At 43.4% G+C, this 144,179-nt stretch overlaps 2 protein-coding genes and 1 non-coding gene across 3 annotated transcripts; 2 read left to right on the top strand and 1 right to left on the bottom strand.

The window, feature by feature from the left end:
- The first annotated feature begins 36,056 nt into the window (after nucleotides 1-36,056).
- PHGDH (phosphoglycerate dehydrogenase) lies at nucleotides 36,057-74,114 on the top strand. Its single transcript, XM_007534689.3, has 12 exons — nucleotides 36,057-36,325; nucleotides 47,539-47,690; nucleotides 49,258-49,323; nucleotides 50,445-50,499; nucleotides 50,597-50,695; nucleotides 63,425-63,557; nucleotides 63,924-64,072; nucleotides 65,998-66,150; nucleotides 69,181-69,313; nucleotides 71,061-71,191; nucleotides 72,308-72,545; nucleotides 73,795-74,114. Exons 1-12 carry the CDS (start codon nucleotides 36,188-36,190, stop codon nucleotides 73,947-73,949), a joined length of 1,602 nt encoding a protein of 533 aa, XP_007534751.1. The 5' UTR covers nucleotides 36,057-36,187; the 3' UTR covers nucleotides 73,950-74,114.
- A 2,518-nt stretch (nucleotides 74,115-76,632) lies between these two features.
- HMGCS2 (3-hydroxy-3-methylglutaryl-CoA synthase 2) lies at nucleotides 76,633-100,471 on the bottom strand. Its single transcript, XM_007534680.3, has 10 exons — nucleotides 100,306-100,471; nucleotides 94,966-95,420; nucleotides 91,550-91,675; nucleotides 90,345-90,509; nucleotides 87,071-87,236; nucleotides 84,081-84,251; nucleotides 82,503-82,609; nucleotides 81,415-81,540; nucleotides 79,515-79,626; nucleotides 76,633-77,051 (listed from the first exon to the last, which is right to left on the bottom strand). The coding sequence occupies exons 1-9, from the start codon at nucleotides 100,407-100,409 to the stop codon at nucleotides 79,520-79,522; spliced, it is 1,527 nt and encodes a 508-aa protein (XP_007534742.2). The 5' UTR covers nucleotides 100,410-100,471; the 3' UTR covers nucleotides 76,633-77,051; nucleotides 79,515-79,519.
- A 43,552-nt stretch (nucleotides 100,472-144,023) lies between these two features.
- LOC132541535 (U6 spliceosomal RNA) lies at nucleotides 144,024-144,130 on the top strand. The gene has a single exon (XR_009552680.1). It is a non-coding gene; the product is annotated as a U6 spliceosomal RNA (small nuclear RNA).
- Nucleotides 144,131-144,179: the final 49 nt, after the last annotated feature.

Genomic DNA, 144,179 nt, shown 5'->3' with positions numbered 1-144,179 from the left:
GTTTTTATAAAAGAGTAAATATTGATTTACTCTTTTAGTAAATCAATATTTCAGTATTGTAATCTGGGATTGGGTTAGAGCTAAGTTGAAACTGTTGGGATAAACAGCTGGCATCCAGGGATAAGGATGATATCTTTATTTGCATCCTCAAAAGGCGAGTATAATGCCTGCAACTAGCAAGTGAAATCAACTGCAGATAAAAGAGCATCTGAGACCCCCAAACAGACTTTTAGGAGGTACACAACGACTCCCACAGAATTCTCCTGAAGCCTAGGCAACCCCTGATAGTGGATCTGGACTCTCTCCTATAAAAAAACTGCCATGAGGTACAAAAAGACTCTAACTTATAATTTAACTCACCCATTTCATTTCAGTTCTGCCTCCTCTCAGTTCTACACTTGCATGATTCCTAGCCTCCATATAGTTGACCCCACGGAATTAACAAATCTATCCATTCTTCTTCTTCTTCCTTGTCTTCCAACTCTCTCAGTGTTTTTTTATTTGTTTGCTTGTTTTTAACAAATAGGGAAAAAGAGACAGAAGAGAAGAAGAGAACTGCAGCACTGTTCCACCACTCATGAAACGTCCCTTTTTCACTAAGTGAGGGCCAGAAGCTTGAACCCAGGTCCTCAAGTAAAGTGATTGATGCACTCTACCCAGTAAGCCACCACCACCCAAATCCTTCCCTTTTAAGCTGTTAGTAAGTAGGTCTGTTTGTGGACACAAGGCTAGTGTTGGAATGTTTCAGGCTCTTTCTCACAAGGAAAAAAAAAAAAAAAAAGACTTGCAGTGTGGGTGATTGTTGGTACAGTGGCTAAAATATAAGGCCTAAGACCATGAGGTCTTTCTGCATTTTGGTTTCCAGCCCCATGGAGGTGGCTTAGTAGATAGAATATCGGACTTCAAATTATGATGTCTCCAAGCCAAACTGAGGCTCTGGTTCTCTCTCTCTCTCTCCTTCTCTTTTTTTTTATATTAATAACTACATAAACAAATAAATCTATCTTTACAAAAAATAAAAGAAATAGAAATCCTGATGTGTAAAATTTCTGGATTGTTCAATACCGATTCAAATTACTTTTCAAACACCCCATGGGCCAAAAGCCACCTGGGCCACAGTGACTGACACATTAGGGCTTCTAAGCTTCTCTCCACTCTTCTCATTTTTTTGGTGCTGACCTCTGCCTACAACTATGTGTGGCTCATTTTGAAAGAAAGCCATTTGATGATCCTAATTCAGTGGAGCCATAGTATCAAGAATTTTAGGACAATGAGCTTCTCTTTGGGGGGGAATTGTTTCTCCATTGTAAAATTTCTTCTGCCCAGACTCTCATCCTACCAACACTCAGCCCACCCCACCTGGATTCCATTGTCTCTTGTTCTTTCTGCTCAGGTCTCCGCAGGAGGTTGTATTTTGGGTGTATTGATTAATCAAGTTTCTGTAGTCTTAATCTTTCCTCCAGCATGAGGTCTTTTCCAAACTTTCTGTTTTCGTTTACCTAGAAGCCTATGATGTTGTCAAAGTAACAAAACTAAATCAAGTAGGATATGCTAAAGTTAGTAAATCATATAGCTTTTTTTTTTTCTGGATTAGAGGGTTAGAGACCAGAGCATCATTCTGACGGAGACATGAAGGAGACTGAATGTTTTCCCAAGGAGAAAAGAAGGGAGAGTAGTTAGCATCCCTAATAGAAAACACTTCTGAGTGGTCTGGGAGGTGGCGCAGTGGATAAAGCATCGGACTCTCAAGCATGAGGTCCTGAGTTCAATCCCCGGCAGCACATGTACCAGAGTGATGTCTGGCTCTTTCTCTCTCCTCCTATGTTTCTCATTAATAAATAAATAAATAAATATTTATTAAAAAAAAAAAAAGAAAGAAAACACTTTTGAGTGGTCTGGGAGGTGGCACAGTGGATAAAGCCTTGGAATCTCAGCCATGAAGTCCCAAGTTCAATCCCCAGCAACACATGTAGCAGAGTGATGTCTGGTTCTTTCTTTCTCTCCTTTATCATGAATAAATAAATCAATTCTTTAAGAAGAAAGAAAACACAAGTGAGTCAGGCAGTAGGGCAGCGGGTTAAGCTCAGATGGCACAAAGTGCAAGGACCAGCGTAAGGATCCTGGTTCGAGCCCCCAGATCCCCACCTACAGGGGAGTCATTTCACAAGTGGTGAAGCAGGTCTGCCGGTATGTCTATCTTTCTCTCCCCCTCTCTGTCTTCCCTCCTCTCTCCATTTCTCTCTATCCTATCCAACAGTGATAACAACAATAATAACTACAACAATAAAACAACAAGGGCAACAAAAGGGAATAAATAAATATTTTTTTTAAATAAAGAAAGAAAACACTTTTGATACTTGTTTCTGTAGATCTGTTTACTCAGGACAATATGTCCAGCATCTAATACCATACAGGCCCAGAAATGAACGAATGAATGAATGAATTCTTAAATGGATCAGGAAAACCATAGGATCTATAAACTGTGAGGCTCATGTGATTCACCCATCAAGGTAAAACCACAGTGATCTAGGACTTTGGGATAGACTAGAAAGGCCAGATAATAAATCCTTTATTTATTTATTTATAAAATCATAAGATAAGAGGTATAACTCCACACAATTCCCACCATCATAATTCCATATCAAACCCCTTCCCTTGATAGCTTTCCTATCCTTTATCCCTCTGGGAGTATGGACCCAGAATCATTATGGGGTGCAGAAGGTGGGAGGTCTGGCTTCTGTAATTGCTTCCCTGCTGAACATGGGTGTTGACAGGTCCACCCATACTCCCAGCCTGTCTCTCTCTTTCTCTAGTGGGGTGGGGTTCTGGGGAAGCGGGGCTCCAGGACACATTGGTTGGGTCATCTGCCCAGGGAAGTCAGGTTGGCATCATGCTAGCATCTGGAACATAGTGGCTGAAAAAGAGTTAACATATAAAGACAAACAAATTGTTGACTAATCATGAACCTAAAGGCTGGAATATTGCAGATGAAGATTTGGGGATCTCCATTTTGGAAAAAGCTGGTAGGTCTATTTTAGATATATTCCAAGGGACCCATGACTAACACTAGTTTTTTCCTAAGCCTGACATTTTGTATGCAGGTGGACCCAAGTCATTGTCTAGAGAGATGGTGTCATAGTTTGAAAAAAAGACTAGAAAGATGGATCAGGGAAGAAAATAGCTCCCAAATATGGGAAATGTATATGAATATTGTTAACTGTAAACACCATTGATCTGATCTGGGGCCCATATTCAGCTTAGGAGCCTATGTAACCTCTGCATCCCTGTAGGTCTGAGCTCACATTCTGTGGTCACAGCTAGGAACATTCCAGGCTGCACTAATTTTAGGACGCATCTTCCTCAGGTAATAGAATAGGTAGTAGTTCAGCTTCCCTGCGGAGGATGGAACATTCCCTACAGTTGTTGATCTACATTGAGGACAAGGTCATATGGGGGCCCCCAAAGGGGTCCATTATGTTGTTCCTGATGGAAATGACCAGTGACAATGGCAAGAGGGATCTGTGAGTGGTCTAGGCCCACCATGTCTGTGTGGGAATCCCAGGATTCACTCACCAGGGCCCCAGGTGATGGGAAGGCCTGATAGTGACTAAAGAGTCATCATTAAAGTATGCCAGTCTCTTGCCCTTATTCAGCTTTTGTAGTCCTTGCTTTGTCTGACAAGGTTAGCTTTGGAATGGTTGAGGGACATGTAATAGGAGATAGGTGAGGAGGGTATCTAGGTCTAAGAAGAAACTATTAGGTACTTTATGGTGTCATTTTGGGTCTTTCTGCTTGCTTACTACATTTATTGACTCCCTGCAAACTATTGTGCCCTTTTACTTTAAGGTATGTTTTTCCCTAACTTATGGATACATGTACATATGCCCTACCTCATGGGCCCCGGTCTATATCTAGGTTTTGAGGTTTGTTAAGGGATGTATCACCCGAACTGGAATTAAGGAGTCCTATGAGTTAGGAAAGGTCTCACCAGAGTAATGAAGCTGAAGGGTTGACATTCCATGCTTAACGTCTCTGGACATAGTCCAAAGTAAAGCATGCCAGGGTGGTAGTTGCATTGATTAGGTTATGATCAGCAGATGCAGTATCAGTTGGTATTAATTGAGAGAAGCATGCAGGAATGTGAGCCTCACCCTAGAGGTTCTAGGACTGAGAGAAATATGAGGAAGGGGGAGGTTTTTTTATAGAGGAAGGGGAAGGTTCCTGCTGCCCCTGGGTTTAAGGAGGCAATAGATATTTATTGCTATAACCAAATTATTTGGCAATTGGGTTAATTTTGAAAACCCCATTGTTAAGATTTGCTATATCATATAAGACCTCACAATAATTTATGTCCTTTTATGTTACTTATATATAGCTGTATCTTATAAAGTAACACCACCAGTTGCTTCTGTTCTCCCTGCTCTAAGCTTTTAAGAAATTTAATATTTCAAAGAACAAGTCATTATTAGAAATGTATTAACAATTTGAGTCCACTGTTAGAATACAGTCTGTTTACCAATTTGAAGTTTTAAGTGCTCAGATTGAACGAATATATACTCAGATTTATGGCCTATTCATCAAAAAGTTTGAGATATTTGATCCATTTTCCCCTCTCATATTAATTAAATAGTGATTTATGAGACCATAAGTTAATAGGAGTGTATATTAATACCAATCCCACCACCAAAGGTCTGTGTCCCTACCCCCCTTCTCCTCAGTGAAGCTGAACATCTGCCCTCACACTCCACCCAGAGATTTTTACTTTGGTGCCCTACTCCACAGATAATAAATCTTTTTTTAAAAAAGATTTTATTTATTTATTAATGAGAAAGATAGGAGGAGAGAGAAAGAACCAGACATCACTCTGGCATATGAGCTGCCGGGGATTGAACTCAGGACCTCATGCTTGAGAGTCCAAAGCTGTATCATTGCGCCACCTCCCGGACCACAGATAATACATCTTAAGCTTGTTTGGCATACAATCTTACTCCTGGCCCTTTGTGTGCTGGCTTCAGACTTCTTTCTATAAAAACAGCCATGGTTAAACTCCAGAACAGAACTCTGGATATAAAATGATAGAACGAGATGATATGAAGCATTAAAATTAAAATTGAGGACCAGTAAAATTGCTCACTTGGATAGTATGCTGCTTTGCCATGTCCACCATCCATATGGAAGGAAGCTTGACTGATGTGGCCTCTTTCACTTTGTCTTAGTCTCTCTGCCCCTCTATTTCTATCTAAAAAAATAAATTAAAATCAAGACAAAGAATTTTTAACTCCAAAACAGCCTTTATGATAGACCTATTTTTAAGGAATATTTTTTATAAATATGTTTTACAATATTCTCTGGGCAGAGGAGATCTTAACATTCTACTCTGTGAATGTTCATACTTTTAAAGACAGAAGGGATAAACTTGATAAAGTGTAAGAGTACAATTCTCCAATTGTCAAGTCCTATAAAAACAATAACTATGCAAGCAGAATAAAAGCAATAAAAGTATCTATAAGCCTAATACATACACTACCATATTTAAGCACTGGATACAAGCTCCAGGTCAACCGGTAGCAGGAAAGCTTCACCAGTGGCAGAGCAGGGCTAAAGATCTCTCTCTTTCTCCCTTCCTTGTCTCTCAACCTCTATCAAAAAGACAAAAGAGGGAAGTGGTCCAGGAGGTGGCACAATGGATTAAGCATTGGATTCTCAATCATGAGGTCCTAAGTTAAATCCCAGCAGCACATGTACCAGAGTGATGTCTGGTTCTTTCTCTCTGCCTATCTTTCTCATTAATAAGTAAACAAAATTTTAAAAAAGAGAGAGAGAGAGAGAAGAGGGAAGAGAGAGAGAGGAGAAAAGAAAAAAAAATGTTCACCAAGAGTGGTGGAATCATGCAGGCAACAAACATCAATGATAACCCCGGTACCAGAAAAAATAATAATAAATACTTCTGGAGGTGTGGCTAAGGAATAGCAGCAGCTATATTTTACTCTCCCCTGTCAACTAGGAATAACAAAGAGGATCATCAGAGAACGCAAGATAAGACTAGGATCACTCCAGGAACCCACCAAGCCACAGGTGAGTGCAAACACGTGTGGCACATGGACAGAGAGGGGCTTATGGAGAGATTTGATGGGCTAAAAGTACATACTTACTTGGGAGCTACTGGTACCAGTCCAGCAGTCTACCAGTAGAAACACCACCTCTGGTCTGAGTTTTATCAACAAAAAGACTGCTGAAGGGAGGAGGACGTAAGCCTCGCCAATTTACAACTGTGGGGTCTCCACTGCTATTGCCCTTCTTGGGCAATATAATTTAAAATACCCTCACATACACACAAAGACACAAAGACATGTCTCCTGGGACTGGCCTGGGGTGAATATCACATCACAGTGAGAACAAGCAGATACTATCTCTCGGATTCCATCCCCACTCAGAAATTCCAGTCTTCAAATTCCCCAACTACTTCTGAGTCCTTGGGACCCAATCCTGTCCACTATAATGTGTCATTTCTGAGTTTCTTCTGCTCTTTGCATCCCTGATGGGAAAGGCCTCCAGTGACTGCTGACGTCCCCCAACCCTAAGATATCTCAGAAACTGGCCCTGTTTCCCATCTCTCATTCTTTCATTAGCCAGTGGGGGCTAGGTCAACTCCACAATTAGCTTGCTCCTACTCCATCAGCAAATAGACCATGTTTGAATCTAAGGTGAAAGTTATAAAAGAATATAAACGTGAACATTTCAGTGAAAGTGCATTTGTGGTTTCTACAAGTTTTCTACTGGAATCCATTCTTCTCTGCGCATCTGTGAGTTTGTAATGAGGGGAGGTGGTGTTTCTGCCGTCACCATCACCCATCACCTTTTTGATTACAGTATCTGTTCCTGGGCTGAACTTGCTGTATTCAATTCTCTTCTCCTTATGTTAAAGTTCACACAGTGGGTTCCTGTGTTCCACAAGTATCTGGCAGGGGGGACCTTTTGGACAGAATGTATTCTTTTTTTTTTTTTTTTTTTTGAGAGAGAGAGAAGGAGACATTGCTTCATTATCAGTTGTGTCAGGGATCGAATCTAGGGCCTCATGCATGCAAGGCACATGCTCTACCCGCTGAACCTACCCCTGAGTTTTGCCCTTTTTTCCCCTTTATTTTTTTCCCACCAGGGTTCTTTGGGGTTCAGTGCCTGCACAAGGACTCTACCACTCCTGGCAGCTATTTTCTCCTCTTTTCTTTTCGTTTATTTGATAGGATAGAGAGGAATAGAGATGGAAGTGGAGAATGTGTGTGTGTATGTGTGTGAGAGAGAGAGAGAGAGAGAGAGAGAGAGAGGGAGAGAGAGAGAGAGAAACTGTAGCATTGTTTTACTGCTTATAAAGCGCCCCCTAGTGGGTACCAAACCCTTGAACTCAGTCCTTGCCCATGCTAATATGTGTGTTCAACCAGATGTACCACCTGGGTTTTACCTTTGTCATTTCTCATTTTCAGTGTGTATTCAGGTTCTTGCTTTGTCCTCACAATCATTATGCAAATGACTGTGTAGTAAACAGTGTATAGAATGAATATACCATACTTTAATGACCTATTTTCATATTTGGAGGTAACTTCAGTTGTGGCTGATTTTTCTGTAGTTTACATTATGTGAGCTGAGCAAGAATTGGCTGTTTTTTGTCATTGTTTTGTTTTGTCTTTTGATGTGGAAACATATTAGTTAACAGAGTTGTAGCTTCTGTAACCCCTACCCCCATGACTTTGAGGACATCACACTACAAATGTTTATTTTTCACTCATATGACCATCCAGTGTGGGGCTCCTAGCTAGCTGAGGAGACCTCTGTCCCACATATTCACTGATAGGGCATTGTCAACACATGGCTATTGAAGACTCGAGGGATATTACCGCTTGCCAGCATATGAATAGGATAAGGTTCATGTGAGGGTTTCATAAAATAAAACTCATGTATTTTAACTTCAGTTGGATGAACTTTCAGCAATTATGTACAATTGTGTAACCCCCACAAAAAAATTGCCAGGTGCCGGGCAGTAGTACAGCAGGTTAAGCCCACAAGGTGCAAAGCGCAAGGACGGGTGTAGGGTGCTTGATCTCAGCCTCCCCACCTGAAGGGGGTTGCTTCACAAGCGGTGAAGCAGATCTGCAGGTGTCTATCTTTCTCTCCCCTTCTCTGTCTTACCCTCCTCTGTCTAGTTCTCTCTGTCTATCCAACAGCAATAAAAACAATAACAATAAGAATAACAACAATAAACAACAAGGGCAATACAAAGGAAAAAATAGCTTCCAGTAGCAGTGGGTTCATAGTGCAGTACCAAGCCCCAGCAATAACCCTGGAGGCAAAAAAAGAAAACATTACTGACACCTTACAAAGGCCCTGATACCATACCTTTATGTCTAATTCCTTCTCCTATACTTTGATTCTACCTTCTACTTTCTGTCAGTATAGCTAATGTTCACGTGCTCTTAAAGTCTAGATGCTAAATAGAATTAGAATACACTACAACTTATTTGGCACACTTCCTTGGCTCAGTATGGTCTATGTTGAGGATGGTATTACCAGTTCACTTCCTTCTATTGCTAAGTAATATTTCACTGTATGAATCCACAGTTATTTCTTTACCCACTCACCAGTTGATGGGCATTTGAGTGAGCTCCAGGTTTTAGTTATTATGAGTAATCTCCTATGATTTGCATAAATGTTCTGTGTACATACTTTCATTTCTCTCATGTAAACACCTAGAAGTATGATTATGAGTCACATGACAAGTGTATAACTAACTTTATATGATATCACCAGATTGTTCATGAACATGACTACGCCATCGTGCATTTCCATTGACAGTATCTAAGTGTTTAAATTGTTCCATGGCCTCTTCAAAACTTAGAATTATCAGTGTCTTTTAATTTTTGTCAAGCTAGTGACTATTTAGTAGAATCTTGGTGTCCATTTGCATGGCCCTAAGGACCAGTGGCACTGAATTTCTTTCACCTACTTATCAACTCTGTATTTTTATTGTGTGGTGTAACTGTCTATAGTATTGATCCATTTAGTGGTCCGCGAGGTGGCACAGTGGATAAAACATCGGACTCTCAAGCATGAGGTCCTGAGTTCAATCCCCGGCAGCACATGTACCAGAGTAATGTCTGGCTCTTTCTCTTTCCTCCTACGTTTCTTATTATAAATAAATAAAATATTTTTAAAAGGGGGCATTTTAAATGATGCAAATCTTGTTACAAAGACTAAAAATAAACCAGTGGGACTACATCAAATCAAAACCTTTAAAAAAAAAAAAAGAATTGATCCATTTAGCAGCCTGGGAAGAAATACAGTAGTTAAAACATTGGACTCTCAAGTTTGGAATTCCAAGTTCAGTCCCCAGCACTATATAAGCAAGAGCAATGCTCTGGTTCTCTCCTTTCCATACATATGATTTTATTATTATTAAGTTGTATGCACTCTTTATACAGCTATATACAGTCAATGTATGCATCATTCTACGTTCTTTCTGATATCTTTAGGTAACTACTTTTTGCATTATATCCTCATGTATTATTGGTGGGGAGGAGATACTGCTTTATTTACTCTTTTTCTTTTTTTTTTTTTTTACCGGATCACTGCTCAGTGCTTACAGTGAAGCCAAGGACTGAACCTAGGAGATCTTAGACATGAAGGTCTGTTGTAGAAACCACAGTGCTAATCTGAAATTCAGAGCTCCTGGTAGGCAGTCCCTGGCTGAGCAGCCACATCTATACTTCTCGCCTTGTAGATAAACCCAGCATTTTTCACAAGGATCTATGATACTTAGATGACATTGAGGAAGATACCTTTCACAACAGCATTGCTTTAAGTGTTGAGGGTAAATTCTTTCCTGTTTCATTTCATTTTATGTGTTTCCTAATTAAAATAGTTTTTTTCCTCTTTATTTTTCTTTATTGGGGGATTAATGGTTTACAGTCAATGGAAAAACATAGTAGCTGGTATAGGTGTAACATTTGTCAGTTTTCCGCGTAACACTTTAACCCCTCCCCCCACTTAGTTTCTCCTCCACCATCATGTTCTAGGACCTGAACACCTCAACCAACCCCAGAGTACTTTACTTTGTAGTACAATTCACCAAATCCAATCCAAGTTCTGCTTCATGTTTCCCTTTCTGTTCTTAATTCTCAACTTCTGTCAACACCTGTCTGAAGAAGGTGAAATCACCATTTTTATAGATTTCTGTATTGGGATTAATATTTTACATTCAACAGTAAATATAATAGTTTGTACATGCATAACATATCATGTTGATTGATTTAAGTATATTAAACCAATCTTGAGGGGAGTCGGGCTGTAGCGCAGCGGGTTAAGCGCAGGTGGCGCGAAGCACAAGGACCGGCATAAGGATCCCGGTTCGAACCCCGGCTCCCCACCTGCAGGGGAGTCGCTTCACAGGTGGTGAAGCAGGTCTGCAGGTGTCTATCTTTCTCTCCCCCTCTCTGTCTTCCCCTCCTCTCTCCGTTTCTCTCTGTCCTATCCAACAACGACGACAACAACAATAATAACTACAATAATAAAAAACAACAAGGGCAAGAAAAGGAATTAAATAAATAAAATAAAAAATAAAAAATAAAAAAACCAATCTTGCATCCCTGGGATAAAGCCCACTAGGTCATGATCAACAATCTTTTTAATATATTGCTGTATCTGGTTGGCTAGTGTTTTGTTCAATATTTTAGCATCTATGTTCATCAGAGATATTGGTCTGTAGTTTTCTTTTTTGGTTGTGTCCCTGTCTGCTTTTGGTATCAAAGTGATGTTGGCTTCATAGAAGCTGGAAGGGAGTATTCCAGTGTCTTCAATCTTCTGGAAGACTTTTAAAAGTAGAGGTATTAGTTCTTCTTTGAAGGTTTTGTAGAATTCATTTGTAAAACCATCTGGACCACTTTCTTTTATTTTTGGGGAGATTTTTGATAACTGTTTCAATTTCATTAGCTGTGATGGGCCTGTTCATGTTATCCACTTCCTCTTTACTTAGTTTTGGAAGTTGGTAGGTATCTAGGAAATCGTCTATTTCTTCCAGGTTCTCTAGCTTGGTATAGTTGTTCATAGAAGCCTCGCATGATATGTTGAATTTCTGTGGTGTCTGTTGTGATATCTCCTCTTTCATTTACTATCCAATTTATTTGGGTCTTCTCCCTTTTTTGTTTTGTGAGTCTGGCTAAAGTTTTGTCGATTTTGAGCACTCTTTCAAAGAACCAGCATTTACTTTTGTTGATCTTCTGTATAGCTTTCTTATTTTCAATGTTACTTATTTCTGCCCTAACTTTAGAGACTTCTGTCCTTCTGATTGCTTTAGGGTTCCTTTGTTGTTCTTCTTCTAGGTCTTTAAGATGTGCAATCAGGCTGTTTATTTGTGCTTTTTCTTGTTTCCCAATGTGTGTTTGTATGGCTTGTATGAACTTCCCTCTCAGTACTGCCTTAGCTGTGTCACAATATTTTGATATCTTGTGTCTTCATTTTCATTGAATGCTTGAAACATTTTGATTTCTTCATTTATTTCCTCTTTGACTCAGTAGTTGTGAAGTGGTGTACTGTTGAGCTTCCACATTTTGGGACTGTTACTAATCTTTTGTTGATCGTTAAGTGTTAGTTTAATTCCACTGTGGTCTGAGAAGATGCTTGGGATGATTTCAATGCTCTTGAATTTGCAGATACTGTCTTTGTGGCTTAACAAATGATCTGTTCTTGAGAATGACCCATGTGGACTTGAGTAAAATGTGTATTCCAGTTTCTTGGGATGAAAGACTCTGAAAATGCCTAATAGTGCCAATTTATCTACCTCCTCATTTAGCTTCCTCATGTCTTTATTGATTTCCTGCCTGGATGATCTGTCAAGTTGAGAGAATGGGGTGTTGAAGTCCCCTACTATGACTGTGTTGCTGTTAATATATTGCTATAGCTCTCTCAGTAGATATTTGATGCCACTCACATTTAGTGGCTTCTCACTGGGTGCATAGATGTTAAAAATTGTTAAGTCCTCTTGACTGACTGATCCTCTGACAATTAAGTAGTGTCCATCCCTATCTTTTTAAATTTTATTTATTTTAAAATCTATTGTGTCAGATATGAGAATAGCTATTCCTGCCCTTTTTTGGGGGGCCACTGGCTTGTATGATAGTTTTCCATCCTTTCACTTTGAGTCTGTGTTTGTCTTTTTGAGTTAGATGGGTTTCCTGTAGATAACATATTTTTGGGTTGTGTTTTCTGATCCATCTTCTGTGTCTTTTAATAGGTGAATTCAGGCCATTGACATTTATTGATATCATAGACTGAAGATTTTTTTCTTTTTTTTTTAAGTTTATGTATTCCCTTTTGTTGCCCTTGTTGTTCTTTTATTGTTGTAGTTATTGTTATTGTTATCGACATCATTGTTGTTGGATAGGACAGAGAAAAATCAAGAGAAGAAAGGAAGACAGAGAGGGGAGAGAAAGATATACACCTGAAGACCTGCTTCATTGCTTGTGAAGCGACTCCCCTGCAGGTGGGGAGCCAGGGGCTTGAACCAGGATCCTTATGCAGGTCCTTGCGCTTTGTGCCACCTACGCTTAGCCCATTACACTACTATCCAACTCCCATAGACTGAAGATATTTTAATACCATTCTTGTAGATTTTTAGAGTGTTCTGATATATGACATTTATGGTGGTCTGATTGTTTATAGGAGACCTTTCAGAACTTCTTTCAGGGCAGGCTTGGTGAAAGTTGATTCTTTCAACTGTTGCTTGTCTGAGAAGGTTTTGATGCTTCCATCTAGTCTGAATGACAGTCTAGCAGGATACAGTAGTCTTGGTTGAAAGCTGTTCTCATTGAGCACTCAATAAATATCTTGCCATTCTCTTCTGGCCTGTAGTGTTTGTGTGTTGAAGTCTGGGGTTAATCTTATTGGTTTTCCTCTGTAGGTGACTCTTCGTTTTTTCTCTTGCAGCCTTCAGGATCCTTTCTTTATCCTTATTCCTTTACATTCTAAATATGATGTGTCTTGGTGTCTTTAAGTCTGGGTTAATTCTATTTGGGACCCTCTGGGCTTCATGGACCTTTATGTCTTTGATGTTGTCTAGACTAGAGAAGTTTTCAGCTATTAAGCTGACAACTTAATGCTTTCTTCCCCTCCCTCTCTTTCTTCCTCTGGTAAGCCAATAGTGCATGCATTATTTCTTTTGAAGTCATCCCATAGGTCTCTTTTGTTGTTTTCAGTATTTCTTTTTGAGATCTCTCACTTCTTTTCTAGTTGTCTCTAATTCATCCTCAATATTGCTAATTCTGTCTTCAGCCTAATTTATTCTACTCTCCCCCCCCTCTCCTGTTTTCTGGAATTCATCTATTTTGTTACCCTGTTCTGATACTGTTTTAGCTTGTTCAACTAGTTGTGTTCTTAGCTCAGCTATTTCGGCTTTCAGCTCTCTAACAACCTTGAGATAATTAGTGTTTTCTTCCAGAGTCTCATTTGTTGTTCCTGTATTTCTGATTACAATTCTTTCAAACTCTTTACTCACTCCTGTGATTATTTCCTTAACTAGTGTTTGATGTTGACCTCATTATTTTGTGCTTCACCCTTTGGGGGGCTTTTAGCTGGACTCTTGTCTTGGTTCATTTCTCCAATATTTCTTCTTGTAGGTCTCTCTATCAGTACTTTTCAAATTACTGATCACTCTTGCCTGGATTGACTTGTGTCTAAGTAAGGTAATTAAAGGGTTCACATTTGTGGAAATTGACAGTTGTTACAATAGTATTTTAATCCCTGAGTTGGAGCTTAAGAGGCTTAAAAGCCTCTTTTGTTCTTTTTCTTCCCTGTTGGCTATGGGAGCCTGAGGGCTTTTAAATTATAAGTAGGCTTCTTAGCTTAATCACTGACTCCTGACCAACAGATAAAGCAGGGTGGAGCAGAGATAATCCAGTGGTTATGCAAGGAAACTCTCACAGCCCCACCTCTAGGCCACCACTGAGGTATAGATCTTCTCCTGAGTTTCCTTATTAGTTCTCTGTCCCCTGGTGTCAACACAGGGCCTCCCTGCCTCTGCTCCAGATTCTGAGGGCAGTAGCAGTGGAGAATCACAGTTGCATTTGGTGAGTCTTAGGGGAGTCCTCTCCTCCCTTCAGCCGTCCCCTTGTTGGTGAAACAGACTGGAGGTGGTGTCTCAACTGGTAAACTGCCAGACGGTTACCAGACACTTAATATCTCCCTAGGCTCCATTCTGTTCATGAGCCACATGTGTTTGTACTCACCGGTGATTTGGTGGTTCCTGAAGTTGTTCTAGTCCTGTCTTGTTTTGGTCCCAGGTGGTCTCATTTGGTATTCCTAGTGTTTCTCTCCTCTCCTCTCCCAGGAGAGGAGAGGAGAGAAACACAGCTGCTGCTGTTGTTCCCTAGCCCCACCTCTGGAAGTCTGAAATCACCATTTTTAAACAGCTGAGTAGTATTCCATTGTGTATATGTACCACAACTTTTTTATTCACTCATCTGTTGTTGGACACCTGGTTTGCTGTAAATGTCTCTTGAATGTGAAATAAGTAAAACTTCCTGAGGAAAACTATAAATACAGCTACCACTGTACTAGGGCATGTTTACTCATGTCTCCTAATTATGCCAGACCAGTAAGAGGCAGGGTTGTGAGGAATAAGACTGCCTGTCAAGTGTTCCCAGTTCCCCCCAGGGGAAGAAAGTATCCCTGAAGAAACAGAGCATTATTTATACTCTGAAATTTTCTTTAAGCCAGTTCTTCCACTTTGGATAATTACTTCTGTTGCCCCTGAGGGTTTTTTGGTAAAATTCCAGTTTTCAAGCCATCCCTGTGTGCTCTGCTCTGCCTCTTCACCAAACCTATGACAAAGAACAGTGCTCCATTCAGATGAAGTTCACAGAGCTACTCCTCAGCACTTTTAGTGATCAGGCTGCCTTCCCCCACAGGATTTTGAAGATTTATCTACCACAACCCTCTCATTATCTGAGTGGATGATAATTCTGCTTGTACAACCACCTCTCTGACCAGAGCATCTTGAAAATTATCCATTATTGGGGGCCAGGTGGTAGCGTAGTGAGTGAAGTGCACATGGTACAAAGCACAAGGACCAGAGTAAGGCTCCCAGTTCAAGCCCCACATCCCCACTGCAGGGGAGGGGGTCACTTCACAAGCAGTGAAAGCAGGTCTGCAGGTGTCTATCTTTCTCTCCCCCTGTGTGTTTTCCTCTCCTCTCTCAATTTCTCTCTGTCCTGTCCAACAAAAACAGCAGCAATGGCAACAATAAAAACAACAACAATAACAACAAGGGAAACAAAATGGGGAAAATGGCCACCAGGAGCAGTGGATTCATACTGAGCCCCAGCAATAACCCTGGAGGCAGAAAAAAAATTAAAAAATGGGAGTCGGGTGGTAGCACAGTGGGTTAAACGCACATGGCGCAAAGCGCAAGGACTGACATAAGGATCCCGGTTCGAGCGCCCAGCTCCTCACCTGCAGGGGAATCACTTCACAGGCAGTTAAGCAGGCGTGCAGGTGTCTATCTTTCTCTCCCCCTCTCTGCCTTCCCCATCCTGTCTCCATTTCTCTCTATCCTATCCAACAACAGTGGCATCAATAACAACAATAACTACAACAATAAAACAACAGCAACAAAAGGGAATAAATAAATATATTAAAAATATGCACTATCACAACAGTCAAGTGCAACAGGTTTGAGGACTCAGAAAGGGGAAGGGAAGACTACTAAGGGGTGGTTAGGAGACTATTGGTGGAATCAGATGATGGTGTGGTGGAGGATGAAATGTACTGGCACCTATCTTGAGGAAATGGAGAAATGCACCCTTGTGACAAAGATAACCCTGTAAAACAACATTCCCTCAATGAAGTGATACTGGGGTTATAAAAATAAATAAGTAGATAAGTAAACAAGCAGTATCTGGCACTTACTGAACATCATTTCTCAAAAGCTGCACACATTATTTTGTTTCACTCATCCCCAGTGCATGAATGATCAGTGGTAAAGCTATTGCTCTTGTCCACAGGCTTATTTGAATGCAATGCTCATGCTTTAATTTCTCTTTTACTGCACTTCACTTCTTGTTACAGTAGCAGTATTGTGCAGTTACCAAAATTGGAATTATCCAAAGATCAGTAAGAGATATGAAAGGACCTGCCAAGATAAATTGGATCAAAAACTCAACAATGCTTTATGCTGTCAACATATCCACAGCTAGAATGACTCTGAGATACTTCAGATAAAGCCCTACTGCCTGACATGATGTTCTATCTCTTCAATGCCTCTCTCTCTCTCTCTCACACACTCTCTCATCACTTATCCACACCCTTGGCTCTTTGCTCTTTCTAACCTGGACATTGTCCATGTTCTTGCATCATTCATTACTCATCACCATTCACTCACATTTTACATTCAGGTATTTCTAACCTACTTGCTGGTTCCCTATGTCTAAGTCTTAATTTCTCATGTACTGGTACTTTTAAGGTATTCCATCTGCCTGAGCAGTAAGATTTATCTACTGGATTATTCCAGTGGTGTTTCAGCACTCAATTTAACCAGCCAGTCTTTCTATAATAATAACTGAAAACTTTCCCTCCAGAGCATTTTTCATACTATTTTGAAATAGTGTTGCTAATCTATGATGACTGTGTAGCCTTAACAATGTAGCTCCTTAAGTATGTAGAATCTTTATTATTTACGTAATTCCTGGCACATTTTAAGTGAGCCTTAAATATGGATAAACAAGTAAGTAAATGAATACTCAGACCCCACACTTCAACTCTTGTTTTATTCGACTAGGGTTCAAGGTAGTTTTTTTAAACTTGTACAGCTAGGTAAAGCAAGAGGAGACTTTGGAACAAAGGAAAGATCAATAAATCAAATGGCTACAAGAAAAGAACTTCCAACAGAAATCATAATAAAAAGCTAAATAATCTGTGAACCCACTTACTGTTTGAAATAAATTATACAAGGAGTCGGGTGATGGCACACTTGGTTGAGTGTGCATATTATGGTATGCAAGGATCCTGGTTCAACTCTCCCAATTACCATCTGCAGAGAGGAAGATTCATAAGGAGTGAACCAGGTGTCTCTCTTTCTCTCTTCCTCATTTCCCCTTCCCCTGTCAACTTCTTTCTGTGCTATCAAATAAATAAATAAGAGGTCATTATATATATATTTATATTTTTTATTTATTTTCCCTCTTGTCCTTGTTTTTTATTGTTGTAGTTATTATTATTGTTGTCGTTGTTGATGTGTCATTGTTAGATAGGACAGAGAGAGGAGGGGAAGAGGGGGAGAAAGATAGACACCTGCAGACCTTTTTCACGACCTGTGAAGAGACTCCCCTGCAGGTGGGGAGCTGGGGTCTCAAACCGGGATCCTTATGTCGGTCCTTGCACTTTGCATCACATGCCCTTAATCCGCTATGGTACCACCCGACTCCCATATATATATGTTTTATTTTATTTATTTATTTATTTATTTATTTAAGAAAGGCAACATTAACAAAACCATAGGATAGGAGGGGTACAACTCCACACAATTCCCACCACCCAATCTCCATATCCCATCCCCTCCCCAATAGCTTTCCCATTCTCTATCCCTCTGAGAGTATGGACCCAGGGTCATTGTGGGTTGCAGTAGGTGGAAGGTCTGGCTTCTGTAATCCTTCCCCGCTGAACATGGACGTTGACTGGTCGGTCCATACTCCCAGTCTGCCCCTCTCTTTCCCTAGTAGGGTGGGTCTCTGGGGAAGCGGAGCTCCAGGACACATTGGTGGGGTCTTCAGTGAGCCGCCCTGTCACAATCGCCAGGGAGCCTAACAGGGTCATCTCCTCTGGACCTGCATTAAGACTTCAAGGAAGCTGGGCAGGAGGACGAGAATGGGTTGACCCATTCTCCCCCTGTTATTGCTACAAATAATTATACTGTCACAACTGATTAATAGTGCTTTGGCAGTGCCTGGTGGGAATGGAGAGTCAGAAGCACCCCCTCTCCCTTACACAGGGGCATATTTGAAAGTTACATTATGAAAGTGGGGAAGGTGGCTCAACATAGACGGACAAAACAAGTCATGTTATGATCTGCCCCTCAAAGAAAGAATGCAGAGATTGAGGCCTCCCTGGTACAAGTTGACATATTGAAACAAAGAAAGATTAATAGTTAAACTGTACCAGACCTAGATGAGCAGTGGTCCACGACTAGGCAAAGATCCATATGCCCCCCATAGAAGATTAATGATAGAAATAGCCCTCAGCAAAAGTCAAAAACAATTCTGGGTATGACCTCCCCTAAGAACAGGGCGATACTAAGTATTGTATCATTCTTTACAGTTATAGGGGAGTAACATGTAGCCTGCCAAAGCCACAAGACTAAGCTGGTTGTTTAGGCAACCTAAATGTAACCTGAAAAAAGTATAAAAGCTAATGCAGTTTCACTATTAAAATGAGTCCAGATTCACCCTCCAATAGAGTGTGGTGTCTATCTGTTCTCCCTTGCGCCGACTCCTGACCCACCGGGGAGGTTGCCTTCAAGACCCCTGACCCTCCTGCTGCTCATCCACTGTGGTGGTCCACGGCACTTCAGTCCAGGGCTGGCATTCTGATGGCATCTGGAACCTGGTGGCTGAAAAGAGAGTTAACATACGAAGCCAAACAAATTGTTTAGCAATCATGGACCCAAAGGTTGGAATAGTGGAGAGGAAGTGTTGGGGGGGGGGGGGTACTCACTGCAAACTCAAGTGTACTTCTGCTTTCAGGTATATATTTTGCACTAATTTATGGATACGTGTGAGCGTATGCTCTATCTCACGGAACCTGGTCTATATCTAGGTTTTGGGACTTTGTTAGGAAGTGAACCACCTGAGATGGAATTAGAGAATACTATGAAAGGAAAGGTCTCACCCGAGTAATGAAGCTGAAGGGTTGTCATTCCACACCTGAAGTCTCTGGACACAGTCTGAGCTGAAGCATGTTGAAGTGGCAGTCGTTGCGTTGATTAGGTTGGGATTGGCAGATGCAATATTATTTGATATGAATTGGGAGAGGCATGCGGGAAAGTGGGCCCTACCCTAAGGTTCCAGGACTGGGGGAAATATAGGCTCTATAGTGGAAATGTGAGGGTCCTGCTGTCTTAGGGTTCAAGAAGACAATGGATAGTTATTGTTATCATCACATTATTTGGTAATTGGGTTAACTTTGAAAAGTCCCTTTGTTAGGGTTTGCTATATAATACCCAGTATCTTGTATATAGCTGTGCCACCAGTTGCTTCTGATCTACTTGGTCTAGGCTTTTGAGAAAGTCTGCATATCAAAGACACACCTATATATTAAAAAGTCTCAGTCTGTGTTTTAAAAACTTTGAGACATACAATCAATTTTCCCCCTCTCATATTAATTAACTAGTGATTTATATGACTACACTTTAATAGGAGTGTACATAAACACCATTCCCACCACCAAAAGACTGTCCCACCCCCCCACCCCCCCACCCCCCAACCCCCCACTGGCCCAGGAAGCTGCATGTCTACCCTTCCCCTCACCACAGGGTTTTTACTTTGGTGTCCTATCCCATATATATATATATTTAAAATCAAGAATATACTCAATTGGGTGCTTCACTGCCTGGCTCCAATGGTTTCTCTCTCTCTTCTTCTCTGCCTCTATCTAAAATTAAATAAGTAGATACTACTGACAAGAATTATACATGGCCTTCCTGCTGTTTCAGAGACTCAATGTCTACTAAAACTTAAAGCCTTTAGCAAATACTAGTTAAACAAAAGACAAACATTTCTTATAGTGAACATTTGCTGATAGGTCTTTCTTTCTTTCTTTCTTTCTTTCTTTCTTTCTTTCTTTCTTTCTTTCTTTCTTTTTTACCAGCTACTGGACCATTTTCTCTCCATGAAGATACAGGAAAGGGAGGGAGGTCACCTTTGCTTCCCCCCAAGTGTGCATGTGTGGGGTGGTGACCTCTTGAGGGAGTGGCAGTGCCCACCAGCTGAATAGATTCTCAACCCCACATGATTCCACAAGGATGAAAGAGACACCAGTGGCCACAGATGACAGAAGAGGGAACAAGCACCTGTATCTGACTAACTCACCCAACTGACACAAATGCAGTTCTGCCCTCAGGATATTCCTTGAGGCAGAACAAACAGGTAGAACTCTCCTCCAGGTATTTCTTTTCAGCTCAACTAGGCAAGATCAAATAAGCACTTAACCTAGGGCTACTACCCCACTAGGGAAAAATAGGAACAGGCTGGGAGGTATAGATCAACTTGCCAATGTCCATGTCCAGTGGAGAAGCAATTGGGGAAGCCAGAACTCCTATTTCCTGTACTCCAAAAAGAGTTTGGGTCTGTACTCCCAGAGGGTGGAAAACGTTAGGGGAAGATGACTAGAGGGCTCTGGAAACCCAATTCCATCAAGATCCAGAGAAGAAAAAAAGAGGAAAGATATCTGAGAGTAGTAATAGGTGTAGTTGTGACTTAAAAAGGAAAGGGGGGAGGTCAGGAGGGTAGTGCAGCCGGTTAAGCGCACATGGCACAAAGCGCAAGGACCTGTATAAGGATCCTGGTTCCAGCTCCCGGCTTCCCACCTGCAAAGGGTCGCTTCGCAAGTGGTAAAGCAGGTCTGCAGGTGTCTATTTTATTCTCGCCCCCTCTCTGTCTTCTCCTCTCTTGATTTTTTTCTGCCTTATCCAACAACAGCAATGACAACAATAACAATAATAATAACAACACCGGCAACAAAAATGGGAAGAAATGGCCTCTGAGAGCAGTGGATTCGTAGTTCAGACATCAATCCTAGTGATAGCCCTGGAGGCTAATAATAATAATAATAATCATCATCATCATCATCATCGACCTATATCTCTGGCCTTGGGAGAACTAGTGCAGTTTCTAATGGAGGGAATAGAGATACAGAACTCTGGTGGTGGGAATGGTATGGAATTGTTAATTTTGTTAATCCCTAATAAAAGAGAAGAGAAAAAGAAAATCTAGGGCTAAAGGCCTTATCTAGACCAAAGCAGAAGCCAGTAAGTATCCAGTGAATGATGAGGACTTCTAGTCTTGTTTGGTGAGCATACAGATTATTCTTGACCTAATGTGAGCTCTACAGATTGTTCCCTCTAGAAATTGTTTCCCTAGATTCTAGTAGTTCTCTCATTTGCATATTGTGTTCAGTCTCAGTTAATAGCACAGAGGACAGGGGCTGGTCAGTGGTGCACCTGGTTGAGTACACATTACAATGTACAAGGATATGGGTTTAAGGCTCTGGTCCCCACCTGCAGAAGCAAGGCTTCATGAGTGGTAAAGCAGTGATGCAGTCTCCCTATCCCCTCTCTTCCTTATCTCCCCCTTCCCTCTCAATTTCTGTCTTTATCAAATAATAAACAAATAAAAAATAAATCTTAAGAGCAAATATCACAAAGGACAGATTTCCAAAGTACAAAATTTCTCCCCACTATTATCCATCACACAACTCTACCTTAGTTGAGGGGAACCACAGGCCATCTGCTTTCCTCACCTCTGCAAAAGTCCCTCCAGGCAGAAAACAGGGGCCATCTGAGGACTGGACCTTGTTATTATTATTACTATTTTTATCTCAGAAACCCATTATCTTTTGCTCTTACACCCAGTAACTTGAAAACTATCATTTTATATATTTTGTCCACTGATTTAGTTGTAGTAGGCAGAAGGCAAATACTGATCCCTTCTGAAGTTCAGACAAGTCTTCTGTGGTTTGCCTGAGTTTCAAAGTTTTCATCTTTGAGGCTGGGTGGTGGTGCACCTGGTAGAGCAGACATGTTACTATGCAAAAAAATGTCTCTCTCTTTGTCCCTTTCTATTCTCTAGGCCCTCCCTCTTGATTTCTCTTTGTCTTGATACTAAATAAGCAAACAAATAAGCTTCCAGGAGGGGTGGATCCATCATGTACGTACAGAGCTCCAGCAATAGCACTAGTGGCAATGAAAAATATTAACAGCAAAACCAATGTGCTCATCTTTGAAGTGGTTTTGGAAGTATCATTATATTCTACATTCCTGGGTTAACATGAATACCATTCACATATGAATAAGATTTTCTGTGGCTAGATGAAATTAGCATGAGAAGAACTGTGAAAGAAATTATATTACAGCCTGTCAGTCAGTTGCATGTTAGGGAGAATGTGTAGGTCTGTGTTTTTACTAAAACATATTTAGAGTTGAAGTTAGAATTATAGGTGGTAAACCTACTTTTGCCACAAGATATAATATAATATAATATAATATAATATAATATAATATAATATAATATAATATAATAATTAGGGGCCCAAGAGAGAAGAATGAACCTATGTTCATTAGACTAATTAGAGCAAATTAGTTAAGGAATTATCCCAATTTGCCCTAAAATAGAGTATTACACTTTTCTATCAGAAGTCAGAGACAAACCTGGATTCTAATACAAAGTGCTGTTACCAATTTGAGGACATTAGGGCTTAGAGAGTAGGCAGCTTTGCTTGGGGATATAGGAAGGTGACCTAGTAAAGAACACTTGGATAGTGCACTGCTTTGCCATGTGCAGGACCTAGATTCAAGCCCAGCCCTCACTGCTTTGGTGCTATTTTCTCTCCCTCTCCCTCTTCTTCTCCCTCTTCCTCACCTTCTCTATCTCCCTCTTCCTTCTCTGTTTCTATCAATCATTTCATGATTAAGCCCTGTTCTGTCCCCTTCCTTTCTACTCCTCTAAAGAATCAACACTCACACAATTTCCTCTGTGTAAAACATTCTTTTTTTCCTTTTCATCTTATCTCCCCCACCCCAAACCCCTCTTCAAAGGGCAGAGTTAACATTTACCCTTCTTTCAGGTCTCATTTAGAGCTCCACTCCCTCAAGAGACCTTCCTTCCCCTCCCCCACATGCCTCAAGTTATTTTGCTAAAAATCTAACTCTCTAAATACCACTGAGCCTGAGTTGGAGTCATGCACTAATTGGTGTGGCTACTTGATGAGTGCTTATCCCCCACCACTAGAAGTCAATTCCCTGAAAGCTGCATCTGAACACTTCCTGGCAGCCACAACAGTGGTCAGTGGCATAGGGTCTGTAAAGAGAATTGGTGAGGAGTGAGAATGGGACACACCTCCCTCTACCCACTCTGTTGTGATATGACAGCACTAGAGATGTGTTCCCACAACCCAGGCCCACTTCCAAAGTTCAGCAGCCCTTTCAGATTTTACCTGGAGTGACACACTCCAAGAGCTCCAAACCAATCCTCTGAACTGGTTGAGGAATTGGCAGTAGTTTGTCCTTTAATTTTTTATTTCTTTCATCTCTGGCCTAAGGAAAACCTAAGGCAAATAATCACCTCAGGAGGTCGAGTCAGGACTGAGGTGGGACAAGTGGGGAGAGTTCCTGGTCACATCCATCCATCTCCCTTTAGGCTTTTTTTAAAAAAAAAAAAAATGTAAATATTTTAAATTGTTTATTTATTTATCTTTTTTATTTATTTTATAGGACAGAGGAAATTGAGAGGGGAGTGGAGGTAGAGAACGAGCAAGAAAGACATCTGCAGCACTACTTCCCTGCTCCTGAAGCTTCCCACTACAGGTGAGGACAAGGGGTTTGAGTCATGGTCCTTGTAATGTGAGTTCGACTGGGCATGCACCCCTCAGGTCCCTCTCCCTTTAGGTTTAACCAGGACTACTCAGAGTTTTTATTTATCTATTTATCTGTTCTAATGTAGTTTCCTTGATTAATTAGACACAGTGTATGTGTGTGTGTAATAATGTTCCTTAGACCCTTCCTAAATTCCAAAATTTCTTTTTGCTTTATTACTTCTTAATCTCTGTGTCTTGGGTGAAAAAAATTTTTTTTTTTTTTGCTTTTGCATGATTTCCCAGTATATTCATTTTCTAATTATCATAAACCTGGTGACTTAAAACAACACAGATTTATCTCTCAAGAGCCCTACAAGGGACCTAGCAGTGGTGCACCCTATTGAGCCATATGCAAGGACACAGGTTCGAGGCTCTGGTCCCCACATGTAAATGGGAAGCTTCACAGCTGATGAAACAGTGCTACAGTTGTCTTTCCCTTTCTATTTCCCCTTCCCTCTCACTTTCTCTGTGTTCTATAAAATTAGAAATAATAAACAAATAATGTTAAGAGTCCCCCTCAATTTCTATCAAACAAATAAGTAAAATATTAAAAAAAAAAAAAGTGGTCCGGGAGGTGGCACAGGGGTTAAAGCATTGGACTCTCAAGCATGAGGTCCCAAGTTCAATCCCTGGCAGCACATGTACCAGAGTGATGTCTGGTTCTTTCTCTCTCTCTTCCTACTTTTTTAAAAACTTTTTTTATATTTTATTTATTTATTTTTCTAGCCCTTGTTTTATTGTTGTCGTCTTTGTTAGATAGGACAGAGAGAAATGGAGAGAGGAGGGCAAGACAAAGAGGGGGAGAGAAAGACAGACAATTATAGACCTGCTTCACCACCTGTGAAGCAACTCCCCTGCAGGTGGGGAGCCCGGCTCGAACCAGGATCCTTATGCCGGTCCTTGCGCTTTGTGCCACCTGCACTTAACCCGCTGTGCTACCGCCCAACTCCCTTTCCTCCTACCTTTCCTCCTACCTTTCTAATAAATAAATAATCTTTAAAAAAAAAAAAGTCCTAGAGTTCATGTGTCTGCAATCAGTTTCCCTGCGCTGTCATGATGGCAGCAGGGCTAGTTCTTTCTGGAACCTCTAGAGATGGATTTGTTACCTAGATTTTTGCACCTGTGTTCCTGGTATGTGACCCCTTTGTAGTCACTCTAATCTCTACTCCCATCGGCATATGGTCTTTTCTCCCATCCTGACTCATAATTCCCCTCATGAGGGACTTTTTCACAAGATAACCCAGAGTCACCTCCCCACCATGACATCAGCATAAACCCTTTAATCATAGAAAGTAGCACATTCACAGGTCGCATGAATTAACTGGACACCTACCTACCACATCAACACTCCCATTGCTCTGTAATGCCAATGTCTGGGGCAACTTTGCAGACAAAAATAGAACCTTGATTTCTACCTGTCACCAATAGTTAAAACATTCAGACCTTTTTTGTTGTTGTTTCTAAATGAATGGCAATATTTTGGAGACAGAGCTTCAATTCCATTTTTAAAGTCTCAAAGTCAGAATAGGTAGAAGTTTCACTTTAAAGAACTGCTGGGGACTGCAAAGTAGCTCACTTGGTTAGCATCCTGTTTTGCTATGTGTGTAATAAAAAATTCTGTATTATAGCTCAAAAGTAACCAAAGAACAAGACCTGAGTTATGTTTACTTTACGTTAACAAGTTATATAGGCTGATTCCTACCAGACCTGCACACACTTGTACTGAAGTACCCAGCTTTTATCAGTTTCAAAGTGGGCACAAGCTGATTGGTTAGAAACAAAGTCCATCAAGGTGCTGACAATAAAGGTGAGAGCAGATTGTCTACCATCAGAGCCCACCACTGGGATGCTGGAATGTAGAAGTGGAAGTCCACCTGAAGCCTATAGATTTCTCATTTCATGTGCATAACCCAGGTTTGAGTCCAGCCTCCACCACACTGAAGGAAGCTCTGGTGCTGTGGTCTCTTTCATTCTCTCTCTCTTTATTTTTAAATACATCTTTTTTAATTTTTTAAATTATTATTGGATAGAGATAGAGAGAAATTGAGAAGGAAGGGGGAGATAGAAAGGGTGAAAGACCTGCAGCTTTACTGTCCCCCTGCAGGGGAGGACCAGGAGCTTGAACTCAGGTCCTTGTGTGCTATAGTGTGTGCTTAACCAGGTGCATCACTGCCTGGCCAGTCTTTTTCATTCTCTCTCTCTCTCTCTCTATATATATATATATACATATATACATATATACATATATATATACATATATATACATACACATATATCACTCTGCCTCTTTGTCTCTCTGAAAAAACCATCTTGGAAAGTTATTGTTGGATAACTTTCAGTATATCAATTTTTTTTCTTCTAAATTGGAAGTATGGAATTAATGATAATCCTATGTCTCAGATTCATAGTTTATAAACTGAGAATAAGATAATTACCTATCCCTATAGAGTTGGGGTGGGGGGGTTTACTAAGTTTATATTTAGATAGAAATGATCGATAATAACATTTGCATTATTGTTATGAGTATTTTGTGGTTTTGCTGTCATGGCTAATTCATGGAAAATATAAGTATATAAAGGAAGTTCATGGAATTCCAAGAGATGTATGAAATCTTTAAAAATCTGTGTATAAATACAATTCAGGAGGAGAGAAGACTTACAGTTTTCAACAGATTCTGAGCGTTTAGTGTAGAGACACTGGAGTTGAAAATAAGGAGTAGAGGGAGTCTGGCGGTACCTCAGCCGGTTAAGCGAATGTGGCGCAAAGCGCAAGGGCATGCATAGGGATCCCCTTTGAGCCCCTGGCTCCCCACCTGCAGGGGAGTCGCTTCACAAGCGGTGAAGCAGGGCTGCAGGTGTCTTTCTCTCTCCCTCTCTGTCTTCCCCTCCTCTCTCCATTTCTCTCTGTCTTATCCAACAATGATGACATCAACAACAACAACAGTAACTACAACAATAAAGCAACAAGGGCAACAAAAGGGAATAAGTAAAAATAGATAAATGTTTAAAAAAAAAAAGAAAGAAAGAAAGAAAGAAAAGAAGGAGTAGAGAGCTTGAGATCTCAGGAGGAAGCTCTCTGAGTACATAATTCCCATTCTCACTCAACATATTTAAAAATGTGATTTTAAAAGAGTCAGTTTCAGAGACCAACATTAGCCTGATTCACAAGATCCCAAATAAACCCAAGAACTCTTACGTTCCTGGGAAGAATTGCCTCCTTAATGTCTGTAGTATTATTGATAGATCCTTAGATCCTTTTCACCACGATGCTCAACAGCACCCCCTATTGATGGTGGCCTTCAAAAGGCAGCCTTACCCTCCTACCTAGTTCTTTTGCCACAGAACTTAAATGGGTGAGACTCACTTTCCTGCATGATTCTCCCAATTCATACCAACTGATACTGCACCTGCTGATCCCAACCTAATCAATGCAACCAGTACCACCTCAGCATGTTTCACTTCGGACTGCATCCAGAGATGTCAGGCATGGAATGTGAACCCACCAGCTTCATAACTCTGGTGAGATCTTTCCTAGTTCATAGGACTCCTTAAATTCATTTTGGATGGTACACTTCTTAACAAATGAGATGGGGCATAAGTATATATATCCGGGAGTTGGGGAAAAACATATACCTTAAAGCAAAAGGGCACAGTAGTTTGCAGCAAGTCAATAAATGTAGCAAGCAAGCAGAAAGACCCAAAATGACACCATAAAGTACCAAATGAAAGTTTCTACTTAGACCTAGATACCTTTCTCATCTACCTTCTATTGCACATCCTTCAACCACTCCAAAATTAACCCTGTCAGACAAAGTAAGGACTACAAAAGCTGAATAAGGGCAAGAGACTGGCATACTTTAATGATGACTCTTCAGTCACTACCAGGCCATCCCATCACCTGAGGCCCTAGTCAGGGAGTCCTGGGATTCCCACACAGAGAAGATGGGCCTAGACTTCTAACAGATCCCTCTCACCACTGTCACTGGTCATATCCATCAGGAACAACATAATGGACCCTTCTGTGGGCTCCTATTAGACCTGGCCCTCAATGTGAATCAACAATGGCAGGGAATGCTTCATTCTCCAAAGGGAGGTTGGATAGCATACTTTGCCTATCACCTGAGGAAGATAGCTCCTGAAATTAGCGCAGCCTGGAATGTTCCTAGCAGTGACCACAGAATGCTAGCTCAGACCTACAGGGATGCAGAGGTTACATAGGCTCCTGTGCTGACTATGGGCCCCAGATCGGATAGATGGGATTTATAGTTAATGATATTTATATACTTTCCCATATTTGGGAGCTACTGTCATCCCTGATCCAGCTTTATCGTACATTTTCCAACTGTGACACCATCCCCCCAGACAATAGCTGAGGTCAGCTGCATATTGGCTGTTAGGCACAGGTGAAAACTAGTTGGGTCATGGGCCACTTGGAATATACCTAAAATAGACCTACTAGCTTTTTCCAAAATGGAGACCCCAAATCTCCATCTACAATATTCTTGCCTTTAGGTTCATGATTAGTCAACAATTTGCTCTGCTTTCTATCTTAATTCCTTTTCAGCCACCAGGTTTTAGATGCTACCATGATGCCAACCTGACCTCCCAGGGGAGACGGCTCCACCAGTGTGTCCTAGAACCCCACCTCCCCAGATCTCTGCCCCACTAGGGAAAGAGAGAGACAGGGTGGGAGCATGGATCAACCTGTCAACACCCATGTTCAATGGGGAAGCAATTACAGAAGCCAGACCTCCCATCTTCTGCACCCCATAATGTTCCTGGGTCCATGCTCCCAGAGGGTTAAAGAACAGGAAAGCTATCAGGGGAGGGGATGGGATACAGAGTTCTGGTGTTGGGAATTGTACCTCTCTTCTCCTATGGTCTTATCAGTGTTTTCATTTTTTTTTTTTTTTGCCTCCAGATTATCACTGGGTCTCAGTGCTTGCACTATGAATCCACTGCTCCTGGAGGCTATTTTTTTCTTTTTGTTGCCCTAGTTGTTTATCATCATTTTTGTTATTATTATTATTGTTGTTATAACTGTCATTGTTGTTGGATAGGACAGAGAGGGGGAGAGAAAAATAGACACCACTTGTGAAGCGATGCCCCTGCAGGTGGGGAGCCGGGGCTGGAACAAGGATCCTTATACAGGACCTTGCGATTCATATCATGTGCGCTTAATCCGCTGCGATACCACCCATCCCCACCAGTGTTTCCATTTTATAGATAAAAACTTTTAAAAAAATTTTCTGTTCAATACCAAAAAAAAAAAAAAAAAAAGGACAGTGGAATCTGTTGAGAAGCCAAACTTACTGGACCCTTTCTAGTACTAGAGTATCTGAAAAATAAATAGATAAATGTTAAAGAGAGAGAGTTGAACAAGAGGAAGGGATCATTTTACGGTGACTAAGATAAAATCTGATCTGTTCTCCAGGCGTCACATCAAAGTACACCTTGAGAATAAACACAATGCACCTTCCTGATTGTCAATTGCATTGTTTGTCTTTCCTTTTCCCAAATAGGTACTGGGGAAAAGCCAAGACTCACTATGGCTAATCATTTTGAATCTGCAGTCCAGCATTTTAGTTAGTATATTTCTTCTGCAGAAAAATGGTGATATAGTTCCCAGAAGAATTTTTATCTTCTAATATTCAATTGTATTTGGATGAAATAACATTCTTCCTTTATTTTCTTCTCCTCCTTCTCCTCCCTCTTTTTAAAAAATATTTATTTTCTTTTTGTTGCCCTTGTTGTTGTAGCCTCGTTGTGGTTATTATTAATGCCATTGTTGATGTTGTTCGTTGTTGGATAGGACAGAAAGAAATGGAGAGAGAAGGGGAAGACAGAGAGGGGGAGAGAAAGATAGACACCTGCAGACTTGCTTCATCGCCTATGAAGTGACTTCCCTGCAGGTGGGGAGCCAGGAGCTGGAACCAGGATCCTCATGTTGATCCTTGCGCTTTGCGCCATGTTCACTTAACCCGCTGTGCTACCACCAGACTCCCTCTACTCCCTCTTTTTTCACTTGCTTTCTTTCAGGTTAAATTTCTTTCTCAGGTGACTGGGTATATCCATTATTCATTAATTCTTACTTTCTTGGTTAGAGAAGTTGCCTTTTCAGGTTCTGGGTGTACCTTACTGAGTGTTGCTGTGCCAAACAAGGCCTCTGCCACTGTGTTAATCATCATCATTGAAGAATTTGTTCTTGTTATCATAGTGATAAGAATAGCACTATAGAAAGGAACCCTTCTGGTATTTTGATACAGAATGATTGTTTCATTCTTATTAATTTTATAAAAGAGAAAGAGAAATAGCCTCATTGTGGTATGCAGTGCTGGGGTTCCCCACTGCAAGTCCTACACAGTGATCATTTTAAAACTTAGATTGAGGACTGGAGAAATAGCATACTGGTTATGCAAATTCAATCCCCAGAACTACTATAAGCCAGAGCTGAGCAATGCTCTGAAGAGAGAGAGACAGAGAGAGACAGAGAGAGAGAGAGAAAGGAAAACAAAAACAAACAAAAAGCCCAGTTTACAGTTACAGTGGCCTGATACAGTGTGTAGAGTGTAAGACTTAAAAGTGTGAAGTTCCAGGTTTGATCTCACACATCCCATATGCCATCTGTTTTTCTCACATAAATAAATAAACAAACAAATCTTTTAAAAAATATTTAGTGCGGTCTGGGAGGTATACAGTGGATAAAGCACTGGATTCTCAACCATGAAGTCCTGAGTTCAATCCCCAGCAGCACATGTACCAGTATGATATCTGGTTCTTTCTCTCTCTGCCTGTCTTTCTCATGCATAAATAAATAAATAAATAAATAAATAAATAAATAAATAAATATATACATATATATTTAGATGGGGGCCAAGCAGTAGGGCACCTTTAGTGTGTGAGGGGCCGGGATGGAACCTGAATCATGCACATAGCAAAGTATCACACTATCCAAGTGAATAATTTTACTCTCCCCTGTCTTTTGCTTTAGCATCCTAACTTTACCTCTTCTTTCATCTGAAGTGTATGTTCTCTTCAGGACCATGGAATCAGCAGATCCAATCCCGTTGCGACAGAGGTGGAAATTGTGTGACAGTGATCAGGAAACTCGTACAATCAGCTATGATTGCTCAACTTTAGAATATGCAGCTACATCTTACTTTCTTTGCCAACTGGTGGCATCCTTGTCACATCTTCCTTTTATGGAAATAAAGCAGACAAAGGAGAAAACCAAGAAAGTAGAGAGACATAGATTGCTAGTGATACCGTTTGAGTTCGCTTCTTCACTCACTTTATCTTTCCAGACCTCTGAGTGTGAGTGTCCCTTTCTCCCTTGGGACAGTTGAAACTGAGCCTCTGTTATTTGCACCCACAAAAGTCCAATCTATTCACATGACCTGAATAGTCTGATCCCTGCTGAGTTCTCTACCTCTGGGCATGCCTAGTACCCCTTCTTCCGTACTTGGTAGGTGCCACCTCCTGGCAGCTATAAGGAGAAGTTATGGTCTTTTCTTCCCAAGTCACATTATTCTTAGTGTTCTCTTTTAAATGGTCTCCACTGACTCTTTCCCCAATTTATGGTTGCTGTGCTGCCTGCTCAGCAGTTTTCTGAGTGTGCAAACAGTTTGCACACAAAGCTCATACTTCCCAAGCTGGACTGACTCCCCTGAGAGTAGGGATCACACGTGACTCCTTCAGCATTATTCACTCAATGCTTTGTATTGTGCCTGGTCTGCAGTAAACGCTATAGACATATTCCTGGGCAAGCTCTCTGAACGTGCTAGTTGTGCTCTATTTTGCCTCTGTTTCAAGTTCCCTTTTTTATTTCCTTGCACCTCAGACCCTTATGTTAGTCTTCTAAATATCATATGCTTGCATGGACCTTCAAGATCATAAAGTCAAAACTGATTGATGTTCTCTCCTCCCATTTCCTTTACCACAACACCAGTTTTATGTTCCTTATCCTACTCCCCATACCCAGAGATTATCTCACTCAATAACTTGTTTGCCATTTTACTTTTTTTTTTTAATTCTCTGTCCCCAATCTGTGAAAGCTACCTGAGATTTGAGCCTGTGCTTATCTTGCTGAAAGCTTCATTTCCAGGACTTTCAGCAGAGCCTGGCATGCTGCAAGCCAAGCTGACTGTGTTGGCTGACTCTTTGAGTGAATGGATGAATGAGTCTGGCACTGCAGATGAAATCATTTGTAGGCTTTGCTTTTTATTTCTTTTCTTTTTTCTTTTTTTGATCCTTGCACCATCCTTAATGAAGTGAGTACTCTCCTACTACAGAGGATAAAATGGAGTCTTGCAGGAAGACAGGACAATTTGTCCAAGGTCACATCATTAGTCATTTGAGAAGACTGGTAGCAGTTTTTGCTCATGTCACATTATCCTCCTCTTCCTCTCAAAATCTCAGATTTGCTATTCATCCTTTGAGTTTCAAGATCGTATCTGGGTCCAAGAAGAAAACTGGCAACTGGCACACCCCCACACCCCCCATTACCCTTACCCAGCGAGGTAGACAGCATGGTTATAACTTCTGCACCCTCCAATACAGGGGAAAGGACTGCCTGGAGGAGGGGTATACTGCACACCAGGTAATGCACATTATTTATGGACTTCCAGTTTCAAAAAAGGAGAACCTAGAAGGGATGATCTGGGCTTGCACTAAAACCCTTCTTCCAAGCCCACTAAACACAGTAGGCTCTCTTCCCAGTGGGCAGCGGTCAGGACAGTGGAGAGTGTGAGAGGTCTGGAGAGAAGGTCAGAACTAGGTTCTTTCATATTTTCATTTCAAGAGTGTCAAAGTTTCTATGTAATGAATAAAGGGACACAGGGCACTTCCCCAGCTCCAAACCTCCACTATATAAGAGAAACTTACTTTGGTGGAAAGAGGGGTGGGGCAAACTAGGGAGAGATGGTATCTAGATTTCTCTAAGGACTCAGCTCAGTCAGTAGATTTTGTTCTATCGCATGTAAACACTGCTCAATGCCTTTGTACTGACTTTGGAGTCAGGCTTACATTCTTTCTCAGGGCAAGACCTTCTGTGAGCAGCCCCAGCCTCTCTGCATTTCCCCCTCTGCTTCCCCTGCACCCCCACAACAAGCCTACACATCTCTGGGTCTTTGTGAACGTCATTTCTTCTCTATCTGGCTATTCATCTCTTCAGGTTAGGGGCTGACTATGAGCAGCTTCAAGGCAGAGTATATTCTATTTACTTCCATATCCTTGAAAGTCTTGAGTGGTTTCCTGTTCTCTCTCTCTCTCTCTAAGATTTAATTTATTGGGGGCCTGGGATGTAGTTCAGTGAGTAGGGCACTGGACTTGGAATCATGAGGTTCTGAGTTCAGTCCCTGGTAACTTATGTGCCAGACAGAGTGTTGCTCTAGTTTTCACTTTCTCGTGCTAATAAATTAAAAAGGTTTTTTTAAAAAAAAGATTTATTGTAGGGACCAGGCAGTGGCACACTTTGTTCAGTGTACACATTACACTGCACAAGGAGTATAATGTGTACACTCTATTGCCCCTCCCTCTCAATTTCTGTCTGTCTTTATCCAATAAATAAATACAAAGATTGTTTGTTACAAGGCATAGATTGGAAGGAGAAAGAAGCAAGAACCACACTCTGGTATATGTAGTACCAGCATAGCTCTACTGTGGAATCACCTCCCGGAGCACTGCCTGGGGAGTCTTTTTTTTAATTTTTTTATTGCATTCAGGTTATGGTTGGGCCTCTGTATCTGCATGATAAATCTGCCACCCTTGGGGGGGCATTCTCTCCCCCTTCCTTTCTTTTGTTTGATAGGATAGAGAGACATTGAGGAGGGATAAAAAGGGAGAGAGAGAGAGAGAGAGGAGAGAGAGAAAGAAAGACACCTGCATCTCTGCTTTAGTGCTTACGAAGCTTCTTTCCTGCTGATGGGCACTGGGAATGTTAGAACACAAGTTCTTAGGAATGTTACTTGGTGTACCATTTCTGGGCCCCTCCTACAAAGAGTTTTAACTGTCTGTTTGAAGATGTTCTTGTAGAAGCCTTCTTGGTGTCCACAGTTATACTGGGTGGTTCTTCTTACTTCCAAAGCACTTCATCTCTACAGTCCTATACTAGATTTTATATATTCTTCTTTCCTTTAGAGGAAAGAGTGCTAGCTTATGCACGACCACATCTTCAGTGTTAAGCTATGATTCTTGACACCTACTATGCACTTGATAGATTGTTGAGTGAAATATTCACTGATTCTCTACTATATGGACCTCACTGTGCTAGGCACTATTGGAGGTACTATCATATCTCTGATCTTTAAAATTTTCTGCTATCATCAGGGCTTCACCGATGGTGGACATTTTATTTTTTAAGTTAGGGAGAGACAGAGAGCACAGAAACTTCTAATGCTATGGGGGGATGTGGAGGTGGGAACTTGAACCTGGGTGACATTTATGGCAAAGCAGACACCTTCACAGGCAAGCTATCTTGCTTGTCCATCTCTAATCTTGGTAAGTATAAAGTAGAGAATGAGACTGAGATGACCCCATGTGTACTTACTACACAAGATACAGGGAGATAATTTGAAGTTAATGGTATAGAAAATTGAAAGAGGAACATATCTGACTAGGTCATGGTAAAGTTATTAAACACTGTTCTTTGTACCTATCAACTGACTCTTCCCTATTTTCTTAGTAGATTTATATATATTTTTTCACTGTGTAACTTGAATCTCTTGAAAGTAGGTGGAACATAAAAATTTCATGAAGAATTTAATACCTAGGTGATCACATACAAAAGAGGTATTGGGTTGAAGGAGACTTGAAAAGGATTGAGTGAAAGTGATATTAAAAGTGAGTCCTTCTCAAGTGTCTGTGTATCCTTTAGAGTAGGTCTACTGTCTGCTTCCAGGACTCCCAGGGCTTGTGGGCACCTCCAGAGAGGAAGAGAAACATAGGACTCTCTGCTACTGGAATGTGGAACATGAGATCATCCAAACAAATCGAATAGACATACTATTTTCTTTCCCAGTGGGAACATTTTGTCTAAAAACCTAGTTGTGTCCAGATATCACGAGTTACATAATATTCTGTGCCCTGGGGTATTGGTATTGTAGATCTCTGTAAGACAAGGATCTTGTGAATGGGACAAAATCGTGGTATGTAATGGTTAAAGTAGGCTGGTGGTGTCTTTGTTCACTCACGAGCATCCCTGATTCTGCTTGATTTTAGCTACCCTTAAACCCCCTCATACAGAACTTTCTATTATTTATTTTTTAAATTAGATTGTTTTTATTACTATAGAGATGGAGAGAAAAAAAAAGAGAGAGAGACACCTGAACCCTGCTTCCTCGCATCCCCTTGGGTTTGAACCCAGGTCCTCCTGCATGGTAACTTATATGCTTTACTGGTTATACCACGGCACATGCCCTAAATATTTCTCAAAAGTGGATTGTGGAAGAACACGTTTGTTTTCATGCTTAAATACTAAGGAGTTAAAAAATTGGGATGGGCTTTCATGGTTAATACATAAATTCTCCTTTTGAGAATAAGGAGTTTGAATAAAAATTCCAGCTGCTTTAAAGGCATTGGCTTCCTGCTGTCTGTTGTACTCATAATTTGTTCTTTATTTTTTTAAATTAGTGATTTAATAGTGATTTTCAAGTTAAAAGGGATTTAGTTCCACATTGTACCCATCCCCAAAGTTTTCTGCTCCCACTCCACACACATAATTCTCATTGGCACCGTTCATTTGGAGCTTAAGCATTTTATTTATTTATTTTAATGAGAGAGAGTTACAGAGAAGAAGAGAGAGAAACCAAAGCACTGCTCAAATCTGGTTTATGGTGGTTAGGGAGGATTGAACATGGGACCTCTGAGTTTCAGGCATGGAAGACTCTATGCATAGCCATTATGTTGCCTCCTCTAACCCATTCATTTGGAATTAATTATTGTTTTGTGAGGTCTCAGAAACAATTTCCTACTGCTTATTATTTACCTTTCTGTATCTGTCTTTTGGTCAGGTCACCTGAGGAAAGGGGGGCTGTCTTTTTAGCATTTGGGTTTCTTTTTTAACACTCAGGACAATACTATACATATAATGGGCGCGTTGAATAAATGCTTGCTAAGGAATTAAGGAGCGAGGCCTTAGGAAGGAACTGAAAATGAGGCATTTCTCTAACGGGCGGCAACGAATTTTTATGCCTGTTTCAGATAGGCATCAGCTACGTCAGCGCAAACTGCTTCTATCTGCTCCCCAGGTGTAGGGAAGGGCTTTGGCTGAGATTGAGAAATTTAAGGCCCGCGAATAATAAGGTGGGCGGGAATCGGAAGGCTCGGCACCTAGAGGAGGAGGCGGAGTCACCCAGAGTTTGAGCCTCTCTGTCCAATCACACTGAGACGGTAGGGGGGCGATTCAGGGGGGAGCCGGAGCCGGAGGAGCCTGCCCAGTCACGCCCGCCCGCCCGCCGGAACAGCAGCTTCCGTCTGCTCTAGGTGCTTCTGCTGAGCAAAAGAGGCCGATACCGGGATCGACTCCAGCAATGGCCTTTGCAAACCTGCGGAAAGTGCTCATCAGTGATAGCCTGGACCCCTGCTGCCGGAAGATCCTGCAAGATGGAGGGCTGCAGGTGGTGGAGAAGCAGAACCTGAGCAAAGAGGAGCTCATAGCCGAACTGCAAGTAAGGCGGACGGGAGAAAGACTCCGGGCTTGATGGCATCCTCCCCCTCGCGATAGCCTGACCGCGCGGGGAGGGGGCAGCGCTCCCCAGCCCCCCCCACACCCTCGCACGGGAGGATCGCTCAGTTGTGGGGCCTCCTGAGTTGGGGGTCTGGGGGAAGTGAGGTGAAGGAGGCAGGAACAGACGGCTGTGAGCTGCAGGATGCAAACTTTCCGTTCTGTTTGCAACCGACTGTTTCGCGTTGGCTCGCTTCCCGCGAGCATTGCAAAGTGCTGGCAAGTGGTCCTCCTGCAGGCTGCTCGCTGGATGCCAGCGCGGCACCCCAGCGCCTTCGTGTGCTGTGGCCTTGGCCTCCGGGCCCGCACCCCTACCCCCACCCTTGGGCCCCTGGGGGAGGGGCGCCTAGGTTGCTTCCATGCCTGGTGTACAGGGTCCTGCCATCCTTCTTGACTTACTGTTGCCTCGCGCGGCCAAGTCCACCCAGCTTTCGTCTCGTGGCTGCTGGAGAGAGGCCGCGGGGAAGGCGGCCCGGCTGGGGCTGCAAACGTCTGCCCGCCGTCTGATGCAAGACTGCTGAGAGTTTTCACCGCCCCCTCGGCCTCCTGGGTGCAATGGGAGGAAAGGGGCGGGCAGGGGGCGCCAGGATCCCGGCGCAGCGCATGTGGCCGCCGCCACCACTGTGCAGGCTCTTCTCAGTCTGTTGCCACCACCACCGCCGGTGGCCTCACCTTTGGCCTTTTCTCTGGTATAGAACAACCAATCTGGACTAGAATCCGATCCCAGACTTCAGGAAATTTGTTTCTTTCTTTTTTATTTTAATAAAAGAGATAGAGGCAAAAGATAACTGAGAGAAACCAGAGCAGTGCTCAGCTCTGGTTTATGATGGTGCTAGGGATCGAACCTGGGACCTCACAGCATGACCATTATGCTATCTCCCCGGCCCCAAAATTTTTTAGTAAGTCTTCACAGGAATGTATGGGCTTGCTCTGATATTTGTATTTATCTATGTACTTGTAATGTCTATATATTTCTATATTATATATATATATATATATATATATATGCTATATCTGTCTATAAACTACTTTAATCTTTTCTTCCCATTTTGTGATTGTCTTAGCCACTGGCGTCCTGTCTCCAATGGTCAGGACCACCTAGACCTAACAGAAGGATCCTGTGAAGCTGTGAAATTTGGTGGCCTTCTTCCAGACTTAAGATACATGCATATTTTTAGAGCAGAGGATTTGCACACTCGAGGCTCCTGATTAGCTCCCCGGAGTCTCATGTGCAAGAAAGTGGTGTTCTGGCATCTCTCTCCCTCTCATGTGAAACTCCTGCCCTCAGAAAATAAATAAGTCTGTAAGAATTAGAAGGAGAGATTTTTGCAACTCTTACTATAATTGCTGCAGGTTTTAGCTCTGTACTACACTCAGCCCCAGAGTCTGTATCCTGTCTGCCCCCCACTTTGCAGTTACAACGCCAACTGGGTAGACTCCCACTAACCTTTGCCACAGATCTATTCCCCACCACATATCAATCCCCATCACTCTCCCAGGACCTCTTAATTTCAATCCCATGGGCAGCTGCTATTGCTTTAACTCAGCCATGACCACATGACTCTTAAAACTGTCTGCCCTTAAACCGTTTGCCTCTTTTTCCATCCCCCTTGCCTTTGGAGGTGTATATGACTGCTGTCCCTGCCCTCAACAAGCCTGTAGGCCTCTTAGAGAGCCTAGTCAACTGACCTGAACCTCCTGCTTAGATAACACAGACCTTGAGTGGGAAGTGAGGCCATCCTGCAGATTAGCTTCTGCCCAAACCTGGCCCAGTATCCGGGGTAAACTGGTGGAGGGGCAGGCAGCTTGTGGCCAGTGTTTCTTTGGTCTGAATGGTGTCAGTGGCCTTGGCTTTGGACACAGTCTTAGAAAGTAGTGGAGTGGCTTGTTGATCAGCTTCTGATCTTCACCTTCAAAAGACCATTAGGAATGTGGGTGTGGTCTGGACTAACCAGCAGGCTGCTTTCATAGGGAAATTTGAAATTCCCTGAGGAGTGGGAGTTGCTGAAACTGGAAAGGCAGGGGTGAAACCAGAGAATAGAAGCCCTTCCCAATAGTGGAGAGGTTTTGTTAAAAGTCTCCAGGCCAGCTGGGTGGGTCCTGGGAGCTGACACTTGGAGGACATTTTAAAGGCACTGCAAACTTCTGGAAGAAAGGGCTGTCTGTGCTTTTTGGGGGTTGCTGTCCTTTATGTTTTCTTGAGTGGCCCATTGAAGGAACCTCCTAGCTGCTCCATCCCCCCCCTTTTTTTAATTTATAAAAAGGAAACATTGACAGAACCATAGGATAAGAGGGGTACAACTCCACACAGTTCCCACCATCAGAAGTCCACATCTCATCCCCTCCCCTGATAGCTTTCCTATTTTTTATCCCTCTGGGAGTATGGACCCAGGGTCATTATAGGGTGCAGAAGGTAGAAGGTCTGGCTTCTGTAATTGCTTCCCCGCTGAACATGGCCACTGATAGGTCGATTCATACTCCCAGCCTGCCTCTCTTTCCCTAGTGGGGTGGGGCTCTGGGCAAGCAGGGCTCCAGGACACATTGGTGGAGTTATCTGTCCAGGGAAGTTTGGTTGGCATCATGGTAGCATCTGGAACCTGGTGGCTGAAAAGAGAGTTAACTTATAAAGCCAAACAAGTTGTTGACTGATCATGAACCTAGTAGGCCTATTTTAGTTCTATTCCAAAGGGTCTGTGACTATACTAGTTTTTGTTTGCTTGTTTCCTCTGAGCTTGAAATCTGATATGCAGGTGAATCCTAATTATTGTCTGGTGAGATGGTGTCATGGTTGGAAAAAGGACCAGAAAGCTGGATCAAGGAAGAGAGTAGCTCCCAAATATGGGAAAGGTGTATAAATACTGTTGACTGTAAACTCCATTGATTTGATCTGATCTGGGGCCCATATTCAGCTTAAGAGCCTATGTGACCTCTGCATCCCTGTAGAGCTGAGCTCACATTCTGTGGTCATGAGTAGGAACATTCCAAGCTGCCCCAATTTCAGGATGCATCTTCCTCAGGTGGAACATAGAGTATGTTGTCCATCCTCCCTTCAGAGGATGGAACATTCTCTACCATTGTTGGTCCACACATCCCTTTCTTTTTTTTTATTTTTTTTAAATTTTATTTATTTATTTATTTATTCCCCTTTTGTTGCCCTTGTTGTTTTATTGTTGTAGTTATTATCGATGTCATTGTTGTTGGATAGGACAGAGAGAAATGGAGAGAGGAGGGGAAGACAGAGAAGAGGAGAGAAAGACAGACACCTGCAGACCTGCTTCACCGCCTGTTAAGCAACTCCCTTGCAGGTGGGGAGCCGGGGGCTCAAACCGGGATCCTTTTGCCAGTCCTTGAGTTTGGCGCAACCTGCGCTTAACCCGCTGCGCTACCGCCCGACTCCCCCCCTTTCTTTTTAAAAGAGTGGTTTAATTATTTTCTATCTTGCCCCCTCATTTATATTCATGAGAGAGGTAGACCAGAGCACCATTGAGCTCTGTCATGTGGTGGTGCCACAGATGGAACTTAGGGCCCCCGGAGCCTTAGGACTGCAAGTCCTGGGCTCTCAGGATGAATTCTCTCCACTCTTGTGCTGTTTCTCTATTCTGCATGAAGAGGTATTTGGAAGAATGCCCAGTGCACTCCCAAATGAAATTGCTTTAATACTGAAGGACACAGAACGTGACCTGGTCTCCATCCAGCTTCTTGGTATTCTGAGCAGATGCTGTGTGCTCTCCTGCTCCAGGCAGGAAGTACAGTCACACTCCTAGAATAGCAGTTTTCAGCCTGTTCCAGCTCATTAATGTATAGTAAAATCAATTAAATGGGTCCTGATTAACGTTTTAAAAATATGAAGAATCATCAGTAAGCACTGCAGATGCATGGCTAAGTATTGTTTTGCAAAATTTGATTCAATTATCTGGTACTTGTCAGGTGTGTATGTTAAGTGATTATTAAATCACACAAAGTTCTTCCTGTGCCTTTTTTTTTCTTAGTCAAAAAAGTTTACAAAGCCAAGTCTTAAGATACAATATGAAAGCATCTTGGGGAGTTGGACGGTAGAGCAGTGGGTTAAGCGCACACGGCATGAAGCCCAAGGACCAGTGTAAGGATCCCGGTTTGAGCCCCGGCTCCCCACCTGTAAGGGAGTCCCTTCACAGGCGGTGAAGCAGGTCTGCAGGTGTCTATCTTTCTCTTCCCCTCCTCTCTCCATTTCTCTCTGTCATATCTAACAACAACGACATCAATAACAACAACAATAATAACTACAACAACAATAAAAAACAAGGGCAACAAAAGGGAAAATAAATAAAATTTTAAAAAAAGCATCTTCTTTGAGTCTCACAAAACTCATATATCTACTGTGTATACTTCTCTCAGCAGTTATCTCATTATATAAACCTACAATTAAGAACATTTAAATTTCACCATATTTCAGTAGCTCCTAGACTTTGACGGTGACCCACAGTAAGTTTATTTTCCACAATGTCATTGTATACATACGTATGCAGACATGAAAACACACACATTTCACTTTGTGATGCATTCTCTCATGTTCTTTTTAGGTAAGTAGCAGTTGCTAGTCAGAATCTACTAAATTGAACAGTGCATTTAATTTACGAAAGTACATTTGCATCTTAATGTTAGGTTTTAGGATTTCAAGAAAGATAAAGGAGAGCACATTTCTATGCAAGAGTCCCATCTGATTTGTCTTATCTTTTGAAAGACTCTTTTAAAATAGCTATTTCCCAGGATTACACTGATTTAGTTTGCAGGAGTTAAGTCATCTCCTTAGTGAGGATCCCATTTACTATGCAGTCTCTGTAGTCAGGAAACATGATTGGAGACTTTCTGTGACTTCCCTTCTGAGTGAAGTCAGAGACTGGAGCAATGCTAGAAACACCCCCAGGACCCACCTGGCCTCCCTCAGAAAGGAAGCGTGTACGGACTTGAGGGATGTGCCTGGGTTACCACTGCTGAAATAGTGTAGCTTCTTGGGAACAGCCCTAAATCTTGCACACCAGTGACTTGTCGTTTTCTAGCTCTAAAGCAGTGAAAGGAGAGGGAGCAAGAAGGACATTCAAGTGGAGGGAGTGCTTGTCCTACCTACCTGGCTCCTCTAGGGTAGATAGAGTGGGTACAGCATTGAGAAGGGTTCATTCCTGGGAGTGCCAGAGAGAGGCAGAGAGAGAAGGAAAAAAGGGGGGGTGCACCAAAGTTTTCCCGTGTAGTGGCAGCTAGGCTTGAGCCTGGATTGTGCACATGGCAAAGAAGCACATTATCCAAGTGAGCCATTTTGCTAGCTCTAGGGAGTGCTTCTGGATGCCTGAGAAGGATGCTATAATCACAGCTGGGAGGATGCAGGGGAATTTGCCAAGGGTCCTTGTTTGCATATGAGGTAGAGAAGAGGGCAGGTTGGAGCCTTTGAGAAGGAGAGGGTGATATCTGGTGGTGCATCAGTTTTGCAGGATTAACTGATATGGGTTGACAGAGGTTGTCTGTCAATATATTAGCTGATGACTGAGGCAGTTGGTGATGCAGTGAAAAGAAGTAGGAGCAGTGAAGTGTGTGAGGCCTTGATAGATGGTGGTCAGGTGAGATACCTAGCTCATGGTGACATCAGGGTCTGCTAAATGGGAGTCTCCAGTGATTGATTTCCTGTGTGGGACAGGCAAATTCTGTGCTGGTGGAAGAGAATGTGGGCTAAATCTTCCAGCAGTGAGAGCCTTTCTTACACAAACAAACAACAACAAAAAAAATGAACAATAAATAAATAAAAAAACTGAGAGGGGCTGGGCTGTGCTGAACCTAGTTGATTGCATATGTTGCCAAGTGTAAGGAGCTAGTTTCAGACCCCAAGTCCTCACCTGCAGGGGAGAAGCTTAATGAGCAATGGAGAGCTGCAGGTGTCTCTTTCTCTCTGTGTCCTCCTTCTCTCTCAATTTATCTCTATACAAGAGAAATAAATACAATCGTAAAAGAAAAAATAAGGCCACTTTATAGTCCTGTAAATTGTCTAATCAGCCCTTGTATAGTTCTCATAATATTTATTATTAGTGATTTAGCAGTTGCAAAGTCCGAAGGTTTTCAGGATATTATATTTTTACATCCACATTTGTGTAGTTCACCACTATTGTCCTGTGCAGCCCCCTACCCCTTAACTAATGTCATGAAGTCTAAGTCACAATTTGGCTACTGTTCACTTTACAAATTTGTTTGCTTCATATACTGTTATTTATTATTAAAAAGTGAATTGTTTTGGACTCTGGAGGTGGTACAGTGGACAAAGCTTTGGACTCTCAAGCATGAGGTCTCAAGTTTGATCCCTGGCATCCCATGTGCTAGAATGATGCTCTGTCTCTCTCTTCACTCCTCTCTCCTTCTCTCTCTCCCTCCCTCTCTTTCTCTCTCTCCCCCTCACTCATTAACAAATAAATAATTATTAAAACAAACATTATTCTACTCTCCCAAATCGTTGGTGGTGGGTTTGATATGAAACTCTGTTATCTGGTAAACTGTGATTAAGTCACTAATGAAAATCAGCGTAAAAATTGATTTGTAGGACATATTGGACATTTTGTTATCAGTCTTTTCACTTATAACTGCTGATATGATCTTTTTCTTTTTTTACTATTGGACAGAGGCAGAAAAATTGAGAGGGGAGGGCAGGAAGAGATAGAGAGAGGACAACAAAAGGGAATAAATAGATATTTTTTAAAAAGAGAAATAGAGAGAGAGGGAGACATCTGTAGCCCTGCTTCACCACTCATGAAGCTTTCCCCCTGCAGGTGGAGACCAGAGGCTTGAACCTGGGGCCTTGCACACTGTAATGTGTGTGCTCAACCAGGTGTGCCACTGCTTCATCCCTCTGATGGGATCTTTTTCCATATGACAGTTTACATTTTGAATGCAACCAAATGTGCCCATATTTTTTAATGGTTTCTGAAATTTTTGCCCTGTTCACGAAGAGTTTCCTATCCTCAGATAGGAAAACAAAAATAGTTTATTTTTATTTTTTTAAATTTGATAAGACAAATTGAGAGGGAAGAAGAGATAGGAGAGAGACACCTGCTGCACTGCTTCAGCACGTGTGAAGCTTCCCCACTGCAGGTGGGGATCAGGAGCTTGAACCTTGTACCTTGTGCATGGTAGTGTGTACATTTAACTGGGTAAGCCATTGTGCAGCCCCCACAAAAAAATAGTTTCTAATGCTTGTATTGAAATGGAAAAATGAACTGAATTTTACAAATTCAACTGAATTTGTAAAAATCTGAGTTCTGATGAGAATACTGTGAAGTATGATGCCTGGCACCCAGGTGTTCAATGAATGGTTTGTGCACAGTGCTAAGGCTGGTGCTGTGGTTGAGAAAGCAGCTAGAGAACATCCTTCTCCTGGGGACATGAAATGTCCATGAGGACCTTGGAGATGCAGGCCAGGCAGAGGACAGCTAAATGTGAACCAGATGATGCAAAAATGGAGTGGAGGAAGAGTGCTCATCAAGTCTGGGGGTGTTGGTAAAGCTTCATAGAAAAATTTCCTATGCATTAGCAAATCAGTTGCATATGGCCCAGCTCCTTCCCTCCCTCCTTTCCTCCTTCCTTCCTTCCTGATTTATTTACCAATGAGAAAGAATCAGAGAATCAGTGCTGCTAGGGATTGAATTCAGAACCTCATGTCTGAGAGTCCAGCACCTTTTCCACTGCTCCATCTTCTGGGCAGTGGGGATTCTTTTCTTTGGAGCCCTTGTGGTGAACTCCACTGTGTGAGAGGATGGCAGTCGCCATTTCTGCCTGTGCTTTTGCTGATTTTTGACTGGGCTTCTGTCTAAGAAGGGATTTGGAGTCCACTCCTGACACTGACTGACACTGGCAGTGAGCCCAGAGGTGGTGCCTGTTAGGTTCCTCTAACTTTTTGGTGTCTTTGTGTCATGTACACTATGAAGTAGCATGCACTCATTTGTCATGGCCATGGTGTTTTGATGTGTCTGTCACTTCCCCTTCCCCTTCCCCTCCCTCCACTCCCCTCCCTTCCTCCATGTCTTCTCCCCCCTCCCCCCCACTAGGGTTATTACTGGGTTCCTGTATGATTCCTCAGCTTCTGGCAGATATTCTCTCTCTCTCTCTCTCTCTCTCTCTCTCTCTCTCTCTCTCTCTCTTCCTCATAGAGGGTAAATGACTGAGTTGAGACAACCAGAAAGATAGCATAGCAGCACTTCCCAGATTGTGAAGTTTCCTTATGCAATTGCTCCCATGTGTAAATCAGGACCAATGCTTTATCCCCTGCACTGTCTCCTGGCTAGTCTTTTTTTTTTTTTTAATTTCATATTTTGCTTTTCTATTTCAGAGCCATAAACATAAAAGGGTTTGGGGTGCCTGTGTGTGTGTGTTTGTGGGGGTGTCCTGCATTCTGAGCCTAAGTCAAGCACAGCCTAGACCAGTGAGAGTTCAGGAAGCAGAAACACCTGAGAAGTAATTCTACCGTCTATTCTGAGCAAACATTGCAGCCTCCCCCCACTTCAGAAACACTTTTTGCTGCAGCATAAATCTCTTCTCTGTTTAGTGGAGTTACAACTTCTCCACTCTTTCTCCATATAACATGCTTAGACTTGTTCCCAGACTCTGGGCTCGTGTCCAATAAGAACAACATGGGTCTTTGGCTTTGGTACAGACACTCCTTGCTTTTCTCTGGCTCAGAATCTACATAGTGGGGAGGGAAGAAGAGAGCTATTAGGGAATCCATCTGAGAGCTTCCCTGGGGAAGTACAGAGAGTCACAGGCACAGGTATCAGGTCAGACCTGAAAGGGATCTGAGTGTCCATCTTGTCCAATCCTTTTACCTATGGATGGAGACTAGGGCTGGGCATGGCAGGATTTGGCACAGTAGCCCAACTTGTCATAGACAGACAGATGGAGTACTGGAACACCAGCTTACTGATTTCCAGCTACCATTTGGGCTGCCTCCCTGGGGCAGGCAGTTGGGGAACACAGAATGTAGTGTTTTTATTTACATCAGTTCTTGGGGACTCTCACTGGGGGTGTGGACAAGAGGACCTTTATTCTGGGAAAACCCTACCGGATTCTGGAGAAGCCCCAGGAAGTCTGTTTTGGGATCTAGCTTAGCCTATGCGAAGTGGCCAAAATGAACTCAGAAAGTTTTTTTTTTCCATGTGTATACATTTATTTATTTATTTATTTATTTTCCCCTTTGTTGCCCTTGTTTTTATTGTAGTTATTATTATTATTATTGATGTTGTTGTTGGATAGGACACAGAGAGATGGGGAAGATAGAGATGGGGAGAGAAAGTTAGACACCTGCAGACTTGCTTCACCGCCTCTGAAGCAACTCCCCTGCAGGTGGGGAGCCAGGGGATCGAACCGGGATCCTTATGCCGGTCCTTGCGCTTGGCACCACGTGCGCTTAGCCCACTGTGCTACTGCCCAACTCCCATGTGTAAACATTTTTAGCCTAAAATTGTCTCTGTCTTTGAACACAACTAGAGCAGTTTAATTATTCTCTCCTTATGTTTTAGTATATAGTTTTCTTGAATTGTTTTTTCTTTATTTTGTGCTCTTGCTGTAGAAGTGGCTTGCTTTTCAGGTGCATAGCACTATAAATCAATAAATCATAAATGTTGCATTGTGTTTACTATGAAAAGACTAGATTCCACCTTCCCCTGTACATTTCATTCCATTGGCCCACTCCTTTCCCTTTGAGCAACCATTATTTTAATTTCATTGTCTTAAGAGGTTTTTTCCATTAGTTTTTTTATTTTCCATGTAAGAATGAGACCATAGGTGTTTGCCTTTCTCTGTCTGAAGTATGTCTAGGTATAATCTTTTTTAATACTTTATTTATTCATGAAGAAGATAGGAGGAGAGAGAAAGAAAGAACCAGAAATCACTCTGGTACATGTGCTGCCGGGGATTGAACTTAGGACCTCATGCTTGAGAGTCCAATGCTTTATCCACTGTGCCACCTCCCGGACCACCTCGTCATAATATTCTCTCTGTTCTTCCATATTGTTGTGAATAGTGGTATTCCTGTGTGTGTGTGTGTGTGTACCATATCTTTTTTGATGCATTGTTATTTTTTATTATTTTTATTGCAAGGTTAATGGTTTATAATACAGTTGTTGACACAAGGGTACAGTTTCTCATATCTCCATGACAGGTGTGTACAAAATACTCTCAAGCCCACCTTAGGTCCCCATCCACCTTTTTTTTTTTTACCTCTTTTATTATTATTATATTAAATCTTTATTTATTTATTGGATAGAGTCAGAAATCGAGAGGGAAAGGGGAGACGGAGAGGGAGAGAGACAGGAGAGACATCTGTAGCCCTGCTTTACCACTCGCAAAACTTTCCCTCTGCAGGTGGGGACTGGGGGCTCGAACCTGGGTCCTTGTGCACTGTAACATGTACTCTCAGCCAGGTGTGCCACCATCTGGTCCCTCCACCATTTTTTTTTAAGCCAAATCATTGATTATTTCTAACTCTGGCTATGGTAAGTAATAACTACGATGAGCATGGAAGTGCACATATCTTTTCAGATTAATGTTTTCATGTTCTTTGGGTAAGCAGCAAGAAGTGGGGTAGTTTGGTCTCTTACTTTATAAAGCTTATCAATTTATAATTCATGAGAGAGAACCAGAGCATGACTTTTACACATGGAATGGCAGGGACTGAATGCAGGACCTCATGCTCGGAGGTCTAAATTCGTTATCCACTTCACCACCTCTCAAGTTGTTCTTATTTACTTTATTTATGTTGCCCACCAGCATTTATCAAAAACCTTCCATGCTCCAGTAGTAGGGGCTTGCTTATAAAGGAGAACTGAGTCCCATTCCTCACCTTCAGTAGCTAAGTATCTGATGGAGGGAGTGAAGTGCGTTGAACAGGGCCAGATATGGTGCCAAGTGCTTTTCCTATCTGTTCACATCTCCTCCTCAGAGGTAAGGATGCCAAAGCTCACACTCCTACTTTATAAGGGATGAAGTTTGGATTTGAATCCAGGCCTGGCTGATGACAGAAGCTCTCAGATGTGTGTGCTAGGACCATTGCCTTCCTTTTCTTGAACATATTCAAAACCAACTAGCATGTGGCTCCAGGCCTGAGAGACTAAGTTTAACTTCATGGACTTGAATGTTTCTTTTCTGCTTCAGGACTGTGAAGGCCTCATTGTCCGCTCAGCCACCAAGGTAACTGCTGATGTGATCAATGCGGCAGAGAAGCTCCAGGTGGTGGGCAGGGCTGGCACAGGTGTAGACAACGTGGACCTAGAAGCTGCGACAAGAAAGGGCATCCTGGTCATGAAGTAAGTTGGAGAGGTCAGAGGATTTGACATAGAGAGTCACCCTGAGGAGGTGGGAGAAAACTTCTAAGAAAATCAGCCAATGTGCTGATGTCTGGTCTGGGCAAATCCAGGCAAATGGTCACATACTTAATGACTTAGTGGTTGCCTTGATTTCTGACACTGAAGTACACCTTTTTTCCTTTAAAAATTATTTATAGGGGTGTGGGGGAGATAGCATAATGGTTATGCAAACAGACTCATGCCTGAGGCTCCAAAGTCCCAGGTTCAATCCCCCGCACCACTATAAGCCAGAGCTGGACAGTGCTCTGGTGTTTCTCTCTGTCTCTCTCTTCCTTGCATCACTCTCAAAAATAAAATAAATAAAATGTAAAAGAAAATTATTTATAGGGGCTGAACCCAGTTAAGCATACACATTACCATGCAGATTTAAGTCCCCAGTCCCCACCTGCAGAGGGAAAGCTTCATGAGAGGTGATGATGCGGTGCTGCAAGTGTTTCTCTGTCTCCCTCACCACCACCTGTCCCCTCATTTTCTCTGTCTTATCAAATTAAAGAAGACTCCAGGACTGGTAGATGATTCATTGTACAGGCACTGAACCTCAGTGCTATTTGTCCCATCCCAGTGGCAATTAAAAGTCTTATTCTGAGAAAGAGAATCAGAGCTTCACTCTAGCATATGGAATGTCAAGGCTTGAACTTGAGACCTCATGCTTAAGAGTCCAATACTTTTTCATTGCATCACCTCCTGGACTCACTTTGTAACCTAAAAATGAGTCACAAAACCACTCCAAAGATGTTTGATCATCTGTAACCTGATTCAGGAAACAGAAGAATGTTAATAACATTTCTGTATCCCCTGTTCCTGTTCTCTCTGGTATTAGACTTGTCTTTTCTCCTTTGTACAGATGCACAAGTACTCTTTTTCTTTCTTTTTTTTTTCTTCTTTCCTGTACCCTTTCGAAGTAAGGATCCTGATACTCTTTCTTTTTAAAAAGAAGATAGCATATTGGTTATACCTGAGGCTCAGGTTCAGTCTCCCTATACTACCATAAGCCAGAGCTGAGCAGTCTTCTGGTTAAAAAAAAAAAATCTTAGCTTTGTTATGAATAAATGTAGATGTCAAGTTCTGCAGGCTGTGGACAGATCTGACTTGGATGGGTTTGCTCACCTAACCCATACACAACACTAGGGAGACTGACTGCAGTGAGTAGTAGCTAGGGTGCTTGCATTTTCTTTAGGCACCTAGATTCCCAGGTGAGAGGACTGAACCATGCAGTATCTCCCAGTAGAGTCAGACACCTCTGTGCTTGGGGACAAGTGAATTTGGGTGGAAAGACCACATGTGTTTCTCTAACCGAGTCCCCTTGGCCTGAAAACAAAAGCTAGTTCCTTCTCACCGAGCACACAAGGCAAGAGTATGCTGAGAACCCCATGTGTCTCCTGAGGTTGGAGGTTTGTGTTAAGCATTGGTGAACTCTTAGACCAGAAGAAAAAACACAGGTGCACTTGAGGCTTTCTGTTGGGACAAATCTAAGCCTCTCATGTCCCCTCTTTTCTTTGACCCTTAGCACCCCCAATGGGAACAGTCTCAGCGCTGCAGAACTCACCTGTGGCATGATCATGTGCTTGGCCAGGTAAGTAAGTCCTCAACTTCTTGGAGTCTGTTTTTCTGGAGGGTTGGTTATTAGGATTCCCCAGCCCATCCAGCCCAGGGAACTTTACAGATAAAGGAGTTTGGTGACCAGCTGATAGTCAGGCAGGCACCTTCAGGACCATCAGCCCTCTTCTGAACAGTTATTATTCTGCCTTTGGCACCCACAGAGCAGGTGAACTTGGGGTTCCAAGTGTTTACATTATGTGGAGCAGACTCATTGAAAAAAATAATTGCATGCATGGTTTTCCTTTTCGTCTTCCTTTTTTCATTCCTTCTGTCCACACCTACCTGCAGTGCTATCATAATAGTAGGTTCTCACACACTCTGTTTTCTTAGTGCCAGTGCTGCAGCTGCAGTCTGGAGCACCCTTCCCCACCAACTTTGTTTAGGTCCCTCTCCTTATTCTACAGGATTGCTTGAGTGTTGATTCACACTGGAAGTTCTCTAGATTCCTCAGTAGAGCCCTAGGCCTCATGTAGCTCCCTGCCCTCCAGGGCTTCCTACAGTACTTCCCATATTGTGCTCACGGACTAGAAAATGCCTTCAGATCCTTGTGCCCTCCTGTGAGTTTAGAACACTGGAGAACTGGAGTGGGCCAATCAATCATCTGTTCTTTCAGCACAGATTATGGGGACAGAGAAGTGAGTTTGGGTAGAGAGACTGTGTTTTTATTACGGTCCCTCTGTGTATAACAGGGGCTCACACCCCCAGAGAGGACCATGGAAGGCATCAAGGAACTTCCTGGACAATAGAGCAGTGTTCAAAAGGAGCACTATGGTCTCTCCCAAAAAGGGGGGGGGGGAGGAAAAAATTGAGCCAGAGAAGCTGCTCAGTGGTATAATATATGAATGAGGGCATGGGAGCCAGTGTTTAATAAAAGAGAAAAAAGGAAATTTCCAGATTCCTGCCTGGACAGGCATTCAAGGGGTCTCTGCCTTGATTTCTCTCTGTTATATTTCTTTGACCCTCCTTTATTCTAAACTGCAGCCTTCAGGTCCAGTCTGAGCTTGGGTCCCCAGGCACAACTGCATGTCAGAGGCAGTGACTGCAGACTCAGTCACGTCTCTGCCTCCTGGCCTGACCTTGTGTCTGTCCCTGCAGGCAGATACCCCAGGCAACGGCTTCCATGAAGAGTGGCAAGTGGGATCGGAAGAAGGTGAGTGGCCGGTCTCTTTCTGCCTGCCGTGATTGGGAGCTGAGATCCACTCTTGGTGCTGACCCTGCTTCTTTGCCTTTTCCCTCTTTGGTTGCAGTTTATGGGCACAGAGCTGAATGGAAAGACCCTAGGGATTCTTGGCTTGGGCAGAATTGGGAGAGAGGTGGCCACCCGGATGCAGTCCTTTGGAATGAAGGTAAGAGGTTAGCAGAGCCCTGTGGTATGGGGCCTCCCTATCTGTTCGGGAAGAGATGGCTGTACTTGAGGGAAGCTAGGGGCTTTGTCTTAGAATCTGATCCTCCCTTGGGTCCCAAATTGAGTTGTAAGGACACTTAAAAATGGAAATCTGGGCATACATACTTGGAGGCCTTCAGTTCTGGGATATGTAATGATGATTCTCATTCCAAGTGGGCACAGAGGGATCCTATATATCCTGCCTGCCTTTCCCTTCTATTGCAAAAGCCTCTTTATTTTGTTCTTGTGATGATTTAGAAAGCAGGAAAAAAAATTAAAACAGCAACTGTCCATCTATCTTTTTATTTATTTACATGTTTATTTTTTTCTTTCATTTTATTGGGTAGAGACAGAAATCTAGAGGGAAAGGGAGATGGAAAGAGAGGTTTGCAGTACTACAATATTTTAAAAGATATTTTGTTTATTTATTATTAGATAGAGACAGAGAGAAATTGAGGGGGGAGTGGAAGGTAGGGAGGGAGAGGGATAGACATCTGCAGCCCTGCCTCACCACTTGTAATCTTTCCCTCTGCGGGTGGGGACCAGGGGCTAGAACCTGGGTCCTTGGGCACTATAATGTAAGCGCTTAACCAAGTGTGCCACTGCCTAGCTCCCTACTTCACTACTCATAAAGCTTTCCCCCCTGCAGATGGGGCCAGTCACTTGAACCCGGGTCCTTGTGCATGGTAATGTGTGTGCATAACCAGATGCACCACCACTCAGCCCCATCTATCCATTTTCTAACCCTCAACCATAGTCCAGGAGAGAGCTAAAGGTGCTTGTCTAGATACTTGTGATTAAGATAGAAGAGCTGAGGGTACCTAGTGTAGTTCCCAGAAATCATTCAGGTCCCCTGACTTTCCTCCAGGTTCTGCTTTAGCCTTGCTGATTGAGGGAGGAAGCGGGGAGGGATCATGGTTCACACAGCAGCCAGAGCAAACCCAGATGTGGCGCAGTGGCTATCACTCTGGACTTAAAAGTATGAAATACCTACTTCTATCCTTGGCATCACATGTTCCAGAGTGATGTTGTGGTTTTCTCTCTAATCAATCGATTGATCAATCAATATTTTATTGGGAAAAAAACTGCAACTCAGACAAATATTTTGGAAAATCAAATAATTATTTTAGGTCTAGAGAAATTTACATAGAGCTGCTATGAAACTTCTCCACTGCCCCCCCTTATTTCCTTATCTCTCAACTTTAAAGAATTAGAAGGGTCCTTGTAGCTTAACTCTTACTTTTATATTGATGTCTGGAGTTGGTAAGTTCTTGCTAAGAGTTCACAGCTAAGGGATGTTAGACAAGAATTCAGGTGGGTCACTTAATGCCACTGAGCATCTTCCTCTCTTCCCTGCCCCTTCTTTGTACCACATTTCTGTAAACCAGCTGGACATCTTCTAAGTCTCAGCACTGGGAAGAGAAAGCAGTTTTCTCGGTCCCTGAGACAGCTATTGATCACAGGAAAAGAAAAAAGAAAAAAAAAAAAGAAAGAAAAAGCAAATCTGTGCCATTCCTTGAAGGGGTGGCTAGGTGCCAGAGCCATAAAGAGATTATTCTTCTCTTTTCACCTTGGTGAGGGAATCAAGGTAAAGACTGAGCTTATGGAAAAATTCTGCTTGTCTGAGAACCAAGGTCAGAGGTTAAGTGAAGCTCAACACATAAGCCCAATAGGTGAGTCTGTCAGCAGTGATGCAGACTTTGGGCTCAGTTGCCAGCCTAGTGGCCTTGCCATGATGTTCATTTCCCTAACCCACCTGTCTCTCCTAGTTCTAGAACATTTGTTATCAGTGATTTGCTCTAGACTGAAAGCCCCACCTTGTTTCCTAAATAATTAAAGCGACTGGGGAGCATATCTGTTCATCTGACACCATGCAGTTCCTCCACTGCTGCCAAGGGCTGCCTCCAGGAGGTCCAGAGAGATGTGGGACTCCCAGCATCTGCCCCTGGAAGTTGCTACCACCACCACCCCACCACCCTGGCAAAATGCATCTGATTCCAGGAGACATGTTCAGCCTGCTTGTGAACGCTTCTCTGTGTCTCTGGGCACACCACATGCGACATGCTCCTTCACCTTCAGCTTTGCTTTGGGGATAGTGTCTTTCTTGTGTTGTAGCACTTAGCTGCTTCTCTGGGAGGTCTTTGTCTGCTGGCCAGATGTCTTTGGAGTACTGTCCTAGGCCATCTTTCTTCCAGAACATACTCTTTGCAACACCTTGAGGCATGCCTTGAAATGTGTCTCCCCTTCAGTTTTCCCCCTCCCCCCAAGCTCTTAAACACTGCCTGGGTGTGGCAGTTCTGGGGGTGCCCAAATGACTGCCTCTCTTCCTGACACACTTTCTGGGTCCAGATGGATTTTGTTTCAGAGCAGAGAGCTCACTGGCAGGCATTAACCAAACCTCAGTAGGTGTTCAGGCACTTATGGAGAGCATGACTTTTAAAAGAACAAGGAAGGAAGATTCTTGAACACATTGTGAAAAAGATGGCTGAATTATCGATCTGTGTCTACTAAACACAAATTGCTTTAAACAGTTTTCCCTTTGGAAACACACACACACACACACACACACACACACACAGAAATTGTCAGAGTGTGATAACCTTATATGCCATTTATCTGGATTGCTTTAGTTATGTGAATGCTATCCTATAAAAATAGAAGTATAGGAAATGTTCTCCTCTGACTACCACTCCAATATTAGCCTTCTCATAAGAAACATCAATTAGAAAGCCTCTTGGGCTTTCTAGTGTGTTTACATACATACAGTCCACTGCCTCTAGTGGGGTTTTGTGTCTTAAGGGAATAAAACATTGTGCATGTTGTTAAGGCAAAATGTATGTCTTAGAATTCATAGATTTACCATATTTTAAGCCATTACCTGAGACTGTTGTATGAATAACAGTCAATAGTGGACTGTGAAATTGCTTGCAAATATGGTCATGGCTGAGATTTTTCATATTAGCCTTGGGGTGAAGATGGAGATCTTGAGCTTACAGTAAAAGTTATCCCTGTCTCTCTCTATCTGGAGGAAGGTTGTGCCAGGCTCAGGGAGAGGTAGTTAGTATGTAAGAGTGAAGAGTCAGATCCTAAAAGACCTAGGGAGGCTAAAATTGTTGGGCCTCTAGCTGGAAACTTAGCTAGGTTAAATGTGGGAACCTAATAGTAACAAGTGTTTTTGTGTATAGAGACATTCATGTAAAGCTTCTTTTAAAGGATACTGCCTTTGGCTAAGAATAGTGCAGTGTAGTGATGTGGCTGACAGGAAAATTACTCTGGGGGCTAGGTGGTGGTGTACCTGGTTAACTAAAGTGCACATGCTACCATACACAGGGATCTGGGTTCGAGGCCCTGGTCTCTACCTACAGGGAGGTCTTCACAAGTGGTGAAGCAGTGGTGCAGGTCTCTCTCTCTCTCTCTCTCTCTCTCTCTCACACACATGCACACACACACACACACACACACACACACACACACACACTATATCTTCCCCTTCAATTTTTCTGTCTCTATCCAATAAATAAATAAAATTAGTGAAAAGGTATTCAAAATAAGAAAAAAATGTATTGTGCCTCTTGGTAGCATTAAAATAAACAGTTTCCAGAGCAAGAGAGGTGACATTCTCATATTCTGCATTGTGTCAGTTCCCAAGTGAGTATTGTGAGCCATCAAGAGCCCCCTGTTCTTTGATATTCTGGACATAATGATGATGGAGTTCATGTCTGTGGTGCCTATGAAAGACAGGAGGCACTGGGAGCACTGAGCTCTATCAAGATGTAGGAGATAGTGGGGAGGTCTTCGTCCAGCTAAAGAGCAGTAATGTAGAAGAGAGTATGGCTTTCAGGGGTTGGGGAGTCAGATGCAAAAAGTCTTTCCTGCCTGAGGTACCAAAGGTCTCAGGTTCCATCTCCACCACCGTAAGTCAGGACTGAACACTGCTCTGGGGGAAAAAAATTCTCTGAAGTGGATCTAGGGTGGTCCAGGAGGTGATGCAGTGGATAAAACACTGGACTCTCAACCATGAGATCCCAAGTTTGATCCCTGGCAGAAAAGAAGGGTGTAAGGCAAAACAGAAGTAGATACTATTGAAAGGCCAGAGTCTTGGAACATTCATCATACCTTAGCTTACCTTTTTTTTTTTTTTTGTATTATTGTTGCTTTAATTGTTGTTATTGATGTCATTGTTGTTGGATAGGACAGAGAGAAATGGAGAGAGGAGGTGAAGACAGAGGGGGAGAGAAAGATAGACACCTGCAGACCTGCTTCACCGCCTGTGAAGTGACTTCCCTGCAGGTGGGGAGCCAGGGGCTCAAACCAGGATCCTTAGGCCAGTCTTTGCGCTTTTCACCACGTGCACTTAACCCGCTGCGCTACCACCCTTTTTTTAACCTGTAAAATATTACTTAGTGAGTTGACTGTGTAATGGTCATAAAAAAGTGTACTTTTTTTTTTTTTAAATCAGTGAGAGGGAGAGAAAGAACCAGAACATCACTCTGGCACATGTGATGCTGGGAATCAAAGTTGGGACCCCATGCTTGAGAGTCTAAAATGATTTACCCACCACACCAGGAAAAGTATGTAAATATTAAAGGTTGGTTTGTTAGAGTTAACTTGGGAGAATACTGTTATTAAAGATATAGAGTGAGGGATCCAGGCAGTTATTAAAGATATAGAGCGAGGGGTCCAGGCGGTAGTGCACGGGGTTAAGTGCACCTAGTGTGAAGTGAGAGGATCCCAGTTCAAGCCCCCGGCTCCCCATATGTAGGGGGGTTGCTTCACAAGCAGAGAGGCAGGTCTGCAGGTGTTTATCTTTCTTTCCCCCTCTATCTCCTCCCTTCAATTTCTCTCTGTCCTATCTAACAGCAACAACAGTGGGAAAAAGATGGCACCAGGAACAGTACATTCCTAGTGCAGGCACCAAGCCCCAGATATTACCCTGGAGGCAAAAAAAAAACAAAACCAAACTATAGAAGTTGTGCAGGTTAGAGTATCAGACCTGAGAGTGTGAAGTCCCCATTTTGGTCCCCAGCATCTCATGTATAAGAGACATACTCTGGATTTCTCTCATAAATAAGTAAGTAAATAAATAAGTCTTAAAAACAGTGATGCAGAGTGAACCAGGAGGCATAGATGACACGTGGTTAGGCTACCTTCCTTGGAAAGATACCGAAGATTATCTTTGTGATCCCTTTCTTTCTGTCTAGCATCTGGGGTCTTATTTGGTGCCCTGATTTGTCACCCTGCTAGTCACTAACTAGACAGTTAATAGATAACTGACATATGACCCTTTCCAGGTTATCAAGAGCTGACCCCATCATATCAGAGTTGTGCAGAGAGCCGGATGAGACTTTGGACCATTCCTTTTCCTTTCCTTCATTTCTCCATTTTCCTGTTTTCCCTACTCTTACTCCCTTGTTCCTTCCCTCCCTTCTTTCCATTCTCCCTTCCTGATTGAAAGACAAAGAGTGAGAACATCACTGGCGTATGGGATAACCAAAGACAGAACCTGGCATCTCATGCACATAAGTCCAATGCTCTACCCATTTCACTACCTCCTTTCTTTTGTGGCTGTCTGATCAGCCGGGAAGGAGAGATCCCAGCTCTTAACCCTGCTTGGAGCTTATCCAAGGGGGCTTCCCAGGGAAGCCAAATGTGGGTCACTGCTTAGTGCCACAGAAATCCAGCTCTTACGGGAAGATGAAGATTCTTAACTGGTGTTCCAGTAATGTGGCCAGGGGCCCCTGCTTGAATCTATCTCCCCATTCCTCATTTTCAAGGGATATTTGTGCAGGTAGAAGGAAGCAATGGAAAACCAGGAGGTGGATTCTATGGCAAACCCCAAATGGAGACTGAGGTCTTCAGGTCATTTGGCCTCCTGGATCTTAAGGGTTTTTCTGTCAACTCCTTCCTTCCTTTCTCACTGCCCTTCATTGTTATAGAAGTAGAGAGAGAAAGTGAAAGGTTCCAGCACCAAAGCTTCCTTCAGTTCAGTGAGGCTAGATTTGAACCTGAGTTGTGCACAGGGAAAAGCAACACATCATCCAAATGAGCTATTTCATTGGCTCTCTGTCAATTTCTAAAACTATTGTTTGATAAAGGTTTTTAACTCTTACTGGACCAAGGCCAACAGGAACAGGGTGTGGGTGGAGCTGTGAGTTTCTGATTCTCCTTTTTTTTTTTTTTTGGTAAGTTCAGTTTTTTTTTTTTTTTTTTTTTTTTGCTGGGCAGGGAAGCTATATTTCTTTATTCAGGAACAACAATTTATAAACTAAGACAAACTAATCACCAAACAGAACTCTGCTGCCTCCTTCTCCCGCAGCGGCGCCAAGCACTCTCCAACTCTGGAACTCCAGAACTCTCTCAGGGTTCCTTGGGGCGGGGACAAGCGGGCCCGCAAAAACCAGCAGGACTGAACCAATTTTCTTGGCAGGGGGAGAGTCTAGCTATTTCTTGGAAAACAGTTTGTGAACTGAGTGCTGAGGGTTAATGATCCTTTGCTTAATTGCATTTGTCAATTTTAGGTCACCTTGTCCCTCTAAAGCCATGCCATAGGCCTTGGGGGAGCCTTGACTACTGGCTTGTTCTGAGCCAAGGTTTCAGGAAAATGCCTGCTGTCTGTACCCTGCTATTGGGCCAAGTCAGTAATGCTCTTTCTTGAAACTTTCTCAGTTATGTTACTGAATAATAGCTACAATAGACTACACTGACCTATCCCCGAGGATGTGTTAAGAGGCTCAAGCCAGCTGAGCCTTGTACTTTCTTATCAAGGTTTTCTGTGGGGCTCCAACCAGGATCCTTTACTAGTTTCTGTGTGATCAGTGTTATTACAAATATGATAGGAGTCCAGAGGTATAGACCTTAGACTCAAGCCACTGGTTGTTACTGGCTCTTTCAGGCCCAGCTGCTGTTTACTGAGCTCTGCCATATCAGATGCTATATTTGGGGGGCCTTGTAAGGTCATTGTGATTATTGATTATCTGGGTTTTACAGATAAAGAAACCGAGGCCCAGAAAGGTTCTAATAGGCCTAGGAGGTGGAAGAGGCCAGCCTAGATTCTTGGAATCTGAGCCCGTCCACCCTCTGCTCTAAGCACTGTTACAGCTTTCATCCTCATTCTTGTTAGCTCATGGTCCCTGAAATGACACTGTGGACGGCTTTTCTTCTGAGAAACCCTCCAGGACTGCTAGTCTGGCAACTGAAATTCATCTCTCTCTCTTTCTCATTTTTTTCATCATCAGGGGTTCTCTACACTGGGCTGAGTTATTTAGATACAAAGAGAGAGGGAGTGAAATAGATGAACACCACAGCTTCCTCAACATGGTGAGAACCTGGCTCAAATGTGAGCTGTTTTTGCCAGCCTGGTATACACAATATTTGAGACTGAGGTGACAGAGAGAAAAATACCTTACCTGGATAATGCACTGGAGGAAATGTCAGTGCTGTGGTGTCTTTCCCTCTATCTCTGTTTCTCTCTTTCTACCTGGAAAAATTAACCAGGAGCAGTGAAGTCCTGGTAATGATTAGGGAAAAAAAATTCTAATACTAAACCAAAAAAAAAAAAAATGGCTAGGGGCAGGGAAAGGGCATGACCCTTCATGGAATCCCTTTATCTAGAAGGCCACCATTGAGCCTAGGACCTAAGGCATGCATATTCAGCCTTATCAGGCTGCCTTCTGTGATGCTAGCTAGGATATTTCCTTAAAAAGCTTTGCTTCCTTTGTTGCCACCAAGTAAGGAGGCTTTCCTAGGGCTGAGTTTGAAGTGATGAATACTTTTGTACATGTCACTAAGATTTTGCTTTTTAAAAAAAAAACATTTATTCCCTTTTGTTGTTCTTTTTCTATTGTTGTAGTTATTGTTGTTATTGATGTCATTATTGTTGGATAGGACAGAGAGAAATGGAGAGAGGAGGGGAAGACAGAGACGGGGAGAGAAAGATAAGCACCTGCAAACCTGCTTCACCATTTGTGAAGCGACTGACTCCCCTGTAGGTGGGGAGCTGAGGGATCGAACTGGGATCCTTACTCCGGTCCTTGGGCTTCGTGCCACGTGCACTTGTTACCGCCCGACTCCCAAAGACTTTGCTTTTAAAAAAGTTTTCTTTTAAAGATTTATCTATTTGACTCATACCTGAGGCTCCCACACCATCACCATAAGCCAGAGCTGATGAGTGCTCTGCTTACAAAAAAAGAAGAAAAAGAAAAATCTATCTGTGGGGGTGGGGAGTAGGGGTTGGGGAGAGAAAGAGAGAGAGTATCACTCTGCTCGATGCAATGCTTGAGATCAAACTTGGGGCCTCATGCTGAGAGCCCAAGGCTTTATTCACTGCACCACCTCCCAAGCTACCTGGAGGTGCTCCACCCTCTGCATATTAGGACTCCTGCCCTGTTCAAGGACATCTTGGGATCACCTTTCAAGTCTTGTGTCTCTTGAAACTGATATCATCCTTTCTGCTTCCTGGGTCCCCTGGCTGAGTGCAACCTCTGTCTGACCTGGGCATCTCCTGTGAGACATGAGAACAGTGGCTTCTCAGCCATATTCTTCCCCTGAATTGTAAGCAGGTGACTACTATCCTGTTTTGGAAAGAAAGCAGAGTTGGGGCCCTGGCTGACCACCTGGAAGATGCTTACCTCCCCTCCACCTACTTCCTCCCTTCTAGCCTCTGGTCCAGCTCAGCCTGAGGACCTGGCAGCCCTGCATCCAGAGGAGAGAGTTCTGTGAACTCCTTCCATCAGGTGGAGCTTTGTGACTTCTGTGGGTGTCCCAGCCTTTCCCCAGTCCACATGAAAAAAAAAAAAGTAGATGGATTAGAGATTAAGAAGGTCAGTGTTCAGCCAGTGCTAAGAGCCAGTAGACAAAGAAGACTCAAGAACAAGGCCTATTCTCCCCAGAGAATATAAGCAGGTTATAACTGACTAGTCGATGGAAGCCTAAAGCTTGTGGCGGGGTATGGGGAAGGCAGCCTTTCTCCCCTAAATACCCACCGATATTAGTTGAGGTTCATGTAACAGAGCCACAGGACTAACAATGAAAAATGCGGCCTGAAAGCCTGTACATCCTACAGAACCATTTTTCGGTTCCTTCTCTAGAAGAGCTGAGATATTCAAAGGAAGAAAATAATGACACAGGTATCTCTTTGTCATTATTTTCTTTCTTTGAATATTTATTTATTTATTTATTATTTTTTGCCCTCAAGGTTACAGCTGGGGCTTGCTGCCTACATGACAAATTCACTGCTATTTTTCCCTTTTGATTTTCTTCTTGATAAAGACAGAGAGAAATTGAGAGAGGATAGAGAGGAGAGACACCTGCAGCACTGCTTCACTACTCATGAAGTTTCCCTCTGCAGGTGGCAACCAGGTACTTGAACCTGGGCCCCTGGCATGGCAATATTTCCTCTCAACTAGGTACTGCCCAGCCCCTACCATTGCTTTTCTAGTATGACTTTAACATCCCCCACATTACAGGAGAAAGTCGTCACTGGTAGGAAAAAATTGAAAACCTTAGGAGAGAACCATTTCACCAGCCAGAGATCAACAGTGGATTCTGATGTTCTTTATTTTATTTATTTTATTTTTATTTATAAAATGGGAATGTTGACAAGACCATAGGATAAGATGGGGCACTACTCCACACAATTCCCACTACCAGAACTCCATATCCAGTCCTCTCCCTTGATAGCTTTCCCATTCTTTATGCCTCTGGGAGTGTGGACCCAGGGCCATTATGGGGTGCATAAGGTGGGAGGTCTGGCTTCTGTAATAGCTTCCCTGCTGAACATGGGCATTGACAGGTCGATTCTTACTCCCGGCCTGTCTCTCTCTTTCCCTAGTGGGGCAGGGAACTGGGGAGATGGGACACCAGGACACATTGGTGGGGTTGTCTGCCCAGCAAAGTCAGGTTGGCATCAAGATAGCATCTGAAACCTAGTGGATGAAAAAGAGTTAGATAGAAAGCAGAACAAATTGTTGACTAATCTAGGCCTGATGTTTTTTATTTCATCCTGAGCCAGTTCTGGACATACTCCTCTCAGGGCATTTTCTTTTCAAGGAATGTTGAGCTATGGAATGTCAGAGCATGGCACAAGTTTGACAACATCTTCAAAACCCACTCCCCATCTCTCCCTCTCTCACCCCCCCCCCCCCAGTCTAGAGTTGACATCCTAGGTTGGGAAGGCTGGCTATAGTTGATAGCAGCCCAGGTGGGGCTGAGGCCCAGGGCTCCTGGTTCAGCCGCCCCATGCTTAGCTTCCTGACCTGCATTCTTGAGAACCTTGATAAATCTGAGATTCTTGTGGCTTCTAGGCCTCTTCCTCTCCCTTTCTAGGCAGCTTTTTTTGTAGGCAAGGCAAAAAGAACTGCATGTGTTGATGCTTCACAAATAGATACATCTTCAAAGCTGCTTTGGCCTGCTTGAAAGCCTTTACAGCATTGTTTGCACGTCACGATGGGCTGGGCCGGGGCGGGGGGTGGGGGGGGACTGTCTGCTTTTACTGTGCTGACTCTTCCCTGACAATCATTGTACCCTTTGCTATACCTCTGCAGGTAACAACAGGTCCCCTTTTGTCATTGTCCAAACTTTTCAGTTGTGCAGCCATTTCTAGAAGGTGGTGCTAGGATTCCAGGCTCTGGAGCCGATTCTGGTGTGTCCCAGCTCTTCCAGGGCTGTTTAATCTTAACAAAGTATCTAATGCCTATGCCTGATTTTCTCCCATCTGTGAAGCTGGTAAGTCCTGGTCCTTAGCCTACCTGGTGAGCAATAGATGAGAGTGCTGGGCACATGGTAAAGGCTAAAGAAATGTTTGCCTTTCCTACCTGTGACTGATCTTCCTTCTTCTGAGCTTTGTTGTCTCTACCCTTTCTTCTTACTGGTATCCAGATCAGATATTGTTTGGCCAAATTTATGAGACTGATGAATTTATCCACATTCAAGTTTCCTGTCTGAACCCCTTCTTCCAGATGTCAACCTTCCTTTTCCCACAGCCTCTGGACAGGAACTCTGCCTGGGAATACCTTCTCTTTGTCTACCAAGAATTGACTCTATCCACACTCCTTTTTAAAAATCAATTTATTTATTAAATAAGACAAAGAGAAATCCAGAGGAAATGGGGAGATAGAGGGAGAAGACCTACAGCAGTGCTTCATTGCTTTTGAAACTTCCTCCCTGTAGGTGGGGCCTAGGGGACTGAACCTGAGTCATTTTGCATTATAACATGTGCTCTCAACTGGATGCCCTCCCTTTTTTGTTTGTTTGTTTAACTAGGGCACCACTTAGCTCTAGCTGATGATTAGGCTTGGGATTGAACCTGGAACCTCAGCTTCAGGCATGAAGGTCTTTACATAACCATTATGCTGTCTCCCAGACCCATCAACTGTCCTTTTTTTGAAAATAATTTCTTTTTTTAAATTTTTAATTTTATTTATTTTGTGTCCAGGGTTATCTCTAGGGCTCGGTGCCTGCACTATGAATCCACTGCTCCAACACTCCATTTTCCCCATTTTGTTACCCTTGTTGTTATTATTGTTATTGTTGTTGTTATTCCTGTTTTTGCTGGATAGGACAGAGAAGTGAAGAGAGGAGGGGAAGACAGAGAGGGGGAGAGAAAGATAGACATCTGAAGACCTGCTTCACCAGTTGTGAGGTGACCCCCCTGCAGGTAGGGAACCAGGGGCTCAAACTGGGATCTTTACACTGGTCCTTGCACTTCGCGCCATGTGCGCTTAGTCCACTGTGCCTGGCCTCCAATCAACTGTCCTTTTAAGGCTCACTTCCTCCTTTTTTTTTTTAAAATTTCCTTATTGAGGAATTAGTGTTTTACATTCAACAGTAAATATAATAGTTTGTACATGCATAACATTTCTCAGTTTTTCCATATAACAATACAACCCTCACTAGGTCCTCTGAAGATCTGTATTCTCCCACCCACCCACCCCAGAGTCTTTTACTTTGGTGCAATACGCCAATTCCAGTTCACTTCCTCCTATGTCCTTATTCTTTATTCCTTGCCCCATCTAGTCTGTTGCCTTGTTGATATCACCTGCCCATGGCTATTTATGCCTCTGTCTGACTTGTCCTCAAGCTATGCCTCCTAAGACCAGGTACAACTTCACTTTATAAAAGAAACTTGGGGGTTGAGGTAGGGGCCATATGCTTTCTGTAGATGCATTCACAGCAGCATTCCACTGCTTTCTCCAAAATTCTGGTCTCACTCTGGCTCCTGTAACTGTCCTTAGACCTTACTGCTTCTTCACTCTGCCTGTTTTCTGCCTGCTTCTGGATCTGTGGGTGCCACTTTCTCTGGTCCCTTTCCCACCTTCATCTGTAGCCACAGTTTCAAGGCATCACCTTTCCTAACCCTTGCAGGCTTCTTCCTCCTCCTTGCAGGCTTCCAAAAGCTCCACCTCACTCATTCAGCTGCTCTTGCATCTGTTTGGGGTTAAGGATACAGAAGCAGGCATCCTCTCTTTGAACCTTGGCCTGGCCCCCTCCCAGTATGTAAACCCAATTTCACTTCCTTCAGCTCTAAAGTTGAAAGAATTTTTCAAAGCCCACTGTATTGTCACAGGCAGGAAAGGGGTGTTTTGCAAAAGGCTCAGCTGTAGTGCTCAGTTTTTGGCAAATGCTTGGCAAGTGGCTTCAAGGCTGATGCTTGTGAATGACACCTGATTTATCTGTTTCTCTCTCTTCTTACCAGACTGTAGGATATGATCCCATCATTTCACCAGAGGTCTCAGCCTCCTTTGGGGTACAGCAGTTGCCCTTGGAAGAGATCTGGCCCCTGTGTGACTTCATCACTGTGCACACGCCTCTCCTGCCCTCCACCACAGGTACGCATGTCCCTCCCTGGTGACTTGGCCTTAGCAGCCATAGGCTATTGTGGGCCTGCAGTTGGCTTCTTCTGCAGCTGAGGAGGCCTAACTCTGAGGAGTTTCCACCTAGGGCCAGAGAGTGGGGGACACGGTGCTGCTTTGCTGGAAGGAGGGGTGGCTTGACTGGAGAAGTTGGGCTAACACGTGGGGCCATTAAGCAGTACTGCCTGGCTCCAAGTCCAAACAAGATCTGTTGCTCGGAGCGTCATGAGAAGGGAGGGCTGAGCCCAGAGAGGCTGTTGTCCTGCGGGAAGAAGGTCCTCTGTGGGACTGAGCTGGGTCCTGGGCACCTTCACATCAGGGATGCTGTTCCTTTTCTTCCAGGCTTGCTGAATGACGGTACCTTTGCTCAGTGCAAGAAAGGGGTGCGCGTAGTGAACTGTGCACGGGGCGGGATTGTGGATGAAGGCGCTCTGCTGCGGGCCTTGCAGTCGGGGCACTGTGCGGGGGCTGCACTAGATGTGTTCACAGAGGTAAGTGGCTGGTGGTGATGGGAGAGAGCAGGGGAGGCTCTGGGGGTGACTTGGGAGGGAGAGCCCAGTGTGGTCTGAAGGTCCCAGACTCCCAGGAGAAATGAAACACTGCGCAGCCTGGAAGAAGTAACAGCTTTGTGGTTTGATAAGTCTGCAGAACTGGGCCCAGAGCAGTCATGGGATGGGTTTTGAGTAGGACCCAATGGGGCCAGGAAATGCCTCACCTGGAAGAGTGCACACTTTGACATGGGTGAGGAGTTGGGATTAAGCCCCAGTCTGCCACTTTGAAGCATTTGCCCAGGAGAGCAGTACTGTGGTGCTGCTCTTTCTCTGTCTTACACCTGCTATCTAAAAGAATTAAAAAAAAAAAAGTCCATTGGGAGGGGTGGAATCATACAGGCAAGGAGCCCTGGCAAAGCTCTGGCAGCAAAAGGAAACAAATTTAAATAGACCCCAGTTTGTGATCTCCTGTTGCTCCCATGCTGATTCAGGGAAGACAGAATTGAAAGTCAGTCCTGGTATTTGTACTCCTATCATTTTTAAATTATTGATTTATATATTTTGTTGCCACCAGGGCTTTTGCTAGGGCTTGGTGCCAAAATGATGACTCCACTGCTCTTAGATTCCCCTTTTTGATAGAGACAGAGAAATTGAAAGGGAGGGATGGAGGGGAGAGAGAGAGAGAGAGACCTGCAGCACTGCCTTACCACTCGTGAAGCTTCCCCTCTGCAGGTGGGGGCTAAGGGCTGAACCTGGATCCTTATTTATGATAACTTGTATGCTTTACAGGCTGTGCCATCACCCAGCCCCTCCTGTCATTTTTGTTAGTTGGGCAGGAAATTCCTTGAAGGTGGGACATACCTGGCCCTCCCTTGTGCCATATCCCTTCACGGCAGCTTCTGCTGCTCTCTTCAGGAGGCCTGAACAACACTGAATAAATAACCTTCATCCTTAGCTAACATGGGTGGGTGTGAGGGAGACTCCAGGGGTGGGTGCAGGTGCTCAGATGAACTACCTGACTTGGGGAGAACTTGAGTCTGCTGAAATCCAACAGTACGTGCTGGGAGCATGGGGCAAGGGGGACAGGAAAAACCAGTAATAGGGATGCTGAGATAGCTCACCTGGGTAGTGCACCTGCTTTGTCATGAATGTGACCAGAGTTTGAGTATGGCCTCCAACACACTAGAGGAAGCATTGGTGCTAGGGTCTCTCTCTCCCTCTCCCTCTTCCCCCCCATCCCCTTCTCCTTCTCTCTCTCTCACCCTCCCCTTCACCTTCTCTCTCTCACCCTCTCCCTCCCCTCCCCTTCTTCTCTCTCTCACCCTCCCCCTCCCCTTCTTCTCTCTCTCACCCTCCCCCTCCCCTTCTCTCTCTCTCTCACCCTCTCCCTCCCCCCTCTCCCCTTCTTCTCTCTCTCTCCCTCTCCCTCCCCCCTCTCCCCTTCTTCTCTCTCTCACCCTCTCCCTCCCCCCTCCTCTCCTCTCTTTCTCTCTCTCTCTCTGTACGCACCGTACCTCTGTCCCTGTTGAAAAAAGTTCACTAAGAGTGGTAAAGCCCCCATGACAACCAAAATCTCCAATAATAATAGGTACCATTCCACTAGTTACTGTTAATTGGAGGTATAATCACCATAATACTGTTGTAAAATGAATAGTATCCACTTTATATTGATAGATAAGGAGTTGTCACAGGGAGGGAGGGAGGGGGGAAGGGGAGAGAGAAGTGTGTTGGAGCTCACATTGGAATCTGGCCACAGCTGTCCACTGTCCTTTGTTGGAACATTCCGGCAGAAGCCAAGACTAAGTCCAGTGACCACCTGGACAGAAAATAATTAAAAGACTGTTAGCCCCTACCTTCCTCCCTATAACATTCCTCGTGTTCTGGGCCATTCGAGGTGTCATTAAAGTGAGTATCTTACCCCTCAGGAGCCACCCCGGGAACGAGCGTTGGTGGACCACGAGAATGTCATCAGCTGCCCACATCTGGGCGCCAGCACCAAGGAGGCACAGAACCGTTGTGGGGAGGAGATTGCAATGCAGTTCGTGGACATGGTGAAGGGGAAGTCTCTAACAGGAGTGGTAAGTACCCTGTGGGGCCAAAGCTTAGAGAATCAAGGGCAGGCTTGGGAAATCAAGGCATGGGACTGATCATCTTGCTGTGACTTTGGAGACAGCCTTCTCTGTGGCGTGGCAGGTGCCTCCCTCCCTCTAGCCTTGAGCTTTGCAGTCAGGAGCCTGTGCAACCCTGAAACATTGTTGCCTAGCTCAGAGATTGGCTGTTCCTGCTCTTGGCCTCTGCTGAAAGGCTCCTTTGTTCTCTAGGCTTTGGGAATGGAGGAGTGTGGCTCAGGGACAGGGTGGTTGCCATGGTTGAGGGTGGATAGGGGAGGGGGTCTGGAAGAAGCCAGCTCTAAAATGCCCATCTTAGAATCCTGGCCTCACACTGATATCCTGCTCCTCTTGTGCCCCAAATGAGCCCCTCATGTCAGCATGAGCTCTGTTTTCCCACATATATAAACCATGGTGTGGGTGTTTCTGAAGCTTCTGTTACCTTTTCAGAGCATTTAATGTCATAACTCAGAGTTGGGCTCCCCTGACTTGCCAAAACATCACACTTGCTATGTGTGTTTTCATCACTTCTGGACCCACCTTTTCATTCAGATAAAAAGACATTGAGAGTGGAAGACGTATCACAGCACCAGAGCTTCCCCAGCTGTTATAATGCCCCTCTGGTGGTGTTGGGTCTTGAACCTGGACCATACACATGGTAAGGCAGGCACCTTATCCCATGAGCTATCTTTCTGGCCCCCACCTTGAGAAGGATTTTCACAGGCTGTGGCAAGAGGAACACAAAATACTTTGTTTAGCCCTGCTATGTTGGTTTGCCAGTCTAGCTCTTCCAGCCACTGTGCCCTCTACACCAGAGACAGGTCTCTAGTTAAATCCTTCCTAGGCCTTTCCTCTTTACAAATTGCCTTAAAAATACATAAAAGTAGCCAATATACTTAACTCAGAGCCAGAGCATTTTGAGCCACAAAAGGCGATGGTAATTTTGATCCAGGACAAGCTAGCTTTGTCTCCTTTTGATGGGGAGTTAGATGGTTAGACTCAAGACTTTAGACTTTAAGAGGATAGTGTCCACCTTCTCTGACTATTCAGCATGCTTTTTTTTGGACTTAGGGTTCAGTGTTTGAGGAGTGATAGGACTAAAAAGTCTATGAATCTGGCTTTATACGTTAGGATAACGTATAAAGAAGTAGCTCAACAAATAGAATACAGGACTACACACCTAAGGGAAGTAGCTCAACAAATAGAATACAGGACTACACACCTAAGGCTTATAGCTTAAGTTTTTGGTGTCAACTGGGGTGGTGCTTGGGTTTCCCTACTCTCTCATATGAAGTTAAGTATTTAAAAAACATGACGGGAGTCGGTGGTAGTGCAGTGGTTAAGCGCAGGTGGCGCTAAAGCTCAAGGACCGGTTTAAGGATCCCAGTTCAAGCCCCTGGCTCCCCACCTGCAGGGGAGTCGCTTTACAGGCAGTGAAGCAGGTCTGCAGGTGTCTATCTTTCTCTCCCTCTCTGTCTTCCCCTCTTTCCATTTCTCTCTGTCCTATCTAACAATGACAACATCAATAACATTAATAACTACAACAATAAAACAAGGGCAACAAAAGAGAATAAATAAATATAAAAATATAAAAAAATATATATGACAACTAGGGCCAGGCGGTTGGTTGAGTGCACACATTATAGTGCACAAAGACCCAGGTTCAAGCCCCCGGTCCCCACCTGTAGGGGGAAAGCTTCACAAGTGATGAAGCAGGTTTGCAGGTGTCTCTGTCTCCCTCCCTACCTTCCCCCTCCCCTCTCAATTTCTCTATGTCACTATCCAGTAAATAAATAAAAGGAAAAAAAAGTGTTTTAAAGGCAAGATAGGTCACCTGGATAGTGCGCCTGCTTTGTCATACATGCAGCCCAGGTTTGAGCTCGACCCTTGCTGCATTGGAGAAAGTGTTGGTGTTGTGATCTCTCTCTCTCCTTCTCCCTCTCTCCCTCCCTCCCCTCTCCCTTTGTCTCTGTCTCTATATGAAAAAGTTGCTTTGGAGTAGTGACCAAAAAATACAAAAACAACATAGACATCTGATCAAAGTGTTTGCTGACAATGGAAACACATTTAAAAAAAAAAGTCAAGATAAAGAGTCCGGGCAGTAATGTACTCAGTAGGGCACACCTGTTACTGTGGGCAAGGACCTAAGGTAAAGCCCGTTTCCCACCTGCAGGGGAACACTTCATGATCAGTGAAGTAGGTCTGCAGGTGTCTTTTTTTTTTTTTTCCTTCTGCTCTTAATTTCTCTCTGTCCAATCAAATAAAGTAGGAAAAAGAAAAAAGTACAAAATGGCCACCAGAAGCAGTGGATTGCAGGAGCACTACAGTGCTGGCACTGAGCCCAGCAATAGCCCTGGGGACACACATAAATAAAAAATTAAAATTAAAAAAATACATGAAGATAGAAAACAAAGGTGTGGGCTAGTGAAATAAGTCACTGTTTGACAGTGCACTGTTTTGTCATGTGTATGACCCAAGTTTGAGTCTGACCCACAACACATTGAAGGAAGCTTCTGTGTTGCGTGGTCTCTTTCACTACTTTCTTCTGCTTCTTACTGTCTCTGTCTCTACCTGAAAAAAAGAAGAAAAAAAAGGAAACAAAGCTAAAGTTAAAATCCCATCCAGAGATCTACCTCTCTTTCACTCTTGCTTCCTTTCTTCTTTCTTCCTTCCCTCCCTCCGTGAGATCCTGACTCTCTGCACAAGCCTCCAGAGGAGCAGATGGCTGGCACAGTTCACACACAAGTGTCTTTATTTCCCTTACTGACAATTTGGAGTATCTTTAGGTTTTTGTGCTCTCTTCTGGCTTGATGGTTTTTCTTGTCTGTGGGGACAAGTGACTTCCTTGCAGGTGGCTAATGGAAGTTGTCACGGTACTCCCTCCCCCCAACTCCTGGAGCTCAAAGCAAGTATGTGTCTCTGTGCTTTATGCCCTCCATACGGAGCTGAGTCTTGGCTTTGGTTTGTGACCTGCACTCCTTTCCCCCACTTTCTCTTCAGGTTAACGCCCAGGCCCTCACCAGTGCCTTCTCTCCACACACCAAGCCTTGGCTTGGTCTGGCTGAAGCTCTGGGGACACTGATGCGAGTCTGGGCTGGGTCCCCCAAAGGGACCATCCATGTGGTGACACAGGGTGAGTTGGAAATACTGTGGAGGAGGGGGGAGAGAGGGGCATGAGTGCTGTATCCCACTGGTGTGTCCACTATGGGCCAGAGACTAATGAGGGATTCAAGCTGATCTTGGTCCTGGGATGTCACATCCCCTGCTCTGAGAGGGGCACAAGGCTACTGGGAAGTATATGCCTTTCCACAAACTATACTGAGGCAACATTTATATGATACAAGTGTTGGGTGCAAGAGCAGCCCCTGGAAGGGTTGGAATTTTACCCAGGCAGCAGGAGTGCGTAATTAAGAGTCAGGGTGTTTGGTTGTGGCCTGTCACTTGTCTGCCATGTGACTCCTGTCTCTGGGCCTTGAGTCCTTCACATGTGAGGTGAGAGTCATAGGGGTGAGTGTGTCACATGAGGCCATTCTGTGCTCTCTGACCTATCAATGTCAGTCTGTTATCAAGAGGAAGGGCAATTAGTCTACAAATGAGGACTGATGCAAGAAAAACTGCCTTTAGTCAGGTGCCAGAAAGACCTGAGATGGCAGACTCAGATCTCAAAACCATCTCCACATCTCAGGAGGTGAGCAGGATTTTTAAAGGAAAGGAATAGGGAGATATAGGGGTAGGCAGAATTGGCAGCTGCAATATAAGGAGTAGGGGTGGGGAGAGACTGCAGATGCAGACTCTGGCTTTCTCTGGAAACTTTCACAGATTCCCCAGACAAGGTCTGTCAGCAAAAATTGCAGCTTTCTCAGGGAGCAGTTCCTGATCTGCTTTGGTTCACATAATTTAAGGTCAATCTGACCCACAGCAAATTTGCCAGTTCTTCTTTTCTTTTTATTTTAATCACCCCTGGGGCTTCATTCTAGGCTGTGCTTTTTTTAAACTTTTATTTATTTATTTATTTTGTTTTTTCTCAGATAGGAAGAGGGGCTGGGAGAGACACCACAACTCAGTGCAGTGGGAGGCTGGCTGGGGCTCAGTTCTGGGGCACACACTTGGCAAAGCTGTTGCACAGTACCCAAGTGAGTTATTTCAGCAGTCCCATCTGTCAGTTTCCTTGAGATTGGCACCTGGATTTGTTATATGTGTGAAGAGAGCTAAATGGGGTCTCTAGAGCTCACTAATAGGTGCACAGACCTTGGGGAATGTACTTTGCAGTGGAGTGATAGGGATGGCAGTAAGTACCCTCTTCCTGACTCCTGGAGCACTGTGCAGGCGCTGTCTACTTCTGCCGTAGGTCACATCCTAAGCAGCCTTGATGAGAGGTCAGAGAGGGATCCATTCTCCTAAAACCCGCTAAGGCTTGTCTCTTCATCTCTGCTGGAGTGTGGGATGTGGTGATCATTTCTGTACTGGGGAGGGACAGGGCCTGGGTCCCCACTGGTCTGGGAGCCTAGGCCTCAGAGGAAGTAAGTGGGACAGGGAACTTGGTAGCATTTGCTTTGGTTTCCTCTTGAGACTAATAAGGGTATGGATGCCAGGCTAGAGCATTTCCCAGGTGTCCACTTACGAAGGACAGGTAGACCTGGATGGTCTGGCTGATGCCAGGGGGCAATGGATTTAAATTGAGCTCTGTTGCTGTTGAGCTCTGGAGGCTGTTCTGGGTCTGTGTCTCAACTTCTTTCCAGACCCCAGAAAAAAAAAATCAACCTCATCCAGGGCAGTTTTTGTGTGTGTGTATGTGTGTAAGTGTGTTGGGGGGGAGGGGTAGAGGAATGAGAAACTCTTGACCCAGAAACAGGTGCCAACAGCAGCCTTATGATTCCCAGGAACATCCCTGAAGAATGCTGGGAACTGCCTTAGCCCTGCTGTCATTGTTGGCCTCCTGAAAGAAGCCTCCAGCCAGGTGGATGTGAACTTGGTGAATGCCAAGCTACTGATGAAAGACGCTGGCCTCAATGTGGGTGCTCCACCCTTAACCGCCTCCCCATCTCCCCTCTTCTCTCTCCTGTCCCCACATTTTCAGAGGGTTCAGTCAGTACTGCCCTCTGGTGGTGTTGCCCTGCAAGTGGCAGTCGGCCTCGAAGTGGCAGCTATTATTCCCAGCAGCATGGAGGCAGCCTGGCTGCTACCTTCCACTCTATGTTGAAGCACTCTGTGCCTGAGCCCTCTGAGCTAGGAGTGGGAACAGTGCCCTCAGTTTCACAGCCAAAGAAAGCAAGAAGTAGCCCAGAGCTGGGGGAGAGTCCAGCATGTTTGACTTCTGACTCCCCAACCAGTGTCCCCCTTCCCACTGTATTTTCTGATGAGCTTGCAAACTCTGGGAGCTGACAATGCATCCTCTGTCTGATGTCCACCCCTGCTACTTACCTCTGCTGTTTTCCCCTCTGGTTCCTTTTCCAGCTCAAAGTGCATTTTTTTGGCATTTGCAAAGAGCCCAGTGACTCCCCCTACCCCCCTTTTCCTCTTTCTGCATCCTCACATCCCATCAGTTCCTGACTTTGGGCTGGAAGCAGTGACTTGGCAGGAAAGGCCAGGCTGGGGCAGCCTTGGTGCAGGCTTGCCAGCCAGTCCTTCTCATAGCTCTGTCTCTTTCCCACTTCCTTCCCTTCATTTCTTCCTCTTCAAGCCTCTACCTGTTCTCGTGCTTCCTTTGTGGAGGTCATTAAGCTTTAGCCAGGTTCCCAGTCTTAAACAGGCCGAGTGAATAGATCAGACTGAAACCTTACCAGCTGTTATAATAGTGAAGGGACAAGGTGGGTGTGGTGCAGCTAAAAGATGCCACTGTGGCCTGGAATAGCTCACCTGGTAGAGTGCACACATTCCTATGTGTGAGGACCCAGGTTTGAGCCCCCAGAACATATGGGAGCTTCATACATAAAGGGAAAGCTTCATGAATGGTGGTGATGGGGGAGTAGTGTTGTGGTGTCTTGCCTTCTCTCTTTCTCCCTCTGTCTCTGAAGACAGGAGAAGAGTCCACTAGGGAGAGGGCAGGGGGTGGACTAGTGCAGGCTTCATGAAGCCCTGGAGGCAGACAAATATAACTGTCCCCCCACCCCAAACTTTCCCTCTGCAGGTCACCACCTCCCATAACCTCGCAGTTCCTGGAGAGCAAGGCTGTGGAGAAAGCCTTCTGACTGTGACCCTGGCTGGTGCCCCCTATCAGGCTGTGGGCTTGGTTCAGGGAACCACACCTGTGCTGCAGGGGCTCAATGGAGCTGTCTTCAGACCGGAAGTGCCTCTGCGCCGTGGTCTGCCTCTGCTCATGTTCCGAGCACAGTCTTCCAACCCTGCCATGCTGCCAACCATGATTGGTAAGGAGGGGGCCTTGAGCACTGGCTGTGCCTGAGGCATGGGGTGTGGGTGGTAGGTGGGAGGCCCTTCTGCTCCTATCTGTGCTGCAGGCCCTCCTGGAATCTGTTCTGCCGGCTTCCAAAACACCTAGGGAGTAGATATAGTTCGGAGGGAAAGTAGCTCATCTCAGGTTGCTGTGTGGTATGGGTCAAACCCAGGAGCGTCTGTGTGTTAGCCTAGGTTTGAGCCTCAAGCTCACTACATGAAACCCCATGGTTCAACTTTGCCTGAGGAGCTGTGTCCTAGGAGCTCAGAGCCACTGAGTGCTGGATTCCCTCCCCAGTGGCCAGCTGGATGGTGATACAGTCATCCTGGACACCCCCACTACCCAGACCCTCTTCCCAGCATTGCTGGACCTCTCAAATCTACTCTGGGCATGCTGGGAGTTTGGGTGCACTTCTAAATTTGGCAGGTTTTAAAAGAAGACATAATTTAAGGATCAGTGAGATTGCTTGCATAGAGTCGGGGGCACTTGCTTTGTAACATACAACCCAGCACCCACCACACTGGAAAAAGCTTGTGTATCTTTCCTTCTGTTGCCCTTTCCCTTAATGTCTGAAAAAGTGGTTTTGGAGCAGTGAAACCTCTACGATGAGGATAATAGCACATATCTGATTTCCCTGTCCTTGCTGGCTGCCCAGAGGGCCTTCTCCTGCTCTTTTGTTTGGCTCTTGCCCCAGCTTTCTGTGGCTGGACCTGCACTTTCCTTCCTTGCCTGGTGACCAGGGAATCTCTAATCCCTAGAGTCTCCAGAATACTGAGGGGAGCTATGCTGTTTATCCCACCTCACCTTGGAAGCTCTGGGGCTTATTACAACTTTGTAGAAGTTCCAAGACTCATGGGGCCAGGCAGGGGTACATTCTGCTTAGTGAACATGTTAGGCACAAGGACCCAGGTGCAAGCAGGGAGGAAGCTTCACTAGTGGTGCAACAGTGCCATAGATGTCTTTTTTTTTTTTTTCTCCCTCTCTGTTTCTCATTCCTCTCTCAGTTCTCTTTGTCCTATGGGGGAAAAAAGGTGGGGGGAGGGAGAAACTGATGGCCAGGTATGGTAGATTCATTGTGTAGGCACCAAGCCCTAGTAGTAACTCTGTTGGCAAATAAAAATGTAAAATAAAGTTAGTTAACTAAAAGTTCCAGGGCTCCCTCCCATACCCCTGCTTTCCCCCTTCTTTGCCCTGTGCCAACCAGGTATCTCTTCTGCTTCCAGGTCTTCTGGCAGAGGCAGGTGTGCAGTTGCTGTCCTACCAGACCTCGTCCACCTCTGATGGGGCGACCTGGCACGTCATGGGCCTCTCCTCCCTGCTGCCCGACCTGGAGGCCTGGAAACAGCATGTGGCTGAGGCTTTCCAGTTCTTCTTCTGACCTTTGGACTGGTTCTTGCATCCCAACCTTGCTTCTGGGGCTTTCTCAAAGAAGCCTGGCTGGTTGTCATCAATGGGGAAAATAGAACCCTAATCCTGGAGCCCGCAGACTCATCTGACCTTTGTAGTACAGCAATAACCTCCAAATAAAAGATCTTCCCCAAGAGTGGTCCCTCCTTGCATTGTCATTACTCAGCAGTGCCACCAGAGGGCAATGCAGGCTGTTTAAAAAACAAAAAACTGTATTCCATGTGAGAGAGAGCAAAAGAGAAAACAGTACCATGCCTGTACTTGTGCTGATAGAGGTTAAATTGAGAGCCTCAGACATGCAAATACAACGCACTGCCAGTTGAGCTATTTTCTCAGTCACTTTTTCCCCCCACTTTGGATGAGTGTTGCACACTCTGGGTCTTTTTTATTTTTATTTATATTAATTTTTATGAGACAGCTATAGAGAGAAACTAAAGCACTGCTCAACTCTGGCATAAGGTGGTGCCAGAATTGGACCTGAGACCCCTGGAGCCTCAGGCATGAAAGTCTTATATAACCTTTATGCTGCCAGCCCAGCCTGGAACTTCTCTGTCTGCATGGTATAAGCAGACTTTGGTGACTGGAAAATTGGAAATCTTCCCTTCTTAGGGGATCCTTCCCTAGGGAAAGAGGCCTTTGTTAAGAACCTGCAGGAGTCTCTTTTAGTGGAAAGGCTCCTGAGCTCCCCAGGGAAGGGCCAGGGCTCAGTAGCAGAGTTGGTGAAGGTGAAAAGGTCTTGTCTCATGGTGGCTGTGACCAGTCCTTGGAGGTCTTGCAGTTGAACCAGGACTGGTAATCTTTGGATGTGCAGGAGTATAAAAAGCTCACATTTGGTGTTGCTCAGCATCCAGATAACCTAGTACAATTTATTTTTTTTATCTTTTCTTAATTTTTAAAAGTTATTTTACTTGATAGGACAGAGTAAAATTGAGAGGAGAGGGTGACTTAGGGAGAGACACCTGCATCACTATTCCAGTGCTCATAAGGCTTCCTCCCTGTAGGTGGGGACTGGGCTTGACTAGTCCCTGTGCATGGTAGCATTGATGTTCAACCAGGTACATCAGTCTCTCTCTTGTTGTTATTATTATCATTATTTTACCAGAATTCTGCTCACATCTGATTTATAGTAGTGTCAAGGACTGAGCTTGGCACCTTAGAGCCTTGGGTATGGAATTCTTCTGCATAACCATTGTGCTATCTCCCCAAGACCTAATGAAGTGTTCAGAGAACTCCTTGGAAACCTGGCCCCAGCACTGGATGACATGGATAGTCTTGATTGCTAAGGTCATTGGAGGCACCAAGACCCCATAGTGAACTACAATAGAAATAGAAAGAAAGGCCCCGAGTTTTATCTCAAGAACTTAGGTGGAAAGCTAGGCAGTGACACACCTAGTACAGTGCACAGGTTACCACACACCATGAATACCTGGGTTCAAGACTCTGTATGGGCAATGGGGCAATGCTGCAGGTGCCTTTCCCTCTCTCCCCTATTTCTAGCATAAATTTATTTGATTAAAAAAAGGGGGTAGGAAAAAATTGCCACTGAGAGCAGTGGAGTCCTTGCTCAGGTATCGGACCTCTGCAATAACTCTGGGGAGGTGGATAAGTAAGGAAAGTGAATCTGGGTTTTTTCCATGATGACAAACCTTGTTCTGGAGCTCTCAGGAAAGGTACATGGGCTCCTGCCTGGAATGCCAGCTGGATGGAGTCCCCTAACCAGCTTGCAGAGAAGGAGCCAAGGAGGTGAGGGGAAAGCAAAGGGATTACTAAACAGTAGCTGAGCTCCAGGTGTTTGGAGATGGAATCAGCTGGTTAGCTGCTCAGATTGGGGCGCTGCTAAGAATTTCTAATGCCTCACGCAAGCAACAAGGTGAGTGGGTCCCGCATCTCACCCCATGTGTCCTGGGCCCCCATTATCCCTTTCCTGTCAGCTCCAAAGTACAACTGTGTTGTTGAGGTGACAGATAAGTTTCTAAAAGGAAATGAGTACACATGTTACTGTGCACAGGGGCTCAGGTTGGAGCCTTGAGTCCCCACTTGCAGGAGGGAAGCTTCACAAATGGTGAAGCAGCATTCAGGTGTCCTCTTGTATGTCCCCTTCCCTCTCAAATATTTAAAAAAGATAAAAGGGAAGGAATGACAACAGGTTGATGTCTTCCCACACCCTCCCCCCAACCCCACCTACAGGTCAGTCATCACTCCCTGAGCCACTGTTATTTTATAAGAGGATCCTGCAAATCAGTGCAGGATTTATTTGGGGGTGTGTGTGGGTAGTGGAGGAGTCAGAAATGGCTTATTAACTCCTGCCCTATATCCACTTGCCCAGGTGACACTGGCTAGACAGGCACATGGAGCTCTGATATGGATTTGATAATCAATTCTGGGCCCTGTCTGTTTGGTCTCATCTATACAGTATCCTCAGATGAGGAGGAGAAGCTGGCTTTTGTGACTTGTGTTTCCCTGTGTCTGTCACAGAATGGCCCGGGAAAGGAGGAAGAGGGAGTGTGCTGGGCTCAGCATGCTCATCCATTGTGGGAGCAGGTGCTGAGTGGAAAAATCAGGCCCTCTGAGATAGGTGGTCCAAAGTGTTCTCTGCACATTTGCATGCAAGAAATACAGAAGCGGTTTCCTCTTTTTTTTTTTTTTTTTTTACCTTTTTAATTATGGCAGCTTAGCAAATACAAAATTTAGCAATGCACAGCAAACTGTAAGAAATGAACAAAGCCACAAGAGCACAGAAATATAAAAGTGAGGTGGTAACACATGACAGGCAGGTTGTCTGGTCTCTTGGAAGAGATCTGGATTGGCCAGGTTTCTGGACTCTGGCTCAAGGTGAGGCTTTGTCTCCATTTCCCTCTTTCACCAAAGTCTCCTGATACCCAGAACCATAGGCCTTTGGCAGTGACCGTGGCAGGGGAAGGCAAGAAGAACCCATGAAGGTGAGCACTTGCTCCACAGGTGACTTGTTTGGGTGACTGTGTCCAGTTGGATCTGTTTACCAGCTGAGGGTGGGGTGTTTAAACAAACAGTTGGTGAACAGGAGCTCTGCTTTTCCCAGGAGCCATCCATGGATCTACAGGATTTAGAGAAACAAGAAGTCTTTCAATCTCAAGATCGAAAGGGAGGCTAGTCCCCTTCCCTAGGTCTTGCTCCTGGCTTGAGGTGAGCCAGTACAGAGGGGACTGACTGCCCATCCATATCTAAGACTGGACTGTTACCTGAGGAACCTGTGGCCAGTGTCACAAGGGTCCTGGTTTGGGGGGCAAGTAGTGTTCCCACAACACATTTGCCCGATAGAGCAGACTGGCTGGGCTGGGGTGCTACATAGCAGTGGGAGGGCTTTGTCTTTGTTTAGCCGAAATAAAGTATTTCAGCTGAGAAATTATTATGGGAACAAGCAGCATGAGAAAGGGAGTTCTTGGTGCCTGTACTAAGAATCCACTGCTCCTGGAGGCCACTTTTCCCCTATTTTCTTGCCCTTTTTAGACAGGACAAAGATATCGAGAGAGGAGGGCAAGACAGGGGGAGAGAAAGATACCTGCAGACCTGCTTCGCCACTTAGGAAACGAACTTCCTGTAGGTGGGGAGCCGGGGGTTCGAACCGAGATCCTTGTGCTGGTCCTTGTGTTTACACCATGCGCTCTTAACTCAGTGTGCCACTTATTTCTTCATAACATCAGTGCCGCCTAGATCTGAGCAGTAACTTTCAAACCAGGAGAGGGAGGGCCTTTATTTGGAAATTCCCTTCAAAGGGCCCTATTTTCTCTTTTGTCATTGATTCTCTCATCTCCCCAATGACTGAAGTAGTAGGACATGTTTACTGAGCCTTACATTTTCTCTCTTCAGCCATATACTACAGCTTTGGCTATGTCTGTCAGCCCTGCTATGTCCTGACTGACTCCTCCCACCCCCCCATCCAACAGCCTAACAGAAGAGGCCACCAACAGATGAGTGGCTAAGAAAGTTTTGTTATAGATACATAATGGAATACTGTTAAGAATGATGAAGTCACCTTCACCTCGTCTTAGAGAAAGCTTGAAGGATTCATGTTACGTGAGATAAGTCAAAAAGAGAAGGATGAATACAGGATGATTTCACTTGTAGGCAGAACAAAAGAAACAAGGACAGAAAGCAGAAACAAAGTAAAACTTGGACCAAAGCAAAGGAAGCTGGGGACAGAAGGCAGGGAGGGGGGGCTGGGGTCCTGGGTGCATGATAGTGGACAAGGTCTAAATTGGGAGTGAGAGTGTTTTTGAAACAACTATTATGTTTGGAAAATAAATATTTTGATTAGATGAGAAATTTAGCTCATATCAACAACTACTGCAAACCATGAACCCTTTAATAAAATGGTTTTTTTTTTTAAAGCATCACTAGAAATTCCTCAACAGTTCAGAAGGTGGCGCAGTGGATAAAGGGTTGGACTTGAAAGCATGAGGTGCCAAGTTTCATCTGCATTGTGTAGATAGATAGATAGATAGATAGATAGATAGATAGATAGACAGACAGATAGATAATAGATGATAGACAATTTCAAAATAAATAAATTGTACATAAAAATTTTCCCCTATTTCTTCTCTTATCCCAATTGATTATCTTCCATTAAACTCTTCTTCTAATGTCCCTGCCCCACTCATCTCCCAAAACCTCATTGCTTTTCCCCAGAAGTCTCCTCACATGAAGATTGCTACATATCCCTGAGCCCAAGATCCCTGTAAGCAGAGGCCTGTGGATCAAAAGATCACCAGCCTTTGTATGACTGTCTCTAGCATAATGGTATCTATCTTCCCTACCATTCATAGTCAGTGTTACTAACCTGATTTCTATGGAGTCATGTGCTCTGTGACTTCAGTCTGCTTCCCCCTATGGGACTCAATTTTTTTTTCATCAATCTTCTGTCATAAGTAGACCCTGTAAACCTGTTTTGATTCTTTTTCACTGTCTAGATTTAAGAATATATCCCTCTCCTGGCTTTTAACTTTCCAGAGCAAAGCGTCCTAAGAATTGTAGTGGGGGGGGGGGGGCATGGTGGCACACCTTGTTGAGTGCATGTGTTACAGTGCACAAGAACCCTGGTTCTAGCTCCCAGTTCCCCTACCTACAGGGGAAAGCTTCACAAGCGGTGGAACAGGGCTGCAGGTGTCTCTCTCTCTCTCCCCTTCTCTATCTTCTTCCTCTCAATTTCTGGCTGTTTCTATCCAATAAATAAATAAAAATAATAAAATACTTATATATAAAAATTTAAAAACAGAATTGTAGTTGGTTTTTATGGTACAAACTCCCTCCTGTAATCATTTCAGGAACTTCAGTCCCTGTATAAGTGGTACAAGAAATGTACTGTGAACTAGAGAGGTGGAGGAGGAGGCTAGCATAGTGATTATGCAAAAGACTTTTGTGCTTGAGGTTCCAAGGTCCCAGGTTCAATCCGCGGCACCCCCATAAGCCAGAACTGAGTGGGGCCCTGATTACAAAAAATGTATTGTTCAGAGGAAGAACTTTAGGATTTTATATCACTGCTCTACAGCCTTTCACTTACCATTTTTAGACGGGGCGCCGGGCATACTTCCTGCGACGGAGCTCATCTACTCGCTCCAGGTACCAGGTGCCTGGGAACAGGCTGTTTGTGTCACCAGGTGGGGAAAAATTCACTGCAGAATAAGAAGAGACCATTTGCACAATGAGCTGTATAGGGCTGTGGGAAGAATATAGCAATGAGAACATCTCTGAATTAATAGTGATGTTCTCCTGGCTGAGCAAGCAGGAACAGTGAGGCCCTTTATAGATCACCCTACCGTGGACCAGCAGGAGAACAAGAAGTAGTCATCTTGGATCTCCAATGACAGCTTGGCGATTAGAAATTTTATTCAAGGAGTGTGTCGTGTCTTTACTCCACTGGAATCTTCATCAGTGAAAATAGTACCTAGCTTGAAGGGCACCTCAGAGCTTCCTGTTTTCTAACATATGCTTCCTTATGAGCCCCAAATTTTCTGGCTCTGATTTATAGTATTTCAGTGGTTTGCTCATCAATGTTCACCTCAGGTTTTATTTATTTATTGCCACCAGAGCTATCACAGGAGTTTTGGTAGCTGCACAACTCCACTGTTCCCAGTGACCACATTTTCCTCCCTTCATCCTTCCTTTATTTCTTATTTATTTATTTATTTATTTATTTATTTATTTATTATTGGATATAGACAGCCAGAAATCAAGAGGAGGGAGAGATAGAGAGGGAGAGAGACACCTGCAGCCCTGCTTCAACATTTGGGAAGCTTCCCCCCTGCAAGTGGGGACCAGGGGCTTGAACCTGGGTCCTTGTGCACTGTAATGTGAGCACTTAACCAGGTGAGCCACCACCTGGCCCCCACTCCTTCCTTTATTTATTTCTTCCTTTCTTTCTCTTTGATAGAGGGTGAGAGACAGAAATGAGGAGAGGGGAGAGAAGTAGAAAGAAAGAGAAATACTGCTTCACTATTCCACCATTCATGAAGTTCCTTACCCTGTAGTTAAGGACCAAGGACTTGAACCCAGGTCCTTGCACATGGTTATGTGTGTGCCCTACCAGATGCACCACTGACTGGTCCCTCAGAGGCTCTACTTTTAATTGTTTTTCTTCTTTACCCAAAGATGTCACCTACTTCAGAAAAGATCAATGATTACAAAGTCTATTATTTCTGGAATATCCACAATTTCATGTGCTTTATTTTCTTTTCCAACAGACAGAAAGACCACACAGTAAGCCATGTGTCCCAAGTTTTGATTGAGAAAATACGCTTTATAATTACCATGGTATTAAAACCACCATCTGGTCTTTCCAGCCCTAATAGTTTTTTGTTTTGTTTTGTTGTTGTTGCTTGCCATCAGGGTTATTGCTGGGGCTCAGTGCCTACACAATGAACCTAACAATGGCCATCTTTTTCTTTTCTATTTTATTTGATAAGGCAAATTGAGAGCGTAGCAGGAGCTAGAGATAGACAGATAGGTAGAAGGACAGATAGCTGTAGGACATAGAGGGAGAAACACCTACAGACCTGCTTCATTGCTCATGAAGCTCCCCCCCCCGCGCGCTGAAGGGGAGTGGGGGCTCAAAGCCCAGGTCCTTGCACATGGCAGTATGTGTGCACAACTGGGTGTGCCACCGCCAGTCCCTGCATAGATAGAGTTTCAATGACCATAACTTTTGCTTTCATAGAACTTCAGTCTCCTATCTGAGGTGACTAGCTATTATAACCTAGACTGGGAAGCCACATGCTATGCCTTACCTCTGCCTAGTTCTACCTTCTTAAGCCTAACAGATCTCCTCTCGATCATAACTCATAGAAGGCTTCACATGGGTTCACCCTATTCTATATGTCAGAGGAATCTCTGGCTCTCAGCTACTGGCATAGACTATGAAAAAAACTGACCCCTTCACCCTTTTGTCTGGTACATTCTCTTACTTTTGTGGTAAAAGTGTTCTCTTTGACTCATAATTTCTGAGAACTCCTCAGGAGACACACGCTTCCGGGAGGCTAGACGTTTTGGCAGATCTGATACGCTAGAGACCAGCTTCTCCAGGGGGGAGCCTGGGAAACAAAGTTATATGGTTAAATGTGCTTCCATATCTTTGTCACTGGAATTAACCATCATTAGTTACAACAACAAAAGAGAGCCAGGCTGTGGAGGAGCTTGCACCCTGGAGGAAAGTTCTCTGTGACTTGTTTAGAATGCCAAAGAATGATAAAAGCCAGGAACCATCATTTTAGCAAAACACACCAGCAGATTCACCTTTTTTTTTTTTTTTTTTTTAAAGCCAGAGCATTGAATCTGGGACCACCAAACTTCAGGCATAAAGACTTTTTGCATTAACACTATGCTATCTACCTGGTACCAGACACACTCGTTCAATCAAGGCTCCCACTGTGTTTAGATGTGCAGTATTTTTTGTTGTTGTTTATTGAATAGAGACAATCAGACATCAAGAGGGAAGGGGGAGACAGGGAGAGAGATACCTGTACCACTGCTTCACCGCTTGTGAAGCCTTCCCCCTGAAGGTGGGGACTGGGGACTCGAACCTGGGTCTTTGTGCACTGTAACATGTGTGCTCAACCAGCTGCACCACCACCCAGCCCCAAGATGTGCACTTTTTATCACGTCCATCATAAATGATGAGCATATTTTGGGACGGTATTGAAATCTCACCCTTGAGATAATAGGCTTGTACATTTGGTAGATACATCAAATCACCAACTGTTAATTATTTAGTTACCTCTCCCCTCGAGCCTTTCTGGAACAATCTGACTGGCTTCCCCATCTCCGTTTTTTGCTCTTCTAAATCTAGTTCTCAAACAGTAGGCATGTACATGCACTGGGCAAACTTACTCTCTCGACTGACTCTCTTCTGGCATTTTCTCAGTTTCTAGTCATGACACAGTTTAATTAAATTGGAAGCCTCTGTGATTGTGAGGCAGAAATGCTCCTCCTTTTCCTCCTTCTTTTCTTTAAATCAGGTGAATCTTGTGAGGAATGTCTGACAGCCAAAACTCACCTGGGGAAGCATCCTCAGATGCTCGGAATGAAAAAAAACTTGCTGCCAAGCCAGAGCCATAGGAGAAAGCACCAATCCTGGAGCCAGCTAGTTCCTGGACAGAGTGACTGCAGGCAAAGAGATCAAAATGCAATTTATGCATCAGCCTTCTGCTCTACATTGCGAGCCAACCATTTGCCTAGTTTCCACCCGATCTCACACAACTAGACATGTGTTGTGGCCACACTATACATAGGGATTCATTTTACAGAAAGGCATTGGAAAATAGACTGAGAAGGAGAAAGCTAGCTAGCCAGATGGAAAGCAGGTAAAATTCAAGACGTGAAATGTACAATAAGCACAACAGAATTTCAGAGGGGAAGAAACCTCTGTCCACTTGTGAATACAGTGAGCTCTGAAGTCACCTCCAAGTAGAAATTAGACTAATGACCTCACCTTCAAGGCTCACCTGAAGAGGTTAGCTCTCTAGCATTTGTAACATTTTACTGCATTCTCATTAGTAGTAATGCAATCAATGTCATATATAGGGTACATGATGTATACATACTATATAGATAAAAGATGTGCATGACTGTAATGCAATTATTTCATTATAAAAGAAGAACACTAGAATATCAATAGAAATAACAACTAGTATAGGCCCATTTTCTGAGGATTGTGGTATCAGTTGTTATAGACATTAAATTTTTATTTTTTAGATAGAGACAGAGAGTGAGAGAAGAGACCACAACACCAAAGTTTCCTCTGATGCAGTGCAGTCCAGGATCGAACCTGGGTTGCATGCAAGGCAAAGCACAATATCCAAGTGAGCTATTTCTCTAGCCCACTTTAGACACTTAATGCTCCTTAAAACATAGAATATGGGAGTCGGGCAGTAGTGCAGTGGGTTAAGCGCACATGGCGCAAAGCGCAAGGACCGGCATTAGGATCCCGGTTCGAGCCCCCCGGCTCCCCACCTGCAGGAGAGTCCCTTCACAGGTGGTGAAGCAAGTCTGCAGGTGTCTATCTTTCTCTTCCCCCTCTGTCTTCCCCTCCTCTCTCCATTTCTCTCTGCCCTATCCAACAATGACAACATCAATAACAACAATAATAACTGTAACAACAAACTTTTTTTAAAAAAACCTAGAATATTAGAAGTGTTAGTATATATACCTTACAAATAAGGAAATTGAGTCACATAGAGGAGACATACTATTCCAAGGTCAAAACTAATAAATGGCAAAAATGATCTGAACTTTAAACTTAGACTCTTACCTACCATGCTTTACAAAGTAGAGAGATTTTCAATGGATGAAATAAAAATATGCATAAAAATTGTACTATTTTCTGATTGCCTCCTTATCAAGTTTTGCATAGCCTGGTTCTCATACTTGCACTTGGCTTTGGAGACTGTTGTCTATCTCATACATTCAGCAAACCCACCAACACATACACCTGCCAGACAAATTTCTTTTGTTTTCTTCCCCCACTTTCTCCCTTTCTCCTTCCTTTCCTTTATCAAAAACATTCAAAACCAGAAGAGGAATCATGGGCTGGGGCAGGTGGTGGGAGAGAGTGGGGGGCAGAGGCAGTACTTACTGAGCTAGCAGCGAGGCCAGGCAGCCATACAGGGAGGAGGTGTACATATTCCCATTGTGTGTGGAGAGGTACAGGGATGCCTTAGTTTTCTTGTTGAATGTGTCCAGAGAGGCCTTTAGAAATGCTTTGTCCACATCCTTGTTGGTGTAGGTGTCTTCCAGCTTCAGCCCCCTGTGAGGTGGTCAGAGAAATGGGCATGAGATGTGCCCAGGGAGGGGAGGGAGGCAGTGAGAGGAAAAGTAATAATAGCTTCTGGAGGTAAGACATCTGTGTACATGTTTTCATTTAAAAAAAAATGGAAATACTGAGCAGGGCAAAGACAAAATGTTATTCATCATCCTGCCATTTGAGAAAGCATTTAAGTCATACTTTTCTTGTGAAATTCATCCTATTTTGACATAGTTTGTTGGAAAACATATGGGACATACTGCTTAGTATACTTTCTTAGCTAATTTTCTGTTAGTCATTAAATCACCTTCTTTGTCACTCCATTTGTGTGTGTGTATATAAATTCTTTTTTATTATTTATTATTATTTTTTTGCCTCCATGCTTATTGCTGGGCCTTGGTGTCTACACTCTGGATCCACTGCTCCTGGAGGCCATTTTTTCCCATTTTTTATCCAGTCATCAAATCTTCTTCTTTTTTTTTCATCTTCCAGACAAAAGCTAAGAGGCAAAGAGGAAGACAGAGAGAGAGAAAAACAGAGAAGAGACAGGAGAGGAGAGGAGAGGAGAGGAGAGGAGAGGAGAGGAGAGGAGAGGAGAGGAGAGGAGAGGAGGGGGAGAGGACAAACCCATAGCAGTACTCCACAGCTTATGAAGCTTCCCCTTTATATGGTGCTTCCATGGGGCTAGAACCTGGAGCCTCATGCTCCGTATAATGTATGTTCACCCTCTACTGGGTGAGCTATCTCCAGGTCTCCAAATCATCTTCTTTTACTTTTTCTTTTTAAAAGTTCTTTATTGAGGATTAGTGGATTACAGTTGACAGTAAATACAATGGTTTGTACATGCATAATATTTCCCAGTTTTCCACATAACAGTTCAACCCCCACTAGGTCCTCCTCTGACCAAATAATCTTTTATAACATTATTTTTAAAGGTCTTAGGATGGGCCATGTTAGTATCTTAACTGATTTCTCCATTCCTGTCCACACTAATTAAAATGCTATTATGGATAGCTATATAGTCTTTAAGCCTGTGACATTGAGTCAAAAGGTATGAGCACTTTTAAGGCTTCTGAATTCTGTTTTCCTCCTATACCTTTAAAACACTGCCAGTTTCTCATAGGTAACAATTCTAGGTGTCAATTCTTGGTTTTCACATTTCAAAAAAAGTTTATAAAGGAACTAGTGAGTTGTTTAAATGTGTTCCTAATGAACATGCACATTTAACAGTGTGGCTTTATGATTTTTTTTTCTTTTGAGGGAACTCATCTCCTTTGTTTAGTTTTCTACTAGGTTACTTGATTTTCATTTTATTTTTGTTGCCAGGGTTTTCACTGGGGTTTATGCCTACAAGATTCCACCTCTCTCAGCAGACTATCTTTTTAGATCAAGACTGGGAGAGCCACACAGAGAGGAGAGTCACTACAGCCCTGTCCAACCACCTCTGAAGCTTCCCCCTTGTACAGTGCTCCTGTGTAGTAGCTAGTGGGTCGAACCCAGCTCCTCATACATGGCTATGTGCTCTCTGCCAGGTGAGCTATCTAGCTATCTCCCAGTCCTAAGTTATCTTCTTGTTGATGATATTTTCACATTATTAATTACTGATTTGCTTGTTATTGGTTTCATATTAATGATGAGATTTTTCTTTTTATGGGCAGGTCTTATAAGCAGTGCTCATCCTAAACTGGAAATTTTAGTTAGTGCTGGGGGCGGTAGAAGTAGCGAGTAACGGGTCAGAGGTCAATAGGATTTGCCTAAAATTGAACAGATAGAATAGGAGAAAGGGAAATGCTTCCTTCTTAGTACCAAAGATTATTCTTGTATAAACATCTTGGATTTGCGCATCAGTAAGCCTCATTCTTCCTGCTTTATTCACATCCCAGGGACTAAGCTGGGTTTTACAGATGGGGAAACTGCAGCAGTGAGCAAGACTTCAGAAAGGCCAATGGCCGAAGCAGGTGGCAGTGACAGTCCCCAAGTAGTAGTCTTGCCCCGGAACCATCTGTCTCTAGATGTTTCTTTCTGTAATCTACTGTGAGTTCCTCAAGGGTCTTGGAGTCATTCATTCCATGTCCCCAAACACCTAGTACATGTTTAGTAGCATTGAAGTGATGTTCAAAAATGTTTGCTGACTGAACAAGTAGCCATACCCTCTCTCTTGTCCACTCTCAGACTTTTTACATTTTTTCATGTGCAAGGAACCCCCCCCCAAGACTTATTTCCTATTCTTTCTTTCTCCCTTTCTTTCTAGAATTTAAGATACATGGAGACAAAAGTAGCTCTCTTGGGTACTGTTCTATTTTATTATGTTTACAATCCAGATTTGAGCCTAGCCCCTACCACATTAGAGGAAGCTTCAGTGCTATAGTCTCTCCCTTCCCATCTGCATCCCCCCCACTTCTCTTTCTCCTGAAAAAGCCCATCTAGAGTGATGAAGCCACAGAGATGACAAATAATAAGATACAGGGAGACAGAGGAGAGAGACACCACAGCAGCTGTCATGTATGGTGCTCCCATGTGGTGCCAGGAGCTTAAACCCAGGTCCTCACACATGGTATAGTGTGTGCTTTCCTGGGTGAGCTATCCCTGGTGCTCCCTCTTTTCTTATCCTCTGAAGCGTCTTACATGATGTAAAATTCTCCCAAAGGAAAGAGGTAAGGCCCTGTATAGATGATAGCCCATAGGAAGACCTAGTAGCCTTATATGGTCCAGGAAGGACTGTCCTACACTGGCTGGAAGTCCAGATTCCAGGCAGAAGTTGACCCCTCCTTCCTCCTCCCTCACCTCTCACAGCCTCTTGGTGCCCCTAGAGGACTACTCACTTGAAGGCCTCCAGCCCCTTGTAGACTTTGCTCTGTGTGTCACTGCTGGCTGACAGGAAGTCATTGAACATCAGGCGAGCCAGGGACTTCTGTACCATCTTGCAGAAGGGGGTGTGAAAGATCATAAACTGCAAATCATCCAGGGTGAAAGGCCGGTTGATGCCAGCTGGAGGGGGAAGCATGACAGTGAGGATTTGGCTTGACGGATGAACTCCTTAGACGTAATGTTGGAGACATATGCTTGCAGTGATGTGTTCTGCTGTTCTATTTCCTTTGTTTAATCATCAGGAACCATGTATTGGAACTAAAGAGTGCCTGGCTGCTGCTGTAGCTTATGTTTTCCCTTTGTTACAGTTCCTGCTTTCTGATGTTAGGGTGTCTGGTGGAGATCATGAGCTAACAAATAACCACTCAACAGACTGCATAGGCAACAGCCTTAAATTTGTATATAAGGTGATGGAAACCAGTGCCCTCTTAGAGTCTGGAAAGTACGAAAGGGACCTGAGATTAAACGCAATATTTCACATGGTGCCAGAGGCTCTATATGGTGAATGACACTTAAAACAATGTTCTAGATAGTCAAGCATTAACTACTCTTATGTATGTACCCTTGAAAAATACTTTGATATTGCTCACTCCTTTTTGATGTAATCCACACTTTGGTCAATAAAATCATAATGAAGATCTGTTTCAAGTCATGCTTGGTGAAATCCCATCATGTGGGATGTATACCAGTGTGGCCACCTGTGGACTCCTCTCACTGTCCACTGGTGTCCAAGGTAATTTCACTCAATCCAAGGTTCATGCCAGAAACCGTGGAACCCAGCAACCTATACTCCCAGACACAACTGCGTTGAGAGCATCTAGGCCTCCTGAGAGCCAGCTCCTGCTTTCAGTAAACATCCCTGAGGCTTGTTCACTCACCATGCCACATGCATTACCCAGAACTCTACCTGTTAAGATAGAGAGAAAGGAAAAAATTTCTCCCCTCTGCAATTGCCAACCGTTATGATGGATGATGTCTCCAAATCAGTCTTGAATTTTATTGCTTTGTCTATTTACCAGAGGAGGAAAGCTAAGTCATGGGCCCAAGGCCACCAACTTGAAAAAAATGGCTGGATCAGGCAGCTTGGGAGGTAGCACAATGGATAAAACACTGGACTCTAGCATAAGTTCCTGAGTTTGATTTCCAGAATTACATGTGCCACAGTGATGCTCTGGTTCGCTCTCTCTCTCTCTCTTCCTCTTCCTCTTTCATTAACTAATACACCAATCTTTTTGAACAAGAGAAGTGGCTGGGTTTGATCTAGATAATGCATTTTATTTACTCTCCACTCCAGATTCTTTCATTCTAAAGAGGAAATTACAGGGACCAGGAGGTGGCACACTTACTTAAGTGCTCACATTACAGTGCACAAGGACCCAGGTTTAAGCCACTGGTCCCCACCTGCAGGGGGAAAGCTTCACAAATGGTGAAGCAGGGCTGCAGGTGCCTTTCTGTTTCTCTTCCTCTCTCTCTTCCCTTCCCCTCTCAATTTCTCCCTGTCTCTATCTATCCAATAATAAAGAAATAAATAAAAAAGATTTTTAAAGAAGTATTTGAAAAAAAAGAAAGAGGAAATTCCCTCTACCCTATGGGGATTCTACAGTGTAGTGCTAAGATCCAAAGCAGCATCCAGCAAATTTTATATGAGAGTGAGGAATATAACTAGAATATCTTAAGAATACAAAGGAGGTGAAGACACATAGCCAATAACAAGTTGGCAGTGGCCAGCCAGAAAGGTCCACGTAGTCTCCTTACCTGGTGCATTTTATATCCCACCTGTGCAGTGGCAAGTGGCAAGAAGTGTCTCCTTCTCAAGGGAGCTCCGTGGATGCTGGAGTGTTGCTTTGGTGTCTCTCCCTCTGTCTCATCACTGCCTGTCTTTCCCTCTGTCTAGATATATAGAATAAAAAAAAATGAACTAGAGAGGGTGCTCTGTGGTCTTGCATTGGAGCAAGGCCTCAGCTCATTCCTCTGTGCCACATTAAAAAAAAAATGGGGGGCAGGTGGTGGTGCACCTGGTTGAGTGCACATGTTACAATGTGCAAGGACCTGGGTTCAAGCCCCTGGTCCCCACCTGCAGGGGGAAAGCTTCAGGAGTGCTAAAGCAGGTCTACAGGTATCTCTCTGTCTCTATCTCCTCCTTCCTCTCTGTTTCCGGCTGTCTCTATCCAATAAATAAAGAGCAATAATAAAAATTTTAAAAATAGGGTAACTTTTTGTTGTCATACTTGGAACTTCACTCTTCCAAGCCAAATTCTTTATGGGTGGTGGTGGTGGTAGTGGCAAGCAGACAGAGAAAAGAAAAAGTGACACAGCACCAAAGCATCCTCTGTTGTAGTGAGGGCCAGGCTCTGCTCTAACCTGGGTTGTGGGTATGGCAAAGCAGACACACTATCCTAGTGAGCTATCATGCTGGCCCTAAAATGACCAAATCCCTATCGGCATGCTGAAAGTATCCATGCTTTGACAGTATGGCACACTATTTTTCTCCACTTGAACACTTCCTTTTCAAATGCCCACCAGAACATCTCTAAGCAGGCAAGAATTCTTTTTTTTTTTTTTTTTTTAGGTATGTTTCTCTGTATTTTAAGACAGCTACTATGAAGGAAGTATATCATTTTCAGCAGGAAAATACAGAAATGAAGATGAATATAAAATCAGTTTGTCACATCTCTAGCATCCTTTAATATACTAAAATTATAGGGACATTTTTTCAACCAGCTTTAAATAATTAATTGTTATCCGTGTGTGTGTGAGAGAGAGACAGAGAAAGGGAGAGAGAGAACAGAACATCACTTTGGTATATGCAATGCTAGGGATTAAACTTGGGACCTCATGCTCACAAGTCAGACACTGATTACTGGGCCACCTCCTAGACTTTAGAGGTGGTATCTTATAAACTGGGGATCAGATCACTCCTAGTTTGAACAGAAATAGCACTATCCCAAGCAGGATGTGGAATCTCTGACCCTCCCAGTGCCTCCCCAGGTGGCTAACACCACTAATTTCATATAGGTGGCTTGGGCCCTGGCTTACTGACTTTCTTTCATCTGGCTCAAGTAAACCACTTCACATTGAATTTGGAAGACACATTCATGGACTCTAGCATAGACCTCGGAAGGGTGCAAGAACAAGATAAAAAGGAGTTCTTTTGTGAGAACTTGCAGAGAGTCAAGAGCTAGAGTTTCCATGGCTAGTTCTGAGTCCCCTGTAAATAGAGCCCCATACCTTGCTTCCACTGCTTCTGGATCTTTTCACGATATACTGTGTAACATCGGTCCAAGGCACGGGAGTAGCACTGGATGGACAGCTTTCCATCCACCAGGGGGTACTCTGAAGACAAGTCTGGTTTGTAGAAGTCATACACATTCTCCATATGGGTTCCTCTAAGGCCTGAAAAGACGAGGAGTATTCAGGGACTATACCCTGCATCCCATATCAAGCAGAGTGGGAGGAAGACCCATGGTCATTCTCTTAGTCTTTATCTGTTTCATGTGCATGACTGAGCCCACTTGACATTCCTTATATGTTTAAAAGGTGTAGAATCATTAAATTCTAAATACATGTGATTTATACTTCTTTTCTTACACCAGTGTGGGTTTCATGTAACATGGCATTGATGCCACAAGTCTCAAAGGAAAATTTTCATTTTAGGCTGAGAAAGTTGTGGTACATATGCACAATGGAATGTTACTCATCTGTTATAAATGGTGAGGTCATCTCTTTTATCTAATGTTGGCCGTATCTTGACGGAACCGTGTGAAATGAGATAAGCCAATATGATAAAGATGAACCCTGGATTATCTCAGTCACAAGCAGAACTTGAGAAACTAGGTCAGAAAGGGACAACAGAGTAAAACTTGGGCAGGGTTTAGAGTATTGCACCAAAACATGAATGGGACTCTGGGGAAAGTGGGGTGGGGAAATGAGTGGGGTGGGGAGGTTGGGGACCTAGTGCATGAGAATGCTAAAGGATTTAGGTTGGGGTGAGAGTGCTTTGTAGACACCTATCTTGTAGAGATGAGAACTGTATTCATGAGTCAACAACTGTACGGTAGACCATTAACAGCCCAAAAGAGAAAGAGAAAAAGAAGATTATTTCACTTTAAACTTGATAATCTTTTTTCTTCTTCAACTGTCAGTTTAATTCTGAAAGGTCCTTATCTGCCCCCTCTACATCATTCATCTCACCCATCATTATCTTAACAAACAATGGCGTAGAAGAGGAAACCTTGGTCATCTCTCTCTCTCTCTCTTCCCTTCCTGCTGATCTCTGCTTCCCAAACCAGCTTACTGAAAGCAAGTGAAAGCATCCTCAAAACCAAACTCAAAGCCCAAATTGTCATTCTGCAGATCTGAGACTGAGAGCTGTGCCTCTGGCAAGGCCATGCCCCTTTTCAGAGGCATGGCCACTATCAGAGCTCACCACAAACCTTGCTCCAGTGCCAGAGGGGCCTGGGGCCCAATCAGCATGGCCACAGCTCCGGCACCTCCAGTGGGGCGGGCATTGCCATCAGGGTAAACAGCGATGTCTCCACAGACCACCAAGGCGTATCGACCTGAGGTGAGAGACAGAAAGGATTATTCTCACTGGCAAATCTAGAGTGAATGGATTACCTCTGTCAGTGAACAAAACCCCAAGTCCCTGCCCTATGGAACTTATTTATGTTCCACTGAAACTCATCCTGACACATGTGAAATGCCAACTCAAAAGTTCAGTGTCTTGTTGCTTGGCCTGCAAAATGAGTCTTCATTCTGAATTTCTGAATTCAGTAAAAAAGAAAAGAAAAAGTATTCACTGAGGATGTTTGGAGGCAATTTAGATTTTGTACCAATGACCATAGAGCACAGTGTGATCCTGGAATTGCATCCAAATCACAGAAGGCCAAGCAAGGCACAGGGAGAAACAGCATTTGAAATACTAGCCAGACACTCCTGATAACTAGTCCTTAAAATTATCTCCTAAATTAGGCAATAACCACATTTACAGATGAAGATACTATCTTCCAGAGAGATTAAACACTTTGTCTCAGGTCATCTGCTTCTAGAATATGAAGTGTGATGGGGGCCAGCTGGTGGTGCACTTGATTAAGTGTATGTATCACCATGTGCAAGGATCTAGGTTCGAGCACCCATTCCCCACTGGCAGGGGAACACTTCACAAATGGTGAAGCAGTTATGCAGATGTCTGTCTTTCTTTCTCCCTCTCTATCTCCCTCTCCCTTCTCAAATGTTCTCTCTGTCCTGGCAAATAAAAATAAAATAGAAAAAAAAAAAATGGCCCTCAGGAGTTGTGAATTCATAGTGCTCTCTCTCTCCTGGTTAAGTTCCCTTTGGTGAATCCCAACCATTTCCTTCTTTTTTAAAATTTTAATTTAATTTATTTATAAATTAAAAAATAGAAAATATTAACAAAACCATAGGATAAGAGGGGTAAAATTCCACACATTTCCTACCACCAGAGTTTCATATCCTATCCCCTCCACTGAAAGCTTTTCTATTCTTTATCTCTCTGGGAGTATGGACCCAGGATCATTATGGGTTGCAGAAGGTGCAAAGTCTGGCTTCTGTAATTGCTTTTCTGCCCAATCATTTCCTTCTGAGGATTCCAGGTGATCAGGTCAGGAGCACAGATATTATCCATACTGGCCTTGTCTGGTCTTGGTGGCTGCAATCAGATTCAAGGTTAGATAAACTTTGTTTTAACACAAGTTAATAATTCTTCTTGCTTTGTTATGCAAACACCTCAGGTTTGAGCTCACTTAGCTTCCAATGCACTGGAGGAAGCTCTCTGTGCCATGGTATATTTCTGTCTTTTTCTTTCTATATGAAAAAGTCATCTTGGGAGCAGTGAAACCCCAGTGATGGCCAAAACCAACCAACCAAACAAACAAACAAACAAGCCTATTTTCCTCACCAGGCCATCAGATTAAGGAAGACCCACTCACCCAGCAGAATGCACACTTGATGCCTTCATGATCCCATTGCTCCTGACACCCCCCCCCCCCACTTTTACATGGAGCATGAGAGACAGAAGTGTTATAGAGAGGGAAAGGGAGGGCAGGTGTTATAGAGAGGGAAAGGGAGGGCAGGTTGGGTGGTGGTGCACTGGGTTAAGCGCACATAGTATGAAGCACAAGCACCTGCACCCCAGGCCCTCCCACCTGCGGGGGGGGGGGGTCGCTTCACAAGCGGTGAAGCAGGTCTGCAGGTGTCTATGTCTCCCTCTCTTTATCTATCCTTCCCTCTCAATTTCTCTGTCTTATCAAATAATAATAATTAAAAAGAGCCACCAGAAGTGTTAGATTCGTAATGTCAGCACTGAGCCCCAGTGACAGGAGGCAGAGAGAGACAGAGAGAGAGAGAGGCCACAGTGCCATTCCACCATTTGTGATGCTCCCATTCTGTAGCTACTTTCAAGTGATGGTCATGGGCTCAAACTCAGGTCCTTATGGCTGGTAGTGTGTGCACTCTACCAGGCAAGCCACCGCACCTATTTGCTAAGTATTTTTATTCTTTTTTTCAGTTCAGGTTCCCAACTAAGTAAACACAGAGTGCCTTAACTGCCCAGATACTGCTCTTTCACATCCTTATGGATAAACCATTCAATCTTTTATCAGCCCTGTAAGACAGATAGGCAAATAATAATCCTAAGGTTCCAGCTGTGAGATAGTTCACCTGGTAGAGCGCTCACCTTATCAATCACAAAATCTTAGGTTCCACATGGGATCACTATGCAGTGTCAGGGGAAGTTCCCTTGATGATGGGACAATGTTGGGATGTTTTTCCCTTTCACTCTGTCTCTCTCTCTTTACAACATTTCTTTTTCTTCTAGAGTTATTGCTGGGGCTTGGTGTCTGCACTATGAATCCACTGCTTGTGGAGGCCATCCCCCCCCCCATTTTTATTGGATAGGACAGAGAGAAATTGATTGAGGAGGGGGATATAGAGAGGGAGAGAAAAAATAAACACATGCAAATCTGCTTCACCACCTGTGAAGTGACCCTCTGCAGGTGGGGAGCCAGGGGCTTAAAGTGGGATCCTTGCACAGGTCATTGCACCTCGTAGTATGTGAGCTTTTCACTGTGCGCCACAGACTGACCCCCTACAACATTTTTTTCAAGAATCCTAAGGTTCAAAGAGATTAGAAGACTAGCCAACAACCATTGACAGAATTAGGTTTCCAACTCTCAGTTGGACCATTTAGACATTGTTTCTCTAATATCACAGTGAGGGATGATACAAGCATAATAGTGGGTAAAATTAGCATATTGAGCCAAAAGCAATTTTCTAGGAATCAGGCAAGGAAGAAAGAGTTGAAATCCTAGCCTATCCTGCAATTCCCTAGTTCTTTTTCTATGAGCATGCTCCCTATAATGCTAAATCTGTTTAAAACTTCAAAGTTATCTCCCTCTCCCTCTGCCTTCCCCTTTCTTCCTCCTTCTTCCTCTCCTTTTCCCTCTCCTTTTATTATTCTCTCTCTGACAAAGGGGATAGCCAAGAGTGACAGATACTGTGAAACTGGGACTTCGGTGCCTCTGCTACTTACTATGTGTAAGATACTAGATTCTCCTCCACCTGTGTCATCTGTAAATCAGATGTAACACTCATTTCCTAGGCTGCCATAAAGAATGACAGGCTATGTGAACACATCACCTGACTAAGTACATAAAACCAACCAAGCTCAAGTGGTTATTATCATCACAGCTGTTGGATAGTAGCAGCAGTCATATGAACACATTGCCTTCTTTTCTTGGATGAAACCGCCTTGGAAGCTGAGAAGAAAAACTGGCTGGATTCAGGCTCTGCCCTCAACTCCTGTCTCCAGAAACCACCCAATAACACATACCATCCCAGGAGCTGGACTCCATCCAGTTGGCAGCATTGAAGAGAGAGGCAGTGCCCCCATAACAAGCATTGGTGGTGTCTATGCCCTCAATGTCGGTGTTGCCAGAATCCTGGAAGAGCTCCATGAGCACTGTTTTGACAGCCTTGGACTTGTCAATGATGGTCTCAGTGCCTACTTCCAGCCGGCCCACAGAGTCCCATGGGAGCTGGAGGCGCTCCATCAGCTGTTGCACCACCGTCAGGCACAGAGAATTGATGTCCTCCTGGACGGAGCAGAAACCCATGTGGGTCTGACCCAGGCCTACTGTGTACTTCCCTGCTTCCACATTGTTATACTTCTCCAGCTCAGTTTGGTCCACATATTGGGCTGGGAAATAGACCTCCAGAGCAACGATACCCACATCCTTTGGCCAAGTATCTGTTTTGGCCAAGGGAACAGCAGGGACTGTAGAAAACCTGCAATGGAAATAACAATCATAATTTTTTAATAGTTCTAGTCAGTTTCCTTAAAAGAAAATACAGCCATCACTTCATTCATTTTTTTCAATGTATTCCAAAGCTTCATTATCAAATAAATTTAGGATTGTTGTATTGAATGGATTCTACCAATGGACTTCTTTGTCCTTTTTAAGTTTCTCTAATCTCTATGATATTAATGATATATGGGCCACTTATGCTGATGTTGATAAAGTGCTCCTTGCTTTTTGATTACTATTGACATGATTTCTCTTCCTTCTGCCACCATCCACTTTACAACTCTAACTTGTAACACCCCCAAAGAAAGGCTGGATTTTCCATATCTCTCTCTCTTCCTCTCTCCCTTTCTCTCTCTCTTTATCTCTCTCTCTCTCTCTCCCTCTCTCTTCTTTCTCTCTCTCTGCTATACATAAGGAGTTCATCTAGTTTAACTGCCCTCTTCTGTCTCCCTCCACCCCTGCCCAAAGAATATGAAATCTGGTCAGTTCAGTGATTGTCTTCATTTCACAGGTAGTGGAATCACAGCACACAATGGTAGAATGGTGTGTTCAGAGTAACTTCCTGGTTGTTTATGTGTTAGAGATATTCTGTCTTTTCACTGCTTGACTATCATTCCAGTATGTGTGGCATTATGGTGGAACACCAAGTTCCTTATACGGCTATAGAGTTCCTGACAATGAACAAGTGACAAGAGGTGCCACAGATTTATAGATTTAGCTCTATATCACAGGAATTCTGACTTAGATTGAGTGTGTATTTCAGTCATTCTCAGGATTCTGGGTTTCTAGAAACCCAATTCTCTCATTAGAAAGATCTCCCGGGAGTTGAGTGGTAGTGCAGCATGTTAAGTGCACGTGGCACAAAGCGCAAGGACCAGCTTAAGGATCCCGGTTCAAGCCCCCAGGTTCCCACCTGCAGGGGAGTCGCTTCACAGGTGGTGAAGCCGGTCTACAGGTGTCTGTCTTTCCTGCCCCCTCTGTCTTCCCTTCCTCTCTCCATTTCTCTCTGTCCTATCCAACAACAATGACATCAGTAACAACAACAATAATAACTACAACAACAATGAAAAACAACAAGAGCAACAAAAGGGAATAAATAAATAAATATAATTTTAAAAAGAAAAAAGCATTAAAAAAGATCTCCCATTCTTTTTTAATAATTGTCTATTGCCTTTTAATATTTATTTATTCTCTTTTGTTGCCCTTGTTGTTTTATTGTTGTAGTTATTATTGTTATTAATGTTGTCATTGTTGGATAGGGCAGAGAGAAATAGAGAGAGGAGGGGAAGACAGAGAGGGGGAGAGAAAGATAGACACCTGCAGACCTGCTTCACTGCCTGTGAAGCGACTCCTCTGCAGGTGGGGAGCTGGGGTATCAAACCGAGATCCTTAAACCGGTCCTTGGGCTTTGCACCACGTGTGCTTACCCGCTGTGTTACCGCCCAACTCCCAAGATCTCCCATTCTTAAATATCACTGTGAAACACAAGAGAATTATATAACCACTACATAAGAAGGCAAATTGATAAATGTTCATCAATACATGACAAGGTGACAAGAGAGGTTTGGAGTTTATTTGGTGTCTGTCCCTAAATAATTGGAGTTTGTACCATCAAATATTTGTGAAGGACCTTCCCCAGTACCTCAGGGCTAATGGTTAGCCAGTACATGGTCTGTTCTTGGCTGACTTTTCTCTCAGCCTCATCCTTATTCTGCCCTCTCTGATCTCACATCCTACCAGATAGAAGTCTAAGGCAGCAAGAAGAGTTTCCAAGAATCAGTCTGCACCAGTCTTGGTAGGGAGCTATTTCCAGAAGTGAATTTCAGAATGTTCAAAACAAGTTAGTATGTAGTTCATGTCAGACACTATAGTAAGAATATCACTCTAACCTACTTTCTCCAAAGGATAATTGTTTTAAGTTAAAGTTGCTTTTATCCTGGTGTTGCTTAGTTCAAACACACACATCAGTTATTTATTTTTTTACTTCACTGTACACTTTTCCTTGTGTTTCAAAATTAGCTGTTACACACCAGCCATTACATTAGGGCGGAGCTATGGGAGTGAAGGAGTTAGGCAAAGAAAAGAGAAAGTCAAGGTTCTTGAATTTCTCCTTCACCAGTGGGAGGATGACACAATCACATGCATACAATGCCTGACTTCAGGCTGTGACTGTTGAGTCAAAATGCAACAAGTGTGACAAGACAAATATAGATAGAACCCCACAGAGGTTGGAAGGAGAGAGAGAGAGAGAGAGAATGCACATGTGTATCTGGAAAGATCAGAGGCTTCATGGAAGAGACTACATTTGAGGTAATCTTGATGGATGTGTGGTGTTTCCGCTGATGAGGAGGTAAAAGGGGTAGGTGAAGTGGTGGTCACAGAACATGATAAATGACCTGGAAAGGAGATCTGGAAGAAGAGTGTTAGGGTATAAGTAAAGCAGGTGGGGAATCATATAGTGGTTCTCTTGGAATTTGTTAAAATGTTATAATTTATTTGTTTGTTTATTGGATTGAGACAGAGAAGAATTGAGAGGGAATAGGGGGACAGAGATGGAGAGAGAAGGAGAGACACTTGGAGTAGTGCTTCACCTTTCATGAAGCTTTGCTCCTGCAGGTGGGAACTGAAAGCCTAAGCCTGGGCCCTTGCTCACTTGTTACATGAGTGCTTTATTGGGTGTGTCACTGCCCAACCCTCTTGAATTTTTAAAAAGTTTTTATTTTTTTATGAGAGAGAGTGAGAAAGTGATATATATGGAGAGAGAGAGAGAGAGAGGGAGAGAGAGATGCCAGAGCACTACTCAGTCCTAGCATATCGCAGTGCCAGGGATCACACCTGGGGCATCTAGGAGCTCAGGCATTCAAGCCCTGTGCTCCAGCATTCACGTATCTCCTTAGACCTTTTCCTGAGCTTTAAAGCTAGTGAAAATATTGCTGAGATGGGATCAGTTCTTAGACTGGATCTAGAAGTAATATAGGCTGGGATAGAGGGAATGGATATACAAACAAAAGACCCATAGAGATGATTCTTTATTTTTCTTCTTTCTTTCTCCTTGTCCTTTTATTTTTTTTAATTTTTTCTCTTTTTGTAATTTTATTTTATTCCCTTTTCTTGCCCTTGTTGTTTTGTTGTTGTAGTTATTATTGTTGTTATTGGTGTTGTCATTGTTGAATAGGACAGAGAGAAATGGAGGAGGGGAAGACAGAGAAGGAGAGAGAAAGATAGACACCTGCAGACCTGCTTCACTGCTTGTGAAGCGGCTCCCCTGCAGGTAGGGAGTCGGGGGTTCGAACCGGGATTCTTGCGCTGGTCCTTGTGCTTTGCACCACCTGCGCTTAACCCACTGCGCTACTGCCCGACTCCCTCTCCCTGTCCTTTTAAAGATGGAGACAGAAAGGGAGAGAGAGAAAGAGAGAGAAAGAAAGAAAAAGGAAACACTGGGGGCTGGGCTCAAATCTGCATAGTGCACATGGCAAAGCAGCACATTAAGTGAATTATTTCAGCGGCCCAATAAAGAAGAGTCTTTATACTGGCTCAGGCCAGAGAGGATGAGCTTATCTGTGAGGATACCAAAAAGGGAAATGTGAATGGTGACTCCAAGTATCTGAGCCAAGGGAGGCCAGGAGAGGGTGCTTACTGGTGAGAATTGAGGTTTGCCTGTCAGTGGACAGTTAACAGTTGCTAATTGAACCCACATCCAGCCCATCCTCAGAAATATAGAAACAGGTCAAGTCCTGAGCTGAATTATTTGACCTGTATGCAGGGGGAGAGGGAGTGTAAAAACATGAAAGATACAATAAAGCTAAGGAGCATCACCTCCTGTCCCAGGCATCCACACCAAGAATCCGTGGGCACCACTTAGAGGGAAACTTGGACTCACAATCTCTTTCCTTTTTTCTTTCTTTTCCTTTCTTTCTTTCTCTTTTCTTTCTTTCTTTCTTTCTTTCTTTCTTTCTTTCTTTCTTCTTTCTTTCTTTCTTTCTTTCTTTCTTTCTTTCTTTCTTTCTTTCTTTCTCTTTGCCTCCAGGGTTATTGCTGGGGCCACTGCTCTTAGAGGTTATTTTTTCCCTTTTGTTGCCCTTGTTGTTTATCATTGCTGTTGTTGTATTTTTATTGTTGTTGTCATTGCTGTCATTGTTGTTGGATAGGACAGAGAGAAATGGAGAGAGAGGAGGGGGAGACAGAGAGGGAAAGAGAAAGATAGACACCTGCAGACCTGCTTCACCACTTGTGAAGCGATGCCCCTGCAGGTAGGGAGCCAGGGGCTTGAACCGGGATCCTTCTGTTGGTCCTCGTGCTTCGTGCCATGTGCGATTAACCCACTGTGTTACTGCCTGGCCCCCCACAGTCCCTTTTCTAAGTGTTCCGGGAGTGCAGTATAGGAATGGGAGAGAACTAGGGCTCAAGCCTGCCTGCACTACAGTAACTGCAGAAGACTGACAGCAGGCATTTGTGGCAGGTTTGCAATTTGTGACAAACAAAAGTTGTGTGTTGTATGCTCCTGTTCTCTCTCTCTCTCTCTCTCTCTCTCTGTCACACACACACACACACACACACACACATACACACCCCTTTCTATCTTCCTTTCCTCTTCCCTGAATCTTGCTGCTGTGGTTAAAGCAGTTGGTTTTCTTAACATTGTGGCAGGCACAGAATCCTGAAGGTCTGTTTGCAGATGAGGTCACTGAGCCCCTGGATAAGTTGACTTGCTTCTCAACTCTGTGCATAGGCTTTACCTGCACACATTCAACTGGAGGTCTAGTGAACTTGTCCTTAAGACAGGTCCCCTGCTCAGCCTGCACTGTCTTTAGGACACTTCACAGAGAAAGACCCATGTCATCACCCCTGGGGACAGTGTGACTCACCTGTGGTGGGCTGCCAGGAGGAGGCGTGCGGGCAGGTGTGAGGCTTCCTGCACCACTCGCCTGGCCTGCAGGGCATGCTTCACTGGAGTTAGCAGCCGCTGCATTTCCAGAGGGTGGTGCAGAGAGCCTGAAGCTGGTCGACCTAGAAAGAGATGCCCAGTGGGGGCCAGGCAGGCTTTATAAGGCACAGAGAGTAAGTGCAGAAAAGAGACCCCGCCCTGCCTAGGGAGGTTCAGTCTATTTCAAACACTGGGCCAAAGGTCTCACTGGGAACGTGGGTGAGTCAAGGAACAACAGCATCTCCCCAGCACATTGAGAGCTGCACAGCCCCCAGGCATGTGTAGGAAGCCAGGGCATGATTCCCTCTTTCTCAGGCTGCCTTGTTGCCACTTGGCCTGTCACAGAGTCTGGTTCTGATTCACTATCACTTGGTAGTGATCCAGAATGTTCTCTATGGGGTAAGCTGTTTCTGTTTCTCTCTGTGTGTCTCTCATCCTCTGTCTGAAAAAAAAAAAGGAAAAAAATTACTGTCAGGAGCAATAGAATCATGAAGACACTAAATCCAAACAATAACCCTGGTGGCAAAAATAAGAGCGAAAGAGAGAGAGGGAGAGAGAGAGAAAGAGAGAAAGGAATGACTGTGGAACTTGCTCTTTTTTTCCTACATTTGTGTGGCGCAGCTCCACACAGTTCCAGGTGGAAATCAATATGTATTACAATAGAAATACAGAGCCCCTAAGAGATGATTTTCTTTTCATTCTCAAGTTCTTCTAGAGGACAAAAGTCTACTTGAAAGGTAAGGCTAGTAGGGCTAGGAAATGCCTCATCCCGTAGAGCACACACTTTACTGTGTGTGAGGACCGAGGCTGGAGGCCCAGCCCCTACGTGGGAGCACCATGCAAAGCAGAAGCTTCATAAACAGTGAACTGGTGCTGTGATATCTTTCTTTCTCTGTCTTTCACCTTAAATCTAAAAACAAGAAGCAAAAACCAAACAACTGAGTCCACTGGGAGTGGTGGAATTGTGTAGGTGTATAGTCACAGTGAAAACCATTGCGGCAAAATAAGTAAAGATGAGGTTAGTGGTATATAAGCAGGTGATGTAACTCCTGTTTCACTGAGACAATAGAAATAACCAGAAAGAAACCACTTCATTTTCCCCCATCAAACCCAGCTATTGCTTTCCTTTATACTCTGTGCTCTGCCTTTCCCCTGTTCCTCTTTAGAGGAGCTGTCACGTCTGTCTTGACTTTAAGGTCAATGTTACACGTGTGCATTCTCTGCTCACTGTGAGGATTGTCACCTTACCTTTGTCCCCTCTTTTATTCCTGATCCATTTCCCATCCCACTAGGTTTTTGTTATAAACACACTAACCCATGTTACAGCTTTTTTAAAAAGACCACTTTGCTGAGGTATGTATAGGATTGTTGTTATCACAGGGGACCAGTTCCATATCTCCCCAAGATAGGTGACAATATATCTTATTCCTCCACCAAGCCTTCAAACTCCTCCAAGGTAGGGCTTCCAATGTCCCCTCAACCTTCCACCACCACCGTCCCTTGTTTTCTCTTCCCCTCAAGTCTCTGAATCTGCTGAATAGTCTACTGAGGTTTCACCCTGTGCTATCCCTTGTATATCTCCTTCCTCCCCTCCCTCTCTCTCTCTCTTCCTTTATTTCTCACTTTGTCTTCACAACTCAGCCTTTTTTTTTTTTTTTCAGATAGGAAGAGATGAAGGGAGAGAAGGAAAGATACTATAGCACCAATGCTTTCTCCAATGTGGTGAGAGTTCAAACCTGGGTTGTGTACAAGACAAAGCAGATAAGCTATCTTGCTAGCTCATTAGAATATATTGTTAAGTGTTAATTAGGATTAAATAATGACAGAAAACACCAACAGGTGGTAACTTTTTATTGAGAAGGGAATTTAGTTGACCAAGTCAAGTAATTATATTCAAGTGCAAACACAATCATTGGTTTTTCTATTTGTTATCCAAATATTGAAGGAAACAATTACAACAGCTGACTATTGTGTATAGAAGTCACCTCTCAGACAGTTAACTGAGTTCACATTTTGATACTAGCTAAATGAAGAAAGTTTTTTTTTTTCTCCCTTTGGGATTTTGATATGCTTCATCTCCTAGGGTGCATGCAGTTTTCCTGTGGAAGTTAATGAAGAATATAATGTCAAAAGATAGAATGGTCAAAATTGTGTGCCAGATATTGGAGAAACACTAGGAATCAGGGAAATTGATGACTGCAAATTAAAGAGATTAGACTCCTAGGGTAAAGTCTTGCAAAAGCAGTTTTTCTTTTCTTTTCTTTTCTTTTCTTTTCTTTTCTTTTCTTTTCTTTTTACGCGATTCTGCCAAGAGAGCTGATGTAGGAAAGAAAAAGTAAAAACAGTTTCTTGGCATTCAGATTTACTCTTTTAACTCACACAAGATCTGATTCTCCCAGGCAGGCTTATGCTTTACATCTCAACATAAATGAAAGAAGCTTTCAAAATTCTGAACACCAGCAAATGGTGAGGAAAATTTCTTCTGTGGAAAGTCTTCTAACAATAAGTCTTTGCTTTTGGAGATAGATTCTGATTCTCTTTATTTCCAAAGAGAAGCCTAGCTGGTGATTTACTAGCATTGCAGTATTTTTGTTTGTTTTTGCATGCAACCTGTACTCACAAAAACTTCATGAAGTTGATCTGAACTTTGAGATTTTGAGAGATTAGGTGACCTCACCTGTGAACACAGGACTAGTTTGAAGAAGTGTCTGAAAGTCACTGTCTCTCTATATATCACTGCCGTCTCTCCAAATGTAGAGACTTCTTTTTAAATTTATTTCTCATTTATTTTAGTGTATGTGTGTGTGTGTGTGAGAGAGAGAGAGACAGAGAGAGAGACAGAAAGAGACAGAGCGAGACAGAGAGCATGGTGGGAGGGAAGAGAAAGAGAGGAAGGCACCAAACCATCTTCATGCAAGACCTGAGCTCTACTGCTGAGTCACCTCCCTACTCCCTGGGCCTTTCCATGGCATCTATGTGTGGATTCAGCCCAGGAAGGGAGAGCCAACACTGCCTGGCCATTGTTTGTGTTACTGATTAGCTAGTCTCTCATTTGCCAGGTCTAGCCTTATGACTGATTGCCTGGGGGTGTAGGGGCACTTAGACCTTTGATTCCTAAGCCTCCAGTGAGGGAGGAGCACTAAGGTCTGTAGGTGGCATGTAGAGATGCCTATCTAATTAGGTGAGAAGCCCTGAGAAAAGTAGGGGAAAGGGCATAGGGAGATCTCTCAGTAGGAAAACAATGAATAACTATGTGTTAGTAGTTCTTGAGTTTCACCATTCCAGGGGTTGCCTTTGTTTTACCATCTGGGAAATAAAGAGAAGCAAAATGATGTGTCACTTTAGTGGGGGAAACTCAGTGTTTACAAGAGAAGACAGAGTACCTAGGTACTCTGACCTAGCACACCTTGCATGTTTGCTTCCTTCCCTGGCATTTGTAGCCAGACTTCATCTCCACAGGCATTTGTACATTTTGAACAACAACAAAACCAATTATGCCTGACAGTCATTTTTTGCCAGTAACAAACAACATATTAGAAAAGCACAAATTTGTATTAAGTAATTTTCTTTGCATATGTTTGAACCCTTAATTTTGAACCCTCGATACATTATTATCAAGTATTTGCATATTTATATTGTTTTACATTTGCGTATTTATATTTACCATTGCAAAAACTTGTTTCTATTTTGGCAGTGTGGCAGATTGCTACATGATGTTGAGTAGTAGTTCTTCCCAAATCAAGCCATATTTTGGAGTGCACTCAAAAATATGAATTACAAATTGAATAACATGCTTGCTTTGCCATGGGTATGACTCAGGTTTGAGCACAGCTCCCACTAGACTGAGGAAAGTTTTGGTGCTATGGAATCTTTCTGTTAGTCTCTATCTCTGTCTCTGTCATTCCATCTGAAAAAAGTCACCTGTAGCAGTGAAGCCCCAGTGATGACATGATGATGATCATCATCATCATCATCACTACCATCATGAGAATAAATTTGAGAACACTTATTTTTTAAAGTTATGAAAAGTCCCTGAGGAGTCTAAAGGCTGCCCTGGATGGAGCTGTATGGTTGGAGGCAGAGATGAGATGGGTAGTATGTGTATTTAACCATCAGTGCCCAATGTAAGCAAGGGATAAGATTGGAACAGGATTGGAACTGGGGTGAGTGTTGGTTGGATGAGAGTGAGGAGAGGAATGTTGAAAAGCCCTACACTTGTGTCCAGTTCATGAAAGAGTTGCAAACTCACCAATCAGGCTCTGACAATCACTCTAGCACCCTTCCTTCTCAAATCCTCAAACTGGTGACCTAACAATGTTTCTCCTGGTGTTATAGTTTTGTCACCAGGGAACCAGGTCCCTCAAATCAGTTGAGATTTTTTTTTTGTTTGTTCAAGAACATAGATATATCTTGGAGCCAATAAAAATGACAGTCATAATAATTTATAAAGGAATTTGTTTTTGGAAATCAGAAACAGGAACAGTCAGAAAAGAGTCCCCATAGTATAATGACTCCCAACCTTCACCCCCTAGCCCATGTCCCCACCACTACCTCCTTCCTCCCCATTATTCTGGAGGGTGTGTGTCAGGGCTCAAACTGGATTTTATGCACAGCAAGGCAACACACCACCCAAGTGAGCTATTTTTTCAACCTTGGTCTGAGGTCAATACAAAACTGATATGCACTCATACAAGGAAAGCACTACTTCAGTGCTTACGAAGCTTCTTCCCCTGCAGGTGTGGACTGGGGGCTTGAACCCAGGTCCATGCACATAGTAATGTGTGCACACAACTAAGTGTGCCAACACACAGTCCCAGTGAAGTTTCTTGAAGCAGGGCTCTCTGAGAAATAGTCTTCCTTTCTTTATCCATGGCTTACCGGTTTCACATTCTTTACAAAGACATGCATTTGATTGTACAGGCCCACAGAATAAGGTGAACTGCCATAGTTTTTCAGAACTTTACATGATAGACACAACATAAAACACGTGACACAACTGGCAGCCTGTCTAAAATAAAAGAAAGTTGGCTTGGCTTCTGCTTTCAGAAGATACAGGGGGCTGGGTGGATCAACTATGTAATGTATTCACAGAAAGTCATAAGCATTTGGGGCCAGGTGGTGGCACACCTGGTTGAGCACACTTGTTATAATGTGCAAAGACCCAGGTTTGAGCCCTTGGTCCTCACCTGCAGGGGGAAAGCTTCTCTGTCTCTCTATCTCCCGTTCCCCTCTCAATTTCTCTCTGTATCTATCCAGTATTAAATAAATAAAGACTAAAAAGACTGTCATAATTATCCTTTATGTCTTGAGGAGGGGATGAGAAAGTACAGACTGAAGAGGACTGTGTTGTAGAACGCCTTGGGACGCTTGTCATACTTCCTCTCATTCCCCACTCCCACACTTCTCCACAAGGAATCTCAGTTGATGAGGGCTGAACTTTGGGAAACCGAAGGAGGATGTGCTGTGTGAATGCCATCAGTCAATGATAATAAGGTGAGAGAAAGAATCCCTGGAAAGAATTCAGCAAGGAAGTCTTAGACCTCAGACTTGGTTATCTCCAAACATAGGAGGTCGAACCACAGTTATGGCACCCTGCAGTCATCTTTCATTTATGGTTTAATGGACTAGAGGCTTTCTCCTCTGTGCAGATACGTGGGCCAGTTTGACTTTTGCATGAATTTTTAGCCCAGAAGTAGAGGGCAGAAAACATTTCCTTTTGTTTCTGTGCCCCAAAAGGAGCTGTTTTCCCCTTTCCTTTTGAAATTAGTACGTGTTTGCTTATGAGGAGGCAGGATTTAGAGGAAAAGTCAGGGATTAAAGTTATTCAATAGAGTAAACAAGTGAGGAAAGTGAAGTGCTTTGCTCAAGCAGTGTTGCCAAGGACTTTAGACTCCTATTCCTGTGAAAACTCTGATGCTTGCAAAATTGTTGTTCATATTTTGGAATTTTTATTAAAAAATATATGGACAGCAATGTAAGCTTTCCTTTACAAGTGAAGTTTCCTTGATTGTTCCTTTTTTCATTTGAAGATAGAACTCACTTTAGAAAATGCAAGTAAGCCCATATAAAACAAGACACATTTCCATCACTGCCATGATTAACACTTCTCTGTGTATCCTTAGAAATGTTTTTCGAACAGATATAGCAAATGTGGAAAAAATAAACATCAAATGTGGAAAATAAACATCAAATGTGGAAAAAATAAACATCAAAAACTCTAAGTACCTACATTCTATCATATGTGAGTTTCAAATATTCCTAATATCCATATTGAGTTTCTTCTATTTGAGTGAAAAATTGTAATTCACTTTCTGGTTACTGTCTTGTATATGACATACTCCACAAAGAAATGTTCTGCCAGTAAACACTCTCCACACTATGCACTGTAGCTCATACTGGTCTCTCTTCTCTGGCGTCTAAAACTGACTCCTGTAGGCATAACCTTGTTTTTCAGCAGCCGCTTATCCTAACTTGTCAATTCCAGAAACCATATGGCAATTTAAAAGTACCATCTCTCTCTAGTCTCTATCAGCAGCACAGTCTGGAATAGAAGATGATTAGAGCTTTCTTGTTTCCTGACATATTAGAGACTGCTTCACTCATTATTGTGCCAACAGAAATAAATCTGATGTTGCTATGTAGAAATTAGAATACAAAGGATTATTTCCTTATATAAGACAAGTTCTGGTAATTTCTTTAAGGGATAACTTGTGATGGAGGAAAGAAAATAAAAGACAGAGAAAAGGGAGAAAGGAGGAATGACGGAAAGAGGAAGGAAGGAAGGAAGGAAGGAAGGAAGGAAGGAAGGAAGGAAGGAAAGATGCAAGGAAGAGAAGGGGGTGGAAGGTAGAGAGGAAGGGAGAGTATAAAATATTCAATTTGAATTTAGTTGCTAAGTAAATGTTATTTATTTGTTATGAGTTGATGAACTTTTTTTTTTTTTTTACCTCCTAAGCTTTAAGTTCTTTATATGTAAAATGAAGATAATGTGGCCTTAGGTACTTTAGGCGTGTGGTAAAGATTAAATGAGAAAGATCTGTTAGTAATTAGTACTTAGAAATAATGAACAGCAGGCCCGGCTGGTGGCATACCAGTTAAGTACACATAATATCATGCTCAAGGACCCAGGTTTGAGCCTTCACTCCCCACCTGCATGGGGGACACTTCACGAGTGGTAAAGTATATCTTAGGTGTCTTCCCATCCCTTCTCAATTTACCTCTGTCCTATCCAATAAAATAGAAAGAAAAAAAAAGGTTAGTAATGTGATGGTTAGCATATATATATACATATATATATATATATATATATATATATATAATTTATTAATAAGAAAGGAGGAGAGAGAAAAAAAACCAGACATCACTCTGGTACATGTGCTACCGGGGATTGAACTCAGAACCTCATGCTTAAGAGTCCACTGCTTTATCCACTACGCCACCTCCCAGACCACATGGTTAACATTTTGTGTTAACTTGACTGGGCTACAAGGTTAAGTTATTTAGCCAAACATTAGTCTGGGTGCTTCTGTGAATGTATTTTTATTTTATTTAGTTCTTTTTCTTTTTTTTCTTTTATTAAGTCATTTAAATTTTATTAACTAGTTTTATTTATCTATTTTAAATTTTTATTTATTTTATTAACTATTTTATTAGTTATACTAGTTTATTTATTTATTTATTTATTTATTTTTTACTTAAGAAAGGATTAATTAACAAAACCATAGGGTAGGAGGGGTACAATTCCACACAATTCCCACCACCCATTCTCCATATCCCACCCCCTCCCCTGATAGCTTTCCCATTCTCTATCCCTCTGGGAGCATGGACTCAGGGTCATTGTGGGTTGCAGAAAGTAGAAGGTGTGGCTTCTGTAATTGCTTCCCCGCTGAACATGGGCATTGACTGGTCGGTCCATACTCCCAGTCTGCCTCTCTCTTTCCCTAGTAGGGTGGGTCTCTGGGGAAGCAGAGCTCCAGGACACATTGGTGGGGTCTTCAGTCTAGGGAAGCTTGGCCGGCATCTTGATGACATCTGGAACCTGGTGACTGAAAAGAGAGTTAACATACGAAGCCAAACAAATTGTTGAGCAATCATGGACCCAAAGCTTGGAATAGTGGAGAGGAAGTGTTAGGGGGGGGTACTCACTGCAAACTCTAGTGTACTTCTGCTTTCAGGTATATATTTTGCAGTAGTTTATGGATATGTGTGAACATATGCTCTCTCTCACAGAAACTGGTGTATATCTAGGTTTTGGGACTTTGTTAGAAAGTGAACCACCTGAGATGGAATTACAGTATACTATGAAAGGAAAGGTCTCACCCGAGTAATGAAGCTGAAGGGTTGTCATTCCACACATGAAGTCTCTGGACACAGTCTAAAGTGAAGCATGTTGAGGTGGCAATCGTGTTGGTTTGTGTTGGTTAGGTTGTGATTGGCAGATGCAATATTATTTGATATAGATTGGGAGAGGCATATGGGAAAGTGGGCTCTATCCAATGGTTCCAGGACTGGGGGAAGTAGAGGCTCTATAGTGGAGATGTGAGGTTCCTGCTCTCTTAGGGTTCAAAAAAGACAATCGATAGTTAATGTTATCATCACATTATTTGGCAATTGGGTTAACTTTGAAAAGTCCTTGTGTCAGGGTTTGCTGTACAGTACCCAGTATCTTGTATATAGCTGTGCTATTGGTTGCTTCTGATCTACTTGGTCTAGGCTTTTGAGAGAGTCCGCATATCAAATACACAGCCTATATATTTAAAAGATTCAGTTTGTGTTTTGAAAAACTTCGAGACATACAATTAAATTTCCCCCTCTCATATTAATTAACTAGTGATTTATATGACTACATTTTACTAGGAGTGTACATAAACACCATTCCCACCACCAAAAGACTGTGACCCATCCCTCCCACCCACTCCCACCCCCCACTGTCCCAGGAAGCTGCATGTCTACCCCTCACCACAGGGTTTTTACTTTGGTGCCCTACTTACAATTTGGTCAGGTCCTGCTTTTAGTTTCCTTTTCAGATCTTCTTACTCAACTTCTGTTGATGAGTGGAATCATCCCATACTCATCTTTGTCTTTCTGACTTAGCTCACTTAACATAATTCCTTCTAGCTCTGTCCAAGATGGGTCAGAGAAGGTGGGTTCATTGTTCTTGATAGATGCATAGTATTTCATTGTGTATATATACCACAGCTTTCTCAGCCACTCATCTGTTGTTGGGCACCTGGGTTGCTTCCAGGTTTTAGCTATTATGAATTGTGCTGCTATGAACATAGGAGTACACACCTCTTTTTGGTTGGGTGTTATGGAGTCCTTGGGGTATAACCCCAGGAGAGGAATTACTGGATCATATGGAAGGTCCATGTCTAGCCTTCTGAGAGTTTTCCATACTGCTCTCCTCAGAGGCTGGACCAATTTACATTCACACCAGCAATGTAAAAGGGTTCCTCTGTCCATCCAAAACCTCTCCAGCATTTGTTGCTGCTGTCCTTTTTGATATATGCCATTCTTACAGGAGTGAGGTGGTATCTTAGTGTTGTCTTAATTTGCATTTCTCTGACAATCAGTGACCTAGAGCAGTTTTTCATATGTTTGTTAGCCTTTTGGATCTCCTCTTTAGTGAATGTTTTGTTAATATCCTCTGCCCATTTTTGGATGGGGTCATTTGCTTTTTTGGTGCTAAGTTTGCTGAGCTCTTTATATATTTTGGTGATTAGTTTCTTGTTTGATGTATGGCATGTGAAGATCTTCTCCCATTCTGTGAGGGGTCTCTTTGTTTGTGTGATAGTCTCTTTGGCTGTGCAGAAGCTTTTCAATTTGATGTAGTCCCATTGGTTTGTTTCTGCTTTGGTCTTCCTTGCAATTGGGTTTGATTCATCAAAGATGTCCTTGAGGTGTAGGTGGGAAGCTGTTTTACCAATGTTTTCCTCTAAGTATTTGATTGTTTCTGGTCTGACATCTAGGTCTTTGATCCATTTGGAGTTGATTTTTGTTTCTGGTGAGATAAAGTGGTTTAATTTCATTCTTCTGCATGTTACAACCCAGTTTTCCCAGCACCATTTATTGAAGAGAGCCTCCTTTTTCCATTTAATCCTTTGGGCCCACTTACCAAAGATTAGATGTCCATAGATGTGGGGATTTATTTCTGGGCTTTCAATTTTGTTCCACTGGTCTGTGTGCCTATTTTTATTCCAGTACCATGCTGTTTTGATGATGATGGCTTTATAATATAGTTTAAGGTCTGGGAGTGTGATGCCTCCATTTCTGTTTCTTTTCCTTAAGATGGTTTTGGCAATTCTAGGTGTTTTCAGGTTCCAGATAAATGATTGTAGTGTTTGTTCTATTCTCTTAAAGAAGCTTGGTGGAACTTTGATGGGTATTTCATTAAATTTGTATATGGCTCTGGGGAGAATATTCATTTTGATGATATTTATTCTTCCAATCCATGAGCATGGGATATCTTTCCATTTCTTGGTATCAGTTTCTATTTCCTTGAGTAGCGACTCATAGTTTTCAGTATACAAGTCTTTCACTTCTTTGGTCAACTTTATTCCTAGGTATTTGATTTGAAACAGTAAATGGGAGTGATTTCTGGATGTCTTCTTCTTCAGATTTAGTGTTTGCATAAAGAAATGCCACTGATTTTTGTTCATTGACTTTGTAGCCTGATACCTTGCTATATTGCCTAATAACTTCCAGTAGTTTTCTGCTGGATTCTTTAGGTTTTTCTATGTATACCATCATATCATCTGCAAATAGTGAGAGCTTGACTTCTTCCCTTCCATTTGTATTCCTTTGATTCCTTTCTCTTGCGCGATTGCTATGGCAAGTACTTCCAATACTATGTTGAAGAGTAACAGTGACAGTGGACAGCCCTGTCTAGTACCCGATCTGAGGGGGAATGCTTTCAGCTTCTGTCCATTGAGTATGATGTTGGCTGTAGGTTTGCTATATATAGACTCCATTATCTTGAAGAGTTTCCCATCTATTCCCATTTTTTGTAGAGTTTTGAGCATGAATGGGTGTTGGATTTTGTCAAAGGCTTTCTCTGCATCTATTGAGATAATCATGTGGTTTTTGGCTTTGCTTTTATTGATGTGGTGAATGACATTGATTGACTTACGTATGTTGAACCAGCCTTGCATTCCTGGGATGAATCCCACTTGGTCGTGATGAACAATCTTTTTGATATGTTGCTGTATCCGGTTGGCCACGATCTTGTTTAATATTTTGGCATCTATGTTCATCAGAGATATTGGTCTGTAGTTTTCCTTTTTTCTTCTGTCCCTATCAGCTTTTGGTATCAGGGTGATGTTGGCTTCATAGAAGGTGGAAGGGAGTATTCCTGTTTCTTCAATCTTATGGAAAAGCTTAAGAAGTATGGGTACTAACTGTTTCCTGAAAGTTTTGTAGAATTCATTTGTGAAGCCATCTGGTCCAGGACTTTTGTTGTTGGGGAGGTTCTTAATAACACTTTCAATTTCTTTGTCTGTGATTGGTGCATTTAGATTTTGTAGTTCTTCTTGGTTCAGTTTTGGAAGGGCATATGCTTCTAGGAATTGTTCCATTTCTTCCAGATTCTCTAGCTTGGTGGCATATAGTTCTTTATAGAAGTTTCGCAGGATTCTCTGTGGTGAATCTGTGGTGTCAGTTGTGATATCTCCTGCATCGTTTACAATTCTATTAATTTGAGTCTTCTCTCTTTTTTGTTTGGTGAGTCTGGCTAGGGGTTTGTCAATTTTGTTTAATCTTTCAAAGAACCAACATTTGGCTTCATTGATCTTTTGTATGGTTCTTTTATTTTCGATGTTGTTTATTTCTGCTCTAAGTTTAGTGATTTCTGTCCTTCTGGTTGCTTTAGGGTTTCTTTGTTCCTCTTCCTCTAAGTCCTTGAGGTGTGCAGTAAGGTCGTTCATTTGAGCTTCTTCTTGGTGTTTAATATGTGATTGTATGGCTATAAGTTTCCCTCTCAGTACTGCTTTAGCTGTGTCCCAAATATTTTGATAGGTTGTGTCTTCATTTTCATTTGTTTCCAGGAACATTTGAATTTCCTGCTTGAGTGAATCTCTGACCCAGTGCTTCTTGAGGAGTATGTTGTTTAGTTTCCAAATTCTGTGACTCTTAATAATTTTCTGTTTGTTGTTAAACGTTAGTTTTACTCCACTGTGGTCTGAGAAGATACTTGGGATGATTTCAGTGTTCTTGAATTTATTGATGCTGTCTTTGTGGCCTAACATGTGGTCTATTCTTGAGTATGTGTTATGTGGATTTGAAAAGAAGTTGTATTCCAGTTTTTTGGGATGAAGGACTCTGAAAATGTCCAAGAGGTCTGGTCTGTCAATCTCTTCATTCAATTCTCTTGTATCTTTGTTGGTTCTCTGCTTTGTTCATCTGTCTAAGTGTGAGAGTGGGGTATTGAAGTCTCCCACTATTATTGTATTACTATTGATGTATTTTTGAAATTCTTTCAGTAAGTGCTTGATGTATTTAGATGGTCCCTCTTTGGGTGCATAGATGTTAATAATTGTTAAGTCTTCTTGGCCGATTGATCCTCTAATCATTATGTAATGTCTTTGCCTATCTTTTATTACTTTATTTAATTTAAAATCTATCGTGTCTGAGATGAGAATGGCTGTTCCTGCCCTTTTTTGTGGTCCATTAGCCTGTATGATAGTTTTCCATCCTTTCACTTTAAGTCTGTGTTTATCTTGTTGTGACAGATGAGATTCTTGCAGGCAGCATATGGTTGGATTATGTTTTCTGATCCATCCCCCAACTCTGTGCCTTTTGATGGGTGAGTTTAAGCCATTGACATTTATTGATATTATGGACTTAATGTATTGTAGTGCCATTGTTCAAAAAAAAAATTTTTTTTGTTTGCTCTGATATATTGCCAGTATTATAGTTATGTTCTTGTTTATAAGAGGTCTTTTAGAACCTCTTTCAAGGCCAGTTTTGTGATGGTTGCCTCCTTTGTTTGTCTAAGAAGGTTTTGATCCCTCCATCTAGTTTGAATGAAAGTCTAGCAGGATATATTATCCTTGGTTGAAACCCTTTTTCATTCAGGGCTCAATAGATATCTTGCCATTTTCTTCTGGTTTTTAGAGTTTGAGTGGAGAAGTCTGCAGATAATCTTATGGATTTTCCCTTGTATGTGACTTTTTGTTTCTCTCTTGCAGCCTTTAGGATCCTTTCTTTATCCTTACTTCTTCTCATTGTTACTATGATGTGTCTTGGTGTCTTCAGGTCTGGGTTGATTCTGTTTGGTACTCTCTGGGCCTCTTGAACCTTGATATCCTTTCTGTTATTCAGGTCTGGGAAGTTTTCTTCTATTATTTCCTCTAGAATGTTTGCTTCCCCTTCTTCTCTTTCTTCCTCTGGCAGGCCAATTATGTGAATGTTACTTCTCTTGAGTTCATCCCATATGTCTCTGTTGTTGTTTTCAGTGTCTCTCAATCTCTTTTTAAGCTCTTTCACCTCTTTCTTCGTTTTCTCTAACTCATCCTTTGTCTGACTAATTCTGTTTTCTGCTTCTGTTAGTCTGTTTTCCCTTGCCTCAGCTTCTTTCTTCATTACAGCTATTTCAGCTTTCAGTTCTCTAATTGCCTCAAGATCAGTATTTTCCTTGGGGGTCTCAACTGTTGTTTCTCTAATACTGCCATTCCTTTCCTCCAATGTTGTTTTCATTTCTGTGATTAATACATTTATTATTGCTTGCATACTTTTCTTATCTATGGTTACTTCTGGCTGATTTGTAGTTTCTTCTGGGCTCTTGTCTTCATTCATTGGAGTAGCAGTTTTATTTGTTTTTGATCTACCCATTTTTTTGATTTATGTGTTTCTTTTTTTATGCTCTGTTGTTCCTCAGTTGTTGTGTCTTGAGCACAAGCAACACTGTACTAAATACCTTTATGACAATTGTACTCACCAACCTCAGGAATTACAGTAGCAACTGAAGCAAGTATTGAAGCAGTTTAATCACTACCAGTTAGCCAAACAATTTCCCCAGTCCGTGAAAAAATAGTAACCCAATCCCAGTGAAGAAGAAAGAGAAAAGGAAGAAGGGATAGCAAGAATAGACAGTTATGCGAATCTACTATCCACTGTATATTCTAGGGGTAACAAGAGGGGAAAGGGAAGTAGAGCAGAGATACACACATAGAGAGTCCACTCTGAGTCAGATTTCTTCCCCAAAACAATTCCCAAATTCAGAAAGGCAAAGAAGAAGGAAGAAGTGTATGACAAGATCAAAAAAGAAAAAGAAAAAAGAGACAAGAGAGAGAAAAGAGAAAAGATAAGAAAAAGAGCTGTAATTAAAGAGCAGTGAAAGGAAAGTTTTTTTATCACTTTATTTTTAATTTAATTTAATTTAATTTTTTAATTAGCTAGGAGGAGGAGGGAGGGGAGAGTCTGTAGAGGAGGTAGGAGTAACGAGACAAGTTCCTCCCACAACAGATAAGATGCTCACTACCCTAGCAATGAAAGATACCCTTAATTCTGATCAACCTAAGGGGGGGGAAGATATATGCCTTTATATAATATTAATAATAAAATAGAGCATGGTAAAAAAAAAAAACCCTATCCCAGATTACCTCAAACCTCGTGATCAGAGGCAGCTGATTGTTAAGAAAGAGAAAAAATAAACAAAAAAAACCCTCAGGACTAGACAAGGATAGCTGAAATAGACAGTTATGCAAATCTACTATCCACTTTATATTCTAGTGGTAGCTGAAGGAGGAAGGGAAGTTGAGCAGAGATACTCGCAGTGAGAGTCCAACTCTGAGTCATAATTCTTCCCCCAAATAATTCCCAAATGTGTATCAATGAATTCAAAAAAGCACACTGTTTGGTGGTGTGGGGGGTGGGGCCTGTGGCTTTGGAAGCTGTAGGATTAAGGAAGAAAGGATGACAAGAATGAGCAAAAGAAAAAAGAGAGAGAAAAAAGAAAAGGATAAGAGAAAGAACAGTCATAAAAGAGTGGTGAAAGGAAAGAGTTTTTTTAAATTTATTTATTTTTAATTATTTAATTAGCTATGTAGGGTGAGGTGGGGGGGTTGGCTACTTAGAAAGAAAAAAGGCCAGAGGTTTCAGAAGGGTATAGACTTAGAATGAATGATACTCCCTGGTGGGACAGGAATCTTGGTAAAGAAAGAGGCTCATCAGGGGCACCTGCTAGGAGCTGGTCCCCAGGGACTGGTTATGGGGGGGGAGGTGTGCTTAATAATTTAAAAGAAAGAAAAAAATTTTCCCCTTTTTTCTACTATATTTTTTAACCCAAATTAAGTTATAGTCACCTCCTTGGTGTTACCACTAGGACTCCTTATTGACTGGCCTACTAAAGGCAGAAAATCCTACCGTTTCCAGAAGATGTGGTCAGAGCTCAAGCCACTAGCAGCTTCTCAGTCCGCCATCTTCTGGGTACCTCTAGTTTCTTTATTTTAAAATTTTTCTATTTATAAAAAGGAAACGTTGACAAAATCATAGGATAAGAGGGGTACAACTCCACACAATTCCCACCACCAGAACTCCATATCCCATCCCCTCCCCTGATGGCTTTCCTAGTCTTTAACCCTCTGGAAGTATGGACCCAAGGTCATTGTGGAGTGCAGAAGATGGAAGGTCTGGCTTCTGGAATTGCTTTCCCCCTGAACATGGGTGTTGACAGGTCAATCCATACTCCCAGCCTGCCTCTCTCTTTCCGTAGTGGGGTGGGGTTCTGGGGAATCAGAGCTCCATTGCATCATGCTAGTATCTGGAATGTGGTGGCTGAAAAGCAAGTTAACAATTAAAGCCAAACAAGTTGTTGACTAATAATGAGCCTAAAGGCTGGAGTAGTGCAGATGAAGAGTTGAGGGAGTGGTCTCCATTCTGTATATAGCTAGTAGAAATATTTTAGTTACATTCCAAAGGACTTGTGGCTATACCTGTTTTTTTTTTTTCCCCTGAGCCTGAAATCTGATATGCAGGTGGATCATAGTTATTGTCTGAGGAGATGATGTCATGGCTGGAAAAAGGACCAGGAAGCTGCATCAAGGAAGAGAGTAGCTCCCAAATATGGGAAAGGTGTATAAATATTGTTGACTGTAAACCTCATTGATTTGATCTGATCGGGGGTCCATATTCAGCTTAGGAGCCTATGTGACATCTGCATCCCTATAGATCTGAGCTCACATTCTGTGGTCATCAGTAGAAACATTCCAAGCTGCCCCAGTATCAGGGCCCATCTTCCTCAGGTGTAGCATAGAGTATGTTGTCCATCCTGCCTTCAGAGGATGGAACATTCTCTACCATTGTTGATCCAAGTTGAGAGCAAGGTCCTATGGGGGTCCTCAAAGGGGTCTGTTTTGTTGTTCCTGACATAGATGACCAGTAACAATGGAGAGAGGAATTTATTTGAGGTCTATGCCCATCATGTCTGTTTGGGAATCTCAAGACTCCCCAACTAGGGCCCCAGCTGATGGGGTGGCCTGATAGTGACTAAAGAGTCTTCGGTAAAGTATGCTAGTCTCTTGCCCTTATTTAGCTTTTGCAATCCTTGCTTTGATAAGGATAGCTTTGGAGTGAGTGAGGGAAGTATAATAGGAAATAGGTGGGGCTGGGCGATATCACAGTGGATTAAGCACACATGGTGCAAAGCTCAAGGACGGCATAAGGAAATAGGTGAGGAGGGTATCTAAGTCTTAAGTAGACACTACTTCATTATGAACTTCATACTGACTCACTGTAGACTATTGTGTACTTTTGCTTTCAGGTATATATTTAGCCCTAATTTATGGATACATGTGAACGTATGCCGTATCTCATGGGACCTGGTCTATATCTAGGTTTTGATATTTTGTTGGGAAGTGAACAACCTGGAATGGAATTAGAGACTCCTATGAGAGGAAAGGTCTCACCCGAGTAATGAGGCTGAAGGGTTGATATTGTACGCCTGATGTCTCTGGACACAGTCTGAAGTGAAGCATGCTGAAGTGGCACTCATTGCATTGATTAGGTTGGGATTAGCAGATGTGATATCATTTGGTATGAATTGAGAGAAGCATGCAGGAAAGTGAGCCCCACTCTAGAGGTTCCAGGACTGGAGAAATATAGGCTCTATAGAGGAAGCAGGAGGTTTCTGTTGTCTTAGGTTTTAAGAGGGCAATAGATAGTTATTACCATAATCACATTATTTGGCAATTGGGTTAACTTTGAAAAATCCTTTTGTTAGGATTTGCTGTATCATACACAACATCACCATAATTTATGTCTTTTGATATTATTTGTATATAGCTGTGCCATCGGTTGCTTCTGTTCTCCCTGGTCTAAGCTTTTAAGAGAGTCAACATATCAAAGACAGCCTATGGTCTGTGCATTAAAAAGTTTGAGACATTCAATCAATTTTCCCCTCTTATATTAATTAAATAGTGATTTATATGACTACAGATTAATAGGAGTGTACATAAATACCATTCCCACCACCAAAAGATTGTGTCCCATCCTACCCTCCCCACTTTCCCACCCCCTCCACCCCTGCCCACCCCATAAAGCTGAACATACACCCTCACCCTTAACCCAGGGTTTTTACTTTGGTGTCCTACTCCAAATTCAGTCATTTATTTATTTTCCCTTTTGTTGCCCTTTTTTTTTTTTTAATTGTTGTAGTTACTATTGTTGTTGTTATTGATGTCGTCGTTGTTGGATAGGACAGAGAGAAATGGAGAGAGGAGGGGAAAACAGAGAGGGGGAGAGAAAGATAGATACCTGCAAACCTGCTTCACCACCTGTGAAGTGACTCTCCTTGCTGGTAGAGAGCCAGGGGCTTGAACCTGGATCCTTACACCGGTACTTGGGCTTAGTGCCACATGCGCTTAACCTGCTGCGCTACCGCCTGACTCCCTATTTAGTTATTTTTAATTTAATCCCTCTCTCTGTCTCCTTTACTTTACTGCCACCAGGGTTATCGCTAGTGCTCAGGTTTTTCCTTTCCTTCCCTTTCCCTTCCCCTTTCCTTTCGTGCTTCATTGCTTATGAAGCCTCCCCCCTGCAAGTGGGGACTGGGGACTTGAACATTTAGACAGAGAGGCAGAGAAAGGGAAAAAAGCCACAGGACTGAAACTTCCTCCAATGCTGTGCCAACCAGGCTTGAACCTGGTAGTAGCTTTGTCAACAACAGTTTATTGGCCCTTTCTTGTCTTGTCCAAAAGGCATCCTTATAGGTCATTCTTCAAGACATCACTTTCTCTATAGTCTTCCCTGACTTGCCTGGATATAATATACCATGTCTTCCTCTGTCCTCTAATGTAGTTATTTGCCTGCATATCCAAAGGAAATGGAAATGCTAATTTCAAATGTTAGTAATTCCTAGTTTCACAGGAGAATGGACCTTCCTGCCTTCCTCCTGCCCAACATGCTTTTTCCTGATTCAGTATGATAAACCTGACCAGTTTACATTTGAGTCATATTGCAAATTGGTCATTTAGTATATTTGCTAACCTGATTCAAAATGTAACACTGTTTTTTTCATTCCTGTTTGGTCACCTGCCATTCATATATCTGCTAAACATTTATGCAGTTCCTCTATGTGCTAAGTACTATTCACTGTGCTGGGAGAGAACATTGAATAACAAGTTCTCTCCTTCATTCCAATGATAAAAGTCAGCCAAAAATAAAATAAAAATAAGTCATAAATAATAAATCTCTCATTTAGTAGGGAGCCCTATTGAAAGTATTTGAATAGGGGGATTTAACGTAGAATAACTATGACTACTTGATAACAAACTATCAGCAAAGCATTGTCTGAAGAAACAAATGATAAGAAAAAAGTCACTACTTATTTGAAAAAAAAAGTTACTACTATGATAAGAACCTTCCTGGAAGGGGGGTAAAAAAAAAATCTATGCTCAGTGCTCTAGAACTTGGATAAACTTTACATTCTCTCCTTGATCTCTTCTTTTCTTCTTTATTAAAATAAATTCCAGGGGGCTGGGTGGTAGCGCAGTGGGTTAAGTGCACATGGCACAAAGCCCAAGGACCAACGTAAGGATCCTGGTTCGAGCCCCCAGCTCCCCACCTACAGGGGGAGTCACTTTACAAGCGGTGAAGCAGGTCTGCAGGTATCTGTCTTTCTCTCCCCCTCTGTCTTCCCCTCCTCTCTCCATTTCTCTCTGTCCTGTCCATAAACAACAATAGCTATAACAACAGTAACAACCACAACGGAGGCAACAAAATGGGGAAATGGCCTCTAGGAGCAGTGGATTCATAGTGCAGGTACTGAGCTCCAATCATAACCCTGGAGGCAAAATAAATAAATAAATAAATTCCAAATAATAAAGATAAGGACAATACATTTTCTGTGCTGTAAAATCTATTCTTTCAACTAGCCCATCACTTTCTTCAGTTTATTAAAACCTTATAAGTGTACATCAGAATTTTTCAGGAAATTTCTGCTAAGTCCATTTTGATTGCTGCAACCACTACATTCAATTGTTCAAGTAAAAGTTTAGAGTTCATCTAAGACATTACTATTTGATCAAGATATTTTTTTTTACCAAGCTGTCCATTTTTTAAATTTCCTTATTTGAAAAAAAGTCACTACTATCGGACTTAGCTAATTTATTCTTCTCCTTTAGTATCAGATGTAGATATTTCCACATTTAGAGAATATGTAACAGTTACACAAAAGAGAAATCAGGCTTTAAAACAATGCCTTTTTTAATGGCTCTACTCCAGGTGGTGACTCACTCATCCACACTCCTTTTATCTTGATTCACTGCAGAAGGGGGATTGAGAATATGGACAATTGTACAAGAAATTTGATGGCTAGATTTGAGAGTTCTATGTATGGTTTCTGTTCTATTCTGACGGCACGATGCAGTTATGTGACCCTAACCTAAAACCTAGACTCCCCAAGTTGTCTGGGTAATGTGGTTTTTGCATGTTTTTGAAAAAGATGATCATCATGAAATTTGGTGAACTGAAAACAGTGTTTATACTACAGGGAAGGATTCCTTATTCTGCCTGCCTCCTTTCCTCTTCCTATAGTTAATTATGAAGATCTGCTGCAATAGGCACTAAATAGATGCTGTTGATTGGATAAGAAAGAATGATAAACTTATTTTAATATGAATTTCTATAGTTAATAAAAGACTAAACTAGAAGTGATACATATTTAAATGATTAGCTAATTAACACAAGATTCCATATTAACTTATAAGAATTACAGGGAAAAAAAATACCTCAAAACGTAGCTGTTCAAAAAGGAGCCCATGACATGCTATACTGAAAATTAGAAACTCTTTCTGTGGAACGTAATGGCTTCTCTAGTTGAACAAGTACTTATTACACTTTCTATGTACCAAGTACCATTCAAAATATCCTTCAAGGGGGGGGGGCGTAGATAGCATAATGGTTATACAAAGAGATTCTCATGCCTGACGTCCCAGGTTCAATCCCCAACACTGCCACAAACCAGAGCTAAGCAGTGCTCTGGTGTTTCTCTCTATGTCTTTCACTACATCTCTCTCAAAAACAAAAAATAAATAAAATAAAATAAAGTATCCTTCAAGTCTTTTTTATTATTATTTTATTTAGAAAGAGAGAGAGAGTATGTGTGTGTATGTGTATGCCTGCCTCTAGGATTATTGCATTGTGATTCAGTGCTGGCACTACAAATCCACTGCTCCCTAGTGGCCATTTTTCTCCCATTTATTAGATAGACACCTGCAGACTTGCTTCAAGGCTTGTGAAGCATCCCCACTGCAGGTGGGGTGCCAGGGCTCAAAGTAGAATCCTTGTGCTTAGTACTCTGTGTAAATAACCAGGGGCGCCACTGCCAGTCCCCTATTTTTTTCTTTAAGAAATTATTTATGAGACAAAGAAAGCCAGAGCACAGCTCTGACACATACAATGTCATATACATGACTTCACACTTGTAAGTCCAGTGTTCTACCTGCTGAATCACCTCCCAGGCTGCCTAGTGCTTTCTAAATATTAACTCAACCCTTATAGCAACCCTACATGATGACAAGGTTCTATCATTACTATTTCCTTTTAACAGAAAAGGAAAGATGAAAACCAGGGAGCAAGTGACTCGAGAAGTATCCTGGAGAGTAGAACACAGGAGTAGAAGGCAAGTTTACATGTGTGAGGTCCTGGGTTTAATCCCTGGAGCTGTGTATGCCAGAGCAGTGCCCTAGCTGACTTCTCTCCCCTCCCTCCCCCCACCCCACACTCCCCACACACTCTAAATCAACAATGCCTGGCAAGTTAGCTCACTTTAATAGTTTTCTTCCTTTGCCAATGCACAACCCAGGTTGGAGTCCAGCCAAACTACACTAAAGGAAGCTTTGATGCTGTGATTTCTTTGTCTCTCTGTCTCTGTCCTTCTATCAGACCAAAAAAAAAAATCAAAGAGTTCACCAATGTATCTCAGAACCTTACCTCTCCAGAGAAAGATACAAACAGGCTAGGGATATGGATTAACCTGCCAACACCCATGTCCAGAAAAAAAGCAGTTACAGAAGTCAGACTCCCACCTTCTGTAATCCATAAAGAATTTTGGTTGGAGCCAGGTGGTGGCACACCTGGTTGAGTACACATATTATAATGCACAAGGACCTGGGTTTGAGCTCCCGATCTCTACTTGCAGAGGGGAAGCTTCACAAGTGGTGAAGCAGTGTTGCAGGTGTCTCTCTATCTCTCTCCCTCTCTATCACCCCTTCCCTCTTGATTTCTGGCTGTTCAATAAAGATAATAAAACAATTTAAAAAAAAAGAATTTTGGTCCATATCCACAGAAGGGGAGAAATGATAGCAGAAGATGACAAGAACTCCAATTCCATCAGGACCTAGAGAAAGGAGGAACAAAGAAAGGACATTTGGAGGTAGTAACAGGCGTAGGTGTGGCTTAGAAAGGAAGAGACCTTGCCCTCACTGCAGAACAGCAATGGTAGGGACTGCCAGCGCGTGCAGACACACGCGTGCACGCTCGCACACATACACACACACACGTTGGTATGCTTCTAGTTCTGCTTCTGGGATCTAGTTCTGCTTCTGTTACATTGCTTGACATTGTGGTCTATTTACATGGTCTTTTCTGTTACACTGGTTTGGTCTCACTACCCCCCCTGCCTCCGGGAGATTTGGTTTAGCCCTTGCTGGTTTAGAGCTTCTCCCTTCTCCCCGCCCCCTACCCTATGTACTTCCTGAGTTCCTCTCTGCCGCTGGAGGAGAAAGATGGAGGGGCAGATGGTGTGGTGATTAGGTGTTGGACTGTTTGTCTGCTTGTGAATAAAGATTAAACTGCATTCTCAGCTCAACCATGTGTTTCTGGTCATCTGTTACCCACCCATGAAGCCAGCCTGGCGAAAACAACACACGCACACACACACCCAGGTCTCCATTTTCACCTTTCTTGCAGAGTCAATTGCTGTCTCAGCTGTGTTCTCTAGTACCCCCCATCTTTTTATCGTAGAGATATACATATATATTCCAGGGTTATAGCTGGGGATCAGTACCTGCACTATGAATCCCACTGCTCCTGGAGGCCATGCTCTCCATTTTGTTGTTGTTGTCGTTGGGTAGGACAAAGAGAAACCAAGAGAGGAGGGGAAGACAGAAAGGTGGAGAGAAAGACACCTGCATGCAAGGACCCAAAAGACAGACAAAATAGTACCTTGCTGAGATGTAATTTTCTTTTCTTTCGTTATTATTTTATTTGTTTGTTTGTTTTGACTTCAGGGTTATCACTGGGCCTCAGTGCCTGCACTTGAATCCACTGCTCCTAGAGGCCAATTTTTTCCCTTTTGTTGCCCTTGTTTATCGTTGTTGTTATTGTCATTGTTGGATAAGACAGAAAGAAATTGAGAGAGGAGGGGAAGACAGAGAGGGAGAGAGAAAGATAGACACTTGCAGACCTGCTTCACTGCATGTGAAGTGCGACTCCCCTGCAGGTATGGAGCTGGGCACTTGAACCCCCAATCTTTAAGCCAGTCCTTGTGCTTTGCGCTATATGCACTTAACACGCCACTGCTTGGCCCCTAGTATTATTTTTTAACCAAAACACTGCTCAGCTCTGATTAATGGTGGTACAAGGGATTAAACCTGCTACTTTGGTGCCTCAGGCATGAGAGTCTCTTTGCATAACCATTATGTTATCTACCCCTGCCTCTGAAATGTAATTTTTCACACTAGCAAAGATAAAAATGCCTGCTCTATGGTGGCCCAGGAGGTAGCTCATTGGATAAAGCTTTGAACTTACAAACATGAGGTTCCAAAAACAATGTTTAGCATCACAATTGCAAGAGTGATGCTCTGGTTCTCTCTCCTTCCCTTTTTCTCTCATGAATAAACAGTAAATAAACTGGGGTGGGAAGGAGAATAGCATAATGGTTATAAAAAAAAAACACAAACTTTTATGGGGCCAGGTGGTGGTGCACCGAAGTGCAAGGTCCCATGCAAGGATCCCAGTTCCAGCCCCCAGCTCCTCACCTGCAAGAAGGTCACTTTGCTAGTAGTGAAGCTGGTCTTCATATGTTTATCTTTCTCTCTCTCTATCTTCCCCTCCTCTCTTAATTTCCCTCTGTCCAATCAATCAATCAATAAATGGCCACCAGGAGCAGTGGATTCCTAGTGGAGGTACTGAGCCCCAGTGATAACCCTGGAGGCAAAAAATGAAAGAAAAAAAGAAAAAGACTTTCATGCCTGAGGCTCCAAAACTTGAGGTTCAATCCCCAGCACCATCATGAACCACAGCTGTTGGGTAGTATGCCAGCTCCCCCCCCCCCCCTTAAAGCCTCTGTCTCTAATCCTCTTTAACTAAGCACCACCCTGCCTACAGGACATTGGTTTAATCCCCACTGGTTCACAATGTCTTTTTGCTCCGCCCCCTCTCCTAGGACACCCTGATTTCCACCAGTCTCTTTTCACTCCACCCTCTCTACGTCACATCCTTTTTCCACCCTACTTGGCAAGTATAAATACAGCTGCTCTTCTGCAGTAAACACACTTGTAATTGCTTCCCGGCTCTGAGTGTTCCAGAGTGTATCTCCTGCAATGCTAGCTCAGCACGAGTCCCTGATTCCTGATCCCTCTCCATGCAGCAGCCTAGGTTGGCTCCAGTTGAGTTCTCTCCAAGCCAGAGAGCACTTGCTCAGGAAGAAGCACCCTCAGGTTATTCTGGCACACAGCCAGCAATATTTTTTTCCCCTCAGTTCTAGTAGGAGGTAGGGATTGAATTTGGGACTTTGGCACCTCAGACAGGAAAGGTCCTTTGCATAACCATTATGATATCTATCTACCTGGCCCCACCCCCATGCCTGTTCATAGCTAATCCTGCCCTGGTGGACCCGGGGGCCCTGGTGGACCCAGGAGGCTGCTGCCTTTACCACCCTCCATTGGAATTAGCAGTAAAACCTGTGGCCAGAAGCCAGCTAGACTAGGGCCTGGGCCTAAGACACCCATCAGTGGAATTTGAACAAGAAAAACCTGTAGCCAGAGGCCAAAAGGAGTCATCCCTTAAGTGGTAGAGAGTTGACCTACCTAGATAGCGCTCCAAATATCCAATAACCATACAGGTCAAGAACTGAAGAATGAAGGATGCCTGCACCCACCTAAGAGCCCTCCAGGCATTTGGGGTGTCTTGGCTGGCTCCCCTGCTTGAGAGCTACCTGACCTGGACTGGCAGTCAGGAAGGGCTTCCTGCAGGAAAGAACAACTGAGCTGAACCTTAAAGAGCAGCTGGGTAGCCCAGGGGAACTCGATGGAAGGTGGAGTGGTGCAGTGGTGCATCTCCTTTCTGTCTGTCTGTCTCCTCTCCCTTTCTTACTCTCTCTGTATTTCACTCTAAACTAAAGAACAGAGCTGGAGAGATAGCATAATGGCTCTGCAAAATCTCATGCCTGAGACTCCAAGGGACCCAGGTTGAATCTCCCACACCACCAGAAGCCACAGCTGAGCAGTGCTCTGGTGAAAGGAAGGAAGGAAGGAAGGAAGGAAGGAAGGAAGGAAGGAAGGAAGGAAGAAGGAAGGAAGGAAAGAAGGAAGGAAGGAGGAACTGGGTTGTCTTCCTCTATTTGTCACAAATACCAAGGAACCAGAAACTCCCAGCACATCTGGCTGTAGACCAGTGACTGAAGATGTTCTTGATTCTTCAAGCACGGTGGGGGGGGGGAGGGGGCTCTTTAATGAAGAGAGCTGCAATCTCTCATTGTGATGTGGGGGATGGCACAGGGGATAAGCCACTGGGCTCTCAAGCATGTGGTAAATTCAATCCCTGCCACTACATATGCCAGAATGATGCTCTGGTTCTCTATTTTTCAATCTCTCCTCCCTTGCCCTACCCTTCCTCCTCCTCCTCTTACTCCTCCTCTCTCTCATACATAAAAATTATAATGGTCCAAGAGGTAAATTCTCAAGCATGAGGTCCTGAGTTCTATCCCTGGCATCACATGTACCCAAGTAATGCTCTGACCCCCATATTAATAAATAAATAAAATCTTTTTAAAATAATTATAAATAAAAAACTAATTCACAAGAGGGAGAGAAAGCTAGAGCATTACTCTGTCATATGTGGTGCTAGGGATAGAACTAGAGACCTCACCCCTGCAAGTCCTGTGCTCTACCTGCTGAGTCACCTCACCAGCTGCCAAGCTCTCATTTAATGAAATTCAAAGAAACCACATATCTCATCCAAGATCACACAGGAAAGAGAGAGCAAAGTCTCCCATCTCCAAGCACAGAGCCAAGATGGCTGCATGAAGGCACGCCTGGGAAACTTCTGCTCAAGAGATCTCCAGAGAACAAGAGGTGTCTCAGAAAAGGGAAGGCAAAGTCTCCCATCCCCATCTGTGAATCTCAAATTTCTTTCTCAGGGACAATGGAATTTGCCTAGGATTTAACTAGATTTACTTATTACTTTATTTTATTATGTGTGTGTGTGTGTGTGTGTGTGTGTGTGTGTGTATGTGTAAGACAGAAAGCCAGGAGTATACTATCTATCCCCAACACAATGGTATTTATAGCCTTGTGGGTATTTCCTGAGATACTTTAAGCACCAGCAGCAGTCCAGATGCTTGCACAGTGACTAGAGCGCTGGATTTATAATTACGACATCTCGAATTCAATCCCAGGCAGCACACATGCCAGAGTGATGGTCAGCTTTTCTCTTTCCTCTCTCTGGAGTAGAAACTTTAGAAACTTTAACATTCATTAATTAAACATAGATGTCTTTTCTTAACATAATGTTGTTCCCCTTATAGTGGATTTTACTTTTTTTTTTTCTTCTTAATATTGTCACCAGGATCTTTGCCAGTTAATAACATCTAAACTTGAAGGCTGGGGAGATAGCTTAATGTTTATGTAAAAAACTTTCATGCCGGAGGTTCCAAGGCTTCAGGTTGAATCCCCAACTCTCCAGAATAAGTCTGAGCTGAGCAGTGCTCTGGTTTCACTCTGATTTTTTTAAATTTATTTTTACTTACTTACTTTTTTTTGTCTTTTTTTTTTTTTTTTTTACCAGAGCATTGCTCAGCCCTGCATCATGGCGAGGAAGGAAATTCAGAGCTTCAGGTAGGAGAGTCTCTTTGCATCAGCATTATGGTATCTACCCTTGCCCATCTCACTTTCTCTGTATCTTTCTGTCAGTATCTCCAGCTTTCATTACTAAGCATAGCAATAAAATAAAATGTGATAAAATAGTAAAAAATAAGGAGAGCTTGGGCAGAAGTGACTGCCTAGTAATTATCATCTTTCTGTCTTTATACCCATCTCTCATTACAAAAGATACTTAAAAAGTAATGGAAAATAAAAATATTTTTAAAAGAAGGCTGGGAGATAGCTTAGGCATCTCTCTCTTTCTGTAGCTAAACATAACAATACAATAAAATATAATTATTTAAAGTAAGAGGACAGGGGTAGATAACATAATGGTCATGCAAAAATACTCTCATGCCTGAGGCTCCAAGGTCCCAGGTTCAAACCCCACATAACCATAAGCCAGAGCTGATCAGTGTCCTGGTTTAAAAGAAGAAGAAGAGGAAGAAGAAGAGGAAGAAGAAGAGGAAGAAGAAGAAGAAGAAGAAGAAGAAGAAGAAGAAGAAGAAGAAGGAAGAAGAAGAAGAAGAAGAAGAAGAAGAAGAAGAAGAAGAAGAAGAAGAAGGAGAGAAAAGAGGAGAAACACACCTTGTGTGAACTATATTTGAATGTGGTATAAAACTTTATAAGTAAATAAAATAAAATAAGAAGACCTTGTGTTTAAGAACTATCTTAGGAGTTCTGCCAAAGTCTTCCATGCCTGTAGTTTCAAGAACCCAGTTTCAGTTCACTCACACCCCCTTTAGCTTGAGCTGAGAACTGTTCTGGTGTTATTCTGTGTGCTTTTCTCCCTGGATCTGTGTCAGGAAAAGAAAATGAAGAGAATATTGGGAGAAATCCACTCTGTGTCCACAAGGCAGTGACATAACCCAACAGGGCCCCTGCTGGGCAGGCCTTGCTCCCACTGCACTGTCCCTTGGTCTGTACTAGTTGTTGCTTTGGGCAGGATGTCTGTTCCTAGGATCTGTTCTTGGAAGCTTCCTTCCCAGGAGCTAGAGAGAGGCAGAAGACAGGGTTCACTGGGCAGAGCACCAGGCTTATGTAAGGGTGAGGCTCCAGGTTCCCTGGCCTGGTGGGGTGGCCACAGAGACAGAAGAAGGGCCCTGGAACTCTGCTTTTGCTCCCCGTCTCTGCCATGGGTCAGTCCCCATCTGTCTCCTGCACTGCTCCAACTGCCTTCCAGGAAAAATGATTTGAACACCTGTGCTGGGCTGCTGGGCTGTGAGGAACCCACTGGAATTCCCAGACTTGGAACAAGGACCAGGGTTGGAGGCCTGTTCGTTCCCCACCTTCATGGGGAGGAGAGGTAAGGCAGGTCTGTGGTGGTCTCTCTTTCTCTCCACGTCTCTATCTCACTCCTTCCTTTCAATTTGTCACTGAACTTTTAAGTCAGAGAGAAATAACAAATGGGAGGTTGTTAGGTGGTGGGAGGGGGGTGAGCCATCAGAATCCCTGGGTTCCTAGTGCTGGCACAGAGCCTCAGCAATCCACCTAGTGGTATCCAAACTAGAAAAGGGGGCTGGGGTAGATAACCAAATGGTGATGCAAAGACACTCTCATGCCTGAGGCTCAGAAGTGCCAGGTTCAATGCACTGCACCACTAGAAGCCAGAACAGAGTGGTGTTGTGGTAAAAAATAATGGTGATAATAAAATAAATAAATAAATATTTTAAAAGATATGTTGGGGGGCGGGCAGTAGAGCAGCAGGTTAAGTGCACATGGTGCAAAGCACAAGGACAGGCATAAGGATCCTGGTTTGAGCCCCAGCTCCCCACCGTGGGAGGTGGGGGAGGGGTTTGCTTAACAAGCAGTGAAATAGGTCTGCAGGTGTCTATCTTTCTCTCCCTCTGTCTTCCCCTCCTCTCTAGAGTTCTCTCTGTCCTGCCCAACAACAATGACAACAATAGCAATGGCAACAGAAATGGGAAAAATGGCCCCCAGGAACAATGGATTTGTAGTTTATAGTGCAGACACTGTGCCTCAGTGATAATCCTGGAGGCAAAAAAAAAAAAAAAATCTGTATATGGGAGTAGAGGAGATAGCATCATGGCTATGCAAAATGACTTTCCTGCCTGAGGCTTCAAAATCCTAAATTCAATTATCACCCCCCTCACCATAAACCAGAGCTGAACAGTGCTCTGATCTCTCTATATATCTATCCCTCATATTAAAATAAAATCTTTTTAAAAAACTTGTGGGCCTGGAGGTTGGAGCACCTGGTTGAGTGCACACATTACAGTGCATCAGGACCCATGTTCAAGCCCCTGGTCCCCACCTACAGGAGGAAAGCTTCAGGAGTGGTGAAGCAAGGCTGCAGGTGACTCTCTGTCTCTCTCCATTTCTATCCCCCATTCCTCTCAATTTCTGGCTGTTTCTATCCAATAAATAAAGACAATTAAAAAATTTATGTATTGCATCCCAGCAGGAACATATTATATGTATATAATTTCTCTCTGTTCTACCCAATAAAATGGAAAAAGTGGCCACCAGGAGCAGTGGATTTGTAGTGCAGGTACTGAGCCCCAGTGATAACCCTGGAGGAAAAAGAAAAAAAAACAAACTTGATTTTTTCCACATAAAATATGTCAAGGAGAATGTTTTACACTAATATTTAAAGCTGTCTTATTTTTACAAATCACTATGTAATTTCAGCATATGGATGTAGCACAATTTGCCTAACCCCACAGACTATCACATCACTTGCTTGCAATTCTCTGTTACAACAAACAATGACATAACAAGCATTTTGGTACTCTCATCTTTATGCAGACACTTAAGTATACCGGAAGATAAATACCTAGAGGTATATCCTTTTTTGTCAATGCTTTGGAATTAATGATATGGCATTCATTCAGTTCTGCAACCTAAATATTTCCTATTGAATTTTCCAAGAGAGTAAGCATGTTCTATTTTTCTGGACCCGGGGGCCCTCGTGGACCCGGGGGCCCTCGTGGACCCCGCAGCCCTCGCGGAACACCATTCCCAACTTGCAGAGGGAGGCGAGGTGAGGCAAGTCTGTGGGTATCTCGCTGTCTCTCCATATCTCTATATCACTCCTTCCTCTCAATTTCTCAGTGAACTTTGAACTCAGAGAGAAATAACAAATGGGAGGGTGCTGGGGAGGGGGGTGGGGAAGCCGCAGGCAAGCCTGTATCAGTAGTGCTGGCACAGAGCCTCAGCAATCAATCTAGTGCTATCCAAACTAGAAAAGGGGGTGGAGGCAGATACCAGAATGGTGATGCAAAGACACTCTCATGCCTGAGCCTCTGAAGTCCCAGAGCTGATGAGTGCTCTAGTTCAAAAAAGGAAAAATAAAAGAAAGAATGAAAAGGGGGAATAAAGTACAAACAATGGTATATTGTACCAAAGGAGAAGACTCCAGGGTGGGGTTCAGGGTTCAGGTCCTGGACCGTGATGGCAGAGGAGGACCTAGAAGTGGTTTGTTATATAGAAAACTGAGGGTTGGGGGTAGATAGCATAATGGTTATGCAAACAGACTCTTGTGCCTGAGGGTCCAAAGTCCTAGGTTCAATGCCCTGCAGAACCAGAAGCCAGAGCTGATCAGTGCTCTGGTAAATAATAATCAAAATAAATATAAATAAAAAATTAAATGTAAAAGAAAACTGAGAAATATACAAACTATTGTATTTTGCTATCAAGTCTAAGCCATTAAAGCCCCAATAAAGAAATTAGAATAATATTTGACAAAAAAGACAATAAAAGGGCAATGGATAATAATTTTTAAAAAGTACCAACAAGAAGAGATAAAAGAAAGGAATAGAAAAAAGGGAGGGGCCAAGCACATATGCAGGAACCCTCACAGGTCCTGCTGGGAATTGAACTGGTAGAATGAAAGAAAAGACTAGGCTGATGCTTGTCACTGGACTAGCAAGCAGAGAGTGCATCAACGTTTCCAAGCTGTGCACAGTGCCTGGGGTCAGCGTGAAGGTCACACCAACAGGAATCCTTCAAAGGGATTCCTTCCCTTGGGGCTGTTGACCCCCGAAGGCTCTGAGCTGCCCTCCTAATTGATGAAAAGGTCTCTGGTGTCAGTGCACAGGGCCTTGGTTGGTGAGGTCTGACATTTGTTTGAGCAAGAATTTCTCTCTCTCTCTCTGTGTCTTTCTTTGTTGGTGTGTTATAGGTAATAAATAATATCTTGAAAATGTTATATCCTAATTTGATGCCATTTTGGAAGAAAATGAGACAGAGAGAGAGAGAGAGAGAGAGAGAGAGAGAGAGAGATGGAAATCATGTTGGCTTGGAGATTGCTAACTGCTAGGAAAATGCAAAGTCCATAGAGCAAGGGCTAGAGTGGGGAGTGAGTCGCCTCTTTGGCCAGGGAGCTGGAGAGTTTGCATTTGCCATGCTGCACAGGAAGTCACTCTGTTTTTCTAGAGGCGGAAAACAGGTTTGTGTGTTTAGCCAAGTAAGTCAAGAGAGGGGGGGTTACAGCAGATGGGCCTGAGAAAGGCAGGGACTGGAACTGGGGCTCTCAGGTGTAAGTGTCACTGTCCTGCATTGAGCCATGTGGCAGGCTGCTCCATTCTGGGCCTGAAACAACAGTCTGTGGGCTCCTGTTGAAAGAAGCCCTTGGGGGCTGGAGAGATAGCCTAATCGTTTTGTCCAAAGCTTTCATGCCTGAGGTTTCAGGCTTCAGGCTGAATGCCTAGCTCTCCAGCATAAGTCCGAGCTGAGCAGTGCTCTGCTCTCACTCTATGAGTTATTTATTTATTTATTCATTTATTCATTTAATTCATTTATTTATCCTTTTTTTTTTTTTTTCACCATAGCCCTGCTCAGCCCTGCATCATGGTGAGTCAGGACACAGAGAACTCCAGGTATGAGAGACTCTTTGCATCAGTGTTATGTTTACACTTGTCCATCTCACTCTCTCTGTATCTCTAGCTTTCAATACTAAACATCAATTAAATAAAAAGGAGAGCTTGGGTGAAAGTGACTGCCTAGTAGTTATCATATTTCTTTCTTTAAACCCATCTCATTACTCAAGATAGTAACAAAGTAAAGTAAAAATATTTTTTTTATTTTTTAATATTTATTTATTCCCTTTTGTTGTCCTTGTTGTTTTATTGTTGTAGTTATTATTGATGTCATTGTTGTTGGATAGGACAGGGAGAAATGGAGAGAGGAAGGGAAGACAGAGAGGGGGAGAGAAAGATAGACACCTGCATACCTGCTTCACCGCCTGTGAAGCAAGTCCCCTGCAGGTGGGGAGCCAGGGGCTCGAACCGGGATCCTTACGCCGGTCCTTGTGCTTTGCACCACATGTGCTTAATCCACTGTGCTACCGCCTGACTCCCAGTAAAAATATTTTAAAAGAAATTCCTTGGCTGTGAGACAGTTTCATATGTAGCATCATTCTGTCTGTCTGTCTGTCTCTCTCTCTCTGTCTCTCTCTCACACAATTTCTGTCTCTCCACAGACAACAATAATAATATAAGAAATTACAAATATTAAAAATAAAAAGACCTTTTGCTTATGAGCTATATTAAAGAGTTCTTCTGCCAAGGACTTTCATGCCTGTGGCTTCAAGAACCCAATTTCAATCCCTGGCTCCCCTTTTAGTTTGAGCTGGCAGTGTTCTGGTGTTTTTCTTCCTGTATTTGTGTGAGGAAAATCAAATAAAGAGAATATTCAGAGAAATATGGGAGCTCTTAGGTTGGCTCTAGTCTGCCATAAGGTCCATTCTGCTCTGTGTCCACAAGGCGGCAACATAATCCAGCAGGGCCCCTGCTGGGCGGGCTTTGCTCCCAGTGCACTGCCCCTTGGTTTGGACTAGTTGTTGCTTTGGGCAGAGTGTTTGCAGTCTGCTCACAGGATTTCTTCTTGAGAGCTTCCTTCCCAGAAGCTAGAGAGAGAGAGGAGACAGGGTTCACTGGCTAGAGCACCAGGCTTTTGAGGCTGAGGCGCCATGTTCCCTGGCCTGGTGGGGTGTCCACAGTGACAGAAGGGTCCTGGAGCTCTGCCTTTGCTCCCCTTGTCTGGGCCAGTCCCCTTCTGTCTCCTGCACTGCTACAACCCCCTTCCAGGAAAAACTGATATGAGCACTTGTGCTGGGCTACTGGGCTGTGAGGAACCCATTGGAGTTCCCAGACTTCTGTACACATGGCCCAAGGTTGTATCCCCACACCTGCAGCCAGAGGCAAGGTAGGTCTGCGGGGGTCTCTCTTTCTCTCCACATCTCAATCCCTTCCTCTCAATTTCTCAGTGCACTTTGAACTCAGAGAAAAAGAACAAATGGGAGAGTGTTGGGGAGGGGGTGGGGAAGCTGCAGGCAAGTGTGGGTTCCTAGTGTTGGCATAGAGCCTCAGCAATCCACCGAGTGGTATCCAAACCAGAAAAGGGGAAGAGGAAGATACCATAATGGTAATGCAAAGACATTCTCCTTCCTGAGGCTCTTAAGGCCCAGGTTCAATTCCCCCCACCACCTGATCAGTGCTCTTGTTTTAAAAAAGAGAGTAAGAAGGAAAAAAACAGTGGAAAAAAGTACACATCAGAACAAATGGAAGAAAGAAAAAAGATGAAAGAAAGAAAGAAAGAGAGAAAGGAAGGAAGGAAGAATGAGAGAAAGAAAGAAAGAAAGAAATGGGGGGAAAGCACATTTGCAGGAAACTTCACAGGTCTTGCTGGGGATTGAACTGGTAGAATGAAGGACAAGACTGGTGCTTGTCATTGGGCCAGCAATAAGAAAGTACATCAAAGTTTCCAAGCTGGGCACAGTGCCTGGGGTCAGGATGGAGGTCACCCCAGCAGGAATCCTTCAAGGGGGTCTGTTGGTATGCTTCTAAATTCTGCTTCTAAAACCCCTTCTGTTACATTGCTTGACGTTGTGGTCTATTTACATGGTCATTCTGTTACATTGGTTTAATCCTTGCTCCCTCTGCCTCTGGGACATTGGTTTAGTCCTCGCTGGTTCCCGCTTTTTCCTTCTCCCCGCCCCCTATCATACCTACTTCCCTTGTTCCTGACTCTTCCACCAGAGGAGAGAGATGCAGGACAGAATTGTGTTGTGATTAAGAGATTAGTTTTTTGAACTACACCTCCGCTCATGAATAAAGATTGGACTGCGTTCTCAGCTCAGCCATGAGTCCCTAGTCATCTCTGTCTCCTGCCCAGCAGGGGTTCATTCCCTTGTAGCTGTTGACCCAGGAAGGCTCTGAGCTGCCCCCCCTCACATTGATACAAAGGCCTCTGGTGTCCCAGGAGGAGGGTCAGTGCACAGGGCTTTGGATGGTGAGGTCTGAGTTTCTTTGACCTTTATCTGAACAAGAAATGCTCTGAATCTCTCTCTCTCTCTCTTTATCTCTCTCTCTCTCTCTCTCTCTCTCCCCTCCACCCCTTACCAGGTTGGTTTGTGGTATGTTATAAATAACATCTCAAAAATGTTATATCCTATATTAATGCTATTTGAAAAAAATCAGAGAGAGATAGTGAGAGAGAGAGAAAAATCACATTGGCTTGGGTTGCTCAGTGCTAGGGAAATGAAAATCCATACAGCAGGAACAGAGTTTTGGGCGGTACAAGGGGGCTTGTGTCACGGTCTCCTCTTTGGCCAGGGAGCTGGAGAGTTTGCATTTGCCATGCTGCACAGGAAGTCACTCTGTTTTTCTAGAGGGGGAAAACAGGTTTGTGTGTTTAGCCAAGTAAGTCAAGAGAGGGGGGGTTACAGCAGATGGGCCTGAGAAAGGCAGGGACTGGAACTGGGGCTCTCAGGTGTAAGTGTCACTGTCCTGCATTGAGCCATGTGGCAAGCTGCTCAATTCTGGGCCTGAAACAACAGTCTGTGGGCTCCTGTTGAAAGAAGCCCTTGGGGGCTGGAGAGACAGCTTAATGGTTTTGTCCAAAGCTTTCATGCCTGAGGTTCCAAGGCTTCAGGCTGAATACCCAGCTCTTCAGCATAAGTCTGATCTGAGCAGTGCTCTGCTCCCATACATATACATATAAATGTGTGTGTGTGTGTGTGTGTGTGTGTGTGTGTGTGTGTGTGTGTGTGTGTATATATATATATATATATATATATATATATATATGATATAAATATGGTGTTTTGTTTGTTTCAGAAGAGCCTTGCTATGCCCTGCCTCATGGTGTGACAGGAACCTCAGAGTGTCAGGTATAAGAGTCTCTTTGCATCAGCATTATGCTATCTTTCTCTACCCATCTCACTCTCTCTGTATCTTTCTGTATCTCTAGCTCTCATCATTAAATATAACCATAAAATAAAATACAATCAAGTAGTAAGTAAAAAAGGAGAGCTTGGGGAGAAGTGACTACCCAGTAGTCTCATTATTAAAAATATTAAAGTCAATAAGAATATTTTAAAAGAAGTCCTTGGACTGGGAGACAGCTTAGTAGCTAGCATCATTCTCTCTATATCTGTCTCTCTCGATAGTTTAATATAATAATACAATGAAATATAAATATTTAAAATAAGATTACCTTGTGCTTAGGAGCTATCTTTGGAATTCTGCCGGAGACTTTCATGCCTGTGGCTTCAAGAACCCAGTTTCAATCCCCGGCACCACCATTAGCTTGAAACAGATAGTGTTCTAGTGTTTCTCTGTGTGCTTTTCTCCCTGGCTTTGTGTGAGGAAAAGAAAGTAAAGACAGGGAGTTGGGCAGTAGCGCCGTGGGTTAAGTGCAGGTGGTGCAAAACTCAAGAACTGGTGTAAGGATCTGGTTTGAGCCTCTGGCTCCCCACGTGCAGGGGAGTCGCTTCACAGGGGGTGAAGCAGGTCTGTCCGTGTCTATCTTTCTCTCCCTCTCTCTGTCTTCCCTTCCTCTCTCCATTTCTCTATGTCGTATCTAACAACAATGACATCAATAGCAACAACAATAAAACAACAAGGGCAACAAAACGGAATAAATAAAATAAATAAAAATTTAAAAATAAAGTGAGGACAATATTGGGAGACATAAGGGAGCTATTTGGTTGGGTCTCGTCTCCCATAAGGTGCATTCTGTTCTGTGTCCACAAGGTGGCGACATAACCCAGCAGGGCCCCTGCTGGATGGGCCTTGTTCCCACTGTCCTGCCTGTTGGTCTGGAGTAGTTGTTACTTTGGGCAGGGTGTTTGCAGTTTGCTCACAGGATCTGTTTCCAGGAGCTAGAGAGAGACAGCAGACAGGGTTCACGGGGCAGAGCACCAGGCTTGTGAGGCTGAGGTGCTAGGTTCCCTGGCATGGTGTGGTGTCCACAGTGACAGAAGGGTCCTGGAGCTTTGCCTTTGCTCCCCCTGTGTTGGTATGCTTCTAAATTCTGCTTCTAAGACCCCTTCTGTTGCATTACTTATGATGTGGTCTATTTACATAATCACTGTTTTACTTGGGTCCCGCCCTGCCTGCAGGGTATTGGTTTAATCCCCACTGGTTAGATGGAAGCTTTCTACGTTCTGTTCGCGAGCTTTTTTTGCTCTTCGCCCTCTCCTAGTCATTTCCTTTCCCTTGTCATTTCCGGTGAAGAGATGCATAAAAGGTGATATATCTGATTAATAAATGAGATACTGCTTCCCAGCTCAGCCATGAGTCCCTGGTCGTCTCTCTACCACCCCTGAAGCTAGCCCAGCCCAGCACCCCTGTGTCTGTGCCATGGGTCAGTCCCCTTCTGTCTCCTGCACTGCTCCAACCCCCTTCCAGGAAAAAAGCTATTTGAGCACTGGTGCTGGGCTGCTGGGCAGCTGGGCTGTTGAGGAACCCATTGGAGTTCCCAGTCTTCTGAAGACAAGGGCCAGAAAGGAGCCCCATTCCTTCCCCCCCTGCAGCAGAAGGAGAGGTGAGGCAGGTCTGCGGGGGGTGGGGGGTGGGGTGGGGGGGTGTCCTCTCTCTCTCCACATCTCTATCTCATCCCTTCCTCTCAATTTCTTTTTTTTCTTTTATAATTTATTTCTTTATTGGGGAATTAATGTTTTACATTCAACAGTAAATACAATAGTTTGTACATGCATAACATTCCCCAGATTCCCATTTAACAATACAACCCCCACTATGTCATTCATCATCTTTCATGGACCTGTATTCTCCCCACCCACTCATCCACCCCAGAGTCTTTTACTTTGGTGCAATACGCCAATTCCATTTCAGGTTCTACTTGTGTTTTCTCTTCTAATCTTGTTTTTCAACTTCGGCCTGACTTCCTCTCAATTTCTTAGTGTACTTTCAACTCAGAGAGAATGAACAAACTCTCACTCTCTGATAGACACACACATTTATTTATTTATGTATTTACTTATTTATTTATTTTTACCAGAGCCTTGCTCAGCTCTGAGTCATGGTGTTGAAGGGACCTCAGAGCTTCTGGTAGGAGAGTCTCTTTGCATCAGTATTATATCTACCCCTACCTGTCTCCCTCTCTGTGTATCTTTCTGTATCTCTAGTTCTCATCACTAAGCATAACTGTAAAATAAAATGTGATAAAATAGTATGTAAATAAAGAGAGCTTGGGCAGAAGTGACTGCTTAGTAGTCATCATCTTTCTGTCTGTATACCCTTCTCTCATTACTAAAGGTATTTAAAAAGTAAAGAAAGAGAAAAATATTTTAAAAGAAGTTCTTGGGCTGGGAGACAGATTATTAGCTAGCACCATTCTCTTCAAACGAGTGAGCTGGATAGATTTCACCTGGAGGAGAAGCTCTGCTAACCAGAGAGGAAGGAGGAGAAAACACCTAAGAGATGCTGGGATGGGACAGACAGAAGACACTGGCAGAAGAGGGAGCGGGCATCTCCACAAAGGAAAATAGTATGTGCTGTTTCCTGCATCTTTGAAATCTTTTATAGCAAAACAGATGGTGAAGCTGCTGTGTGTGTGTGTGGGGGGGGGGGGGTGGTGGGCTGTCAGCAGTCTCTCGATGGCCTGGGCTTTCCACAGGGCAACCTCGGTCTCAGCAGGTCTCAAACTCTTCTGCCATCACCAGAAAACTCGGAACAAGCTCTCTGGGTCCTTGGGATATTTGATTGCAGTTTGCTATTGGCCCCTCAGATGCTCCTGAATCCTTAAATCTTTCTCCTCAGAAAAGCTCTAAGATCTGTCTCTTAGAGGCACTCAAGACCCAGGTGCCAGCTGCTGTACTGCAGGGCCCAAGACCTGCTTCCTACCCTTTTCCAGCCTGTCCTTCTGCCTCTGGGGCTGAAAATTAAAATCATTAATCAGTCTGGTTGTGTTCACAGCAGACTTGTTTCCAAGAACTCAGGGAATAGCAGGGCTGGGATCTTCCTCACTTTTATATTCTCTCTGCTTCCTGGTGTGTCACTTAGCCCCATGTCCCCTCCTGCCACTCTCAGCAGTCTGGATGGCAGACAAGGCTGGAGTTAAACTGCAGTGGACAGAGGACGCCCTGCAGACACTTGCAGTGCCAGCTTGAAAGATGAAGACCTGCCTCAGGGAATCGGACCTGAAGAGGTTTCATGGTTTTTAAGTTTCTCCTGTGGTTGAACCAACAGGTTTCTAGGGGCCTCCCTCCTTCCAGCCCCCTCCCCTCTCTTTATGTAACAAGCGTTAATGAGAATAAAACGCATTGACAAAAATAAGCTGTTTTATGTTGTCAGTGCAATTTCTACAGCAGCTAGAACCGGGGACCTGGGACTTTTTATGCAAATGCCTCCACAGGGCTACTGAGCCAGCCCCCACCCTCCTCAGCCTTATTGAGTAGGAGTCTTCTCCAGGCTGCCAAGGCCTAAGGCTCGAACAAGTGTGAAAAACTTTCCAGGGGTGGGGGATCGGATCCTGAGATCTGGGACGTGAGAGGCGAGAGCACTGGCAATGTTCCTATGAGTCCACCTTCCCACCTTACACGGACTTTTGCCCATAAGCCTCCTCCAGGCCCCAACAAGCGGGGAAAAGCACTCACCTCCTAGGGGGATCCGATTCCGGGACCTGGGCTGTGAGACGCAAAAGCATTGAGCATGTTCCTATCGGCCCTCCTTCTTACCTTTCGTGGACTTTTGCTTACTTAACTCTCCACCAGGCTCCAACAAGTGAAAAACACTTGTCTCCTGGGGGGATCCGATCCAGAGACCTGGGATGTGAGAGGCAAGAGCGTTGAGCATGTTCCTATCGGTCCTCCCTCCCACTGTTTTCCGACTGCCACGTACTTAGCTCTCCACCAGGTCTCGCCTCTCTAGGGCTCAAACCCACATGAAAATGCTCTCAACAGAGCACTGGCCTAGGATCTGGGGTGTGTGAGGTGTGAGAGGCCAGAGCACTTAGGGTTATTCTCCTTCCCGCCTGCCCTACAAGGACTTTTGTGTACTTAGCTCTCCATCAGGTCTCCTCTCTCTAAAGCTCGCAAGTGAAAATGCTTAGAACATATGCCTGGGACCAATCCTGGGAGCTGGGGTGTGAGAGGTGAGAGGCCTCTGTGGGGCTATTCACCAGCCTCCTGGACTTTCCCCCCAAGTTTCCTCTAGGCTATAGATTGGGGTGGGGGAGACTGAGGCCTGAAAAGCTAAAAATGCTTCACATACTTGGGGGGCAGGGCTACTAGGGGGACTTAACCCCGGACCCAGGACATGAGAAATATGCAAGTTTCTTGGACTGTTCCCCCTAAACTGTCTCTGACAATTCCTTCATGCTGTGACAAACAAGGAATGAACCCAAGGTCACTGCCCCCACACCCACAAAACTCTCAGCTTCCTGCAGGTGAACTCTGCTACAGCAGCCCCTGCTTGGAGAAGGGGTGGGGCAGAGTGATAACTGACCAACATGGAAACAGGAGGGGAATCTCCCAAGCCCTGCAGGTGTCTGCAGGCCAGGGTCTCAGGAGGTCCTCAGGGGATGGGTGGATGGGTTCATCCAGGTCAGTAGCCTGCGACCAGCAGTGGGCTGTGGGGACATGGCCACATCTGTTGACTCCAGAGATTGGTACCCTGCTCCTCAGGGTATTATGCTTCACCCCCACTCCCCCGCACCCAGCCAGTGCCCACTTTGCTGTCTTGGATTGGAAAGCACGTAGAGCACACTCACACAACAGACTCCATGCACTGGGACCCAGAGGCCCTGACGCCACAAGCCAGAGCTGATGGGGGCCTCTGGACAAAAGGAAAAGTACATCCACATGGACCATTTAAAAAAAGATTTATTAGAGAATGAACCAGAGTATCACTCCAGCCTTGGCAGTGGATGGGATCAAACTCTGGGCCTCACACATGCAAGTCCCTTGCTTTACCTGTGGTGCCACCTCCCTGCTGCAGGGCTCTTTCAGGCCAGGGAGAGAGCTCAGTGGGAGAACACAGGACCTGTGGACCCAAGGCCTCCCATGCAGGAGTTCACCTCCCCGCCCCCTCTGCCCAGGACTAGTGCTCTCCACCTGGAAGCCATTCAAGAAGTGGGGGGAAGAAGAGCATGAGGACTCACCACGCAGGTGTGGGGAGCTGCCCTGGGGCCAGGATGATGCCTCACTGCTCAAGGCTGTTCCCCCAACGCAGATGGCACAGTCCTGTGTCCACACTGAGATCCCGCCCTGGATGTGAGACACAGCTGCAGAGGCTGCAGTGCTGCCATAGCAGCATAGAGTCCTGCATCTGCACAAGAGTGGACTTGCCTGTGGAGCCCACATATGCAGGGGCATCTTTATGTTAGGCCCTGCCCACCAGGGACTAGCCCTGCCCAAGGTCTGGCTGATCCTGGCAGCTCCCAGATGACCCGCAGGGCAGGGGGGGAGGGTATGGAGCCCCCCTCCCACAGATTAACTACACCTGAGGCATCCTTGGCCCTGCCAATCAGCACATCCATCCCCAGGAAAGTGACATAGGAGATGTTCTGCATTGGCATGGCCATAAATCCAGATGAGGCAACAGTGAGGCAATGCATACAGAGGGGCACTTTGATGTGTGGCATAAGTAAACAACTAGAAATAAAGGTGAGGCAGCCCAGATGGAGCAGTTCTCCTCCTTGTGGGGCTGTGCCCACGAAGACGCACCCAGGTGCCACATGGAGACACAGAGGGCCGTCGTGCACATGCCCCTGTGATTCCCCAGCTCCCTCACAGACACTTTACTCCATGACTTTTTTTTTTTAAATTTATTGATGAGAAAGATAGGAGGAGAGAAAGAACCAGACATCACTCTGATACATCTGTTGCCAGGGCTTGAACTCAGGACCTCACGCTTGAGAGTCAAGCGCTTTATCCGATGGGCCAACTCCCAGACCACACACTCCATAACTTTGAAGTGACCTGAGGGACAGCCTGCCAGGAAGGTTTCAGGAGAAAACAAAATCAAGGAGGGCATCTTAAACCTTGCTGCCTTGATGGGGGTTTATATAGTCCAGCTTAAATGTTAAACGGGAGAGATGCTTTGTTGCAGGAACTTTAAGAGAGACAGAGATGGTGTTACCCATTGCCAGGAGCCATTTCTCTGCTTGATAGATGATAAGCTTTGAAACAATGGAAGCCCTCGAGACAAGTTTTATTTCCCCCCTGGGCAGGCCATTTCCCCTCAGGTAAACCATTTATCAGTAATCAAGTGAGTCAACACACAGTTGTGGTAATAAACATGGTTTCGGCCATTGTTTGTTGCAAGGAACATTCCGCTTTGAAGTTTGCTCCCCCTCCTCCCCCTCTAGCATTCCCTCTCCTTCCCCAAAGCCTTATAATGCCTGTGAACACAATGAAATTTTGCAGCTTGATCAGAAATTTGTCTTGCTGTCGTTCTTTCGTGTCTCTTGTCCCTATCATTCCAGGTCTTTTAGGTTCCTAGCCCCTGTTCACCACCCTGCTGGTCGGGGCAACCCATCATTCTAATATGCTAAAAATTAAGGGAAGACAGGACCATGTGTGGCGTGTCAGTTTCCCGTGTGAGGTGGTGCAGTCTCAGGGGTCATCTCTGTTTCTCACTTCATCATAAAAGATAAACGTGGGGCCAGGGAGGTGGCACAGGGGGTGAAGCTTTGGAGTCTCAAGCCTGAGGCACTGACTTAGATCCCCAGCATAGCAGGTGCAGTGACGCTCTGGTTTGACCTTCCTCCTCCTGACTCTCCTCCTCCTCCTCCATCCTCCATCAATAAATATTTTTACAAAATAATAAAAATGAAGAAAACAAAATGAAAGAGAAGAGTTCACAAAAAGTAGTGGAATAAGATGAAGCCCTGCCAGGTACATGTACACACACACTTATACAAACACTCGTACTCACAGAGTAAAGTACTGGAGAGCTATAGTAACATCTCGTGTTAGCAAACAGGACTTGCATGTTTTCTTTTGTCAAGAAAGATGCCAGATGGTTTCAAGATAGCATAAACAGCACAAGGGTAAATGTAACAAAAACAAAATCAATTTTTACAATTAAAATAGAATGAGTTATTTATAACCTAGTAAACACAACCATGTCACCAATTTATTTTTAAAGAGTGGTTTTCTCACTTAAAATATTTTTATGACAGCAATACAGAGAGAAAAATACAAATTGAGAGAGAGCGAGAGAGAGCAGAGCACTGCTCAGCTCTGGCTGATGGTGGTGCTGGGGATTAGACCTGAGAGTGCAGAGCTTCAGGCAGGAAAGTCATTTGCAGAACCATCATGTCTCCCCAGCCCCCAACTTACTTTTTTAACCTTTTCCCCCCTTTATGGGGAGATTAATGTTTTACATTTGACAGTGAATACAATAGTTTGTACATGTGTAACATTTCTCAGTTTTCCACATAACAATACTACTTTTTAAACCTTAACATTTCAAAGTATGCATCTTTTTTTTTTTAAGTAAACTCAAGGGAGTCTCAGAAATGTTAATTACCCCATTCAGTTCTAAACCTTCACTGGCTTGTTTATTTAAACCTGCCTGGGTTGCCCAGAGGCCATGTCTTGGCCCAGCCTCATCTACTTTGTAATGATTTCTACCTTTAAAATAAGAACAAGCCAGGGATGGTTAAAAATACTCAGGAGCAGAGGAGAGGAGATGCTTCACTGATGGCTTTGGGCATGGAGGAGGAAGTCAACAATCACTACAGCCTTTCAGCCACCAAGTTGCAGATGCTATCATGATTCCATCCTGACTTTGCTGGGCAGATGATCTCACCAATGTGTCACAAAACGTCATCTCTTCTGATGAGGAAGGGAAGATAGAAACAGGCTGGAGCTATGAATTGACCTGCCAATGCCTATGTCCAACAGAGAAGCAATTACAGAAGCCAAATCCCCTACCTTCTGTACTCCGAAAAGAATTTTGATCCATACTCCTAGCTAGGAAAAAATGATAGGGGGAAGATGAACAGGAAGCTCTGAACTCCAACTCCATCAGGACCCATAGGGAGAAGAAGAAAAAGGGAGGGACATTCAGATATAGATATGACTTGGAAAGGAAGAGAAAAGGGACTATGGAAAAAAATGGACAAATACAGACAGATAATTCTAGAAATAATAGTTAGCCCATATCTTCAACCTTGGGATAACTGCTGTAGCTTCCAATGGAGGGAATGGGGATACAGAACTCCAGTGGTGGGAACAGTGTGAAATAATATCCCTGTTATCTTATAATTTTTAAGTCAATATTAAATCAGTAATAAAATAAAAATATGTTTTAAAAATACTCAGCAGCAGAGAGTTTAGTAGGGTCATACAAAGATAAAGATCTCAATATGTGATTCAGTAATGAAGCTCCTAGATAATTGCCAAAATTGTTTTTAAAACATGCTTGTACACAAAAACAAAGCCACACATATTTTTCATAGTATCTCTGGTCATAATCACCCATAACTGGAAGCAACAAGATGTCCTTCAGTAGATCGGTGGACAAACACTTGCTTTACATCCCTACAGGGAACTGCAGTTTGAAATGCAGAGGGGTGATGTATCAAGCCATGCAAAGGCACAAATGGGTTGTAAGTACATTAGTCAAGGATAGAAGACTGCATATACATGCTTCAAATTAGCTAGCATTCTGTAGAGCAAAGGTCAAGAGAGACGATAAGCCATATTTTTGTGAGGCAAAGAGAGAGAGAGAAATCAGGTACAGAGATGAATTTGGAGGGAGACAAAACTGTTCAATTCCCATTGAATGAAGGCTACATAAAATTCTGCATTTGTCAAAACATAAAGTGTCACAGCAAAAAGTAAATCTTTAAAAATTCAACTGAGGTGCTCGCTTCGGCAGCACATATACTAAAATTGGAACGATACAGAGAAGATTAGCATGGCCCCTGCGCAAGGATGACACGCAAATTCGTGAAGCGTTCCATATTTTTTTTTAAAAAAAAAATTTAACTGAGAAAATTAGTTGAAAGGTTTAAAAGA

This window comes from Erinaceus europaeus, chromosome 11, assembly GCF_950295315.1.
Source record: "Erinaceus europaeus chromosome 11, mEriEur2.1, whole genome shotgun sequence".
NCBI classification, from domain to species: Eukaryota; Metazoa; Chordata; class Mammalia; order Eulipotyphla; family Erinaceidae; genus Erinaceus; species Erinaceus europaeus.
This window is presented reverse-complemented; position numbering and strand designations above follow the sequence as displayed.

Bases quoted from the DNA above. Each gene is read 5' to 3' on its own strand.
- HMGCS2 (XM_007534680.3), bottom strand. From the start codon at position 100,409: ATGCAGCGGCTGCTAACTCCAGTGAAGCATGCCCTGCAGGCCAGGCGA. The intron at 95,421-100,305 runs GTGAGTCACACT...TTTCCATTGCAG, and splicing joins CTCCTGGCAGCCCACCACAG to GTTTTCTACAGTCCCTGCTG. The intron at 91,676-94,965 runs GTATGTGTTATT...CTCTCACCTCAG, and splicing joins GGAGTCCAGCTCCTGGGATG to GTCGATACGCCTTGGTGGTC.
- PHGDH (XM_007534689.3), top strand. From the start codon at position 36,188: ATGGCCTTTGCAAACCTGCGGAAAGTGCTCATCAGTGATAGCCTGGAC. The intron at 36,326-47,538 runs GTAAGGCGGACG...TTTCTGCTTCAG, and splicing joins AGCTCATAGCCGAACTGCAA to GACTGTGAAGGCCTCATTGT. The intron at 71,192-72,307 runs GTGGGTGCTCCA...TTCCCTCTGCAG, and splicing joins TGAAAGACGCTGGCCTCAAT to GTCACCACCTCCCATAACCT.